This window comes from Phaethon aethereus, assembly GCF_964289735.1.
Source record: "Phaethon aethereus genome assembly, chromosome: 11".
NCBI lineage: Eukaryota > Metazoa > Chordata > Aves > Phaethontiformes > Phaethontidae > Phaethon > Phaethon aethereus.
The window spans coordinates 23,003,699-23,147,877 of NC_138587.1; the positions used below are offsets into that span (position 1 = coordinate 23,003,699).

General features: G+C 39.1%; 2 protein-coding genes across 3 annotated transcripts in view; one reads left to right on the forward strand and one right to left on the reverse strand.

The window, feature by feature from the left end:
* Positions 1-25,244: 25,244 nt before the first annotated feature.
* On the reverse strand, positions 25,245-91,784 carry NUP210 (nucleoporin 210; the record flags this gene model as incomplete). The annotated part of the gene is made up of 40 exons (XM_082004554.1): positions 25,245-25,772; positions 26,848-26,931; positions 27,099-27,194; positions 27,806-28,025; positions 28,615-28,865; positions 30,785-30,931; positions 31,874-31,997; positions 32,802-32,938; positions 33,477-33,694; positions 35,065-35,240; positions 38,741-38,915; positions 40,416-40,507; positions 41,370-41,528; positions 41,728-41,859; positions 42,813-42,893; positions 44,203-44,382; positions 45,007-45,069; positions 45,390-45,525; positions 46,455-46,582; positions 47,270-47,398; positions 50,319-50,420; positions 50,556-50,660; positions 52,973-53,079; positions 53,382-53,574; positions 54,851-55,024; positions 56,290-56,511; positions 59,270-59,415; positions 60,736-60,934; positions 63,990-64,145; positions 67,856-67,993; positions 69,235-69,375; positions 70,434-70,540; positions 70,858-70,926; positions 71,399-71,557; positions 72,426-72,558; positions 74,309-74,459; positions 77,223-77,319; positions 81,243-81,374; positions 82,125-82,261; positions 91,630-91,784. The coding sequence occupies 40 exons, from the start codon at positions 91,782-91,784 to the stop codon at positions 25,672-25,674; spliced, it is 5,652 nt and encodes a 1,883-aa protein (XP_081860680.1). The 3' UTR covers positions 25,245-25,671.
* A 23,365-nt stretch (positions 91,785-115,149) lies between these two features.
* The window catches only part of HDAC11 (histone deacetylase 11), a gene marked incomplete at its 5' end in the record, with an annotated part of 30,057 nt that continues 1,027 nt past the window's right edge, over positions 115,150-144,179 (forward strand). Inside the window, 9 exons of one of the 2 annotated variants that reach the window (XM_082004537.1) lie at positions 115,150-115,231; positions 118,376-118,476; positions 124,719-124,835; positions 131,223-131,265; positions 132,679-132,755; positions 134,462-134,524; positions 136,646-136,742; positions 140,194-140,372; positions 143,702-144,179. The exon at positions 143,702-144,179 is cut by the window's right edge and continues 1,027 nt beyond it. In XM_082004537.1, the coding sequence (XP_081860663.1) occupies positions 115,165-115,231; positions 118,376-118,476; positions 124,719-124,835; positions 131,223-131,265; positions 132,679-132,755; positions 134,462-134,524; positions 136,646-136,742; positions 140,194-140,372; positions 143,702-143,944 (987 nt within the window). In that variant the 3' untranslated portion in view covers positions 143,945-144,179. The remainder of the gene's footprint in view (positions 115,232-118,375; positions 118,477-124,718; positions 124,836-131,222; positions 131,266-132,678; positions 132,756-134,461; positions 134,525-136,645; positions 136,743-140,193; positions 140,373-143,701) is intronic. The other variant, XM_082004536.1, reaches the window with a different exon arrangement.

Below are 144,179 nucleotides of genomic sequence, written 5' to 3' on the forward strand. Positions count from 1 at the left end.
GATAGTCATTGTGTGTTTGAATGGCATGCGGGGAAATGTCCTCATTGCAAATAACTTACCAAAAAGCTGAAATAAATTATCCCCAGAGGGCTTTTGTAAATTTGCCAGCAGAGCAAAAAAGCACAAACTTAAATTGCAGTTCAACAACTCTGCAGGTAATATTATTTACAAACTATTAATTTGTTTGCTATCTTGCTAACCTAACTGAGTGGAGGGATTATCTTCTAGATTGCCACAGGTTGTGCCACCTGAAGAAAAGTTGTCTCTAGCCATTATTCGAATGATGCCTGTGAATAAAGCTGGTTAACACTAGTTCTTCCCTGTTTCCAGTGAGGACCCCAGCTACCTTCTCACCATATGGGGGAACAGGATAGACTCATCAGGTATCTCTGCATTACTGCCTAAGGCAACATGTACGTGGATTCAATTCTTTACTTGCTATGATGTAGTCTTATATCTCACGAATTTGCCAAATCCAATGTACAATAATGCCATGCCTTCTAGAATAGAGGACGTGGCCTATATACCTGCAGTCTAGGATTTAGAAAAACACTTCTAGAAATGGGATATTTAACTATTTCATATCTCAAGGTCACTTATGCATTTATTTTGCAACACTTCATCAACCGCTCCAGAATTTTTATAATTTTTTTTAACATTGTCTTCATATATACAGAGCTTTAAAGGCTTTGTGGGATTCCAACGTGCAAGTTTTATCAGTGACTTACAGTGAGCCAGAATTTTACCCTTCATTTAAGGTTACTTTATCTGTGCACATGCATTCACAATGTCCATGTGGGAAGCAAATAATGTCTGTGAGGGTCTTTTTCAGGAGCTCTCCCCACTGTTGGAATTATTTCCAAGGTTAACACTGATAATGATTCCAGGTTAGAACTGTTCACAGTGTTTGCAGGGAAAGTCCTGCTTTAGAGCTCATAGTTTCGCTCATATGTTTCCACAGTGTCCTCTGCTGCCTGCAAATTGCCTTATATGACACGCAGTTATATGTGAGGAGGATAAGAAGTCTAACGTGTCACACTTGATGCATGTGTGCCGCACAATCAGGCACCCAAATTTCTGTTCAGGATTTGTCAGCAAGAATTACAAGAGTTCCAAGGATAGAATTTGATGTCAGATGGGCTCAGAACCAGGTGAACCACAGACACATACGTACCAGTCATTGGAACATAATGCTGGCATCCAAGTTGATAAATTCACATGGGCCAGAGTAGGACAACACAGATGCACCTTTCCACAACATCACGTCCATGAAAGGGACATGTGGAGGGGACACTGCTCTTTGCAAGAGGGACATCTAAGCAAGCAGCTCTCTACCTATCTTTTGACAGATGGTTCATGTGGAATGTCAATAACCAATCTTGAATAATGCTATACGTGTTTACCTTATTCTGGGAAGAATTTTGCATTTCCATCCAGATTCACCCCCACAAGAATTTTACTGAAGGATAGCCAACATGGGATTGTTATCCAATAGGATACACTGCCTTTCTCAGCAGTAAATTTAGAGCCAACTTTCTGTAACCCTTCCTCCTACTCCTTCTTACTGCCACCTTGATTCTGATGGGAACGCTGTGCACTTCTAGCATCATCCTGTGCACTAAACTTGTGAAGCTGGCTGTGCATACAGTCATCCTGATCGCTAAATTTTAAATACCTGTAAATAGTTTACCTATAGCTCCTGTTTTTAATGAACCAAATTGGGGAAAACACTCCAGTTACATCCTCATTAGATTAATAGCATTAAACCGAACCCACCAGACACTTTGGATTAATTTTAATTCTTTTTCTCTCCTCTAGGCAGACACTTTATTCTGCAGACAATGCTGCTGAAATCTTTATGTTGTTACCATTCCTAGATTTTTCTATGTTTTTTTATTGCTCAAGTGTTGTCCTTTCATCCAAGTGGAAAAAAAAAAATCCACAGACAAAACACAAAAATCCAAACACCTCATCCTTTCTAGATCACTGCAACAATGAAATAATGTTAGGTCAAAGAACTGTTATGTAACTGTAGTGCTTGTTTTGATTTTCTGGGCCATACAGTGGCCTGAAGTAATCTCCATCTGGAAGGCTTCCTCACTCTCCTGATGCATGTTATACACACAGACACACGCACAACCCAAACACATTATGTACAAAAAATAGTAGATTGGGAGGGAATACTCTTGCAGAGTCTGCACTAGAATCTTTACCTTCTAGATGGCATCTTCCAGGACCATTAGAGAAACAGGACCAGCAGCAAACTCTTGCATACACCGTTCAAGTCCAGGAAACTGCTGTAGACCCACTTTGCAGATCATAGCCAATGTTAGGAACTTCCCACCACCTCATAACCAAGCAATGCCACTTCACTGACTGCTTACAGTAAGAATGCAGTAAGAATAAAATGATAAAAAGACTACTGAAATAAATTATTTGACTGCCCAAATCTAACAGGAGAAATACTATGTTTTTGATAATGACATCAGTACTAGCTACACACTAAGCTTTGATTAGCTCTGTTCCTCTCATTACTTAACTATATTCCTTTATTCTTGTCTCATTATAATTGCCTACATTTTGAAATATAATAATAGTAAAATTTTTTCATGCCTTTTCCCTGTTGTCCACCAGATAGCAATTTTCTGCTGGATTAAACATCAAAAATCCTTCAGGAATATGAAAAAAAGCTTAGTTGTTTGGGCTTTGAACATAGCAGGAGGCTTTTGAATTACAGACTGAAATTTTATGCAGTTAAATGATTTCCATACGGATCTCTCTCTCTTCTCGAAACCCTGATCTAGTGTATAACAGCAGTATGGTAAAAAGTTTATGCATTTGAGTAGAACAACTTTAAATGGAACTAATTAACTAGGCATAATTTTAGATACATATTTAAGTTCTTTGATGAATCAGGCACAATATTTTCGGTTTCTTTTTTTTCCCCCCACTGGAAAAATCTAAATAAATGGGGAAGAAGGAAGTGGAAAGTAAACACATATACCAGGAGTTTATCCCAGATAACAAGTTTTGATACTTAAATAGCTCAATATTTAAATATCATTGGGCAAGACTGTCATACATCAGATTAAGAAACATATTTTCACTTGAAATACATAATGCTGCTGATGCAATGTACACAGCGGAATCAGATTCCTATTTACGTGGGTAATGAACTATATTGTATTAACGCTAAAGTGTTTCTAAATGTGATGCAAATAAGAACATCTCTTTTATATAAACACCAACTTCCACATTCCCCTCCAAAAATTCAGCTTCAGAAACACCAGCATTGGACTTAATGGCATTGCCCTACTAAGTGGGCCTGGCTGAGCTGCAGTAAATAATTCCTGATCTGCAAGATTCTTGGTGGTTATATGCTCACATGCTTGTCAGGGCAGATTGTCAAAACCCAGCATGTTTCTTCTCTTTCTGAGCCCTACATCGCTCTTCTCACGCACAACTAGTCATTAGCAAAGGGAATTTTGACTGATTTTTGAAGTGTACTCAAATGTTCAGATGTGCTAGAAAGTAGAAGTAGACTTCTTATTTTATAGTTTAGAACAGATGCTGCTTTCTTCACCATTGACTTGCAACAAGTTCTCGATAGATTTAGTCTTTTAACATTGTAGGCAAATTATTTTCTGTGGAAAGCTAGCAGTGTATCTCCGGGAGTTGGAGAGCGCTGTGTATCACAGACTACATTGCTGTATGACTACTAACGCTATGTTAGTATTTTCTATTTACACTCTTTCTCTTCAGTATGACAGTGTCACAGACTGAGCAATGAACTCAGCTCAAACACGGGCTTTATTTTCAGCTCTGCCAAAGGTCTGAGAGGGTCCTTGGGCAAATAATTTCTCTGTATACTTCAACCTTCCCAATGATGGGATGAGGTTAACAGTTCTGATTTACATCACACATGGATTCTCAACAACAGAGTTCAAAATACTTTACAGTTCTATATCAAGCACTAAAATAGTGCTGTGGACTCCAGAAACAACCATTCTTTCCCTTCTTTCTCTTCTACTTTCTTCTCCACACAAAAATGCAAACAAATAGCCCTCAGTTGAAAATTTCTGTAGGTTTGCATGTTTTATACAATGCAATTTACAGAACATAAAAATGTTAAAATTTACATTATGAGGAGAGCAAATAATAGTAGAAAAGGGTAGCTAACTGATGGTCTGCAAAGGGTAATACAGTGATAAGGGAGGGAGAAAGAACCAGTTCCAGGATGGATCATGAGTTAAATCGAGTTCTTCTCCTTGGGGACACCTTTCTGCAAACTTAATCAAAGGCAGTACTGCATCATATACTGTCTTACAAGCTTGGTCATCCAAGGGAAAGGATGTGAAGAGCCATGTTGTAATGAAGGCAAAGAAAACATGTTTAATGTCCAAGACATGGGTCTTAAGTCACTTTAGACACTATTTAAATGAGTTCTCATGGTTTCATGTTCTAATCATCTTCCATTAAATGGAAAATTAGATGCTATTTATGGAATTTGAATAAATGCTTCTGCATTTTTACAAATGACTGCGATCGAAGGCACATGCAAATTTAGCAGCTGCAGGCAATCAAGGCACCACTACGCCAGAACAAACTTCTCTTTTTGCACACATAAATCCATATAATGAAACTTAGTCACCAAACATATCCACAGATTTGCACAGTCATACTCATCAAGACATGCTGATAAAAAAGACCGAAACTGTTCTTGACAAGCATTTGTATTTGAGCGGTTGTAGGGTCACAAAATTGCAGGATCCGGTCTCTGTGGGAGGGGCATATGCCTTCTGTTGGAGCCACAAGTTTATCAGCTACTCTAGGTATGGCACTTCCCATAATCGCATCACTTATAGAGCAGGCACAGATTTCTTAACATGCTTTGTTAGTTCTGGACTGTAACATTTGAACTCCAAAATGCAAAAGAAACCACCACCCCAAAAAACTGGCAAATTGCTGCTAAAAGTTTTGAATAGCAAGTAGTGACGGAGCAATACATGCTAAGAGCTTATTGGAAAGTACAGATGTTAAAGCGACTGAAAGTTATGCTGAATTAGAAGCCTGAACAACAGGCTAATCAAGACGACAAATGAATTAATATAAATAAGCGATTACCTAGTCACTCATAAGAGGTGCAAGTACACCTCTTATACAGAAGCTGAAGTATTCAAAGAACAGTGACTTAGAAATTACCTGTTCTCAGAGAACAGCAAAATTCCTAAAGCTCATTGGCACTGAAAATATTTTAAGTTTAGTAGTTCTTGTTATTGCTTGAATTCAGCTGCATATACTATGCTGTGTTTCTAAGCAGCTGCAGGTGCTGGAAAAAATATTCACTTTAAATATTTTATTTATCTGGAATGAAGCAACCTAAAAAATTAATAGCAGACTTAGTACAGTCCTATCTGTGCAGAAGGAATGAGAGAAATTTATAATGATAACTTAAGAGAACTCCTGAAGCACGGTTGAAGAGTTCAATACATGAGACTTGGTGTCAAATTTCAGCAGCAGAACAAATGTTCTTGGCTTACATAAAGATATACCATATTAACCTGAAAGGAAGATGACCCAGAATTTAAGACAACTTCCAATTTTTAAGTTAAACTACTTAGAGGAAACCTTCCTCTCCCTCCTCGCTGTCTCTTCCCAGCGTTTTATTCCACACATCCAGACTCCCATAAAAACGGCAGATGAAGACCGCTAACATTAATTCCTTTGCTCACTATGTTATGCAAACCTACTGATGAAGTAAAAGCTGTCTCCTGCTTCTCTACGCTTCATTTTAATGCATTTCCCAACATCTTCTCTACTGTGCTTATAAGGCTAGTTCTGAGAAGCTGTGAATTTACTTTACTTTCAAAGGGTTTTTTTCTGTCTTACATACTACTTTTACCTAAACAACAATTCTTTAAGAACTCTCTTTAAGACAATGTATCTTCCCCCTCTCATCAAAGATTAATTTCAACTATTTCTAAATTTTGGCTTGTTAGTGCTTAACTGGAACTATTCCAATTCTCCAGAAGCCTAAAGGTCTTCATGCAGTAAGCCGAAAAGGCAAAAAGCTTTGCTTTCTCTTGCTGAATTTAATTTGTAAAAATGTGAACTGTACAACTAGACATTCATGTTTTATATAATGGTTTACCAAATCCTACGAAGAAACTGATTTTTCAGAGTGGTCCACCAAACTCAAAACTTCAAAAGTTGAGACTACTGTTTTTAAAGATACCAAGACCAAAACTTATGTGAAAACACAGCAGGTGGTATGTTTATAACACATGAAGTCAAGCTACTTACTGTGAGGTTTCCAAGTAGCCTGAAACAGTGGTTGATGCTGATTGCCACTGGGATCACCACAAAGCTCATCATAGTAAGACACAATTACACAATTTCAAGCTCACAGAATTGCAACGAAGTTTTATTTAGATGAGTAACATTAATAGCTTGCTTTCTGCTGCTGGCTTTCATTTGTAAAACCATGACTGCCTGAAGACTTGGCTTTTACTGCTGGAATTGTTTCATTAGAAGAAAGGCTTCACCTTGAAGATTATTTGGCAAGAAGAGTGGGAAATAAATATTTAAGGTCCTATTCAACAGTGGGTTCTATATATAAACTGGTTTATTTTATTGCTGAAACCAAAGCCATTTTATTCACGATAGCAATCGCTAATCGTAACAGCAGGATGCTGTTCAAAGATAAGCCTACATGCAAAAGCCAGAATGAATTCTGACACATGTGCAGTAGTGTTCTCAGAAGGCATACTGCTCTATAATTCTGTCTGCTTTACTGCAGAGCACATTTATTGAATTTAAAATGACATTTGACAGATTTCATGAAAACGTGTACATCACAGTACACAGCCCAACTGTATCAAAATTACTACACTTACACATACTGGGAGAATCAGCAGAAAGACAGCAGCTGAATCATACAGAAAGCTTCCTTTGGCAAAATGTTAAGCTCGTTTATTGGTGTCTAAACGACAAGATGTAGTTGTTGAACAAGGTTTCAGAGATATTTGAGTAAGTCTGAAGAATGTGAAGTCATCATTCTTGGTCTGTAAGAGTATTATTACCCAAATTAAATGTTATTTGCCAGGAAGCCCTGAACTTAGAGGGTTGGGAATCAGGTTCTCATGTATCATTAGATCAGCTCACAGGCTAAGTCAGAGACAAGCGTGCTGCTGCCAGACATATTAAGAGCAATGCACAAAAGGGTGCATATTTGTACGTATGAGGATGTTGACTTCAGGTAGGAGGCCAAATGTAGATATAACAGATACCAAAAACCTGGACAGTTTTGAAGGAAAATAGATCACTTTAAAGGTTTTCTGAAATAGCACAATTTTAATCTAAGTTATATATCTGAAGTTCACAGATTCTAAATATCTGATGTTCCAAAGTTACATTCAAAACTATGGCTTAGTGTATTTTCCAAATACCCAAAGACACTGCCTCTCCCAGCCCCTCCACCCCCCTATTTAGGAGGAAAACTCTGTCCAGTGCCTTCTACACGTACCCACTTCTGCGACTCACTGCTGGAACTGGGATTCTTCTCCTTCTAACGCCTCTTGGGAAATACTGGTTGCAAAACACCTGATGTATTCTCACCCTACTTTTAATGTGTCTTGAGAAACAACAGTTTCTCTTAAATAAATCCTATTCCTAAGTCTTTGTGTTTCAGGTATATTTATACTTTCTCCCAGCTCAGGTAAAAGGATCGCTCAAAGTACTGCTCTAAGGACAGCTGTTACCAGCACCTACCCAACTGTATATGCAGAGTAAGTCATGGATTCAGGGACACAAATAAGTTAACTAAGACCTGTTCTTAAATAGCAGCTGAAAAGAGTTAGGCTTAAACGGAAGAATATTAGGAACCAGAGGGAATGATTTACACCATCACTACCTAGACTATGAAACAATGACTTGCTAAGTCAGATCATGAAGGAAAAGGAAAAAAAAGGAACGACTACACAATACTTGCACTATGATTCACGGTGACCTTCACACGGAGTGGAAACAGTTGAGAATGGTGATGACAGCAGTACCAGCTGAGTGAAGGTAGAGACTGACCTGGGACTAACCAGCTTCTTGCCAGGGAGGTAAGTCTGACTGGTACAGACACTACGCTATTAACATTACTTGGAGAGGAACTGAGGACAACAAACAGGATTTTATTCTACAAAGCTGGCAGGTATAAGTTGTACGTAGGTTGAAATAGTATTTTAGATAAGAGCAAGGTAATAGACAAGATGTATTTAACAATGTAAATGAGAATACAGACATTTTCACTGATTTCAAAATTAAGGTATAAACTTATTTTAATAACAGTAATCATAGAATCACAGAATCTTTGGAAGTGACCTTTTAAGGTCATCTAGTCCCACCCCTCCACAGTGAGCAGGGATAATCTCATCTGACCTTATTAGGGGTGAATAAATACCTTCTTAGCATATGGTCCTTCCCTTGAATCCAGGACAGAAACATTATCACAGACTTCACTCCATAGTAATAATCACCTCAAAATTATGACAGGCTTAGATAATTTTATGACAAAGTAAAATAAGTTTATGGCAATGTTATCGTAGGGTCTTCTCTTGCCTGATGCATGAAGTAAGATTAGATGACACAGAACATGAAATTAATCTTACTACTATTTTTATACATTTCGTTACTTCTAGGATTGTTATTTTAATGTTGTAAATAAAGTTTAAGAAAGTAAGGAAAATGCGCTTCAAATTATGTGCTATAACCTCACCTCATCTATTAAGTACGTAATTATGGCTCCTATAAGCTATAATTACACATAAGCCATGAGCCTCAGCACTGACGTATATTACTAACAATTGTTCCAAGAAACATTCAGCTTGATACTATCTTAAAAAGTACAGGGAAAAAAAGAATAATAAAAAAAAAGTTTTCTGTTTTACCATACACAACTTTCACACTAAAATTGAAGGCTTGATCTGCAGGAAAAGATTGAACCTCTATTACTAATTACATATAATATCAATTATTTGATATTAAAAACCAAAAACACAGCAGCAAAGCTCATGGCCCATCACTGTTAACATGAGAGAGAACAGTTCTTTCAGAGAGGCTAACTGTGGAATGGCAAGAGGAAAAGTAAATTGTAGAGAAAACTACAGGAAGGGCCAGGAAAAAATCTGACTTGTCTAATGTTATGTTTCAAAACAGACTGGCTGACACAGAATACCATGGGAAATACGACCTTCAGTAAGAACAGGCAGAAGATACCCTGAAGGAGTACTCCACGTGTTTTCACATCTATTTTTCACTCTTTTTTCCTTCACTTTTAATCACAATGATCCAACTATGAAGTACCTTCCTATGCTTTCATCATGCACCTCAACCAGATAAATATTAAACAACATACCCACCTTGGGTGGTAAATCTCTACGCCTTCCATTTCCCCTCCCCATCTCAAAATGGCTCTTACTCTTAACAGGATTTAGTTGTCCTTAATTACTTCAGCGGGCATAAAAAATGCAATGCCTGTCTGTTTATTAGAATTTCTTCCTAGGTGCCAAATACATTGTGTTAAGAAAGACTGAAAGCGTGGTGTGCTTTTCACAGGAATATTACTCGCAAACATATGTCTGACCAAAAAAAATAAAGTGCTCAAAAGGATTCCAGACAGTCAATATTGGAAGCAAAAATCTTAAGATGTTGGTCATTTTCTTAAAATCACACAGAAAAAAATCTGAATTAAAAAAAATGAAACACACATAATTCCAAGCAGATAAAATACATTTAGTAACTATTAAAAAAATAAGTTAATAATTTTCATACTAAACTGGCATTTCTGTTCATTTTAATATAGAGGCTATTGTAATTTAATGCCTATTATTATTACCACCACCACCACTAACTTCTGGAGCCTACATAGATGCAGTAGAGTGAGCGTTATTAGATTCCACTTCCTGCATCATGAACAGAATTTTTAAATATACTTGAACTACACAATACTTCAACATAGAATCATAGAATCTTTGTGCTGGAAGAGACCTTTCAAGGCCATCTAGTCCAACCGCCCTGCAGCGAGCAGGGACATCTTCAACCAGAGCAGGTTGCTCAGAGCCCCATCCAACCTGACCTGGGATGTTCCCAGGGATGGGGCATCGACCATCTCTCTGGGCAACCTGGGCCAGTGCGTCACCACCCTCACGGTGAAACATTTCTTCCTCATATCTAGCCTGAATCCACCCTCTTTTAGTTTATAAACCTATCGCAACAGGCCCTGCTAAAAAGTCTGTCCCCATCTCTCCTATAAGCCCCCTTTCAGTCCTGGCAGGCTGCAACAGGACTCCCTGGAGCCTTCTCTTCTCCAGGCTGAACAACCCCAACTCTCTCAGCTTGTCCTCATAGAAGATGTATTCCATCCCTCTGATCAAGCATCAAGTAACCACAGTTCCTTTACAAACAGAGGAAATGCAATACGCACATTAAAAATACGGTTACTCATTAACATTGGGAGAAAGAACCCAGCAGCTGAACAGAGCATGGTTTGACTTTTAGATTCCAGGTCAAGTCTATGAGATATATTTTCTTACATAAGCTTAACATATTTGCTATAGTGTTGATGGCATATGAGGATTTAAGATTATTCGTAGTGCTACTTTCTCAAAAAGCAAACTCAAATCTTTTAAGTGGGAACATCACTAACCTTTCAGCTTTACTTCCTTTTTTTTTAATGGACATGGAACTTACTAGGTACATGGAACAGAAAACATAAGAAGGAATAGAAGCCTCATTTACACACATTTTGGTACATTTGGCACATTAGTCGTAAGCAAAACAGGAAGGTTGAATTACCCATTTCTGATTTTGTAACATTCTTTAGTCTTTGTCCTTAAACAATATATACACATTGTGTAAGGAACCCAGCTGGGGAACAGTTGAGGGAAGCTGGTTTTGTTTTCTTCTTCTTTTGACAAACATTTGATTTATAGTTCCATCCACACATTCCAAAAAAGCCCCAAGAAGATCAAGCAAGTTGCACAGGCCAGTTTCCCTATTTTTGTGATCTAAGTTGCGTTGCTAAGTGTTACTCCTATGGAAAGTATTCAGAATCCACTGTGCAGAACAACAATTTCTTTTGGTGAGAAATCATGGAATTTGATCAGGGCAACGCCAACACTGTGCTACACACTAATCCAGCTACAACCAAATGAAATAATTTTTTATTGCAGAATATGCAGTGCTTGTGTAATGAATGGCACTTCAGAATGGGAAGCAATCAAAAGTTCTTTGTACACTGTCGGTAAGTTGATGACATTCAATCCATTCAGTACAAATTGCTTAGCCAGGCTGAATGAGGCTTGTTGGTAATAGGGAAGGGCTGATGCTATACCAAAATCTGCTTTAAATACTTGCCTGTTTAACAAAAGCTAGAGGAAAAAATAGCAGTAAACTGTCATTTCTCTGTCCAAGAGGCAACGTAGTACTCTCAACAGAATCAGCGGTAGGAGAACAGAGGCACTTTTATAGACTCTGAGCTTTGAGATTTGTGTAGCATGTTTATTTATCACCATTCTCCTAACCAAAATGCGATGGCGGGGAAGAAATTGATTTTTATATAGTTTTGCTCTTACTGAGATTTGTAGGTACAAGCATTATCCCACAGGCTAAGGTAGTCCCTTTGCCAGTGCTCCCATGAATGGGTACCAGATTGACCCCTCTAGCTATATTACTGGTGTGCTACTGAGAGGATTCTCACCACGTTAAGTTGTCCAGAAATAGACCAACTAATAAGCAAATACATCAACAAATGCACGTTCAGATTTTGCAAAATTACTTTTTGAAAATGGAAATAAATCTTAACACTTTTCAATTGTCAACACTTAAAAAAACCACAAACCACCAATTCTGCACATGGTTGGCAAAACCAAATGCTGCAACATTTGCAGAGGCACAAGCAAACCAGTGCCTTAGGTGATGAGGTTCCTGCACTCAGCAGTGGAACCATTACTAAGCCACAAAAAATATAAGCTTTATGTCCATGGGACTACAGTACATTCTCGGAGGAAAAAAAATATCTGCATTCACATATAGATCCTTGTGGTTTGAGATACAGAGAGAATATACGAACCTACCAGAAAAAATCCTAGGTTTTACATGACTATCTTCCCCTTTGAATAGTATCTGTAACTTCCACATTTCCAATCAAAGAATGTGAGGAAAGAGTTTTGATACCCAAGGCATTGTTTTGCACAGTGGAGGTCACAAAGACTATTTGGTTTAATCTGGAGTGTGCATTATAGTGTTCTGCGACCTTAAAACTCAGCACCACACATGATGCTGCCTTTACCTTGTTCATAATGCTGGCATTTTGTACTATGTTACTGCAATCCTAAATCTAAAAATCAAACAAGACAGTGATCTATACCTGACTGCTTTTAAAAGCATACTCAGTAAAGCTGGAAGAAAAATTAAATTGCTGTATCATGTTTTGTGCCTGAACTACATTCTGCTCCCCGCCAAGGTAGCTCTAAGTTATTAATAATTTAGTTAAATAATTTTAGAGTGGTAGCGACTACTATCTACTTCTTCAGTATCTCAATTCATCAATCTCTTCCTGCTGAAGAAGGAGGTGGAATCTCATATCTGACAGGCAAAGAAAAATTGCACCTATTCACATTTTTGTAGTAGGGGAGGAGTATGGAAACTATAGTAATGGTAATAACCTATGTAACGTACAGATTATGAGAGTCCCAGCACATTATAGTGCATGCTCTAAGAAGGCAGCATGCCCGGAACTAAGCAGTGAGCTGCGAAAAAAACCCAACCCAACACAAAACACCACAAAACACTCTAGCTGACCTTTAAACATCTCCAGTAGGCCAATATTTCTTCAATACTACCAAAATAATCCTTCAATTCAGCTGCTTATTTGGAATCAAATCCTGGCATTCCAAGGAGGATGTTTAGCCTTAAGTGTTTGGGTACTCGCTGAAAATATTTATTTGTTTGGTAATTTTAGTCATTTTCCTCTCATGCAAGAAACAGTTGGCAGTGAGAATGAACCAGCTGGGGTCAGATGCTCAGGATCACAGATTTCTTTTTTAATCCCTAAGAGATACTTACTGTGCTAGAATTGAAGGCTATTTATTGCTATTGTCCAATCTTAAACCAGCATAAAAAAAAAAAATATTAAGCTAGCAAATGAATGAAACCCCAAATTACCACCAGGACCTGGCCATGAGCTTCAAATCTTAAGATGACCAGTGAGTCACAATGAAAGGCAGAAAATTGTGAAGAGAAAATTATGCGGCAAGAATAACGTACATTCAGTCCCTCGCATTACATTTTGAATTCTAGTACTATACATAGACTGCAGGTTTTTTTGCAGTTGAGAAGTAAGGAGGTTTGTATACACACCCATCTACAACTACAATAGTCAGTATTTGTTAGGGGACTTATCTAGTCAGTCACAGCTTAAACTGTTGAGTTTTACCTCGCTGTGGTCAGATTCACACACTAGCTCCTTTCTTTATGGGAGCTGATAGCAGTTTCCAAGTTTTCTGCTGTCCTCCAGAACGCAAAGAATCACACCTTGCCTGTGGTAATTCCCCTGGTTCAGGCAAAATAGCAAGATCTAAAGCTCTTTAGAACACATCTTTAGTTACGGAGCTGGTAAGGTCACTTTAAGGTCAACCTGCTGTCACTGTACAGTGTATAACAAAAGAAAACTCACAGAACTGTCCATTTTTCTTATGTCTCTGACAACCTTTTTTTCTACATACATACAGTACAAAGAGCCACTGAATAAGGAACCAAAATATAATCCAACCTAATTATTTCAAAACATTCTTCAGAAGAGAATACAAAACCAATGTTTACAATCGAATGGATGTTAGATGAGCCTGTGTGCAAATTTTGAAGGACACTGAGAATATCAGCAGCAACCAATGACATTCTAAGGCTACTGGTACTGTAAGAGCATACACAGACCTTGTCAGAGATCAGCCCATTCTTCCTCCTTCCTTCCGCATTGCTAGGTAGTCTACAAGCACAGAAATGGGAAACACATCAGGCAAATGGTGACTAAATAAAGATTAGAAAGCAATGGAGCGGTGGCACATGCTTCAGCCTGGAAATCTGTAATAGAAGTTGATATAATACTCCAATCCCTCGGTTGCTTAACAAGTTCATTGATTACAGCCATGCTGCTTCTACCATGCCAGACCCTTAGGAAAGAGGAGTTTGCAAATGACTGTTCTCCAATTGCAGCACGAGGGAAGTGTACTGGTTTACTCTTTCAGTCATAGAAAACCAAGGAAATTTCATTTAACAAATGTGTATGTCTGAGAGAACATAGGAAAATCTATGGAGCTCAAAGCTCACAAGTTCAGAAATGCAGGATAAGTGCTATCTTGTGTTATTCATTGCTAAGTATCAAGACCAACTCAAAATATTTTTTTTTTGTGCGTAACAAAGAATTGCTTCCACAAAGAATTGCTCCTCTTTCCTCTAGCTCAAACTTGCTTTCAATTTACTTTATTCCTTTTTGTTCTCCTACTTCTTTTTTAAAGTTAATTCTTTTCCACTTGATATTTGTTTTGTATCTGCCATTGTTGCAGATTTTATTGTTAATAACAAGTAAACACTCCAAGTAACAGTGAAATTCATTCAGTGATGCAGAAGAGTTGTAAGATGTAAATTACTGACTTTATTCTTTACTGGTTTAACTTGTACCATTCATGAAGCTTTGTCTCACCAAATCTCCAGTTTTCCACAACTGATTCTATTTATATGTTGCATGGTAGCTATTGCACTGGATAGTGGTACTTTATCCCACTGTCTTTTTCTGTTCACAAACTACATTATAATCGAATCCTATCTTCTCTACTTGGGATAAAGAGAAACTCTATTGGTGCCTGTTCTCCTACAGATTTGATCCTCACAGAGAACTACAAACTCTCACTAAAGATTTTCTGACAAAGAAGGCATTTGTAAAGGCCTGTGTCTTTGTGCGTTATCTAGAAGCTAACACAGGATGAGCCTACGCAACACTAAAAATAGAATTAAAAAGTTTTCTTTACACAGTGATTAACTTTTGCAAAACTTGTGTCAACTTAATTACCCGTTAGATACCCATTCTATTATCTAAATTGATTGGGATAAGGCTCAAAATTTGAACAGTAAACAGAAGCAAACAGACACAGGGACAGTGTGGCTAAAAATGCCTCCTTTCTTTAGAGAACCAGGCTAGAAAAATCACTAGTATTATTCTGAAGTTTCCCCCTCTGATTCAATTTATCCCCACATCGGAGTAAAGATCAAATACGCATAGGAACAATCACGAAGTAATGAGACCGAATTATCATTAATAGCTATGTTTGTGCTCATGGTGACTTGAATCAAACTCTATGTGGCAGAAGAGTTCAAGTGTGAATCTCTGTTGGTAAAAGCTGGATCATAATACTGAAACTCAAGGCTTCTTAGTATTTTTCTAATTATAGGTTTGATCCAACTGCCATCAAAGGCAGGCTAATTGGCTTTTACAGAAAAAAAATAATTGAAAACAGCCCTTACCACTAAATTTTAAAATAGCAGAAGAAGTTCATAAAACCAGCACTTTTAATGAATAAGTTTTTTAATTATTTCAAATAAGCTTTGCCTCACGCTGTCCAATGGATTGTTACCTTATTAGCAACATTTTGTGAGAGATAGTTTGTTACTTTAATACATTTTGAAAAATAACTCTCTTAGTGCTTCTTCTATTTATGACTCACTCATAAAAACACGAGTGACTCATGCTGTCAAATTACAAGTTATTACTTTAGAAAATGAGTTTTTTCCCTTCCTTTTGGGTAAAATATGACAATTTTCACTATTTTGTTACTAAGGGCCGTTTCTTACCACTTAACAGGTTCTCAGAATTCTATTTTTTAAGTAAAGCATATGCCACAAAAGACAAAAGCATCTCCCACCTCTTGTCTCTTTCAAAGATGAATACATTTGATACAGAACAATTATTCAAAACTAGTTCCAGAACTTCAGAGGTTGTTTATCAGTAAATTGTATTTCAGTCATCAATTTTATCTAGATAATTCTGCCCTTTTTTTTTTTTTTTAAAGGTGGTCAGCTGTAAGCTATTAACATGTGTTGGCCTAAAATTAATTACTAGAGATACCATTGTTACAGCCAAAGACTCAAGCCCTCTGTTGCAGGGACTTCTGGTCTGCCTCTCCAGTAAGGTGGTGTGGTGCTTTCACATACAAAACATGAAAGGATGTCCCTAGGTGGGAATTAACTTGAGCAATTGGGAATGGGATATTTCCTGGGTCAGAGAACACTGTGAAGCTTTTTGTTGCCTGATAGCTCAGACAGTCCCTCTGGCCTTCTCGCCCTACCTGCCCCATTTTTTTCCATGGTGAAAGCAGAACATTCCACACACAAAAGGATCTAAATAATTTCTGTACTACTGTACATACTTTGGTGTCTCATTGTTTTGTTATTATTGCAGATATGTCTAGTGATTCTAGAAGTCCTGAAAGACCAGCTGACTTGCTTTCATGTGCGGAAGCTGTTGCATCCTGATGATTTCCTCTGATTACTATCCCAGACAAGGCCAAGTATTGTCTGGCTAGTGCCCACCTAACTTCAGGGTTGAGATCATCACTGGAGCATCCTTTTATTAAATGGTATTTCCCCCTGCTCAAAAATTCTATTCTACTCTATCTCCCTTTTGCCTCCTCCCCTCCCCCTTAGCGGATCACTCAGGAGGACATTCTCACTAATTATCTGCTGTTAAGAGTGGTTAAAGTTGAAAAAAACCCAAACAAACCCAAACACAAACCCTCAACCTCTCTGCAAGCTCGTTCTTACATATCCTTGTCCTTATCTGTAAGGACATCCATGATGACAAGATCCAGAGGATGCCTACGCATGGGCTCCCTAGTACTAGAGAAGAGTGTTTGCAACTGAGGTTAATATTTCTGCTCCTAGAAGATTCTGACTCCGTACATATCTCCCACAAATGAACAGCCATCATTCCCTAGGGAAGGCACATCTCTTCTGAGGGAGGAAAAGACCCAAGTCAGCATCATCTTTTTTTCTCTGATCTTCAGAAATGCGGATCGAATGATCCTGATCTTTCCTGGGTAAAGGGGAAAGATAAATCCTAGTACGACTCTTGGCCACGTATTTTCTAGGCATTGCCAGTTGACCCTACATTGCCATCTAGATATTGATCAGGGGCTTTAGAAAGCAAACGAATCGCTCCTTGGCTCAAACATCTTCCAAATTGGGAAATTCCTTTTGAAATTGCTGCAGTTCAGACCTCATCACTGAACTCTAGGTCTAGGCCACATGCTGTCTTTTCTCACATGGATTCTCTGCCAAAAACAACATTCAGAGAGCTATTATTCTTCTTGACATACCCATCATAATCCTTGCTTTAAAGCTTTTTCTCCTTTAAATCCCTCAAACTTATTGCCTCTGAGCTATTCTTATGTTCACAGAGAATAGAGTCAATTCCTTCGTTTGATTGCTCATTACATTTCCTCTTAATGTCTCTTAACGTTTCTTAGCTCCCCCCTCCTCCCCTTTATAGGTTAAAATCCAGCCTTGATGGAAATAGAAATAACTTAGAATTCAAGCAGCTATGCTTATTTTTCTTTACAGATTTCTTGTCTATATTCTGTATCTGCTACTTTCAACCCATTTGGTATTTCCTTTATTCCTGCTGCCGCTTTCCTCGGAAAGCCCAGAGCACAGTACAAGATCAGTGACGTTAAAAGTGATGGTGCTGTCCATAATCCTATTCCACATTTGGGGATTCCTGGTCAGGTTTCAAAACAGACACAGTCTGCTGGCACCATAGCAGAAGCTGAACACCAGTTGAACTACAAGGGTTAGGTGAGCTCAGTAGTACAAATGGAAAAAAATTAACACAAAAAAATTTTACTCCCTTGCAGTCTTCTCTCTTGTCCTTTGTGAAGGATGGTGCAGAAGAAACACCTCTTAAAATCCCAGACCTTTCTTTGGGGTTATATAAAGATATCTGGTGTATGTGAAGCAGCCACTTATGAGGAGGCTTGCCAGGAAAAGACAACCACCAAAAGTAAATCAGCCTCTCTCTCATTCAGTATCAAAGTTTGCCATTCAGGTGTTCTGAACGCAGAGATATGTACGGGTACCATGCAGCTACTATACCCACTGGGACATCTGGATTGGTGCGGTCTGTATTTAGAAAGAAAGCTATGTAAGATTAAGGTGCCTAAGATTTTTTTTCCACTGTCTGCACTGGAAGATGGTTGTAAGCAATGAGAATAACTCCTGGAAGTAATAGCGTTCTAACACAAAAGGTGAATGTTTGGGACTACAGCTTCATATTGCCTCATCTTTACTCAGTAAGAAACCACTCCCTTATGAAAAATAGAAGAAAAAAAAAATGCATAGAAGGTCACAAAAGTGACCCTGACATATCCATAAGGACAACAGCTTGAAAATAAACTGATTTATGTTAAGTGCAAAAGTAAGAGGCATAAGATAGTCCTTCGGACTAAGCAGAATAGAAAAAGCAGTTTAAAACATAACATGGCAACTCAGAAGAGAGAGCTCAGAAAAAAATGAACGATTAGGTGAATTACAAACATGTACACAATGTCTGCTAAATGGAAAATAGTAACTGCATCTTGCAAGCCGTTTAGTAAGTATGGCAAAACAGACCCCAAAGCATTGAAATGGAGACAGCACACTAAACAGAGAAACAAGATGCTGCACTGAATTGTGAAGATATTATAAATTGCAGGAAATAGTTTATTAATACAAAAAGCTCTGGAGCAGGCTACCTGTTGGTAGTGGTAAACACAGTACTTGTGGTAAAAATAGCTCTCACAATAGAAAGGACAAGTGGTATGAGGGAAAATATGGAAAATGATACTAGGCTTACTCTTGGTAAATTCACAGCTCAAATACAATGATGATAAATATGAATAAGGGAGAAAAATTAAATTGTTTTAATTTTGCAAGCTTCAAGAGAAGAACCTGAGAAATTGTATCACCAAATCTTGCACATAAGTTACACAGAGAAGTTGTCTCAATGAAGTTAACAGCTGAAAAGTGAACCCAGATTCGTTCAAACTAAAAATAAAGCATAAGGTTTCGAATTTTGCCAATAAAACAAATAATATATGGAAGATTTAATGTCATCTGAAAACCTTAAGTTAGATAACCATTGCTTACTAAGCGCCTTTTTTTCCAGCTTAAAAGTTGATGCATTTCTTACGAGAGTGAAGTAGAGGGCCTATGTCATGGGGAAGATCAGATTGGATTTTAAGGCCAGCTATGACCTTAAACTTGTAACTGAGACAATGAAAAAAGAGCTGAGAAGGGATGGTTTTAACCATATCAGACTAACGTAGGTACATAAAGCTAAATACATGAATAAAACTTCTAGTTGCCTTACCAGGAAAAACATTTAAAAGGGGAGGAATTCATTTGAGAGCACCTACCTTGCCTGTCAGCCAAACACTGTCTCCAGGGCTTCTCCCAGTAGAGTTCCTACATCAGGGTGTTTTGTTGCAATTACGGGGAAGCGATGAGGCACAGTGTAACGTAGGTGCAAGCAGCATGTCACAGAAAAACGTCCAGGGAAGATGCTCATGAACAACAAGGTTTCAAAGCCTCTCTTGAACAGGCAGCTATACACAGAAGGTATACTGCTGGCAGAGGATCTTGGGAGACGTCCTGCAAGGAAAGGCCAAGATGTTCAGGAAAAAACAGAGGTACACATGCTCTGCTACACACCCCTCCCTGCTTATGCAGGAGTGAACTGCCCGGTGCCCTCTGGCAGTGCAAGCTGCAGACTGTGTGTACCTACTAGGGCCACGCAGGTCTAAGCCAGACCCAGGGGCAGTGGTTTACAAGCAATACAATTTACCTTAGCAATAACTTACTCAGAGACATGATTCTGTCCCCTACATCAATGCTTATTTGGGCAACCTGCACACTTACTGTTACAGCTACCAGTTAAGCTTCTAGGTGTTGTAAGTACCTATGGGTAGCTACAAATACCTGGCTGCTGCACTGATGTAAGTAGAAAGCACCCAGTGCTCCTGTGCTGTTACTGCTTCCTCAAAACAGCACAAAGCAAGACTTTACTTTCAAGATTTACTTTTTAAAAATATTTTTTCCCTCAAAACTCTTCCCCTGGCATTCATTCAAGAACCTCATTTGTGCTCGGCTTGTTTACAAAGACGATGGTAGGCTAGAGTTTTCTGATAAACTTGCACATACGTTAAAAAAACTGGCTAAAGAAATTGCCAGAACTTATCTGTACACCCTGAATCTGCCTACAGGTGATTTCAATAGCTACTACCTGGCTGCTTTCTCTTAGAAGACCCTCTACCTGAGATGAGAGCTAGAGTGACAGGTCTTGACTGGACCTTGCTCTCCTCCAGCTGTATCTCTAACTGGGGAAACTGGAAGGAAGCAGCCCTATGCTTCTTGGGCAATCTGGTACTAAGAAATCCTCAGAGGATGTTTACGAATGACTGACATGTAGGTACCTTATGGATGCATATATCAGCAACCAAATAGGAAAAAGAATAATGCCTTTATCTTAATTAAATACAGTGATTAGCAAAGAAGCTAGATTGACACTTGTAAAACTTAAGTTCTTCATGTATAGAACAGAAGTCAGCAAACACGCTGCTAGGAAAACCTTCTCCTTAAGCACCACACAACAATTGTGGCTCCTACCCAGGGAGAACTTGTAACTGAAAAGGTTGGTTCAATGTTTTATTCATTATCTGCCTGGCTTTTTAGGCAGGGAAATAACGATTATACAGTGTTGGGGATGTTGCATTAGGGAGGAGATTATCTTGAAGACTAATATTAACTTTGTCTGGCTGATCTAATTAAACAATTCCTTGCAACATGGCTGTAAAACAGCTGTTGACGGGCAGAAATTTTCCCGATGCAGCAAGACAACCTAGAGCAGAAAACAGGCTCTTTGTCCCTTACCCAGCAGAGGTGCCGTCTGTGCCGTGTGTCATTGCAGCGCTCGGCCGCCGTGCGCGGATGCATGCACGCACACCCCGCGGTTCCTGGACACCGTTTCAACAAAACTTCTGTTCGCACTCATGGGAGATACCCCTTTCCCCCCTCGTCCCCCCACCAGTCAACAGGAACCACACGAGGCAACTATGTAGGTTATAAACAACCCCATTCTCAGGAGGGCTTTAATTTAAACCATTTTACCAAAAAGCATGAAGTGGACATAGATTCTCATTCAATAGGCCTGCCTCAGAGGCGCACAGGAGACCCGAGGCTAACTTTAATTAGCAGAGAAAGGTATTTTGGAAACGGTAATAGTACTCTGCAATTCTAACGAGTACTCATTTTTTCTGTTATGTTTCAGCATGATAACATTATTCTTCAGTATGATTCAGTATAATAATAATAATATTATTAAATGTTTCCCTAATGCTTCCCTCCTTCCAAGTACCTGAACATCTGCCAACCGTAACTCAGCCAACGCTGCCTGTTTTGCTAGCGCCACATCTCCTTCCCCTTCAGGGATGAATTCCCTCCATGCAGATGCTACAACTTGACTGGGTTTTCATGATAATTTATTTTAAAGATAAAATTTCCTCTTCTTTCCTAATCCTTGCGGATGCTAATTGCTGAACACAACTGTACCTTTTAGAGGCCTTTTCTCACTCAAGTTTGCAACACTCCAAGTTTTCATAGATTAAAAAAACCAAACAAACCAAAGTACATGGTAAGACCTTCCCCTCCCAACTGGAACTTAAAAAAAAACACCCCAAAAAAGACATTAAAATGAGGTGGGGGAAGGTTCTATACAACTAGTTGTTGCCCTGGCAGAGCTGCTGCCACCCCAGGCTCTGCGGCTGCCTCACCTCAGCGCAGGCCGCGTCCCGGGCGGCTGCGGCTGGTGGCAACAGGCCCGGAGCCACGCTGTGGTGGGAGGGTGCTGCCGGGCACCGCCGGGGACCCGCCAAGGCGCAGACCCGCCAGCGAAGGGGCTCAGCTGGGTACAATCACCGCTCGGGAGCGGGCCGAGGATGCTGGGATGGGCGGCTGGAGGCAGGCGGGCTGGCGGCCTGCGCCGCCACGCTGCGCCCCGGCCCGGCCCTCCTCTTGCCACAGCAGCAGCAGCCACCCAGCACGAGCACCAGGTGAACCAGTGTATTACAGAAAACACATTATACAGAAGTACATGAAATACGAAGTAAAGACTAAACTCCGTTAAAAATTACAGCAGTGATTATTTGATAAATTAAAGCAAGGCAATGCAGATCTGTTTGGGAGCAAAGCTCTCGTCCCCACAGCCCGCCGAGCACCCCTCCCTGCAGTGGGAGCAGCTGCGCCCAGCAACCACCTCATTTTCAGTGTTCGCTTACGTTTTGTGAGGGAAAAAAGCCTTGGAGCTGGGTTTGCAATGCAAGTACTTGCAACCGTGAAAGGGGAGCCAGTTCCCTCACACAGGCGCTTCCAGGAAGACGTGGTTTCCGTCACAGAACCCTCCTGGTCGGGTACTCAGAGACAGAAAAGCCAAGGCCCGAGTCGTTTGCTCAGAGATTTCACGGCTCGCAGACCAGGTGTGCTTTCTTCATAGTTTATGAAGCTCCAGTCAGCCCATTAAAAAGAAAACCTTTCTGTCCAAGCACCGACGTGATGTGATGAACTTGCCGCTGCTGGCATGCCCTAAGTCCTCCCTCTGAGAAGGAACAAAGCCAAAGCTCCTGCTGGGTGTGGAGGGACACAGGCTTGGGGCTGAGCGCAGCACTGATTGTTTGTTACCCGATAAACCCGAAAAGATGATTTGACCCACATATTACACGTTAACTTACAATCTACACATTCCAGCAGCCCTTCTCCCACTCGGGGGCGCACACACTCAGGAGCAAGCAGTCAATGAGTGGAGGAAAAACTCAAGCATTAAATGCAGAAAACCCCAACCTCATTTTAGTAAATTAAAAAAAAAAATTGATGTCTATATTGACAGCAACACGCTTAGAAAATGTGTATCCCCAAATCCCACCCACACAGCAGCCACCCGACGGACCACTTGAGCTCCTACAGGCAAGAGCCTCCCTACTACTTGCAGCAGGCTGCTTCCTGCACCATACCAGCTCCCCGCCTCACACTTTTCTTTTTTCCTTTAGCTCGCCTCTCGCCCTAGCTTGTGGCACATCACAGTTCGTGACGATGCACGCCAGGAGACTGCACCTAAAGAGGGGAAACGAACAGCAGGCATTTGCCAAAGTACTCCCACCACTTGCAGCAGTTCGCTTTTCAGGACATTCAGCGCCAGACTGCTAGGCTGAGTGGGAAAAAGAAGGAATAGGAGAGCAAAACCTTTCCTGTATGCGTCTCAGAAATGTTTATCGCAGTAGCGCTGAGATATTCATAGCAGTAGCACTGAGATATTCATAGCCCTTTCATTTCTCTCTGAAAGGAAGTGGAGAAAGATGATGTCTTTCCTTGAAAATCCAAATGAACAGAGGGGGGATGTTTGAACAAACCTGGAAAATTAAGAGCTGCTTCTTAAGCCACCACTGACTTCATCAGGAATTGAAGATGCTTAGTGAAAACTGGGAAAAGCCCCTGACAACAAATACTAGATGAAAAATTGTCAAAATGTTTTAAAACAGTACATTGTCAACAACAGTGAAAATTCAGAATATAAAGTCATGATTGTAAATACTGAGAGGCTGTAGGAGGTGAAATACAAACAATATATAGTCTAGTGCTAAATGTTGAATAGCCAAAACACAAGAAAGTTCATCAACAGCATGCTAAAGGAATATTACAAAGCTTTATTAAATAAAACAGATACAAATGATTATTATTTACATCCAAATTGTCAATTTTAAGTAGTACTAGCATGTAAGGCACAACTGCTCCAAAACTGGCCGATAAGTTACACAAGACTCAATATAATAATGTGGGTTTTTTGTAATACTGTGTGAAACCAAACCTGTGTGCCATTAACTGTGTCTGCATTCCATTCCTCTATTTGCCTGCATAGGTCTGCACACAATATATTTTGCATGAAATAGTTTGTTCTTTGAAATAGAACAATTGCAATCACTTTCATCGTGGTCCTCGGGAGAGTTCAGACAGTCAGAATATTATTCACAATTAAGACTGCGATACTGTAAACAAAGCCCTTATCCGATAGCTGCAAAATACTGCTTATGGATTAAAAAGTTACTGTGATTATGGTTATAATCCTTGAAATAAAGGATCCCCACTGAGATACTTTTTTTTTTTTCTCCTGTTTTCAGGGAAGTACTTTAGGACTAAGAATTGGAACCAAGTTTTTCTTCTCATCTGTTTAAGATTAATTTGGAAAAAAGGTCAAGTCAGCACACCTCACTGCCATCTTGTTTAGAAAGCAAAATAACTCCGAGCACCCAGTGATCAGCTGCCTGGCTGAGTATGCAGAGTACTTCCTGACATACCTGGAACTGTGCATTTTATATCCGCGTGTCTTAGCCAGTCAAGAAGAAAACCAAAAACAACCAAAAACCCCCACATTATTACTTACGCAATTAAATGCTATAGACTTACAAATGAGCACTTATTAGTAGGATATTATGGTACAAACATGCCCAAGTCTGGTCATACCAGTAACATCTTACTGTACAGTTTAAATGAAGACTCTGGGTGCGGCTGTATCTGTTTGTACATGAATACACCAGAGACAAGCAGACCGAACCAACTCAAAAGGTCACTCATTCCAAGTGTGAAATAAGCCACCTACTTTCCAGTGCACCAGGTGACTAGCGGTAATAAAAGGAGGCTCAGTTTCTATTGAGGTACTTCTATGTGTGAAATGGCCTATAGAAATGTATTATATCTATATCAGAACAGAACACAGTTAAGATAATTGCCTTCAATTAAAATTATTTAATACCAGAAGAAGGGTCCTCTTAGAAGGCACATGCTTTCACATTCCCAGTCCAAAAAAAGTGCTTACAGTAACAAGAAAGGAATGCTGCAGTTGTACCCAAAGGAAGCCCCACTAAGAGAGTTTGTTTTTCTTTTTCTTTGTTGCTGTAAAAAGCCTCCAAATTATTCACAGTTGTTCCAGCATTCCTAATGTTAAACCAGCAAATTATGGTGATGAGTCACATTGTAAGGCTAAACATAAGAACACTTGTCAGTGCAGTACAACCCTGAGTCTTTGGAACTCAAAATAAAAAACTAGTTCTTTGAAATATATAATCCTTCATATTTTTGGCTCGTATTTAACCTGTTTTTCTATTTCCCTTTTTTAAAAAGTTCATTAAAAAGAAAGTTAATTTTTACAGAAAGCAAACAATTTTTTTTTATCACTATTGCTTAAGAAATAACTTATAGTTGCTTGAAGAGTGCAAGAAAACTAGCTTAGCATAAACACTGCTTTTCGTCTAGCCATCCCTGTCAACTGAGCATAAAACAGCAGATAAAATGAGTTTTTGAGAACTGAAGCACCCACATAAAAAAAAAAAATCAAAGATTGCTAAAGATAAAAAAAAATTATGTTAGGTTACATTCAAGAGATGACTTGAATTATATTGAAGCTGTGCAAGTTCTTAAATTTGCTATTGTTAAAGGCACTGGGGTTTTTTTTTTTTATTTTCCAGCCCTAGTGCATGAAGATGAGTCCTGCTGTCTCTAACGTGAACCATAATCAGTGCTCCAGAGCGTGGATGATGGGCTTGTTTTCCTGCTTGAGGACTGAGGACTGAAGGAAAGCACGGGTGATACAGAGAAGCCTAAAATGCAGGGAAAAAGGAGAAAGAAACCCCAATCATACTCAGGAATGGTTAAAGAAGTAAGAAAAATAACTGCTGTTGATCAATCCGCAAGCAAGTCTAATGATTCATTCAAAGTGAAATAACCCCTTTAGCTTATTGACTGTTGAAAAGACATAAGTATCAAAGTTTTCTAAGTAGTCCTATTAAGGACTTTTTAATTAAAGAACTGATTAAGTCTGAGGGCGGCACAACACATTTCACCTCAGCAACTAACTTTCAGTTTGAAGTTGCCGTATTTTATCTGAAATGTCAGGCATGTGTGTTTTTACAAAGAGGACTGCAGCTCACCATCACTTAAATGCATCTGTAATAACGTGAGTTTGGTTTTAACAGCCACCATTGATTACGGCCCTTCCAAGCGAATGAGTATTTTTTGCGTATTTCTGAGTTTGATTCTGCAACACTGCAAATAGGTAGAATAGGGAATAAGCAGGATGTTGAAAAATACACATAAAAGATGACTGCAAGATCAAAAGCAGTGAAGGAACAAACTGTTCCCTGAGCCACACAACTAAGTCTTCTATAGACTTGTGTTCTTTCCCCCTAGCATTCGCCCTTCCCTTACAGCAGCCCCAGCTCAGAGCACCTCACAGCACGCTGGCAGCGCAAGAGGCGCAGCACATGCTGCAGCTCATCAGACATAGCACACGCTGATTAACCAGCCAGCTGCTGCCGAGCTCATTCTATCAGCAGCTGAGCTCTGCTTCACTTTCCCTCAGCAGGAGCAAAATTGTGGCACTCTCTCCTCTACCCATCTGGTGATTTGCGTGAATTTTTACACCTTCAACCCACTCCCTATTTCCAGCGTGGCTGAAGGTGGCCAAGAGTTTTTGGCCAAAAGAATTAGCAATGGGTAAAGGGGAGGTTGGGGAGTGGGGCAGGGGGAACAAGTTTCCCAGGAAGTGGCACAGTGCTTGTTGTAATGTAGTTCAGTATACAGACTCTCTCATACTCATACCTCCCTACACTCAATTCCAATGCAACAGCTCAACTAACCAGTTAATCCACTTGTAACTGGGTAACAGCTGCTTACTGTTATGGCTGTGTTGAGGAGTTGTCCGTGGGGTAAATGCTGGATGACTGTGCTGTTCTTTCGGTGAGAAAACTGCATGATAGGCTGCAAGACATTGTAAAAAAAAAAAAAAAAGAAACAAAAAAAAAACCCAAAAACAAAACCACCACCAACAAAATCATTTCACATGGAAGTTATTCCTTTGTATCTTACAGCTAATGCATTGTAAGAAGTTACGGAAAAAATACTTGCACCATCTTTCATTCTCTTACCTATAATCATAACAGCTGTCCCTGCTAATAGTGCAAAAAGCGTGAAGAACATTACTTGATAAGAATCAAGAAAGTGCTGGAATAGACTGGCTCCATCTGTAGAATCGATTAAAAGGAGACAACACTGAGTTAAAAGAGCATCTTCTCCAATCTGCTTTAAAAGTTAACAATTCTCAACTCAAACTGAAATAGCCAAAAGAAGGTTTTTATTTATAGCAAATAAGTGTAATTCACTTGGATAATACACCTAAGATTCTAGTGACTATTTCCAATGCAGTCTTCAAAACTTGCCAGTAACAGCTTAAAACATTGTATGTGATGTCTCAAGCATGTTCTTTACCCTTTTCAGCCCCAAAATGCTAACCTGGTTTCAAGATAACAAGGCATGCTTGACAGTAAACAAAAGCAGAGCAAAAAAAAAAAAAAAAAAAACCACCCACCCACCAAACTTTCAGACACTTTAGCACTGGGATATTTATGCCAACTTCAACAAGAGTATTTTAGGCTTACCCAAACGGAAAATATGTTCAGCTTCAGTCATAAAAGCAACTGTATTCAAGTCTTCTGGTCACAGTGAGCAGCTTACATGTCAATGATAACATTAGCTGCCAGCTCAGATTTTCACACATCAAATTTTATAACCTCATGAACATTAATGGAAGTTAGACCAGTTTATTCTGGCATATGAAGTCTAGAGATAAACTTACGTCTCACTGGTGCACTGGTTCTGTCAGTTAAGTAAATCACTGTCACTGGGATAGTGATAGACTGGTCAGTCATAGGACTAGAGACAGTTAGAGTGGTTGATAAGGATCCCTGGCTTGAAACTCTTGGATCAGACAGACTAACGGTGTAAACTACATAACTAGGCAGCCCGTAGGATTTCTCTTTCTCAAACGCCTTCACTGTCGGTGACCCACATTTCACCTGCCAAGGAAAAAAAAACAACCTGAAACAGACTGCTTGAGAAAGCAGAGCACACATCCATCTTCCAGGCCGCACGTCAGAAATACGTTATTCCATAGAAACATAGAGCAACTCACGCCTCAACAGGAGTCGGACTTGGCTGTAACTTTGCAGTGACACCTGCAGCACTTCACCCTTGTTTATTGTTCAGGTTGCCCCATTAACTGCTGTTTCTGTGGGTCTGGGCTAACCCTCTATGGGCAAAAGTCAAAGCATACCTTACAGGGCTACGTGAGCCATGGGCAGTCAAATAAATAAGCAGGCGAGAACCTAGCCCTGCCCCTGGGATCAGGCAGGTTTTCTGCTTCCCCACCTGTGAGCTGGTTAAGAAACCCCAGCTAGCGCGCAGATGAGCCTGGCACGTTTCCACTACCCCAAAACAAAAGTGAAAGCTGGGGAGGAATACATTCCAGGACAAGTATTTCCAAATCATCTCAGGAACAATCTTGACATGGCAAAGGTGGCACAGAGTGCCTTTGGCTAGAAAGTTACCTGTAACAGTTCAAAATGCTTTCAACTGTGCTGTGATACGTTCCAGCAATAGACTCACCTCCAGGGTATCAAGAATTTCAGTGGCACCAAATATTTTCACATCAGAGCTTGGGTAATGGTTACTTAAAAGCATTTCTGTTTGGTCAGCATAAAACCCAGGATTGAATGGCACCTCAGCGCTGATCTGCTCCCCAGAGAAGTGGCTGCCTTGGATTGAAGCTGTGACTTGGAGTGCAGTTTTGCTCATGCTGAGGTGCTTCAGCTGCTTGTCAGTAAGCCTGTGCATTGTGATGGAACAGGTGTAATGTCCTACAGAAACAAAAGCAGTTTGACTGTTAATTGCTCATCTATCTATGGTTTTTTTCCTCCATGCAGAGTGAGATTTCTGTGACATCTTTACAGAAGGGCTAAAAAAAAGTGGTGAAATTCAACAAACAGCAAGATCGGGAGTGTGCAGGGAACTGGGACAGTCTGCTGGTCCGAGCATCACAATCCCAGTACTAAAACAACAGAAGATATTTTTTATCCCAAACTAAATATCATGATAAAAACACTAAACTGCAGTTTCCAGTCACATTATATTTTAATATGCCCGTGAGACTCAATTCCACTTTGAACACTTATGCAAATATTGATAGAGAAGCTTTACTGAAATAAAAATTTAACATCCTATTTCAAATTCTCTTCACCTAATGTTAAAATTTTAGTCAGCTACCATCACCATCATCAATTCCGTGGAGACATGCTTTATTATTTATAAAAGCTTCTTTAAAAGGTTAGATATTCACCATGTTTCTAGTCTCTTATGGGACCTTCTTCTCTATTATTAGTGATAAAGATAGTAAAAAATTCCCCCAGTATGGAAGATACAAAGCATAAATAAGAAGCAGAACTTCCTAGGTACATGTTTTCCACTTATTTTCTTTCCCTAACGAAGTAGCAGAGGCAGCCACTACTATGCAAGGTATAATAGTGTTTTACACAATGAGTTGACTAATCTATCAGATAATTAATTAATGTTATTTCCATACAGTCCATAATGTTTCGTCTCCTTCTTAAATCATGTTATAGTTATGAAACACTAATACCTGTTGTGGACTTTCACAATTTTATTTCCATTTTCACAGTATCTGGTAATTTCCCCTCCTTTTAAGTCCCAGTTCATGTTGTTTTGGGGATATGTAAGAATTCTACCTTTCCTAAGAAATTACAGCACTCAGGTTGTGCAGGAAAGTTTGAAAGCGCAATAAATTCCAGAAACATTTAAATTGCAGAATACAAAGAATTAAAAATTTATTACTTTCACCAAATTCTCACATTTATGCTATTTCCCTTATTGTAATCTCTGAGGTTAGTTACATTGCAACAACTACAGTGGCAGGGCTTTTGAAAGGCCAGCATCAAATAGAAAGAATATTTGACTGTAGAGCACACTTTGGTGAAAGCTAAAGACCGTTGGGATACAGACATTAAAACTCGTGATTGCTTCTCTTACCCCTGGTCTTAACTTCCACTTCATTTACGGGTATGGTAAAGGCAAGAAAACACCTAAAAACCACTAGGTGTTTACAGCTGCAGAGATACCCAGTTTGGGAATAGTCACCCGAGTGCTCATTTGTACCAGCTAAAGGAGGAAGTGTTTTGCTTCCACAGTTTAACAAATACAGAGCCTGACAGTCTTTTCTAAATTGTTATACACAAGGCAATCTATTTTTTGTACAGTTCAGCTGGAGTAAAATATGGCAGCTGCTAGGTCTGTAAAGTCTGTGTCCCCAGTGTATTATGTCAACATTCTGCAATACCATCACTTCTCTCTCAAGGTACCATTGGACTGTCTACATACCTACAAACATATGAGCAGTAATGTGCAAAATTAGGATCTAAATTTGTAGTCAAAAAACGTATCAAAGTTTGTTTCCTCCCTGCCCAAGTAAAATAACGCTTCTGATTTTATTCCTGACTTACTATTACAACTCTGAAAAACCTATGAAATGGGCTGCCACTGATTTGTGGCTTTCTCCAAAGACAAATAAATGTTTTTGTCACATGCAGAAAAGCCTAGAGTTAAACAAGGAGAGTACATGTTAACAACTCACTGAAGCCTGAGATCCTACACAGCAAAGCTCAGAGGCCTCAGAAGGAAATCTGCTGGGTGGAAGGGCATTTGGACTAAACCACAGCAGAATTCCACGTGTCTGCCTGGAGTGTGGCATCTTCCCTCATCTTACCTGCAACTGCATCAAATCCAGGCGCTGCTATAAATATATCACGTGCTGGGAAGTCAAACACGTCATTGTTAAAATCGAGATGGCAATTGATAAGGGACTGTGGTTGTAATTCAGTAATAGCTTCAATCTGAGCAGGCAAGCAGTCCCCTAAGGGGAAGAAAAAATAATTAATCTCTAATTAATTAATTAGAAAAGAAAATGATAACAAATTAGTTTTTAATTAATTAAAAGCAAAACCATGGCTTGAAATATCAGGTTCTTCTGCCACCTTCTGAAATAGTTTCACAAGTTTATGATGATCTTAAAATAGCTGGAAATCATAGCTGTCCTATCGCAGGTCTAATCCCAAAGAGTCAGCAAATTAAAGTTTTATATGTTGTGGGTTTTTTTTTTGACAGGAATAATTTATTTACAGGAAAGAATGAACTAGAGAAAATTTTCAGCTCAGATGTCTCTGTTGAATAACTTATATGATCCTGGGAGTCTCAATTTATATTTTAGTATCTGGCAGGATGTTTTTTTGGTAGGCTAATAAATCTACATAAGTGCAATAAAATACTACTTGAAGAAGTGCTAAGTGTTAAGCTAAAAACTAAAAGGAACTATAATCAAAACAAAATACAGCTTACTAAAGAGAGAACACAATATGATGCTTTATCTTTGTATTGATTCTAATCACTGATAATTTCTGTAAAAGATTTAACAATGATAACTACTTTAAACACGCTCAGTACAAAAAAATAGTAACTTCAAGGAGGCAGTTGGAATTAAACATATAAGCAATCCGCTGATTGCCTATTAACTGCTTTTTTGATCAAAAATGGCACTTCTATTATCTGCCAATTTTGTTAGTTGTGAAATCTTAACAGTGCCTCAGAACAGCCTCCAAATTCTGTAACATGGCTCTAAGATTCTTCTAGAGATCTTGGGACTCCAGAAAGACACTAGAGGTTCATAGAGATCTTGCTACACCAACTTCACAGACCCTTAAAAACAAACAAAAAAAACCAAAACACAAACCAAAACCACCTATCATGAATATACAAAGATGCAATAAGCAATTAGCATAAAGCTTTTTTTTAATCATACCTTTCAAATTTTTATTTCTTTCCCCAATTGAAACTATTACTTTTGAGGCTGCAACTCCTTGTAAGCTTGTTTTCACTCCACTTACATGCATTGTTGTAGTCCTCTGTGGAATATTAATCAGTATCTGAAAAAAAGGATGAAGTATATTGTTACCAAAAACTGTTTTAACAAATAAAAGCTAGGGCCAAACCAGACTGAATTGTGAAATGCGCACATCCTTCTACGCATAACAGAAGAGAAGACTCCAAAAGGTCGTGTTTCTCTTGATAAGAAATCCTACATTTCTCTAATTTTAGAAACTGCCTTTCAAGTCAATTTAGGCTAGTAAAAGCATTTTTTCTTTCTACCCAACTCCCATAAGTTAATAGGCATAAATCCTATTGTCTAAATTTAATTTCAAAAGAATGTCTAGTGCTTATGTTAGCTGATACAGTGAATTGTGTCAACAGCATGAGTGCACTGTAGTTAAACAAAATAATTCAATTGAGTAACTCTGATCAGTGATGCATAGTCACATGGTACAACACTCTAGAAAGTTCCTGTCGGCATCTCATCCTGCAGTGAAACTTCATACATAAAAGCAGCCGTACTCAAAAATTGTTTAGCATCCGGAAACAACTTAGCCAAAGGAATCAAAACGTACAATGTAAGAATAGTACAGGCTAAACCCAGAAACTGTTATGCTGAATTTTTCTCCTTAATGTAGATGATTTAAAAAAAAAAAAACCACAAAAACCAAAAATTTGATGTGTTTGGACACATACCAAGTACTTTCCAACCATTTGCATTTCTAATACTTTGTCCTTTAAAAAGAATGTTTCTAAATAATTATAACGAAAAAAAAATAATCATACAATACATTTTTGGTGTGGGTCCACCTGAAGCAAACCAACTTCAGCAGTTCTGGTAGAATTTAACAGTGCCTCACCTCTCTGTATGTTTTAAGTAATCCAGGAATCTCATAATAGACGGTGACGACACCAGAATCCCTTGCCACTGCTACGCCAGTCTTGGAGTCAACCTGAAGAACACTGCTTAATGAGGAGCTCCAGACGCCCGGCAGGCCTGAGAAGACACACCATTTGGACGCTGTTCTACAAATTTACACTACCTGAAGCATTTCATTATCACATTGGTGTCTGCATACATGTACCCACTGCACGGGCAGCGGGCGTACACACACATCCCAGTGCACAGAAACTAGATTCTAGGGTGTTGCGTGGTAGAAGGCTGGCAGCCCGACACAAAACTGACTTGCAGTTACTCTGACAAAAGCCCATTAATACTAAGAATCTAATACAGTGAATGAAGTTAAGACAGTCCTGACTCTGCATGATTCCCATAAAAAACAAGCCTTTCAAGCTAACAGAATGGAAACGTCTGAAGTCTGATACTCATGAATTCAATACAAGCAACATATTGCATGGTACAATTAAAATTAGAGGAGTTGATCAAACCTATTCTTATCATTAACAAGAACAGTGACATTTGATTCTGAACAAACATCATAAATTATGCATTTAGTTTTCCTGAGAACGAGAAAGAGTCACACTGATGTCAAATTACATAGCTGCAAAACCCCAGCAACTGAAGTGCCGCTTACCTTCTTGGTTTATCAGTGAAGTACTCAAACAGAGGACATCACCTACCACCACATCGATGAGTTCAGGAAAAATGGCATGTTGCACAGGGAGTGGGACGTAGTCTGCAATTCCACTGTGTTCTGCATCCCAGACTTTAAGCAAGGTCAAACCTACATTTACAGTCCGGATTACAAATGTGTTGTTTGTGGCTCCTTTCCCAATCTGTACAAAGTCATCTCTACAGATAAAAAGAAACGCTTTGATATTACGGCAAGTTTGCTAATGTCATTATCTCTACAATAAATAGTAGGTATTGAACTCTTTTCAGACGGTTGACTTCTTGTTGTCTGGTTATCTTCTAATGAAGTCTGACAAAATAAGGAAAATATATAAAAACTATTTAGGTGCTACTGAGGCAAATTTCAGTTCTTGCATAATTACGCTGAGGAAATACGTAATTATGTATGAGAACTATTTCCTAATTTTAAGAATTGTATAACTTTAGAATGGGGTAATCTGTCTCTTTTCCTTTTTCTCAGGAAGTTAAGCAGCAAAGAAATTTAAACACTAATATGCAGCTTTCCAGCCATAGTTTTACAAAGCTAAATCACATTTGATTGCGAGTTGTGATATTTACTGAAATTCGGTATTCCCAAATGCACTGAGCACTTGTAAATGCACCCAGCACAGGGACTGCTGCCACCCTGGAGGCACCACGCAGAGACACTGAAGGTCTTGACAGCAGTAGAGCCGGGTCACCACAGTGCTGCACTGGAGGTTAATGAGCAGTGCTTCTCTCTCTCTCTCTCTGGCTAATAATTAGCCCTATGCTGAAGCAGCTCTGTCACATCCATTTTGGAAGCTAAGGCACTGTTATCTCAGGGACCTCTGTATGCTATAGACATTTCTGCAGATCATTTAGGTAAGAGAATGAGAAAAACCTTGCATTCAACCCCCTTCCCGCCCCGCCCCCCCCGCCCCTTTAATCATAATCACTGTGTTCTAACTGCAAGGTGCTCCGCAGAAAACAAGCTACGTTATAGTAATGGAGTTAGCAATTGTTTACTAATGACCAAAGGTGGCTGTTTTATAATACTTATTTTGAGGCAGAGACCAAAAGGCCTTTCGAGGCGCGGCTCTGCTGTGCAAAGGCTGTGCAAGCATATCTGAAGAGACAGCCCCCGACCCAGACCGTTCACCATCTTATGTAAGACTTCAGTGAGTCAGTGTAACAAAGCACTAGGAGAAAAGAGGCGAGATGAGCCAAAAGCTAACAAGATCAACTGTTTATATAGGCCGCTGATGTATGCAATCTGATGATTCAGAGTCACTTAAAGCAGAAATGTACCCCAGCACACCCCGCTGGGGATCATGCTTATCTGGGCAACTTTCCATTTGCTAGAGAATATTGATTGCTAACTGGAACTCTTCTTTCTGCTACAGTGCCTCTGAAGACTGCAGAGACAAAATCCTGTCTTTGTTAATCCCAGTCCAAGCTATATCTTCACTTGATGTCTTGGGAGCAATCTTTGTTCCTTGGTGTTGCTGGGCTCTGTGTATTTGGCTCGTTTTGTTCTCTGTAATTAGCACCTGGTGATAGATACCCACCTGTTTGTTGCAAAGTTGAGCACAGAATTATGCGAATGAAAAGTATCTCCAGAGTTATCGTGGAAATGGACTGTGAACGTCAGTGTCACACCCAGGGGGAGAGCCAATAATGCCTCTTTGTTTTGTGTGTGCAGAATAGGGCTCATGGAGATTCTTAGGTATGAGATGGGGTAGACCTGTAAAAACATCAGCAGTGAAAAGAAAAGTGAAATTCCTTTTTTTGATGCCTCTATAAAAACAAATCTAAAAGGGTTCTTATTATGCAAATATACAAAGCTTCCTTTATGAACCATTTGCTATATGTTTAGCCATATGACAATACTGAGATGTGAGCTTCTATTATCAGTACATGTATTTCACAGAATCACAGAACAGCTGAGATTGAAATCTGGAGATTGTCTAGTCCAGCCCACCCTGCTCAAGCTGGGTTACCTAGACCCAGTTGCCCAGGATCACGTGCCCACAGGTCTTAAGAATCTCCTGGGGTGGAGTCTCCACAATCTCTCTGGGCAATCTGTGCCAGTGCTCAACAGCCACAGCAGTAAAAAAAGTACTGTCCTATGTTCAGACAGAATTTCATGTGTCTCAATTTTTGTGTGTTCCCTCTTGCCCTGACATTGAGCACCGCTGAGAAAGTCTGACTCTGTCTTCTTTCCACCCTCCCATCAGATATTTCTTAGTATTTTTCTCTAATAGCACTGGGAATCAAAGCAAGCAATAATGATGTAGGAACACACATCACAGACTTCAGAGACTACATCATTATCCTATAAAAAACTGTTACGACTCCCTGAACGTGCAAGAGAACAAGTTGCCCCTACTTCTCTCCCAGCAATTCTCAAAATAAAAAGTGTAATTCATTCCCCAGTTACTACAACAGGAATAACTTGCAGTGTGTGTGAGAGGAAGGGGATGCAATGGTCACCATGTCCACAGTTCCCTTTCCCCAGGTGAGAAAGCCAAGAGGATACACACGGTTTCTACCCGCCTCAGCTCTGTTTGAGGCCAGCCTCTGAGGCGTGGGCTGATAGAAGTTAGGTGTGACCGAGAAATGCAGTCAGAACTGGCATCTGACAACCCCTAACTGGTCAGCAGGCTGCATTTTGTTGCCTCAATGCCTCTCCTCACTCAAGGCAGAAGTTAGGAACTGCTCCAAATTCTTTAGAAAAGTCTGCTAGATTATCCATATGTGCACACCCCCATGTTTCCCCAATGAAGGAAGTTTGTCTGAAGACAAAACCTTCGCAACCATTTATTTTTTTCTGTTTTTTTAAATAACATATAGCTATTCTTGATTAACTTATCTAGGTTAACTAACAAAATTACCCAACAAAACCAACTATATCTGTTCTTTCTATTACAGCTGTTGGAAAATAAATAATGGAAGGATAGAGAAAGCAAAAACCCTCAAATATAAAGAGGAAACTATTTTAAAAGAAGCCCTCAGGCTTATCTTGTAGGAAAATCCCCTTTTTCTGACCTAAGAGGTTCAGCTAAAATGTAAAACTCTGCAATCTGAAAATGTACATGTCAAAACTTAAAAAGGAAAGGACAAATCTGGCCTCAAGCAAACAGCTTCTTTGGTGAATCTGAAAAAAAAAAAAGTATATACAACTGTCTACTCCACAGGCTGATATAATCAGTTAAAATATCAGTGCATACAGCCATCTGCCTAAGTAGCTGAGGTTACAAGCTAACAGAAACGCCATTTCCCTGACAGATTTTCAAGCTTGCTTTACTTTAAAAATCTCAGAAACTGCCCCACAAGGGACAAATGCTAAATTTAACGTTGATGAAAACAGCTATTTATTGTTAAAGCATTTCAGTTTTTAAAGCATGTTTTATTAAAAAAAAAATTGAGTTGAGTAAAGCTGGTAGAGCACACTGTCACTCCTTACTTCCACCGTCTTCCTTGGCTTGTATAAGATAGTCTTTTTGAGCAAAGTTGAAGGTCTAAGTGTTAAGTGATGCTGCTGCAGCAGTTTGGTTCTTAATTGTGTACAGTTGTAAATAGACAAAACAAGAACTTATGAAAGGAAGGACAGCGTGAAGGAGAGAACTCTGCCTTGGAATGACACGACAGATTCAAGCTCATTTGCTCTGTCACAAGTTTTTCTGCATGACCTTCAGCAAAACCACTCAAACTCTCTCTCAGTTCTTCATCCATAAACTGAAGGCAGCAGCACTGTATTACCTCACAAGGTTACTGTGAGGTTAAAAATATTATATCCATAAAAGCAGTATAGTCCTAAAAAGTACAGGAAAACAAATCAGTTTTACAAGAGGCTGAACTGAGATGGTTCCTACTATAAAGGGCTCACAAGCTCAGTATCATAGTGCACCGACTCCACAGTTCTGCGATACCCTAACTGTGTATGGAAAGAATGCACAAAGGGGGAATTTAACTTCAGTACCACTATATGCTGACTAAATGCCATTTGAGCCAACCCCAAACTCATTAGATGTCTTTCACTCGCCGGATCCAGCAGTGAAGGGACGAAACAAGGTCATCTGTAACAGAGCTGTAGAAATTCACTGCCACCACCTAGCAGCAGGATTGGCATTAGTGAAACTAAGCTACCATTTCTTTTTTCATTCTCCACCCAGGAGGACAGACCTACACTCTGTCCTACAGACAAAGCTAAACATTATGATAAAAAATAAAATTCAAATTAAAAAAAAAAAGCATCAAGTCACTTCACAGCGATCACAATAATTAAACTTGCAAATAAAGTCATCACTCAATTATATGTCTTTCTCCTTTAGCTGGGACATAGGAAAGATGCTGACAGAGTAAAAAGGGATAAGAGTAAGTGGAGCAGCGGGTATCTCAAAGCTCACGTTACCGGATGTAGAAAGTTCTCAGCACAAGGACTTTTGAACAGAAATGAAGGACATATGTTCCTTTAGTGTCCTAAGTGCCCAACCAGTAAGATACGTTAGACTTCACAGAACAGCATTCAATCAACAGATGAAGTTTTGAGAAAGAAAGATGTTTCATTTAGCCTGGAAACAAACTGCGGAGTTTTGCTACAGATTTGTCCTTCCCTGAAGCATCCACATTTCAGTGTAGCTTAGGCACATAGGGTAGCCTTGGACAAGCCCCTTGCCAGCTCACCAAATACAGGCAACAGCAGTTAAATTACTGCAGCTGGTAAGATAGGCTTTGTCATGCAGAGATTCTCATTATATGTAAAAGCTGAACTGCTGGGAAACAGCAGAGAAAGTAAAATTTCGGGGCACTGTACAGTTACATCTCTAATATCTAAAATCTTGCTATGAGTTAGGTACCTCACAACAGACCCTGCATTTATATTCATTACTCTAGATGATACTCACCTTTTTCACACACTGCAAAATGCATGTTTACATTAACATCTTTTTTTATTTGAACTTCTGTAATTATCAGCCTTCTAAGAGATTTCTAGGACAAACTTTTTTTTTAAATTTAAGGCATAGGCACACAGAGATTTTTTTGTAAAATGTACCAAATTTAAGAATTTGCTGGGATTTAACGTTTATCCATCTAGTTTAGTCAACTAAACTTTTTTCCAAAGCTCAGAACTGACTATTAATTCCTACACTTCACATTTTTCAGAAGTGAAGTTCAAAATGTGCAGTTAACCCCCTGTTGCAGTAGAAAATCATGATGCAGTAGAAAATGAGATGATACTACCTTAACAGCAGCTACAATTGTTTGGTTGATCCCAAATGATTCTTGTGAAATCACTTCAATTGCTGATGATCCTATCAAAGACCCAGAGTTAAGGAAACCTCTCTCATCAATTTTTACAACAGGAACTTTATCTGGTCCATCCAGGACACGGTAACTCATAGAAGCCATTCGATCCCTTAAGAAAACAAACAAACAAAACAGAAAAACAAAAAAAGAGGGGACTCCCTTAAATGAGTAAAACCATATTTGCACCAATATATTATGCAAATCTAAAAGATTGCTGTTTGGTACGTGCTTTTTCCACGTGTCTGCAATAAAAGTTGAAAAGCCCATGTTCTAGTCTGCAAAAGAAAAGTTTAAGTTCTGATTTAAGCTCACTTGGAAGAAGTCTTATCTGGGTTTAGGCACATACTGAAATCTAGTTTCCATCCACTGCCCTGCAGTGTCATCATTCACCGATGTAAACATGATTCCAAATAATAATGGCTAAGGCTACAACAGGCAGCTTCTGCCATCATTTTCTGTAAACAATATTTAGAGGGAGATTGGTCTGCCAGCGCCAATGCTGGTATTAGAGATAAAGTCAGGGACGTGATTAAGTGGATCTCATCAGTTTCCTGGAAATGGTTTTGTAGGCAAGGTTAATTTTTGGAGTAACTCTCACCATGGTATTTGCATATTAATAAAGCGAGCAAGTACATAAACTATAATTAGTGGGTATTCTGTGACATTAGCTACTTTTAAGTATCACTTATCACATCTTCTAAAAGATCTGTAATTGATTTTTTTTTTCCCCTCCCAAGCTCCTCCATTGCGATAGAAATACTCTATCCTAGGAAAAAAGCATTAAAGCTGAATTTTAGTTGCTCTTTTCTTGGCAATAGTGTAATTGGTTTTGGTGGTAGTGTTCAGATGCAGAGGCTCCAACACTGGATAGTGAAGATAACGGGACAGAGAAATGCGCAAACTGATATCTAGCAACTTAGTGCCTAATGAATCAGAAAAACTGTTCAGAAGAGATAGCAAAACAATATTAGTAAATGATGACAAATAGCAGGGCTCCTATATAGCTGTTTCAAAAGCAGATGCTGAATGACCATGGGCACTGGAGCTCCAGTGAAACTAATGGTTCCCTCCCCTTAAAAAGTAAATGCATTTAAAGCCTCACCCTCAGCGTAGGTCCTACTGTATGTATCTGCACATTCTTATGCTAGGAAAACCAAATTTCAAACCTGAAATGAGTCTGAAATGTCAGTCTTTGAAAACAGATTATGTAAAAAGGACTTCTCATCTGGAAAGGACATTTTAATCCCAAAATCTAGTCATAGCCTCTGTGTAAGAAATACAGAAATGTATATTCCATAAAGCCATGATCATCCATAAAAAACTCAGTTAAAGCAGTAGGCTGCTTCCACTAGTCTCAGCATCTTTTAAAATAAGGATCTAAAAGTTCCAAATATTGAATGAATTTTCTAGCTACAATCTAACTAATACAAGATTTGGCAGAGCCCATCAGTACAGATAAGATACTATTAATCACCAGGTAAGTTGTGTATTATATGGATGTACTCTGATACTCTTTTTAAAAGATTGAAACAGCTTACTTCAAACAGAATTGCTTTATGGGTTTAATAAATGGTTGACACAAATCACAGCGTGAAAACTGATCACTGACCTGTTAGTCTGAAGTTTAATAAAGGAATTTGGTGACATTAAGATCTGCTCCGCTTCTACTTCTGGAGCAACTAGATGAAGTTTTTCAAACACCTGGAAAATAAAAGGCATTTTGGCCTACTGCTGTGTGCAGCAAGTAATTTATTTCCCTTTATTTCACCTTCAAAACAAAAAACCCCACACAAATAAATAACACCCCCTGTTTTTACCTTGTTTAATATATATGGGAAAAATAAACATGAATATTTCAGAATGGGATAGGCAGTATCTTCTACAAATTATTCTGAAGAGCTATACTATGAAGCAGTATGAAAAAGAAGCAGATTTGTCAAGTGATATGGTGTTGCAGAGACCCCACACTCACCCAAGTTCCTTTAGACTACCCCCAGTCTGAGCCCAAGAATGGAACGCCCACTTAAGGTGCACTTCTCAAGCACATTTCCTCGCTTTGTTCCATTTAAAGGAATAAAGTTTGTGTACTTTGAAACTGCTCCCCAAAGCATGGTAAGTGGGAACAACCAGGAGATTAATTTCAGAAGCTAACTCCTGATCCAAACTGACATGCTTGCAGAGACATGTATGATAAGCACTATAAGCCAGAAGTATTATTGTGCGGAGGGGAACTAGAGCAGCACAGCTCTTTTACAGCTCTAACACTGCTTATCCACAAGACATAAGTCACTTCAATTGCAGGTGGTCTGCAAAAAACCGAACTCCTGAATTTCATTCAGGCATCACACCAGTGTGTAACTGTTCAGTGTAAACCTTAACAACAGTTGGGGAACTTTGAGGTTTCCAAACAGCAGAACATTATACAAATAAGAGAAAGGGTTCAAAGATAAACCCAAGCTGGAACTACTCCTTTGCATTTCAAATTTCTGACTTCATATACAGACTTTAAAGTTAGAATTATCTATTTCAGAGCTGAATTAACCGGTGAGGAACATCATCATACCTGAATTTGGATTTCATCGGACAGTTCTCTTGCCATGTTGTAAAACTGTTTGGCTGCAGGATCAAGGACCTTCACAATAACTTTCAGGCCCGTTCTTCCCTTTACTCTGCCATAAACATCCATTGCAAAGTTATATTTTGCAGGAAGCTGAAAAGAGGCCTTGGACAGGAGAAAGTGATTACAATTTTACTCATGGAAAGAGTTGACACTGATACAGAGGAAAGACCACACCCAGCACTGACAATGGCTCTTTGATTTTAAGTGAGTGGAAACAACAATATTTTCTCAATTCCCATTATGTGGCAGTTTCCTTTTCCCAAGATACACACACATGCAAGTACACACACACACAATTTACCTCACTGTGTCTTGTCTTGATATCCAGAGTATCTCTCTTTGTGACAGACCAGTGGAACGTTAACCCTGGTACGGCATTGCCAAAGGAAAAAGGAGTCTGACTACTGGTGATGCCCATTACATAAACTGGCATCTACAAAGAGAGAAACCAACTTTCTTAGGTAATTCTAGGATGCTAACCAAACCTACACAGAGCAAATCTGATTAAAATTCATTGATCAAGAGATGATATTTCTTATGAAGAAAATGGTTTGGCTACTGCATATGTTGCAAGGATGTATCACACAGAAGACCCAAATAACCATCAACTTGTAAAAAGTAAGTTTTGATTTATTCTCATTTGCTACATGTTCTACAAAAAACAAGTACCAGTTTTCTACCAGAAAAGATGAATTTAGTAATTCATTTGTCCCACTTGTAGCATCAAATCACTTCATCTTAGTTAAGTCATACACCTTTACGTTTTCATCATCTTTGTCTAGATCATCTCCCCGACTAACTCTGCTCTGGACATCAACCTTCCCCTTCCAACTCTCCAATTAAGGCAACACAACATATGAACACAAACCAGGGATTTTCAACTTTTTAGTTTTAATCTTCAAATTCATTCATCTGGGAAGAATGAGCTAGAATCACTAGTCATTTTGGCATGAGTAACTAATAGAGGAAATACAGACTCTTAAAAAAATAGACTTGTTAAAAGATAATTTGAACAATATCTATTGTTCTGGATACAGCAGACATACTGTAGATTTTTAACATACAAAGGAAGAAAGTCTCCACTGCAAATAGAGTGAAGGTGAGAGAACCCTTCTCCAAATTAAATGATGCTTCCTCAGCAGGGACCGAATTGCTGAAAATCAGGCTGGTGCACAAGGTAAATTTGTCCTGATTTCTGTTTTAGCATGTTCACCTCTGGAGCTTCTCCACTGACAGCACATTCGTTCCTGCAGCAGCAGTGATACCCCTCAGAGCACGTGACCACTCCGAGAGCTGGAGTGGTATTATCAGATGACCTAATCAGAATGGTCATAGCTTGCAGGCCAAAATTTTAAGGCAATAAAAGCTAATCACGAATCAACTAACCTGTGTACCGGTTTTCATTCGTGTAATGGGTGCACGGATTCTAACAGCTGTCAGCTGTACTACTTCAACTTCCACTTTGTCCTAAAAAAGAGGAAGTGAAGACATTGTAAGCACTTGTCAAATCTGAACTAGATTTCACTTTCAGGATCTAGTCGCTATTTTGCTGTTATTTAATCACTATTGCCATGTGATTTGCATGTGACTTATCACAGAAAATACAGATGAACATAATTCAGCAGGACTGTAAAAAACTACTAAATTAAAAAAAAACCCCAAACAGCTCTGCTCAAATTTACTGATGACATGAATGATGGAGCTGAGAGGTGACAGACAGCACAGGACAAGATCATAGGGGTCCCTAGGAGAAGAGGGATAAATAATCCCAGAAGGTAAAGGAAGACATTGAGAGCATTAAAAGGAAATGGTAAGCAGCAAATGAGAAAATCAAGAACACAGGATGATATATGTGATAGTCTGATGCCTGCTCTTCACATATTCTGACATTCCTGATAAGATTTTATTCCTACTGTATAGTGGGGAGGAAAGGTCAGGCCTGGACCTCATTGGGCAGTAGATTTAGCTTTCAAGTTCATTCTGCTTCCCGCCAGAGCATCAGGGCAGACTGCTGAATGCCCCCCATTACAAAGCGCAGATTTATCTGAATTTTATTTTTTTTTTAAAATTCCTTTGTCTCCTCTTGACATCTTTCAAACAGCAGAGCTTTGTGGTGTGCAGCAGCTGTCCTGCCTTGACCTCAAATGAAGTGCCACAAGATTTGGCCCAAGTTCTATTGTTCTTAGTCTCATGCAAGTCCCAGGGACTTGTGCTCTCTTATAAGCCTGATCAGCAGCTCCCTTATGCTCAGCTAGTAGGAAATTACACAGGCAGAGATTCTGATGGACTATTAGGGATTCATTGCTTGAACTTCATAGATGGATTCAGACCACAGCAGAGAATGATGATAATTTGTTTCTCAGGCAACAGTTCCCTTCTGACTTCTACTGACATAAGACACTGCTAAACTATAAGGTGATGCAGGCAATGACAACCTTCTGCTGTTTTAGAAAGGCCTCTTTAGATGGGCTTTTCTAAATTTACTAATAAATTCTAAAGGTTATCAAACAGACCGTTCAAAAAATCTCCCTGGGGTTATCAGTAGAACTTTGTTTTAAGGTACAGCAAGATTTAGCTATCTGCTGAAAGTATCACCTGTGTCAGCACATCCATAATTTCACATGCCAGGGAGTAAGAAACACTGATTTTTCATCTCCTTAAGGAAACCAGGAAAGCGCACAAATAACATTATTAATGCAAAAAGACTATTTGTCCCTTTTGAGCCAAACCCATGAGACAGCCTCTTTCAGCCCCAAACAGTATCCTAAAACATTACCTGAGACACCACGACAACCTTCCCTGTCTCTGCATCAACAGCTTGCACCACTCCTGTTACCGTTCCATTCCCAATTGCCACTCCTCTGACGAGTCCAGTGCTATTCACCGATGCAATCTTCTCATTGCTGATGGAGAAAATTATGTTGGATTGAGGTTGAGGGCCTCCTTCTGAAGTGATCTGTAATTAATAGCACACAGAACAACTAAAATTAACCCATCAGGTATTTGTTCTGGTTAATGTTACAGGGTACACCCCTTCCCTCCTCAGTACCACAATTTCTTCAGTAAGAAAAGTCTGTCTGAACCTTCCCAGAGCATCTCTGGCCTTACTTCTCCTGCACACTGATCCTTGCGTGATGTCAGACTGGGAAATACGTGAACTAAGCACAGAAGTGGACTATGGGCTTCATAGAATGTAATAGGCTGATGATATATCCAGCCCAGAAAGTTTCAGAAAAATTTACCTCACTTTCTCTGCTATAGCTCTGCTCTGTGCTTCAGTTTGTAGAACTAGCCCACTATGCTTAATTTCATGGAAGTGACAGATTTATTAATGCTGTGCTGGTATTTAACACCGAAAAGCTAATATTCCCTCGACACAAATAAATACAAAACCTTTGGTCTGGCAATACAGTAAAATGGAAGGTGGCTCAAGAGCGAAACTATTCTTGTTAGGAGGACTATTCAGTGTGAATGCAGCTAAACTGCTGAGTTGAATATCTACTCCTGAAAAGTAAGTTATATACCTTTATTTAAAAATAGAAATTACAAAAGAAAGAAACCATGTAAGAAGATGCCTTACCTGAATCATGGCCCCAATAATTAGAGTCACTTTCCTTGGCAGTAGTCTAAATGGGGGAAAGACCTAAAAATAGAAATACAAATACCTGTGTTCACGCTATTTCAATCAGATAAATTATGTCACAAAACGGTACATACAAGTGTAAAACTGGGTCTACGCTTCCTTAATTACAGTAAATTGAGCATGCAGAAACTTAACTCATCACTTGGCGGTTAAAAAAACCTGGAATCTGAAACAAACTAGCATTTGGATAACTTCTGAACAGAACGATCTGCTTACTTTTTCTGGCAAATTAATCACTGTACTATAACTACAATACATTGTTTGTGTGCTAGCATAACATAGATTTTGTTTATGCATATATTTTATCTGAAGTGATTTACTTCAATCTGTTGTGGAGCAGAGTTGATTCTTTGTCCTCTTTTGTCAGCAACAGTTGCCATAAGACTAGTCTGACCGATGGCCATCCCATGCACTAGAAAAGCAGCAGTATGGTCATCAAGAGCTTCACTGAGTGGGCTGTAGCAAAGGAACACATTAAAATAGAGAAGTTCATTGAATAAATTACATGAATAACAAACGCAAAAGATTTATTTAGTGCATAGCAGCTTTACCATAAGGATGGCTAAGTGACTATGTCTTAAGCAAAATTAAGGTAACCATCACATTTCTACATGTAACATCATGAAATGGCTCTTTGTAGCCTTTGCGTTTGATCTTGAAATGAAATACCTGAAATGAAAATGAAACAAGAGTCTTAGCTGGTACAGACCAAAACTAACTAGTGGGAAGCCACTAACAACTTGACCAGTATGGACAATAGCGGCACAAGCCTTCAGCACATACCTTGACACTATTTAATGGAGTGGGATAGATACAGCCAAGCAGTACTGCGTGACGAATGCAAACGGGCACAAAAACTTCCCCATATAAAGCAGAATGATATTTACTGATTACCTCAACAGTAAAAATCAACAGTCCAAAAATAACTTTTTTTCCCTGTAATTTTAATCATTGTGTTTAGAGCTTGGAAAATAAGGAGCTTTTGAGGCAATAGGATGATTAGCCTACCTGTTTCTAAAAGGTTAAGTAACAGACAGAATGAGTTTGATAACATCAGATATGTCTTCACAGAGTTCTTCACTTGACATTATTTGCCAAGTGACAGCTTCCAAGATGCATAAGGCTCCATGAAATATTATAGCCTACTAATACAATTTCATTCATCAGTCAGCAAGATTTAGACTGTTAGCTTAGGTAATTTTCCTGACAATTAACCATTTTTTTTTTACCATTTAACAGGTAATTAAAACTTTACAAAAATAAAATAAATAAAAACTCAGTCATTGTATACTACTATGCCTCCAAGCCAATACCTTTACTCATTTTTTGCTTGTTCTGCCTATAAACATATTTGCAGATTAATTAAAAAAAATCCATTAACTTACACAAGTGAAACAATCTGTGATGCTGCCCTTAGTTTTAGATCCATGACAGCAAAGTATTTTGCCAGAAAAGGTTTCTTAGAGTCATCCAGAACTCTGACATGAGCTTTAACTGTTTTTCCAATCTCCACCTGAAACATAGTCACATTCCATCAGCTTTCATTTAAACTATTCTCATTTATTAGCATAAACATTTTAATTTTACTTTGTATTACAATTTTAGTAGGGTATTAGAGATAAAGCCCCAAGGTTAGATTAGCACTGATTTTGAAGAATAATCCCTGCCAGCTATGGTTAGCATCAAATTAAATAAATGAATTCAGGTCTTTCAGCTGGCAAGGGCATAATTAAAACATCCAGAAATATCAACACTTATTTTGTGTAAGACGCACCCAAGCTGGCAAGTAAAATCAGTTGGGCTTTTTTTGGTTCATTTTTAAAACATGACATATGGAAAATGACCTTGGGGCAAAACCTATTCCTAAAAGAACTGCTCTCATGCACTTTAACCAATAGGAAATGTAAATTAGTGTGTTCACATAAATTATGAATTAACATAGCTAGGTAAACACAGAAGTTGAGATTTTTGCCACACAGAACATGAAGTAAGAGACACTTGACACTCTGAAAGATTTAGATCCTAAAAGGATAAATTTGGGACGGAGATCAAACTATTTCACTAAGGAGAAGCTGCAGCAGAAGGCCCTGACCACTACATCGTATCATCTTGTACAAGTCTCATCTTTTATGTTCATGATCAGCACAAGGAATCAGGGCAATCTTGATCAGCTAATAATGCTGGTTTCAAAGCCACTAACCTTGTCAACAACTCGGACATACAGTTCCTGTATATCAGATACATAAATTTCAGCTTTAGCTGGGGCAGGGAAAGCCAAACACAAGTCATGAATCATTACAGTCACTGATCCTGGAAGCAGAGGATGTACCTGCAACGCCGAAAGAAAATTGTATTATAGCACTTATTTTCATTTGTCTATCATTCATAGGATAAAATTTATATCACTTTTCAGTGCAAACAGTTGGATGCCAAAATCTCCAAGCCTTAGACACAGATAACACTTCCACCAAAGTAAAAGTACAGCTGTAAAATGTATGCAAAAAGCATACTATTGAGCTAGTGCAAACGGCCTCCGGGCAGCAATTGAATTACATATCTTAATCTAGAAGCAGTGTGGCATCCTGTTATCCTCCTTCTGCCATCAGAAGGACAAAAAACCCCACAACAAATCATTCAGAGTGATGAAACTTTTTTTAGTGGAGTGAAAACCAAAATGGTAAGGGGGGAAAAAAAAATAAAAATCAAGGAATGAGACTGTGCTTATAAAGCATCGGTATTGCTTCCTACTTTACTGTTACTGCTTTTAATCCAAATGAATAGCCACAATCTGGTGGCAGATCTTCCCAAATAAGAGGAAGATTGACAAATCAGGTGTTTCTTTGATACAACTATTATGATTATTTTATTGATTTTTTTAATACAAAGAACATACACGTTGCACTTCTCAGAATACAGAGAGAATCAAACAACTAAGAAAGAGACCTCTGCTCACAAATACAAGCCCTCAGGACTAGGCACCAGTCACAAAGTTGTCTCCACACACTTTCTCAAGGCCACGCATCCAAACCTTGCTCACATAATCTCTGCAGTTCTCTTGCAGTCTGCCTGACCTTGCCACACACCTCAGGGATGGCCCCAACTATTCTCTTTGCCTTCACAGGTACCTTCACTTTGGCCAGAGACAGGGCAGGTGTTTGGTGTCCTATTCTATGCACTCGTCTGGCCTATGAAGGTGAACTCTGAAACAAGGGGTGGTGGACAGCCAGGCCCCCCAGTTCAAAGGAATTTAATACAGTTCATAGCATTACTTGGCAGCACTACAGGAGTCAGCAGCGAGAGCAGTGGGAAGAGCTGACATTTTGTTCTTTGAGGGCACCGCTCTTACTTTTGCCTCAAAATAGAAAGGAATAAAAAGTTTTAACACTGTCAGCTTTCAGAAGAGCAGCAGTTCCCAAAGTGGGTGGCTAATAAAGGTGCTGGGGGCATATATTAACAGAGCTGTGGAAAGAATAGCAGGGGATGTGGCCAGGAGGAGGCAGCCAGCACCATCACCAGGAAGAAGATGTCATGGAGCTCAGTTTGGGCTGGGAGACCAGAGAAAATAAGCTACCAGAGCAGTGGGCTGAAAGGGACAGCAGGTATAAAAACTGCTCCTGTCCCAGCCACCTCTTCTGTTGTCATCTCCTGTTAGGTGTCCAGTGGCTCCCTAGTATACAGCGTATTTCACCTTCTACCACTATTCATTGTTCCCCCATGCTGCCACCCACGTCCAGAAAAGCTGCTGTGTCAAAAAGAGTAAGAGGTATAGAATTTATCCTTGGCAGTTCCAGTACAAAGTCTGAGAATTACTGCTCTAGATAACTCAAATTTAATTTCTCAGAATAGTTTACTATCAAGCCATCCTGCATTAACTTGGCTTCATTGATACCTGTCACGGCATCACCCTGGCACATCAGACTAGAACTTGCTGATTTTCTACACAGACCGTTCTGCTGGCTTCCATAGAAAGAAAAATCCATAGGTGACACTGAGATTTAACTGAAACATAGCACACAGGACTAACAAACTTTTAAAATGTGGGGGTGTTCACTGTTTGGGGTTTTTTGGTGGGCGTTTTTTTTTTTTTTTCCAAAAAGGCTTTTTAAACGTGTTAAAAAGTGGAGTTTTCTCTCCTTTAATGTGACAGGTAGTTAAAACAAACCTCTCTCTGTATTTCACAAAGCCTATCTTGCTGGCAGTGTTCCACCACTTAAGTTCACTGCTCTATTCTGAAATTATCTTGTGTACATCAGTTAAAGCACTGCTAAACCCATGAGGGAGATCTGACTAAAAAACTATTAAGAGTTGAAACAGTGTAAAATGTACAAAAATAAGCTCATCTCTTGCATTTTTTCGCCCACCTCTGTGCCTAGCTGACTTGGTTGGAAAAATATTCCCATCTTAAACTTTTGACATTTAGAGACAATCAAAACGTTTCAACAATACTTTCCATATTCTCAACAATGAAAACAAAAATCCACCTTTATCATCATTATTTCACAACTTTATCAGCTACAAGATAAATCTGTAAATTATAAATTTGTAAAGACTACTCTTTAAAACAATTTGTGTCACTTCCAATTCTTGTCTAATGAAAGCTACAATGCAAATATATAGTTTTATTGTTGTTCACTGTAGAATGCATCTCATATCCTGGGCCTAGATGAAGTCAAGCATAACTATAGTTTAGTCACATCTTCTAGTGGAAAAGTGCATTAAAAACTGCATATGTAGATCAGAAATAAAATCTCTAGTAGATATTTATTCACAAAATCAGGATGAAATACTGTGGTAGCAAAATATCCTGAAATAGCACTGGAAGAAGAATTTGAAGGTTTCAGAAGTACTGGCCTACACAAATATTCCAATATTACTCTAGAAATCAATTAATCTTTTGTATAACACTTCTGAATAATTCTGTCATATTATTTTTCATTTTGTGTTTATGAAATCAGGAACACTTTACTGCAAAATTGTAATGGGTAAAGAACAACTTGATACTTGCCTTTATCTTGTACAGAGCATACGTATGCATCACAACTGTAGTGAAACAGTTTCCTATACCTGAAACTACACATGAAACTGCTAGTGCAAAGATCCCCTGCCTGAAGCTGACTGTGACACGCAAACACATCCAGGATTCAGTTATTGCCTCTCTATCCATGTGTACTCAAAAATGACCAGTAGTGACTAAACTGCAGAATGATAATCAGGTCACCAAAAAGACGTAAAATAACAACTTCACTCACCAAAGCAACACCCTGAGTTTCCTCATGAGCCACTCTTACAACATTTGCAACACTGGTATTAATGAAAAAATATCCAGAACCTTCTCTGATGAAAAGTTCTGCCTGCAAAACCAGAAAAGCATCCAAAATCAGCTTGCAACTTTCCAGTACATTGCTAAAACTAGTATCCTTACACATATTATATAAGTTTTGATGTTCTCCTCCCTGCAGTTAGAAAGTACCAGAATAATTCCTTACCTGTATGTCAGGGTGATTGTAAATGGAGACGTAAGTAGGATTCACTTTTACATCCTCCACTAGGATCAGTTCAATAGTGGCAGACACTGGTAGAAGAGGTTCATACTGAAAGAAACAATTCTAGCTGTTATAGCAAACACTAAGTCAGAAAAGAGTGCAAGTCTCTTGTATATGCAGGGAAGGATGCTTAAAGCAGAGAAACAAAAAAGAGTCAGAGATGGAGAAGTTTAGGTTAATAGCATGTTCACAAGATCTAGTAATTGGCTCAGCTGCTAGCTCTCTTCTACAGGTAAGGTCAGATACAGGACATGCTGTTGCATTCTGCATCTCTGACCAAGACAAAGAACCAAGGCCTACGCGTTGAAGATGTGGTGGGATCAGTTAACCAAGTCTGACATACACAGATAGGTTATTAACTCAGAGACACGTTGTAAGGTCATACAAAAGAAAGCATAGAGACAGAATGTTTTCTTCTACTTCAAGCTCATCTTTTTAGGCTTCTTCCTAGCAGGCCACCAAAAGAAATTCTTCCTTAAATGTAAGTACATAAACACTGGACCAGATGCAGGTTTAATCATTCACTCATAATAACATTAGCTTAGAAAGGGGAAATGTTTTTTAGAGGAAGTTAGTATTATGTACCCATTTCACCTAATTAGCAGAATTATTTCCTTGATGCAGAAAGGATGTCATCTTTCCCTAATGACATAACAGGATGCTCCACTTAAACATGGAACACTGATCAAAATTTCTTAATACACCATCTATTAGTTTTTTATTTGTGCTTCGGTCTGTAAGAAAGAAGTATAAGTACGGACAAGTTAGAAAGCAGAATATAGCTTTCCATTTCTAATGTATTTGAAAAAAGCTGACGAATTACCTAATTTAAAGAAACAACACATGAGCCTATGTAACTGTAGCAGAAGTGGTATCTACAACTACTCTTCAACTATCAAAAAGATTCCTCCCAAACCTAAACACAGACTATAACTCCAGTGCCATTTTACATGCATGTATCCCCCACTGAAATACAATAAACATCTCTGAACTTGAGGCAAAGTTTGGAGAAATCACTTTTCTAATTATCTCTAAATGTAAGAAAGAATATTGAATATTGGTTTAATAAAGCAGAGCACAGTGAATTACAAAATGATTGCAGAACACCAAGTGTTCTTGTTACAACTCAATTTTCTTAAGAGAAAAAAAAAGATACAGACCCAAATGTCTTAGGTGGCAAAGTAACTGTGTCTCTAATTGAGTAATTTTGCCTAAGTTATAGAGAAATTCTTCAGTAGAAATGCATCTACACCATGCTTTCCAGCAAGACAGACTCGAAACCTCACTGAAAAGACAAGAACCAGCTGGCAATACAGATAACCTTCCAAAGCATTTTACCATCCAGATGCCAAACCTTGGACGTACTGACAGAAATCTGGGCCACAGGATATTTCACATTATTAGTGCCCATCTGTTACCTGCTTTGAATTAAAATACTGTAACCTCTAGCTCCATATTTTACTCTTTGGTCTCAACTCTTATTTTCATAGTACGAGTCAGAACCACACATAGTCAAAACCCACCTAAATCTTGCTTAACAAAATTAAACAGAGTTGCAATTTAGTGAATCAGGATAGTTTAAGAGTTATTTACTGTGCATGTCAGGTTGTTCCATAAACTGAAACCTGCCTTTACATTCAGTTAAAAAAAAAAGTGACACAAACAGAAAATTGCAATCTCTTTACATCTGTCGTCTTTGTTCATCATCACCACTTTTTGCTGTTGTTCTTTCCTATGTTGAGTACCTACAAACTAAAGTATTTTAGGGAGTGGCTAATGACTTGAAAAATTAGAGCCCACGCTTATAGCTGGCACTGCACAAATGAGTAGATCTTACAGAAGTGACAGACAATGTGAGGGGGAAGGGGAAGGGGAATTAGTCAGAGCCCAGATTTCACATATGGTCTATATAAGGAGATCAGCTAGCTTTTGCTTTGCTCACGCAGAAACTTTCTACCAATTTTTGCAGTGGAAATAATACATTTGCTTTCCCCAGTGACAGCTGTACTAAGCACATGGTTGCTTTAATGAAGGACAAGCAGCAGAGATTGACCAATTCATTAAAAAACCTAAACTGAAACAAAACCAACTGAACCAATTCTTTGTAATCCCCTTGCCCATGTGGTTAACAAAAAGAAATTGGATGTATTTGATATGTATAGTAGCACGTAGTGCAGAGGAAAGCAGGAAGAGCCATGAACATTATAAAAACATTGTGGTATGAATCTGTCTTCAGAATCAGCTATGGAACGGCCTTATTTTTAAATTACTATGCATCAAGGACATAAATATATGTGAACACGATACATTAAACTTCATAGGAAAATAGCAACAAAAAAATCCAACAGAGTTCTGAGTACCGGTATTTTTACTTTAGCTGCCCTCAGATGGGATTGCTGGTATCCTGCTGCAGTTGCAGAGATGGCAGTTGTTCCAGACTCATGATGAACTAGAACAGTTTGTAAGCCTAGAATCAAACAAAAGGTCAAATAAATCTGATTACTGGGAAGAAAAAGATTAAATATACAGTGCTAATCTCTTCCATTATCATTCTAAACAGACAAGGATTTTGCCTCTCAAGGCAGGTTCTAGGCATCAGGTTTGGTTCTTTTTTTTTTTTAATAGCACAAACTTAAAATGCATGTTGAGGAGAAGCTGAAATATGATGGCAGATTACAGTACTTTCTTTAATCAAGCTCAGACATTACCAAATAGATTTAAACCTGACCTTCTTCAAATAATGAAATGCTCATTTAAACTAATTCATACCATGCATTTTCTTTTGACCACTTCCATCTTCTTTCAGAGTCAGCTCCATTGGCATATCAGGCTCAATATTAGCTAAGGACATTTTTGTTGATTCCCACGTAACACTAAGAGAACTGAAGTTATCAAATTTACTGCCTTGTTGGTCATATGCAGCCAAATTCAATATTGGATTGCGATAATTTGAAACAGGAACCTGAAAAAGAATGAGTACTTTGAACTGAAGAGATGCAAGAGGATATTTGAATCATTAAAAGAAAAAAATGTATACCGAGTTCCATGAAATTTATTATAACATGCATTACATGAGTAATGCTCATTAAAATGAGCCATTAATGCAAAGTCATTAAACTGTACTTCAACTGTAAGGGGTTTTTTTGGGGGGGAGCAAGAGGGTAGGGTTTTTTTAGCCAGTGAATTACCTTAAAACAAAAATCAAACCACACAGCTCAACTATGTTGTCTTTGGAATTCAAACAGAGAAATGAAAAATACTGCTATTTGTCAGAAGGTGTTACTCAAAATTCCAGTGCTGATCTTGTGAAATGCATTAGCAAAAGCACTGTACTGATGTAGTCTAACTGACACATAACTGAGCTAGAAAAGCCGGAAGTGACTTATAACACACAAAAATCTCTTTCTTATCTTGTTATTAAATAGGAGTTCCTTAAAATGATTCATCAACTCAATACACATTGCAGTTTTATGAAAGTAGGATGACTTTTATATATTTGCCTGGTAACATCAACATGACAAAACACACAGTTTACTCAGCAGACAACATGTGACCAGCACTCGTTAGGATATAGAAGAAAGAGTTCTTTACGCTTGATAATCTACATGTATATGTTGTCCAATTTATTGTGACTCAGATTTGCAAAGCTGAATACATCTGATGTCACTGAACAACACTCACTGTATATACTTACATTGGTATCTTCACATCAGCAGTGTTTGTGCCTTTACTAATAAGACACACAAATGTACACTCATGTAATAATGCCTGTATGGTAAAATATGTCTCTATATACTTAATGGAATAGCTAGATTAGAGTGAAGTGGCATAGGGAAAAAGTACTTTCATTAGAAACAGCTGCTGGAAACATTCCCCCACCCCCTTTTTTTTTGTGTGTGTGTATTTTTTTGGCTTTTGTTTTAAATAAAAAAGAAGCTTATCTCAAGACAGCAATGCTTCCTCAGTTACACGTTTGTGAGAGACCACAATCCAAATGCTTTTACATAGACTCCTATTTTCTGGTAGGTCCCTTTATAAATGTGTTGGAAAACAGGCGAAGGAAACTCACGTTCAGACTGCTCTCTGCAGAAGTAGACAACGACACCAGTGTGGCCCACAACACTATAGTTACTGCTACTCTTGCAGCAAGGCAGATGCTTTACTTTCTATGTGGAGGTCCAAACACTGATTTTTAAGTTATAAGAACACAGGCTTTTCCAGTCACTCCTCAGGCTTACCACTTGCTTGTTTTGTTGCAGCAAAGGGCAGGAGATATCAAGCTGAGGACTTCCATAAACAGGAGTCAAAGCGAATCGTGAAGGGACAGCACAGATGAACTTGACAACAGCAGGCTCAACCGCTGGAAAAGGGTTGGTGACTGTGGGGTTGTTTCCAACTGTTAAGGCAATAACCTGTACAATTATGAAAACAAGCAGGTGAGGAGAGAGAAGGGGACTACAGAGTTCAAGCATTTGCTATTTCACACATCTCAGTTACGTTCTGATGTCAGAATGAACAAGCAAAAATATGAACCTTGGGGATTTACAGCACCATTAAGACACAGCGAGATGTAAAAGGAGGTGCATATTTCAAGAACAGTTCTATACCATTATCAAAGTACTATTCCTGGGAACTTTTCCTAGGTATTCACGCTTACTACTATTAAACTTGAGTCAAGCAACAAATCTTTTGTAACTTAAAATGCTAACAGGCAGGTATTTTTCTTGCAGAGTGAGAACAGAACAATATTTGTAGCCACTTCCGTGTGTTTAAAAACATCTAATGTTTTATTTTGCATTCCTTTTTTAGCCCTCAACAAAACAAAGTCGATGTAAACACAGAGAAGGCTATCCCAGCATGCTGAGATAGCTCTGGTTACCTGCCTTATCCGCCCATGCAGATGCAACCTGCTCTGGACAACACTGAGGACAGACAGCCAATGTATGCACAGTCATAGACAACAAAAAAATGTTTGTTCCTTTCTGAATTTGCACTTACAGAAATAGCTACACTTTGCACAGCATCCACTGAGGAAACAAGCTAAATGATTTGGCAGCCACACAAAAATGCTTAGGCCTTGCAGAATTACAAGAGAAAAACATTAAATCAAAGCTAAACGCTTTATAAACTGTCCAGTGTGAATAAAGCAGGATAAATCACTTCTGTGTTTTGGAGAAAACAAGACCAGGTGGAAAATGACTACAGCCACTAACACAAAGACTGTACAAATATCAGAGCGGTAAATACATATGGTTGTCATTTGTTTGACTAAATAGAATCACAGTGGAAAGTAAGCTGGTTAAGAGGAGCAGCTCAGACAGAAGAATTGGTTTACTGCAGTAACCTTCTGCTATGATCCTATTTATGCAAACTGAAGCTGCACTTACTAGAATCTGTTTAACACATTCCACAACATAAGGTTTCTGTGGCTTGGCTTTATATTGCAATAAACTCATCATAAACCACTTTATAATGTACTGTTATGAAATGCTCACTCTAAAACCCATACCAGCATCACAATGCATAAACTATGTACTTATCCAAGTTCTTTACTGGCTTATTATAAAAAGTACTCGTTATGTAAAAGTATACGGTATCATAAATCTGTCTGAAGCCTTCTCAATTGCCTTAGCTCAGTGTTTAATGGAGGACAATACAAATACCTTCTGGCACTTACTTGCTCTCCCAGGCTTTTGCAAGATACTCTAACCCAATGCTGTATGTTATTTCGTGATGTAGGAGGTCCAAATAAGGAGACACCAATACTTTCTGCATCCTCCGCGGTGATATTCCTAAAGAACTTTGAAGGTTCTTGTACCCATGGTCTAGGTCCTCCTTCAAATAACATGTCTTTAGAGGAACCCAAAGTCACTAAAGCAACAGATGGAGGATCAATAGTCTGTAATGAATGACAGTTATAAATTAACTATTCTATTTACACATAGTTTGGTTGTATTTTGCAACAGAAACTTCCTTCTTAATGGAAGAGCTCTATTTATTTTTTTGAGTAGGCTATGATTTTTCTCATACAGTGGTTTGTAAGCATGGTTATTTGAGAACAGAATTGTACCAAAATAATTAGCATCACCTACAAGAATTCTGTCCAGTTGGATTACATACACTGCAGCCCACAGACTCAAAGAAAAGTTTTAATGATATTCTAATTACATCTCTTTCATGAAGAGTTACAGCAAGAGAAAGACCCTGAATATACTCTTCCAAGCACATTCAGAGAGAAAGTATTCTACTACATTTTTTTAATAGATCGTACTTCAAATAAATGAAATTTTAGTCTTTAAAAATCCTTTCACTTGACAGTGCTCTCTCCAGCACAGTCCTCTGCATGTAATTATTCTCCTCCACAAGTTTTATTTCAAATCTCTGCAATAAATTCTACACTGATGTGCATCACCGGGACAGCCTGTGCTGTTTATCATCACAGAAGCGAACCTAACATTTGAATACACAATAACCATTTATAGCTTGTGTTCCACAACATCATATTACTCAGGAGCTTAGTAAGAAAGAAAGAGCAGCTAACATAAAGGATAGTTCAATTCTTTCCACAGGTGCATTTTGATAGGAAGAGAGAGAAGGCATAGGAAGCGTTGGCATAAGTGTTCCTCTCTCCTCCCATTCACTCCCTGGTTATATTTGTAATATAAAGGTAAAAACCCAGTGTGAAACTATGGGATTTAGTCTCGAGTGTCTGCCTGCCTTTGGATTATTGTTTCGTTTTCTTCCACTTTTTAAGTTATAATTTTTAATAGAGATCTGACAGAAAAATGCCTGTGTCTTCCATTTCTGGGCTTTATAAACATTTCACTCTACAGAAAGGAGGGAAAAGAATGTGGAAATCACTGTTCTACACTTATATACACATGAAAAATTCCTAATTAAAGTGACTATGCCTCTCTCTCTCATATGGGCTGCCAAAAATAGAACAAGTTTACACACTCTGCTCAGGATGTCTCAGCATCTTCAAAGAATTATACTCAACTATTTAAGATCATTGACAGGAAAAGCACACTTAAAAAGTAAAATTATTACAGTCACAGATTTGTATGATTTACACAAACTTGGTTCCAGATCTGGGGGAAAAAATGCTATGGTCAAATGTATTAGACTTCAGCTTTGCGGATTCAGTGCTAGATCTCTGAAGATGAAGGGAACATAAGCATACTGTTTCGTATCTCCACATATTGACCCTGTACGCAGGTTCTTTGTTCCTGTTTTCTTTAGTGAACTGTCCAACAGGAAAATATGTTTCTCCCATTTGTAGGGAAAAAGCATGCGTTTTCACTGCCATATAAGCAAGTCAGCATTGCATTCTTGCAAAAATCAGTTTATATATTGTGAAAGCAGAAATCATAAGCTAGGTCTACTTTCATTTGCCATTATGGACACAGAATTGTGACCACCCCCTTTGTTGTGGTTTAGCCCCAGCCGGCAACTAAGCACCCCACAGCTGCTCGCTCACTCTCCCTCCCACAGTGGGACAGGGGAGAGAATTAGGAAAAACCTCGTGGGTTGAGATAAACACGGTTTAATAGGACAGAAAGAAAGAAGGGAACAATAATGATAATACCAACAAAGGAATGTACAAGAACAAGTGATGCCCAATACAGAAATTGCTCACCACCCCGTGATCGACAGCCCGTCCCCGAGCAGCGATTTTCGCCCCCCCCGGCCAACTCCAGTTTATGTACTGGGCATGACGTCGGATGGTAGGGAATATCCCTTTGGCCAGTCTGGGTCAGCTGTCCCGGCTGTGTCCCCTCCCAGCTTCCCGTGCACCCCCAGCCTGCTTGCTGGCAGGCCAGCACAAGAAGCTGGACTGTCCTTGACGGCTCAGCAACAACCCAAAACATCAGCACATTATCAACAGTTCCTCATCCCAAATCCAAAACACAGTCTGACACTAGCTTCTGTGAAGAAAACCAGCTCTATCCTGGCTGAAACCAGGACACCCTTATTACCTTATTAAGCCAATTTTAAACAGGTGAAACAGACAGTCAAAAAATGAACTATTTGAGTCTCACGTAATTTTCAACCCATCTAGAGTCTGCTGGAAAGTAACTTGTTAATTCAGGTGTGCTGTGCAAAACAAGATACACATCCTCATTCGCATGAGGGTTGACACCTATTACTGTCCTGCATATTTCTTCAGATTACAGCAATTGTAACTTTTTTGCCAAAAGTCTGAAAAATCGGCAAGGATATCAAATTCACTTTCCACTTCAGAAGATGCAACAATCTCTTAGTTCGCTATCGCACTACTCACTCCTCTATAGTTGGCTTGCATCATCATGAAATCATAGAATGGTTTGGGTTGGAAGGGACCTTTAAAGGTCACCTAGTCCAACCCCCTGCACTGAGCAGGGACATCTTCAACTACAGCAGGTTGCTCAGAGCCCCGTCCAGCCTGACCTGGGATGTTTCCAGGGATGGGGCATCAAACTCTACTATATATATATATGCTCTACAGAGAATGGGTTAAAACACGATTCCCCAAAACAGTTCATAAAAGTTTTTCCTGTGAATCAACCACCCACCTCATTTTTCTTAAACATACATTACATAATATCAACTTGCTTTTTGTCATTTAAAGGTATTTTAAATCATGGGTTGCTTTAGAACAATGAAAACAGACTTACTTTTAAAGGTAGATAAGCAGCAATGGTGATACTAGCACTGAGGTGGACATGACCATGGGTGTAACTAACAACAAGTGTTGTGTATCCTTGAGTTTCAGCTTTCGCTCTGACTCCACTACAAAAATCAGTAGTTGGCTTAAGCCTTCCTGTCAGATAAATTAAAGATATATAAATACATATTTGGAGAGAAATGCCCAGGCATTTTAATGCAAGTTCAACATGGTTTTCCTCAACAAAAGCTTCTCCATCAGAAGTAAGTAGAGCTGTGTTGTCCAACCAAATGGGTAAAAATGTTCACTACTGTATTTCATCTCAAACCCAGTACTTACTGAAGGATCCACATCTCACAATCTTCTTTATTTTCACACTGTCCTAAGCAGGACATGAGCCTTTACTGTGGTACAAACTAGTATAACTTCTATCCCTCACTGAATATTTTCATCTTTCTGTTCAAAAATGAAACTGGCTTGTAATTTAGCACAAATAAGTCATACTACTTAGACAAGCTTTCCTTCACAGAACAACTTGAACTGTACATCAACGGATGAAATGAACACATCATCTCTCTAGCTGAAGGTAAGGTATTTTCATGAAATTTCTCTGCTTACTTCGAGGACATTTGGGGGTTTGGGAGGGGTCTATTTTTTCTTTTTTTTTGAAACAAACAGTACAGCAGCATACTACATAGTGACATTTAAAATAGCTGCCTCTCAGGCAAACAGATGGTACAATGCAGACTGGTTTTACTGCCTCAATAGCACAGGAAAGAGCTTCCATACAAGAGACACTTGGAAAAAATTAATGGTACATCTGAATAACATACTGAATTCAGCAGACATAGGAACAAGCACGTTACTCAATCTCCACTTAGCCCAACAACATTAATGGCAATCTTTGAAAATAACATGCATACTCCATACTCAAAATAAACCTGACAAGAGGAATTTCTTAAAGCAATGAACTTAAGAATGACACAGCTTTGGCAAAATTTAAGCAGCTGATTGTCTTAGTTCCTTCTGAGAAAACAATGAATGGTGTCCTTACAGAAATGAAAGTACTACCGGACAATTCAAGAAAAGCAGTTTTTTGTCTTTGCGTTTTTGTAAGTCTTCCAATGCTACCGCAAAACACAATATATGCAGACCCCTCTTATGAGAAAACCCATCAGCTTTGTTACAGAAGCATGTTAAAAATACTAAATCAGTAAAAAGACATACAGGAGACTACATATTATCTAATAAAATAATTGCCAAAATGCTTTAAGAGTCCCTCAAAACATCAAAAATATCAAAGAGAAGTTCTGCATAAAAAAGTAAACCCATCCTCAAAATGAAACTACTGTGATCCCCACCTCTGAAAGTAAGCACCTCTCAGAATATTGTACACAGCAACTGAAACAGTGAGAGGAGACGTGTAACTTACTAACATCTTAATTTAGTTTCAAAACAGGGAGGGGGTCAAATCACCTTGAAGTGGCTTGAACACACCACGGTTTTCTACTTCCACAACTAGATCAAAGTGTGAGCAGTCGCTCAGTGGGACCATCTCGCCCATTTCAACATTTGTTAGGCCGTTAATGCTCAGAGGCAGCTCCAATATTTGGCCAACGCGTGCTTCAACTTGACATGGTGTGAACTCCATCCCACTAGGCTCAGTTACGTACACCTGAAGGAGGAATGAAACACAGGTTAGAGACGTATGAACAGAACTCCACAATACAGTACCAGAAAAAAGAAGAATAGACTTCAATATGCTCTCCTTATTTTCATTAGCCCTCTCCTATACTTCTCCTAGCTGCTGACTTCTCTGATGGCTGGAAACAATTCTTCTCAGATTAAATAGTGCTTTTGTATTTACGGGCTGCAGAAAGGTATCAGAAAGGGCCAGAAAAAGGTTGCTACTATTTTAGTGCTCTTCTCCCTTAAGAGTCCAAGTTCACATTAGTTTGGTGATCGTTTTACTGCTCCTTCTATAATTCTCTCTTCCGCTTTGTGGATTTTAAGGTGTGGATTAAGTTGCACGGTCTCTCCAGGAGGTGCAACAGGGACAAATTTAGTATCCCACCTTGACTTTCAGAGCGTAAATATTTGAGCTGGACCTGACATAGCAAGGCTCCCCAGCCTCCATTGCTCATAGCAGCAGGTATGTAGAAGTTAAGAGAACTAACGGCCCAAACATTTCCCCAAAGGCTTTTTCCATGCCCCCCTTTCCGGCATTTCTGTTGACAAAACATTTTTAAAGGTGTCCAGGGCTCAACATTTCCCCACAGTAATATGTCAGAAATCTAAAGTAAGTGAACAAATATCTAGTAATCTAACAATCTTCTGCTTCAACAAGTAATCTTCATGTGAGAGAGACTTTTGAAATCAAAAGGATTACTTTCAAAAATAAGACCAGCAGAAATTTATCTTCCATGCTATTATAGCTGGTATGTTGATGAACAAGCCTTAACTGTATTATTTGCTACTTTTTCCATTAATGTTAAAGAATTCACCACATAAACTGCATAGTTTATAACAATCCCTACCATCAAAGCTTTTCATTTGCAATATCTTAACTGGCTAACCATCTGCAAATGGCTTCAGGATAGAATATTGAACCATATGGTACAGAGTTAAAACTGTAATCCTTGTGGAACAGAGTTAACTATTCCTAAAACTTGCTCACTGAGGTTAATAAATAGAACTCTTCAGAGTTATTCTACAAAGAATGCAATTCCTAACACAAGAACAAAGGCATTAAAAAATAACCTATTCAGATTGTGCAATACACTGCTCTGAAAGCTCACATGAAGAGAAGTATTTTTTCTGTCTTCAGGCTTTGACTTATGTTTGAGAATAAGAAGTTTTAACTGAAAATCTTTGTTTCTGATCTCCTGCTGGTAACTGTCGCACTGCTAAAAAACAGCATCCTGGGTTGTCCAGAGACTAATTTCAGAGCAAGTCTATAAACTAAATTCTGCACAAATTTTGATTTGTGTCATTATTTTAAACGTTTAAGTCACTATTTTAAGCATGAAATTTAGTATCTCCCTCAAATTCACTTTGTAGAATTGACATAAATAATCTGAGCACAAAACTCAAGCTAATTTGCCCCTCGAAAAACCCATCATTAGTAGATGCAGCTGTTCAAAGTAAAACTTGCCTAGAAAGATCTTTCCCAAAACACACATACTAAAAAAAATTAAAAAAAAAAAAAAAAGAGAGAGAGGGGGGAAAGATGTCTGCTTGTATAACGCTCTCTTCATCCTGGGACAGTCTTAGCAGTCTTGACCACATGCATTTTTTAACATTTTTGTCAAAAGGGACTTTGGTGCAACAGAAGTGCAGTATGACAATTACAGCAGTGCTGCACATAGGAATACTTAAAAATTATGAGGTATTTTGTATATCTAACATCTATATCTATGTATATTTGGTGCAATCAGCTTGTTCCTCACCAGTTGCTAAATTACAGGCATGTATCCTGGAAGGAAGGTGCACTGCCCCAGAGCTTGCAAGATGTTCTTCCTAATTCAACTTCTATGCTCCCTCAGAAACAAAGACCATCACCTTTACAAAGCCTTAGCCAGATGGAGGTTGTTCGCCCGCCTCAATAGTATCTGCTTGGCATAAATAAACCTATTTCACTTAGACAAACACAGCCTCTGGACCCCAGCTTATCCACACATGCTCAGAACACTCTCTCTTCGTTTTTCTGACGTCAGGAGCAAATTTCCTCTTCTCTGTCAGGTTTCCATTCCAATGTTTAGCTCTTTGCAAAAGCCACGGAGTTAAAGCGTGTATTAAAATGCCTGAATTTGTGAAGGTAGCAGAGTAGTACTACTTCACAGTAGTGAATACACACCACAGTAGTACTTACTTTGAGTTCTTATTCTATCATGTTACAGGTCTCGCGGTTCCTAACAGCTTAACAGAGAGAGTAAGCGCTGACAGTTTCATTAAGGAAAATTATTTGTGTCCAAAGGACACAAGGAGTTATTTCCAAATCTGTAACATTCTAGAGAAAAACTTAAGATTGTAAATTTAGTGTTAACCAGAGCAGCTTCTTCACTTATCTTTGCACGCTCTTTCCTGCGGGGCCATTACATATACTGTTCCTGTTATTTTCTTCACTCCATATCACACACTTATCGCTCCAACCAAATCCTAAGAACAAGGTATGATTTGCACAGAGACCACAAAATCCCTCTTGGGAGCTGTATTTTTCATTCTCATTTTCTCCTAATTTTCCTAAAAGATTTTTTTTTTCTTGGCCAGCTTGGTTATCTAGATTCATTATGCATCACTGTATAGCATTTCAGCTAATTCTCCAGGCAGGAATTTCCTTGCACATCTTGATGATATCTGTCGTCATTTTATATTGAGGGAAAACACCCACCTCTCACCATGCAGAATACATTTTTAGTTTGGTTTGTCTGCTTAGATGGCTAGGCCAGTAGTAAATTACTATTTCCTTCTTGCACTCAAAACTTTCAACAAGGAAAAAGACTTGCCAAGAAAATCAGGAAGGGGCAAAAATGGGACTAAAGTTAATGCAGTGGAGAGAGCTTGAATCCCCAGAAGCACCAACTCTGAAACAGATCACTTAACCTGCCACAGGGCAGCAAGGAAATCTCTTGGGAATATTTTGGAAAGGGAAATGCTTATGGCATTCTCAGCTTCTTCACTGTTTCCAGAAGCCATATTCAAGAGTGATCATGGAAAAATAAGCATTTTACCTTCATTTCTCCATAATGCAACGGATTCTGAACATCAATTGCCTGAATAACACTGACACCGATATCACTTCCAGTTGTCATTACTCCTTTGACTGTCACTGTAGCAACTGCCTGGTTAGAAGAGGACCAGCTGAAATTTCCACTTCCACCGTGAGCCTAGAATAGAGAGAGAAAATCTTTCATATATTTTATGAAGTATATGGCTCTCACATTTCTTAGCTGTCAAGCCTTTGAATATCTTGCATGAAAACCAGGGACACACCGAGCAACGACAATACTATAATTGAGGAAACACAAATAAAGTAACACCTCAGAACTTTCAAATAAAGCAAGGTCAGGTAAGAGAGGAGAAGATTATCACCCTTCATTCATTTTAATTTCAGCTTTCTTCATGCACCTATCTTATGTGCTGACCAGTGCTACTAACCCAAATATCTCTCTCCCAACTGCAGAAGTCTGATGCTCGCAACTCCCAGTAACTGATAGCGCTTAGACTCAGCAGAGCATTTCACAAATCAAGGCACCAGAGGCCTGGCACATGGGATTATCGTACTTCTGAAAAACTCCCACTGTTTCTCTGTTGCTGACAGCCGAAGTGCCGATTTTGGGTCTCCGAGCTGCTAACCTGACACTCTGTACCTGCTAGCTTCTTTCAATGGGAATTGTTAAGGAATCTAAAGGAAGAAAAAAGAAGGTACGTGGGAGGTAGGGAGGGAATGAGGCAAGAAGGGGAAAAAAAAAAAGAAAGAAAAAGTCCCTCTCTTCTCGGCATTACTTCTTTCATTTTATGCTGATAATCAGGACGTCTACCCGCAGCCATTCAACAAACGTGCTGCTGCAGCAAGCCAGCAGTCATGGAATGCGCTATAGGCACATACGGAAACTGCCCACGCTTGCCACAAGCACCACGAGGGCCTGCAAAATCTACAGGCTACACTCCCACAATGGCTTTTCAAGGAAGGGGTCAGTAATTGCCAAACTTACAAACTCAGTTTTATCATGCAGATTCCCATTAAAAAAAGAAAAAGCCAACAAAAAAGAAAACCCCACCCTCTTCCTAGAGCTCCCAGCTCTTGAAGGGTTTTTTCACAATTAGAAGACCCTAAGTGAATGGAATTATGCTGCAGAAGGGTAAGAACTAGTTACTTGATATTATGGTCCACATCAACAGAAACAAATTATTACACCCACTGTATGAACACTTGGCAGCCAGGACAGGGTCATATCTGCTACAGTTCATGTTTTATAAAGTGGAGGGCCAAGAAACATTTTGCCAGCACAAATACAGTATTGTCCTCCCAGATGTGTAACAGTAGTTACTGAAAAAACATAATCATTACAATGCTCTGAAATGTATAGGTTTTAAACACACTATTGTGAGCTATAGGAAGTGTCTGTTGTGACAAATACGGTGCAGAAAGTTATACTGAGAATGATGCATTTTTAAAGGAAGTTAAAAAAAAAAAAAACAAAACAAAAAAACCCCCAACTTTCACACTCCAAAATAGATTTCAAAGTTCCATCAGAATAAAACAAGGGTGAAAAGCAGAGCAATTTTTTGTTTACTTGTATTGTTTTCATTTCTTTAACTTCCTCAGCATTTGCTCTAAACCACTTCATAATTAAATTAAAAATGGAAAAGATGATAAGTCTTGTCTAGAAGGTTAGTGTGCAAAATAAATCTAAATCACGCAGCAGCTTAGCTAATAACTTTTACCGGGGAGGGGGGGGGGGGGGCGGAAATCAAAAGGACAGTCATTTCCCTTTTTCCTTCCCATGAGCATGTGCACAACCTGATTACAGAAAGGGCAGCGGACAAAGACAAATGGCTAAGTAGGTAACAGTGTGTGACAGAAGGAGATACATGGGATGTGGCAAAAAACATTTCAAGAATGTGAAAGTTCAGAATGTTTTCTAAAGAAATTTTCAGTTAAAACAGGGAAATAAGCAGAAAACATAAAATAGAAATACCCAATTCTTAGTAATTCTATAGAATCACATGTCCTTGCCACACAAACCAGATGCATTACTACATTTTTCTCTCTGGCAGTCAATTTGCACTGAGGAGAGAAACTATAAACCAGTCTCTGTTTCAGTCTAATCATTATCCACAGCCTGTTAGCTGAACTCCACTCCACAAACTGCTACCAGTGACAGTGATGCCCTCACCACTGATCTTCACAAAGATGGCACTTTGCTCCTCGGAAGGAAGGAAGGAAGGAAGGAAATATTGGTGGGTTTGGAGTTTTTTTGGTTTTTGGGTTCCCCCCCCCTCCCTTTTTTACTTGCAACAGAAGCCATCTTATTAGCACAAATATGAACACAGCAACCAACAGAAAACCAGACAGCTGATAAAGTAAAACCTGAAAGTCATTCTAACACCATTTAGAAGGAGTTACTTTAGCTATGAACAGAATTTGGCTAGATCCAAAAATCTCTTTCAACTTATTTTCAGAAAAAGTCTATTCACCACTCTAAAATAGCCTGACTCAAAAACTACTGAGTAGGAGGCAAACACTAATCTACAGGCAGGAACAACAATCAAGCTGTGTGCTACTGTAAACAACCACTAGTATTGTTGAATGGGCAGATTCAGAAAATGTTCTGTTTCACCAAATGCAAACTAATTTAAATGTTGGGAGAAAAATAAGTTTTTATGTTTTTAATAAAAAAAAAAGATCACAGTAAGATAAGAATACTGATGCAATTATTGGAGTAACACAAAGGAATGTTCTCTAGTGAAATATTAGATGATATATGCAAGATAAGGCAAGACAAGAGTAGAACTGTAAGTGTGTTGGGAAACAGAAAAACACATTTACTTTCCGTTACTGGGAAAATTCTAGCAGAAGTTACAATGAAGTACTGAAAATGCATATTTGTACTAAGAATTTTTACCACACTCTACTGGTGTGGTTGGGTATAGCATGAACTAAACCAAACTTTAATCCCACAGAAAATAAAAATTACAGATGACGGTGCTAACCTCAGTGGCGTTAACTTCGGATTTGCACTTATAGAATGCAATTTTATCCCCATGAAACCAATTTATTTACTTCGGACACCATGTGTCCCACTGCCTCGTTTTGTATAGTTTACTTGAAGACAGATCCAAAACTCAGCACTACTTCATGCTAAAAGGGAGAGGTAGGAACTGTGCATGAAACACTTGAGTGCAGCACATGGGCATCATTGTACTGGGATAGGAAGGGGAAACACAATGTTCTTTTCTCCAGTTAGACTATACTCCAGATACTGGAAGACAAGCCATTTGCTTCATGAAGTGTGTAGAAGGATGGGCAGCATGGAAGCAAAGGTTACATAAGAAATGTAAGAAAAAAGTCCCCTTAGAAGGGCATACTATAAATGAAACTGTGGTCATTGCCTCCCTGTAACTTTTTATTAGAAGCATGAGATGTGTGGCAAGTAAAGGATACTGACGTCAAAGGTAGATAGGGTGCTGCTCATTAATCTTGTCATGCCCTTTTTTTTTAGTCATTTCACACTCTGATTCATACTCCCATCCCTTTACAGTAAATGGTAGCCTCTAATGATTACTATAAATTTTTCTACCTAGGATGCTTTCTGCAATTCCAAACCACTCTATGCCTGTGTGTGGTGCATGCGTGATGGAAAGAGGAAGACATGAGGTAAAAGTTGGTGGGGTTTTTATGTTTGTTGGTTTCTTCTGTGCTTTTTTTAAACTACACATTAATTCCCGCAACTAACATCCAACGTAATTCCTCCAAATAAAGCTGTGGATATCACTATGCCTGAAAAATCCACAGTCAACTCTATGAGTGGTTACAGGCCTCACTGTGCCTGCTTGAGCAATACTTGAGCGTTGAGATACTTCTTTGGCATACCTGGATGGTGTACTGGTAGACTCCTGCTTTTGGCTGCCAAGGAAATGTCAAAATGCTGGGTGAAAGAACTATGGGAACATATATTTCAACATCTTGCTGGTTTCGCACTGGAACTGGTAATGTGTGAACACCTCCATCCTACAAAAAGCAACAGCACAGTATTAGAGATGGCATCGTAGTGCTTCCTAGAATGAACATTTAGTCCTTATACATAGACAAGTTGTTGAAAATGTCTCAGGGAGAAAGGAAAGCAACTGCTTAGGGTCACTTAGGAACAGTGTTACTTGTGAGCAAATAGTCAGCTTATAGCTGCAAAGTGTGCTATTGCATTAAATGAGTGGTATTGCTATGGAGATACAGGTGGCCACATTAATTTGTAAGGCAAACAGCAACAAGAAACACACTCGCGCTACTACTAGTTTTTGAAACCTTGTCTGGAGAACTAATTCAGTAACTCTACACCTGCCTCTCCTCTTTGCTCATTCCATTCTGCAGCAAATGAAGACAAAACTCAGCCTAAAAGACCCATTCCTCAACACATCCCAAAATTTACAACTTTGCTGTAATTGTAATGCCATAAACCTCTGGCACAACATCGTGTTTCTTACTGGAGTTCTGAAGGAAAACTTTAACCACTCCCAGTAGACCTCATTCCATTCAAGAGTACCTCTCTGACACAGAGAATGAGCATGGCTTATCATATACAAGGATCTACTAAATCCTACTCAAGGAATCACTGAAACAATTTCACAGCAAATGGGTTGAAGTTTTGAATTTTTCCAAGTTTCAAGCAAAAGCAAATCACTTTCACACCACGTGCCCTAGTTAGCCATACATTCAGCAGCCTGCCCAACTAGCAGAAAGTTAATGAACATTAATTTGAAGAAATTTGCAGGCTGATACATTTGGCAGATTTTCATTCCAGCATTTAACAACACTTACCAAATGACAGAAAACTTTCCAAATGTAACTGAATGCAGAACAAGGCCAGGGCATGACACTGATGATCCTACCACAATAAATCATAAAATTCACTCAGAGAATGTGAGAGGACCTTTGCACCAGCACAAGGAACACTACATGCCCACAAAAGTATCTGCCCTGAAAAAAAAAGATCAGTGCCGTGCACCACTGGTTTAACAGGTGTTTGCCACACAGTAGGAAGCAAAACCCTACAGTCTTTATCTAAGCAAATCCTCTGTTGACTTAATTGACAGTTTTCCTGAAGTAAAGATTTTAGAATTTGGTTCTTAATCTGTTTAAACAAAGATGGCTTAGACCCATGTAATTCTTCCGTTTCCTTTTACTATGTCACTACTGCACGAGTGATTTATTTTTAGGCCTACCAGTAAAGCCGAAGAGTTTTCATAAAAACATACCTGATCTACAACTGATGTCAGTGTAGCATCAATAATGGTCTGACCCTTCTTTATTGCTTTCACATAATGATATGATCCATTCAGAGATGACTTCAGCACCTCAAAATATTCTTTGGACAGCTTTGTATTAATTCTGATATTCTAAAACCAGAATATTAAATAGATATTGTCACAAGTAACTGACATTCATACTGTACAGACAGCCATAAACATATTAGCAACAAATCAATGACAAAAGGAGTAAGAATTTTTCTCCATTAAAGTTTCAGTCTTTCAAAAAGATTGTATCTTTTAGACACAGCATTAACTCCATGGAAAAATATTTACTTTTTAAAATTATCAGTTACATGTAATTTATTATGAAAAGTATCAGTATTTATACCACTAAATAATTCATATTTTACAATAATGTCTCAATTTCATCATTCTTAAACACAAAAGGGGAAGAACATGCAAATATACTGCCCCCATAGCACATTTCTGAGATCTAGCTGAAACTCAGATCTATATCTCAGGAAGCAAATAAGGGCAAGTAAAATAACATTCACATAAATTTGATATTCTGAAAAGCAATAATTTAATAATTTTTTTCTGCTTACAAATGAACTATTTAATTTTTTTTTTTAAGGTATTGTATATTTGGTACCAAGTACCTAGAATTCATCCTATTTAAGTACCATACAGTGAAGTATTTTAATGCTAGATAATCATCTAATCTTTTCCCATAATCAACTGAAAGGAAACAGGTAGCTCCTCAAGAGTGTTACAAGCCTACCTTACACCTCATACTTCAATAGGAAAGATTGCCTCTAGATGTGACAATATTATATTTGGGAGGACTGATGAGATGAAGTACCGTATTAGTACTGCTCTCCAGCAGTTACACCGGTTCTCAATTCCCAGTGCAGTGCCTATGCTACATGTTTGAGGGTCATCGTCAACTTTTTGCAGTTTTTTCTACAGCACTTAAGACTCCAATGGGCACTTTCACATGAATCACCCAGAGCACTTTATTTAAAAAAAAACCCAACAAAACCCACAAAACAACAACAAAACAAAGGGGAAAAAAAGAAAAGGCAAGAAACAACATGCTTTGAAATGTCCTAACTCAATGTAAGTAAGAAGCTGCTCAAGGAATTTTGAAGAAAGCCAGGACTTACGAGACAGACATTCAGAAGTATATCAACATTTCAACTTACATCAGATAAATACACCTTATTGCTTGATTTATCATACACTTCAATTGTAATTTCATAAAGTCTGCCTGTTTCTAGGACCCATCTGTCACCTGGACGAACTGTAAATCCTACAAAACAAGAAATATTGAACAGTACAAACCAACAGCCTCTTTACATAATGGATATAAGCATTTTGTTTCTGGTGCCCACACTCTGAAGAGGCACATTCATGGTTTTAAGCTGCTGAATACAGAGATGAAAGAAAATAAATAAATATTTACAATTGAACCTATTTCACACTGAGCTACTTTTATTAGTAAAATTACTTTTCTATGAAAAGTAATACGAGAAATGGAAGCATATATATACACACAGAAAGACAGCAACACAAGCACAAGGCAAGAAATTATATTAAGCAATCAGGAAAATTGCAGCCAGTACCAACCTAAATACCCTGGATTTACAACATAGATAGTGCTGTTTGGTAGTCTGGAAACCCCTTGCATGCGAATACCTGAAGTCTCAGTAAAGGAATAGAAAAGTTTTGTCAAAAGTCAAGTAAAGAACAGCTTGTTCCTGGGGCTCCTTGTGCCTCTTTGTATATTTAAAGCTAACTGTACACTGAAAGTAAACGTTAGCCCCAGTACCCTGAGCATTTTAGAGAGTTTCCACTAGAGAATAGAATGTTCTAGATACAAAAATTAAATAAAGCCCCATCACATTTCCACATTGACTGAGGGGAACAGACATGATTTAATCGATCTTTTGCCAAACTAATTTCTTAGAACATTCCAAGGCATCAGGCAGCACTGTTGAGACTAAATTCACAACAGTGCTGCTTTCTATGGCTCCACCACCAGGTGCTCTGGATTTTCAAGACTACCGGTACAAATGTGGATAATTTTAACTTTTTGTGCTGCAAAGGGTGGCAAGTTTGTTTCCTGCCACGAAGATCTGGATGGAAAAGCATCACCTAGGAAGGATACTCTTGTGGCCAAGTATGAGGTTCGTTTGTCCCTGCTGCAACGCAGTCACAACTGATGTTGCCTGGTCCAACCTGGCAACCGGCCAAGACGGATCTCCCTCAGGACCAAGTATGTTGTTCTGTAGCTGCAGTTCATACTGATCAGATGGCATCATTAGTTCTGCACGTAAAACAAGACAACATATGAAACAATAAAAGCAAGTGTATCAGTTTTTAGATGCTGCTAATTATTGCTGATTAATTTTTATTGATGCCTAGCACACACTTTAAAGCACTATTTTTAATGTCTTATAGAAATAGCATTTTTGTGATTATATCAACACACCCAGAGAAAACGAGTTTCCCTCCTAACTTTAATTTCTTTGAAGCTGCAATTTCCAACTAATATCATTCCACCGTTCAGACCTAACATCCAAGTCACTCCCAGCTTCAGAAGTAGTCAAATTACTTTCTATGGGTTACTGACAATTTCTGCCGCTCCATTCTGCAGTACTAGCTGATGTAGTGAGCCTAGTTTACTCGCCTAGTAAAACATTTCTTATCTAGTTTCTAATAGAAGAAAAAAAAAAAAAAAGTCAAGTCATTACCAGCCCAGGATTCTTGTAATTAACAGAAGCAATTACAAACTTTCACACTTCTAAATGGACATGAAGCCAGCTAACTCATACTTGTATAAGTGGAGCAAATCCATTTTTCTAACAGAAAATGTTTTCTTGACAAGTTATTAATCTACATTTGACTTAATTAAAAAAGTCAGACACAGTTTCTCATGAAATAAACAAGTACATCTAAAATGATGGCCTTAGCTCCTATTCTAAGTTACCTTCATGTCCTTGACAAACCTGCAAGAGACACAGTTTTTTTGACAGAAAAACACTAAACAGCTGTATCATCATGTGGTTTAGGAAAACAGTATTAAATATTAACAAAGCAGTTTAAACACAATTAAAAATTTCTCAGCAGTTAAAAATCTACACAAAAATTTAAAAAATTAAAAAAAAAAAAAGAGAAAAAAGAACAGGACAAACCTGTAATCTTCCCTTGCCTTATTTTCTGAACTCTGTACTGAACTGATGTTCCTACCAGAAGATAAATATCATATGCTGGATTTAAAAGGATGTTTTCCAAAATTAGCAATCTGACTTCTGCAGGATGTACATGCTATTGATTGAGGGAAGAAAACAAGAAAAAGCAACCACATTTAAAACAGCTCATTTGTCTGAAATAGGCCATGCAGCAATAACTTATAACCTGCAAGCGAAAAATATTACTTGCTGTAATTGGCTCTTCATTATAATCTCAAATTTTGTTACAACAGGAAAATGCAAGGGACAATGAATGGCATAGAGATCTGCTCTGTGCATAATGTGCAAGGCTGAAATAAAAAAAAAAAAATCAACTCTGTATGAACATCATTTTCGTTCAGTTTCCTGGAGAATACAGAAAAACTTGAGACAGATGCACAGTGACTATTCAGACATCTAGAAATTTATTTTCCCTAATGTAAAACACGGTACCTGAATATGACATATCCATTATAACTTCACTGAGGAATCTGTACCAAACTCATTCGTCTATTAAATTAAGAATACAACAGATAATTGTATAAATTCTATTACAGTTGTTTGAGGGATGTTCACTGAAAATGTGCAATCTGGCAACAGTGAAAGATTTAAAGGAACCATTAACCAGAAAGCCATAAAAAAAACTGCAAATGGAACAATATTATTTCAATTTCACTTACAGTATCAGCTCAAAACTAATTCAGAAAAATAAATACTAAACCAGAAAACTAACCAAGCTACAAGAATTCAAGGAAAAAAAAGACTGATATCATGTAAGGTAACTATATTCAGCACAATTAGGTAGAATTGTAACAAAGCCACAATTCTCAACATGCACTATTGTTTGTGCCACATTACTAGTATTGCATACATTTAGATAATATTTTCATAGAACACAGGTATGGGTTAGATAGTCCAAGGCAATTCTGCTTTAAGCAGAAACATTAAGTACAGCATGTAGTGAACACAAATCTGCAAAAACAGACTGCAGGTATGAGATGAGCTTCCAAATAAAACCACCGTTTTATAGAAGGACTTTTTTAAGGTGCAGTATTAAGTTAATACTAGCACAATGCCAAGTATTCCTGTAAGTGATAACCCATAAAAACTCTCAGGTGTTTGTAAATTTTATTTAGAGAAAAAACAACTCTGTTACCAGAGTTGAATGAAAAGCTTAGTCACCACAAGCTACAAAGAATGAAACAGCACGGATCTACAGAACAGCTGGGAAAACCGCCAATACTGCGGTTTAACACCCTTGTGGCACTGACATTGCGATCCCAAAGCCCTTCCTTGGAGACCAGAATCTAGTAAGGTAGAATTAGATGCTAACGAAGCATTCATATGACATTCATTTCCAGCACAATGGGAAATAAAGGTATATCCAATACAGCAATCCTTCTTCTAGCTATTTATTTATTGAAAAAAAGACCTGAACTGTTCTAGTCGGTTATTTTTAAAAAGAGCTAAAGGGCCAATGCCCCATCCAGTGTGGTTCTAGTTATGTATGTAATATGAATGACTCTCAGGAATAATAAAACTGTACAGAAGTATCCAAAGTGTATTCCTCTGCCGCAGGGCCTTTTGTCAGAGAGTTTGGTTTAGAAATGATCTCTGGCACATGCACCGTCCTGGGTGAGGTAACTGCATCAAACTCCAACCCTTTCAGGGTGATCAAGAGCAGCACTGTCACCTTTTGTGGTATGGGCTACAGAGTAAGACAGAGATGCAGCACTGATATCCACAATGGGAACAATACAGCGCGGCAAACAAAATACTCCTGTAACATTGGACTGTAAGACTAAAGAATTTATTAAAAAAAAAAAAAATGAATGCAAGTTTCTTACCTTATAGACGCTTTCCTGTATTCTTGCTTTTAATTTAGAACTCCCTGTTTTCATTCCAGAGACCAAAATGGTATCTCCTTGCTTGGCAACTTTTTCCATCTCTAATATATAGGAAGGTGGAATATAAGTGGATTCTAAGAACTTGAGTATACTGAAAGGTGAACCAAAAAGTGAACAGAAAAATTGTTAAACAATCTTTGTAAACCCACAGAGAAATACCACCGGCATCTATTCACAGCTATTTCCATTTTTAAGCAAATTTAAGATGTCTGCCTGGGACCAGATATCCAAATTTTTCTCATTCTTCAAGATATCTGCAGCTAATTTCTGTGACTGATAAAAGTTTGTTTGAAGCTTGTTTGTTGGCTTTCAAGAGATATCAGAAGACTGCACATGTTGTCTACAATGATCCCTCCAGTTTTTACAGTAGGTGTAGACTGCAAAAACTCTCTAGATTATTGTGGAACAACTGATGTGAAAGACCCAAAGCTTACGTTTATAAAAGCAACAGCTTAACAGACCAGAACATGACTTTGACCTATATTGAAGAAGCTCGGATGCATTTAATAAATGACTATGAAAAAAATCTACAAGCAGAATACTTGTAGTAAATGTTAGGACTGTCAATGAAAAGTGACAACAGAGAGGAAAAGAATTTGCCGTGAATGGGTAAACGACAGGACAGAAATTGCAAAAGGACCATGTTTTAAAGGTTGCCAGCTTCTGTATGCACATGATCCGTTTGGCTTTGTGTGCCTTTTCACAGTAAAATCAGTAAAGTCATATTGAGAACAGTTATGAGTATTAACATATTTATGACAATTTATTGTTTATTTTGCAAAGCTGTAACACCATGAGAGTATTTTTATCTTATCATAGCTGTGCTAACAGTAGAGCATATATCAATATTAGTTTGGTTAAAATCACATCTCTAGCAGATACTCATACTGAAACAAAAAGCTCCGTATGGAGGTCTTTTCCAGCCTTAATGATTCTACGACTAGGACTTGGATCGTAAGTACCACTGAACAATTAGCACACTGTCTGGCTCTCACTGCACATAGGAGCCATATGCTCATACCTGCAGCTTCAAGTCTACTATGGGCTTAACAGGCTTTCCTCAGGCAATGCTGCGCATTCTTCTCTAAGGCTGCAAAATTGGAGTTTGTGTTTTTACCCAGTAGCAAAGAGTCTTGTTTGCTACCCCTACCCCATTTCAACTGTATCTGGAATATAGGTTTGAGGATGGAAGTTAACTGTTAACCATTCTGCTCTCTAAGAGAACTGGTTTCCCCATATGCTAGTCATAGAATCATCATATGAATAAAGCCAGGTTCTTTAAAGGAAAAGATAGTTTCCTACATTATTTTATGTCCCGCAATCTAGCTACACTTTGCTGGAGCCTGTTTTCTGAAGTAACAGAAGCCTCTGCTGCATGAGTTTGAATCTATTTCATCTTACAAGTTTACTACAGGTTAGGGAAGTTTTGACTAAAGCTGTACTCAAGAAGTATTTGTAAACTGTTTTGTTAGAAAAAACCCACATTTCATGTGTTTGCAGTCTGCTCAAATTCATGTGTATCAGGGAGGTGTTTTTTCCACCAACATTCACGCTGAGCAAAGTCAAGATTCACCATGGCATACAATACGATGAATATACTAGCACAATACTGCTAGATAACAGGATCCTGGTGTGTTGACACCAGTTGGTGTCAGTGTAAAGACAAAACTCTTGGGAGTCCAACCTGAAAAATATGCCATACAGGATACTGCTAAGTAGCCTTCAATTCTGGTTAGTTTAATAAGGATGGAGACTCAAATTTCTGTTTGAAACCACTGAAGAAATAACAATGAAGTCATCACTTTAAAACTACATAGTGCACATGCTTATTAAAATAATTTAAAAAACCCCACAACACTAAAACAGAAGCCAAAGATGGTCTTGTGACAAATACAGGAGGGATAAAAAAAAAACACTAAAAAAAAAAAACCCAAAAAAAACACCACCCCTAAAGAAAAAAGTAAATCTTCCAGTCTGGATTCTATTCCTATTCCTGCCACAGGTGAGCTTTCTGACTTTTGGGCAAGAACTCCACCTCCATTAAATGGAGGGAGTATTTCCTTATTACACAGACACACTGAAAAAAACTTATCTCATTAGTAAATTGCAAAATTCTTTCAAGATCTTTGGATAGAAGTTTCCACAAAATACAGCACTTCTAAATTCCAGTTGACTTATTCTTTGAGTCAATACAGACGATGAACCAAGCACCATAGCTTATTTGTCAAGCAAGTGCTTTCCATTCATTGCTTTGTTTGAAAGACAATGTATTGAATACATGTCATTGAATTATTTCACCTGGCCTTATGAGCTGTATCTAGCTTGGTCCAGCCACTAGGTCCATTCCAATTCAAAAGTTAACTACTTTGAAAGCTGTTTCAACACCAGATCTAAGTGTTGACTGAAATCTGAAATTCTTCAAGTTCAGAGAGCTCCTTTCTGAAACAGAAGAGGACTTATTTAAAAAAAAACACAAACAAAAAAAACCCCCAAAAAACCCCCCAAAAAACCAACACCACACCCAAAAACACCTCTCTGTTGACAGCTTGAGATAAAGTCTTACTGATAAATCTTTCCTTTGAAAAGATGTTTCAGGAAGATCAACAATTGCATCTATTTACTTCTATTTGTTGCTTTATAGATACCTGGGCTGCTCATTAACACTATCAGTTGTTAAATTAAACAGGGATAAGAGTGCCCAGGCTGTTGAGTAGGCACTTAAACCTCTGAAACAATTGAGCCATAAGCATTATTTTAGGCATGAGTTCAGTAAACTGCCTAGATGTGGGGAAATATTTATACACATCAAACTTAATGGACAAGAGACTTTCGAGAACAAGTTAAATTAACTTACCGTAATGCATTGTGGGAATCTGAGAAGCCATCAGCCTCTGTGTCTTTTACTATTGTCCAGTCAAAGACTAACCCTGCCAATGTGCTGAAAGTGTTTCCTATAAATCAATCAGATTAAAACAAAAATAAACGACAAGCACAGAGTCTTCCTGGAACAAACTATGACTTTTTCCCCTAGGAAATTTCTCTATCTTATCCCTAAAAGAAGCTCTATCAGTATTTAGTTAAAAAAATCACAATCTCCCTTGCTTTACTGACTTTGGCAAATTTAACATGCTTCTGTTAACTGGCTTTTCTGTTCACATTTTGCAACATCATGTGCCACTTTATGTTTTTCACAAAGCCACTAGATAAGTGTAGGTGTCACCACCTATCCTCCACTTGTTGGCCCCCAAGATATCTTTGGCACCCACCACCTCCTTTCCCCTTTGACCACAAAAACCTTACTATTTCTTGGATATTAGGACATCAATATTTCTTGATATTAGGACATCAAAACAACCTACTAAACAATCTTTCATTTTGAAACATGTGGATCTGAAATACCGTGAGGGTAACCTGAGTTCACAGAACTGGGGAACTGCACTTTCCATATATGTCGTTTGCGTTTTAAGCACAACCGTGATTTACCCGTAACAGGAGTAAGTCTTCACTCAAAGAACTCAAACTGAGCACCTTCCTTCTAGAAACTGTGAGCCACTAGATCATAAGACATTGTAAATGTTAAAAGAGAACAAAAAGGAACAGAAAGGAATAAACAAACTGAAAGCAAAGATTTACCATGATTACATTTAAGTGTGTAATGAGCTGCTAATCTGAAAGATCTTACAGTCTTCACAATGAGTCTTGCTCTGAACTGCAGTGTTCACTGGCACTAATAAATACGGAACTGAAATCCCAGTATTTACTATATTTTAAAATGTATTTTAATTTGTGTTACTCCTTGACATTTCTATCTATACTAATAAAGTAAGAATCAAAGCAAATTTATTATTGAATTCTTATGCTTAGAGGTTTACAACATTTTTAAGCCACAAAAATATTTTAAGACAAATTAACACAACAAACAGCCTATGTTGTTTCTCTCATTTCTATACAACTTACTACAGGTAGCTCCAAATCCCAAATAAATAGGATTTTAAACACAAAACTCTAAATGCATAAGGCAATATAATTAAAATTGATTGAGACTGGATTATTTAACATTCATTCAAGTCTAACTTTTTCTAATGATGCATGCTTGAAAAGCTGTATTTCACTCTTTTGTTTTACTCCAATTGAAAATAACAAGGACAGTGGAGAAACGCGCATCGTGGCACTATGGAGAGGCGATGCCTGGACACAGCCAGTGCTGCAGCAAACTGGCAGCAAAAGCACGAAACCGTCCTTACAGCCTCTGAACTACCATTGGGCCTGGATGTCCTGGCTCCTGTTGGGGTGCCTCACTATGAAGGCAAAGTCAGGTTATCAGAGACAAACTATCATGGGCGTTCCCCAGACGATGCAGGGTCTCACTAGTTCAAGACAGGATCAGTTATATCTGCAGCATGGGGGGTAGCAGCTGTCTCCAGATTAAGCCTCTCAGAGGCAGCACCCAGGTAATACAGTGCTTGTCACGAACTGTATTATGTCTTTGTCCCTCCCTGCAGGATCACACAGCTGTCCCGGGAGCTGCAGACCAGCTGTAACATTACCCTCCCAGGCTCCTCAGATGGCAATATAGGCAGTGACTTGTGCTCCTGCTCCACAGCTGTAACCCGGCCCAGAGCTGCTCCTCTGTGACGCTTCAGCAGAAAAGCGGCTCTTGCTGGCGAGGCTGGAGTGTGCTCTGCTCCCCTCGCTGGGGCAGGAAGCCCGTGTTCCTTGCACAGTTCGTAGCCAAACAAACGCAAACTCGCATCTTTAAGTCTTTCTCGTATTTAGCTCATCTCTAGTTAAGTCATAATAAAATAACTTGAGCAACAGATAAAAGAAAACAATATATAGCATGACTTTTGTTCCCTCTATATTCTTACTTAATTTGGCCAAAGGTCTCCACGGTCATCTTCCTCTCTTGCATTACTAATCTTTGAAGAGTAGTATTTGGGGATCAAGTTTATATTTGGAGTGGTTTATTAAAAGCATGTACAAAAAGGAATCTGCATTAATGTAACTGATTAAAAAATATAGCTTATGAAAAAAAAATAACTGGACAATACGTGGAAGAGAATAAGGAAAGAAAGTATTCCTGAAGATATACTGATACTCACAGGAGTAGAATTATCAATGTTAATGAATGGCCTGACCCGTACCAGATGCAATAATTTGGCAGTGTAAGATGCATTAACCACCATCAGCCCAGAACAAATCGCACTTGGTACACCCCTAGGACTGAACAACTTTACATACCAGGGAAAAAGCTCTGTCACTGCCACATTGTATACATAGAAAAGCTGATACAAAGCATCTACTCTCTCTCTCACACAGGATGCAGTAACAGGCTTGACACCTGTTCTTCCTGCAAGTTTTCAGCAAACCTAAACAGATTTTCCCCAATATTCACTGAACTGGAAAATTATATTGACTTTTTTCACCTTCTAAGTATTAAGAAAAAAAGTGTTCAGAAGTCACTTATTCAGTTATGTGACTTTTCCTGAACAATTATGGCCTTCAATGAACTTGCGACTGCTCTTGAATGATTTTTTTTTTTTAAAAGTGTGCCAAGAAAGAACACTGGGGGTCGATTATGTTCAAAGGTCTCCCAAGGATGGATCCCAAGGTTATCTGGGTCAAAAGGAACTGATTTTCAAAGCTTTTGAGCGTATCCTGATCCCCTAAACTTAGATTGGGAAGTTTAGTCCTATGGCTTCTAACCATACTTTGTTTCAGTCACACGGATTAAATGTTCTTTGTGCGTTTTGAACCACTGCTGCTGTTCAGACTCTACCTTGGGTGGCTTCCAAGGCAAATTTGTCCTTTGAGCATGCTTGAGGGTTTGCAGAAACACCAAACCAAGAATCCAGTATTAGCCATAGTACAAGAAAATGAAATTACTTTTCATTATTAACATATCACCATATATAACCTGGCATTCATGGTTTACAAACGAACATAGGATGGGCTCATCAACTACCCAAAACAAACAATTCAACCTTTTATAGCTGCTTTACATATAATTTGCTTTCAGCCCAGTAGTTGTCCTAAAAATCACTTGGTTTGTGTGAGTGTCGATGTGTGCATAAAAATCAGTGTTGAAACCAAAGCATGAAATTCTCACCAGCATCATATTTCGTTTTCTGATGCTACAGGCAGTATGAAAAGCAGTGGATTTCTGCTCCTATTGAGTAATCATGCATTCAGTCCAAAAGCACTGACTTTTATGAGCCTAAATGGTACCTCCCAGAAGTGACTGTTTCTATAATAATTAAGGGATATTAATCCAAGCAACAGGTGGTTGCTCTTCAACGTCACTTCTGAACAACCTGTTGGATGCTTGATTGGACTCGGATAAAATGTCCTTTTGCAAAATTCTTCAGACTACCTCAGCTCAAACGAAAAAAAAGAAAAAACCCAAACATACCAAAAACCAGACTACTTCACATTCCTGCGCAGCGCTTCTCAGCCTAGTTAAATCCTAATCGGACATTTCAACAGGACAAGTGTTGGGACTTTTTCCATTACATTCTTACTAGTGACTGGAGGTAGAATTGCTAACAGCTGACAGCTTTATTTTAATTATTTTAAATTCTTATTTATAAATAATACCCTTAGCACTAGAATTAAGTTTCCTGAGAAAATAAGGAAGAAAGGCAAGCAAAAGTTGTTGGAAATCAAGGAGTGTTTGATTTTCCTAATCAGGTGGTACATAGATTTTACACTTAAATAAAAACAATAGGTTACTGAGTGTGTTATCCAGAGAACTCCCTTTAAATTAATCAGCTTCGCTTCTACCATTCAATTCTGTCACAAATAAAACCAGTGCACATATCAGCCAATTAAGAGCTTCAATGTGTATTTTATCTGCTACTAGTAAATATCTTACCTTCGGAATCCAAAGCCTGAATTTTTAGCTCCAGTGGTGAATCTTCAAGATAGAGTTCTCTTGTCGTAGACACAATTTGGATGCCATGAATTATATCAACAATAGCATCACAACGAAGCACTTGTCCAGTCACTGGAGGAGACATCAGAAAAGGTACATGAAATCAGCAACACTGGATGTGCTCATCAAGAGCACCAACCAGACAAAATCCACCTCAAATTTAGCCAATGACAGAAGACACTGACAGTGAAGGAACTAAAACTAGGTCATGACCTGGACTAAGAAACTCTTGGTCAAATGGTGATTGTGGCTAAGCAAGCAAAAAACGCAGTTCCCTTTCTCACTGAACTTTAGAATAAATCTTAACAATTTAATTCTTACACTGACAGTTACAGACGTTTTTTCTGAGGATGTATTAAGAGTTTCTACAGTGCAACTGTCAGACATGGCTCATGTCCTAGAGAAATCAGTGACTTTTACCCACAAATGATAAACCCCTATATACATCCATTTAGTGACTGCAAGACATTTAATTGATCATCTTTTTTGCCCATCTGTCATTATAAAAACTAACCAGGTATACTGTATGACAGACAAAGGCAATTTCCAGCTTTCTAAATGCAAAACATCTGAATTTGGATTATATAAAAAGTATGTACTGAAAATTATTTTCAGCCACCCCTCCCCTCTTTTTTTTTAAGAATTATCTGTTTTCCTAACTTAAAAACCTTAACTTAGCTTAAAAACCATGCCCGTGGGAAGTCTAAAATGACTATGCATATGAATGGAAATGTCTTGTTTTGTGTACTTTTAAATCTCTACTTTGTTTCCGGAGGATGCCCATAAACAAGTAGTCGTGTGCTTACAAAGGTTAAAACTTACTTATGTCTTCAGCAAAGATGATACTTGTCAGACGTGTGGGCTGCGAGGACCGTGCCTGGACAACAGCTTTCTGCGAACATTGGCGCTCATCCTGATCTGCCAGCTCTATGCTTGCAACCTCTGGCCTGGTGGAGGACCTACACGATTATTTGGTTGTGTTAGAAGGATTTAAGTTACTGCCAGACAGAAATCAAAGCTCTGGTTTAAAAGCCTCCAAAATAATTTCCATGAAACATGCTACATGGTCAGGACCTGACTTTCGTAAGAGCTGGAACTGCAACAGCTCCTCCAGGACTTCAGCAAAAGCAAGTGTGGGCTGAGGAAGGGGAAAGCACAGACCAGAAGCCCACCAGAGCCCAGGCAAATACAGCAATCTCTCTCCCGTGGCATGTTCACTGCTGATTGCAATTCAGTCAGTTCAGAGCTATATCCAGCTACTTACCGAAGTTACAAAGCCTTTCACCTGACTATTTATTAGCTTAGAGGTGTGGAACAAGCAAAAACACATACAGAATACTGAAGTAGAAGGCAAAATAATTTTAGCTAAAGTTCCATTCACCACTTGTAATTGCATTTCAAAACAAGCTTGAAACAAAGTTCTGAAAAAATTAGAAGTTTTCCCTGATGTCAGAACATCACAATTACATACGTTTACTACAGCAGAGGTTCTGAATAAGTAAGAAACAAGATTCTTCAATCAAAACATTTTTAAAAAAATTGGATTGAGTCTGTTTAGCTGAAGTATGTATCACTGTCTAAAACATGCTAAGTTGTATAATCATGTCTGGTGAAATATAAGCCTACATGGAATTTTGACCTAAAACTGATGCATCTTTTAGTTCCTGCTCTGACTTGTATGGCTTCTCTAAAGACAACTGCTCCAGGAATGAGCTTGTGGGAAGCTCAGCATGGACGTGGAGCCCAGTTCTCACTCCCTGTGTGCCAAAAATGTCAAGATGAGAAAAAAAAAAAAAAAAAAAAAAAAAAAAGAGTTTAAGAGTTTTTAAAAACCAAGCCTCTCAAAATTAAATTTGAAAGAGTAGCAATATACAGCTGAGGCTGGAATGTGGAGTGCTCAAAGCAATTAAAATACTCAAGCAGGCGACAGCTCTTGCAAACAGTTAAAGAACGTCACCCCTCCAACCCAGGACGAGCTGCTGACGGACTGTTGTGGAGAGCTGGGTGGCGGCATGAGGTCCTGGCTCCACGTGAGCCCCTGGCTCATGCTGCACCTGCAGGAGTTACCCCAGGGGAAGCAGAAAGGCTGCAAGCTTGGACTCCAGCTCAGAGACCAGCACCCTGCTTAAACCCTAATGAATTAAGTGCCTGAAACAGCCATTGCTGTTTGCTCAGGGATCCTGAGTCAAAGCTCTTTCACAAGGGTCCTTTGCAGGATTAAAACAATGAAAGAAAGCATTGATGACAAAGCTGTTCAGGAATTGCTTCTCCCAGATGAAGACAGCAGCACTGATTAAACCACGGCATTATCTGGTAAATGCAATCTAAGCCTGGCACTACATCCCCACCTGGTAAAGATGGTGAAGTCGCATTGGTTTAGACTTTCCTTCTGGAGGATGTTAAAAAAATGCCTACCTGTGACCTGGGAAAAATCTTCTAACTCAGCAAGGAGCTGGAGGGGAGTTTCAAACAAACAGCCACATCACACCTGCCCTTCTCCCCAGACGTGGGTTCTACCTACTTTTATTACTTGGCAGAACCAACCAATCCAAAAGAGCGAACAACAAAATTTCTTGATGGCTAAAATTGTATCCATTTCAAAAAATAGCACACGACAGTATGTCCAGTTAGCTTAGAGTTAACTGTTGCAGTCCAGGTGAACATGGACCAATCTGGTTGTAGTCACTGGAATAAAATGCAAATCCTGTTTTCAACCTTAAGCAAGACCCAAAGACCCCTTTGGTTCGAAGCAGTTGGTAAGATAGCAAACACTGCATTTCCCACAGAAACTTCACATGAAATAAAACCACGTTTGTGTCAGCTTGCTGGTTCTCCACATACGGGTCTGGATTTTATCATACTACACTGTCCAAACAATGAGGCCCCAAAAGCTTGCAATCCAAGAGCACAAACCCCCAGTCAGAACACTTTCAATTGTGCAAGCTAACCACGGTGCACAGGTTCATTAGACGCTGCATAGCGGTATGGTATTTTTGTCTTGGGTGAAATTCATCAATTCAATGAATTATTAACTGATAATATTGGTGTGCTCCCAACAATGTTTTGCTTATATGGAGACTAGTTTTAAAGGATTTGGAAGCAACCGTAGCAACTGCTAACCCAGAAATTTCGAAGTGTTTTATCTGATCAAGGAAAAAGCAACCCACAGCAGTATGCAATGGACAATTGAAAAACCAATTAGAAGCTTAAACCTGAAAATTGTTTGTTATATTCTGGATACCTAAGCAACATACACAAATACGAGCATATTTTTTTATACTAGGGTTGTAAATTAACTTTGCTATCCAGTGATTAATTTAAGAGTGAACAATTAGTTCTTTTCCTGTTATTCTGTAGCTTCTTAGGCAACCATGAAACAGTTTTCCAACATTTAGCAAGTTTCTTTAAAAAACGTTAGTATTCACAACCAGTAAGGCTTTTTCTGTATTTGGCTGGTAAGCTTTTTAAGGTGAGCATGCGGATCTGACTTAACGTGCATGCAGGCATTTTAAAATAGCATTGTATGTATGGAACTGACTTTTATTATTTAGTTCTTTACATTGCTTAATATCCTCTGGCATTAGATTTTTTTCTTTATTAATTTGAGGGTTTTGCATTCTTACAGTCTGAAATTGATTGTGTTTACAACACAACAGGGGTTTCGTTGTGGTTTGTATTTGTTCTTTTAATATATGGCTATGTATTGTAATATGTAACCACTACAGTTTGCACTAATAGCAGTGTTGTAAAACTAAATCTAATTACAGGATATTTTTAAGACTAGAAAAAGGAAGGAACAAAGATAAACTAAAAGTTTGCATTAAATTTTAGCTGTCAACTTACATACATGCCACAATTATAAAGGAGCTTTTACAGCTGAATGCCGGTTAACTCTTAGCTGTCACTGGAGTAAGGAACCTAGAATTAGAAACTATTTGGCCTCTAACCGTAATATAAATAGGAGGTAGAGTATCAGCTGAATTTTTTTTAAATACAAATACATTTTTAGTTTTGTTACCAATAGGATGTCTGCTATTTTAGACAATTACTTGAACTGGGCAGGTGAAGTAGGGCCTTTCTGAGGCTTGGTTTACTATTGATTTATATTAAAAAACAATCTGCATGACTCTTTTTTTTTTTTTTTTTACACCATAACGTAGGAAATATTTGATGACCTCTCAAGATCATTTGGCAGTATCAAAAGCACGTTCTGTTTACAATTACAGCAAATTCAGGGTCAAGTACAGAAAGGAAAAGGCACCAATCAAATAGGCTCTATATTACCCTGCTGTAATACACACAGGGATCACTACTGCATCTTAGAGACAAGAAACTTTTGCTTTAAAATGACATCAAAGACTGCAATTTAGATCATCTTCCAGTTATGGCAGATCTTCCCCGGCACGTCAGCATGTGATATTAAGAGCTAGGCTTGTCAGAGGTCAAAATTAGATCCTGGGAAATAAGCAATGGGAAGCATTTCTGGCAGTAGCTCTCAATCTCATATCAGCGTCTGTAAGAGCGAGCAAGGCATGGGATGAAGCACTAGAAAGAAGAGTGAGGAGGCAAGGCAAAAAAGCTAATAAAAGTCCAAATATTTATTTCCCTCAGAATAAAATCCTATTTCCTGAGGAATTAATGACGCTTGCAATAAAGACCGCCAGTCCTCTTGCTGATTTCCATTTAATTCATTATTTTCAGCCCCCCCGACACAGAACCACATGCCAAGATTGTATCTACAGATCTACTCAAACCTGTGCCTGCATTTTTTTAATCAATTGTTCTGTAATATCACATGTGAATAGTTCAAGGATTATACTTTATTTATCAGCTGGTTTAAAGATCAGGCAAATATTATTCTTTCCCTCACTCTAGCAATACTCTGTTGATTCTTATCGTTTCAGCATTTCATATTTTTTGTCAGCTCTTCAGACTAAACTCAATTCAATCAGCAAAAAATCCACCTTTGTGGATGCGCCATGGCTGTCAGTTGACCTAATATTTTAGAATTTTTACCAGGCACGTGGGCAGGTTTGTAGCCAGAGGGAAACTGGATAGTAAAGTTTTTCAAGAGTTTGGCAAGATTGGACTGACCAATACATTAGGTACCTTATTTCTGGTCACTCTTGGGACTAACACTGTTGACATACAAAAATGAAAAGAGACACAAGAGCCACAACAACATCCAGGCAACTGTAGTTGTATCATAAAAAACAGATTCTGAGACAACAAAAGCTACGGGAACTGAACCCCTTCCAAAGAAAACGCAAAGGGAGCCTGGCAGAGGTCTCTCAACTCTTAAGGATTTTTAACAACACAGTGGCAGATTATTTCGCTATTGTTCACTCAACCCTCTCCTAGGACATTTCTTGTTGTACTGGGAAAATAAGCAGCAGCAAAAAAACCCTCCATCCAGTTCTGCTTTAACAGCAAATGGAAACATCCTACAACACAGAATGAGCCAAGGATGAAACTTTTCCTCATGGGATTTTATAATGGTGACCAGCTGGCACACCCATTATCTTCAAAGGAAGCAGAGTTAAGCCAGTGATGATTGTTCTCAAAACCCAATCCAGATGCCCAACTGTAACTTGGATATTTTGTCACATCAACTGGTGGCCAAAAGCATTTTACCGTAAGTCCTTATCTTCATACCTTTTCTAGCTGCATGAAGGAAAACGGCACGCCACACTAGTGATAGTCATCTTCCAATGAAGAGAATGAAATAAATAAAGGTTGGCCTAGAGAAGTTGTTCTGAAATTAGCTAAGCCTGATTTAAAATTAGAAAATAAAACTAAAAAAATGGAAGTTTACTTCCAAAACACAAATGTCACATTTTGCATTATTTCAAGTTATCCACTCTGTTAAACCTTCTCACATGCAAACACCCTTAAAGCTTCAACTACTAAGGTGAGACCCACACCCAGAGCAAGCAAAAGTCTTTAAACATTTCATGAGTGTTCGGCAATGAAAGCTACCCAAAAATCAACAACAGTCCCTACTCTTTCTGTCCTCCTTCCCAGGCAGGTTATGCTCAGATTCAGAAAAAGTTTTTTCAACAGTAAACCTTCACTGCAGGTTGGCACGTTGGCCAAGAGAAAAAACAAATTATTTCTTCCGCCTCTTCAACTCTGGCAGAACATCTATGCTGCAGAGTCACACTACCCGCTCTGGTTTTGAGCCAACATACCCGGGTAGCACAGACCTGAGCCACAGCAGCACAGCCCATCTCACTTTACCAACAAGTGTATCTCAACCCAGTTCTGAGCTTGTTCTGGTCTCTACCAGAGCTTGAAGCCAGACTGGGAGAGCACACGCTGCAGCGCTGCCAGCCTACCCGGCAGTCAGCAGCATAGGCACCTCCCAGAGTGAGGGAGAAGGTTTTGCTGCCTTTGGCTATTCAAGGCCTTCTAAGCAGGAAATGCAGAGCAGGTGAGAAGCGAAGAAGGGGGTAAGGATAGCAGGGGATGACAATCATTATTTAAGATGTCATTTCATGATATGGAAACTATTAGTCAGTATCTCACACAAAACATTTTTCAGACAGAGTCAAAGACAGTGTTTTTTAGACCCGTGGTAAAACAGGTAATCCACGAAAGAACAACAACAAACCCCCCAGATTATCAGAGATGAGATTGTCAGGCTTACAGCAAAGTAAGAGATCTCGATCAGCAACACTACTTCATATACATTTTTTAAAACACATAAGCCACCACATACATCCCATAGAGCGATAAGACCAATTTACAACCCAGTATCAGAAACATGACAAGATAAGGAGCTAGAAAATGAGCTTTGCCAGCCAACCACTGCAACGGCAGCGCTGTACATAGGTTTTGGGTTCTCTGGAAGTACCTGTGCATTACGTAGCTCAAACACCACTCAGCCACCGGATCTCTCACTCCAGCACTCTGCCACCTGCTCCTCTCGCAATGGCAATTAGCTTTATGTAACCTCGTCGGCGAGAGCGCACACACAAACCCTTTTATTTGAGGTGGCAATAAACTCTCCTTCATTATATTTGCAACAAACAACCTTGTACAGGGCCATTATCACCTTTGAACAGTTTCCTGTAGCTGTAACCTTTCCACAGCAAAGCCTCCAACTTCAACAGTCAATGGTTCAAATTCAATCAGTTGTATTCCTCAAAGCTGACTCCGGAAGTTTAAATTTACCATCTGTTCTCACCGTGTATCTCAATTCTACAAGATATGAAATAACGTTACAGACATGTAAACATACTTACGCTCTACAGATAATTTCTGCTATAAATACCCTGCACCATGCTGTATAAAATGTTTTTGTTTTGTGTGTTCCCCCTCGCCCCAAAAAAGTTATTATGGTAAGGCAGATTTCAAGGAGAAAACTCTGCTTCCGAATGCTTTCATTCTTCCACGTGTAATTTCTGAATTAAGGTAATTAAAAGATAAATACAGATGTAATTTAAACGCTAAATATGTCCACACAGACTCTGTTTTATCCCTGAAGATAGCACCATGTACAATATTTACAGATGGGAACATCATATGCTTTGAAAACAAAGCTTTCACTAAAAAATAATTTTAACATTAAGGCAACCCAAGCTCCAGAAGGCATGAGTATCTTGAAACCCAGAAAATACTTTAAAGCCATGCTTGTAACTTTGTCATTGCTCCCAATCTGCTGGGATGATGATAAAGTTTGACCTTTTCCCTTTGAATCACTGGAATTCTCAGACACCACTACAATCACTTTGAAAACCTCCTGCTTTCAGAGGTAAACTTGAAGCCCCAACGGGAAATTGGAAAGAAGTAAGGTCACAACATGCCATAGACTGATTTCTCACAAAATTGAACACTCTGGTATGAATTCTGAACGTTTGAGTAAATGCAGTCCTTCAAATACTCAAAGGATGGTTTTTCTGAGGACAGATGCTGCTGTAAGAGAACAGCCTTCACACGCTACCTCTAACCTCATAGTCACCCGTATTACACAACCTCAGTCCCTTCTCTCCAGACACAAAGGGCCTGAATCTTGTAATTTCCATTCCAAATCCCTGCTTTTGTGCATGCAAAGCCACTCATCACTGTACAAATCCTGGGTGAAGGACAGTCACTAATTTCTGAAGTCACTACATTTGGTACTTCCAAACTTCTTCAGTTTAACGGCCTCTTTCCAGTAATAGCTGTTACCCACAGCTTTAACAGGAAAGTACAGGAAACTTGTCGGCAAGTAGCTGCGGAGTTGCCTGTCCCTCCAAAGCACACTTCTTTCTAATCCCCTACAGTTCAAGGCCTGAGGCGCCCAGGATGTAGAGGGAAAGAGAGCTGCAGATGCAATCTCGCAAACGTGCTCTGGGCATGGCAACGAGCATTACTGCTTCTGCTCAGTCACACACACACAGCTACTGCTTCCTTCTGACGGTTTTGTAAGCACACGTTGAGTTTTACCACCCACATCCTGCCAGTCCCTGCAAAGCAGAAGTGAATAAATACACATTTACAACCCCAGCACAGAAAATGACAACACACTCTGTATGAAGTTGGTATAGTTTCCTTAATTCTCAACCAAAATTAATCTCTGAAGGGCAGACAAAGGGAGAAGATGGAAAAGCATGTTGAAGCCTATCTGCATGAGAGATACAACCCAGTGCTGGCACCAATATAAAATGCTCCGAAGTGCCTACAAATCACCCTCATTAGAGATACCTATGTGGACCAAATCTTTTAATCTGTAGATCTCGGTGAGATTTGCAAAGGTCTACATACTTCTGACAGTTGGATGGTGCCTGGCACAAGCAGGAATGGCTGTAGCCAGCCCAGCATCACCTAGCAGTTCGCTAGCAAAATAGGAAAGACAGTCTACACCACCTACATTTTACTACGGCTTTGATGAGTTTGTTTTTTAGCTTCATACAATATACTTTACCACATAAACCAAATCCTTTCAAAGACTCTGTTGCCTTTAAAGATTAGAGTAAGGAAAAAGAAAAAACCCATACTTGTGAGATTTTCACTAAAATGGTCCGTAAAAAAATTAAATTACAGGACCACAAGCAGCTCATCTACTAACTTCCTTTCAGTCAACTTTTGGAGAAACTTTTATTACTGCTCTTGGGTGCAAACACCCAGAAATGTGTAACTGTCACAGGTCAAAGGCTTGTAACCAGCCCAGGGACAAGAAGTGTAGGACCACCAGGCAAATAAACTGATATAGAGTGAAAACATAGTCCTACAAGACGCATTTCAGTAACTGTCAGCCACAAAATAATAACTGCTACACACGTCCATCTAGCACATATGGAAGTATCATCCTAAACATATCCTGACCGCCACTTTTTTTTCAGGTAGGTACCTGCAGCTCATTACTGGTCCAAATTACAAGTCTGGTATGCTAAAGGAAGGGCAAGGAGTTGGTAACACTGGTTTAACACGAAGACTGTGACATAGCTTCTAAATCTGCACACACCGTGGTATTTGCCTTTAGCCCCTGGTGCTCAACACGACCCAGAGCTGCCTCCCATGGGCCTGGCTCGCAGGCCTCACCTTGTGCGAGGCGGGACGGGGGCTCCCAGCCAGAAGTCCCTTGAGCATATCCCATGTGCTCAGCACCAAAAGAAAACTGGGAAAGCTTTAATCTTTTAAAACTTGACGTCATTGTCCACAGGTGATGCGCTCAGGGCATTGCCTATACTTATGGCAGCACCGAGAGGCTCTCAACTTAGCATCGTGCTACGACCCCTTTATGTCCATACCCCCCACTCCGAGCTGTCAGGCCTCCATTACCAACCACAGCGAGGGAAGGGGCATTTCTACACCAGCAGCATAGGCGCGGGCGCTGTCCCCACACACGTGGGGCTGCGGGGCAAGCATGTGTGGGGTGGCATTGTGGGTATGTGGGGCAGCAGGGTGAGCACATAGGGCACGTGTGGAGGCAGGCATGGGGTATGTGGGGTGTGAGGCGCACACAGAGCGCCCAGCCATGGCGGGAAGCTCCCCCACGGCAGGGACTCTCCTCTCAGGGCTTGGCCTCCATACAGAGCCCCTCTCCAGCGGGATTAACCCACCCACCCACAGCCATGGTGGGTAAAGCCCAGCCTTTTCTCTCACGGATTACCTCCATTTCTGCCCCCACACTGCTGGGCCACCTCAAAAAACGCCCGAAATAACGTGAGGCCTGACGCCGCTGGTTCCCTCAGGGGAGGGCAGCCAGGCCCCGCTGGGTCGCCTTTTCCCGCCGCGGGCTGAGGAGACGCCGCAGGTGCATCCGGGCGGCGGGAGCGCGGCGGCGGCGGCGGGGGTGGGCGCGAAGAAGCGGCGAACAAAGGGCGGCGGCACCTGCACTCACCATCGGTAGCAACCCTCGCTGGCCTCCAACGTGAAGTTGACGCGGGTGCCGCGGGTGAAGGGTAGCAGCACCTTGGGGATGTTGAGCTTGGAGGAGGCGGTGAGGTGGAGAAGAAGGAGGAGGAGAGACAGCGCCTGAGGCGCGGGGGGAGCCATGCTCCGCCACGGGCAACCGGCGCCGGGGGGGCGGGCGGGAAAGGGCGGTTGTGCGCTGCGGGCGGAGGGACGTCAGCGGCGGGGCAGGGCGGCCCCGGGGGGCGGAGGGGGCGAGGACAGGGGCCGGGCCTGCCGGCCGGACGGGGCAGGCCCGGCCCCTGTCCTCGCCCCCTCCGCCCCCCGGGGCCCGGCCGCCTTCCCTGAGGTAATTTCTAGTGGCGCCAAGAGCGGGGAAGCGGCTGCAGCGGTCGAGGCGAGGGCTGTCCGCCAAGTCAAACCACCGCGGACTTGGGCGGCTAAAAAGGTCTACAGGGGTACGTCAGGTTGGAACAGCGTAAGCGGCTGAGGGAGGAAGGTGGGTTTTCTTCAGGCGGCGTGGCCGGCTGAAGTCTGATGGTTGACGGCCTAAGATGGTGCCTGTCACCGACCAGAGCCGCTTCATCCTCCTTTACAAGCGGAGCATGGGCTGTTTTCACCCCACTGGGGACGTGGGGTGAAGACCGTGGTGTGTAAGGCTGCCTTCACTTTGCCCTGGACAGCACCTTCCACGAGCCCTGCTGAAGGCCGAGTGGGGTGAGGTGGTGTTTTTTAAAAAATAGGACCTACGGGTTGAAAAAAACAACCCAACAACTCTAAATGGATTAAATGCTATGGATCAGAAAACCCTAAAAAAATCCAACAAAGACACGGCTATTACTGTACTCTTTCAGTGTGTATGTTATACTACTTACAGTGATGCTAACAACTAAGCAACACTTTTTTGTTACAAAAATACCAGTTTCCTGTATTCTTATATCCTTCAAGTAAGACAACTTATTTTCCTGTACTCTTTGTATCCTAGAGAAAAAACAAAAATGGTAGGCAGACTGAAGTGCAGAAAAAGGTGAAGTCGTCAAGACAAGGAACTTGGTGGTACATGAACTCTGCGAGCCAGGTGAATACCACAAGCGGTCTTGGACTGAGCCTCTTGGAGCTCCTCCAAGGAGCACAGTAAGTAGCTAGATTTCATCAGCCAGCCTAACGGGAGCTTGACCTTTTGCTGTGTATTGCTCAAAAAGTGTGGTGGGACAGCATGGGAAGTAGGACAATGGAGGAAGAAGAAGAAGAAAAAGGAGGGACATTTTAACCGTCACTGACAGATCAGTAATCATTTAAGTCTGTTCAGAGCCTGGAATTGAATTCAGGAATAACAAGTCTCAATTTGACTTTTTTTACCCTATATTTTGTAAACATATTGCAACATGCATATTTTGCCTCCTGGTGGTGATTGGACTTTGTAATGGATGGCATCCTACTACTCAGTTCACTTTATTACAGATGTTTTTGATGAAGACTTAAATGAACTGGTGATTTATGTAGGGATAAACATGATTCCATAGGAAGGAATTTCTGTGTATTTGATAATTTGCCTTTTTTTAGAAACTTTGAACACAGTCTTGAACAACCATTGTATTTTTTAAGTCAAAAGCCAGGCAAGTATTGCAACTTAATTTGTCCTTGTTGTCAGTATACATTCACATGGATCATCGTTTCAACATATGTTTAATGGTAGGATCTCTTCACCATTCATGGAAAGATCATACTCCTGGAATTAATCAAAGCTAGTCACTGAATGAAGTTGTCATGTGGAGGATCTGCCTGTCCTGACCTACAACAGAGGGATGGTATATATATGCAGCAAGAGGAGGGATTTTAAGGGGACAATCATCCTGGAATTAAGGTAGTTAGATTCTGCCCAGGAAGATCAGATGCTGTCCAGATCTCTGACACCACCTGAGAATTTACCCAGTTCTAATTTAGGTAGTATAGAAAATAAGCAATTCTCATCTATGCTAAGCAAATAAACTAATACAGGGCTTTTTATTTACCTAGGAGTTGGGTTTGTTGGTTTTTGGGGATTTTTTTTCTTTTTTTTAATATTTCTTCAGCTAGTGTTTTATTGATCAGTACCTCAGCAAGGCTATTCCATATTCTATCCCAGAGGACTGTGTGCTGCTGGACAGTTCACTGCTCACTGTAGCTTCTCTTTGTGTATTACTCATTTTCGGAATGCACGTCTTGAAATTGTGTGGTCTGATTTAGAGAAGAGCTGAACTTTACAGCTGCAATTTAAGTCACTGGGAGCTGGATCCAGAAAGATGTATGGTATTGAAAGCTCTGGCAAATCAAGCCACTACACCTTAAATTGCTGCTCAAAATACAGAGGTTTTTTTTTTTTCTTTACTCTGCTTTCAATCAAACTTCCTTCATAGGCATGTTATGAAGATAAGTTCAGTAAAGACTCAGATATTAGGGAGGGATGTGATAAAATCACCCATGACTAAATCAGTACAATATGTTTACAGTTAGTATAATTACAACTGAGCAGGTAAGGAGTAGATAATGAGAACCTCGCATCCCGTGCTGTGAATGAGGTGAGCAAATGTCTGTATCTCAGTACTTCCTAGCTTTTAAAAGTAGGTTTTGCAATTTCAGTATGTCTTTGCTTGCTTTCATCAGCAGTGTATGGTGATGAGTATCCAATGTGTTACTGGAAAATTATTGTTCTCAAATACTTCTTAGACTTGAGTGATTTTCATAAGGAACAGCAAAGTGCACTTAGGACCTTAAAACTTATTGATGAAACATGACAGTTAAGTACAGCAATTAAATGTCTGACATGTTTCAGCGCATACTCAAAAGCATACTAAGCGATTGTAAGAGGAGAATAAGGAGACATTGGTTAGCAACTCTGCAGTTTCCGTTACACAGTGAAATTGTGAGGCAAATTTTCTGCTTACTTAAACTGGAAGCCATGCATTGCAGCACTGCGTTAGCGTTAGAGATTATTTTGGGTAGAGAAGAGCAGGCTAGGAGGCAGAGAGTGTAGCACCATGCTCTGTGAGAAGTTACTAAAATCATGGGATGACTTAGCATAGCTGCTGCAGTGCTCTACTTTCTTTTTCCATTCTGCAGTGATGAGGCCAGTATGGAGTCAGCACATCCCTTCTCGCGGTAAAATGCCAGTGCACAGAACATAAAAATACCTCCGATCAGTGCGGCGGTTATCTGGCATGGTAGAGAATTGGAACAGGATAGACATATTAGGAATACAAGATAATTTTACATGCATATCAATGTACACCTGAGTAAGTCTGATAAAGAACAAAAATAGAAATTTCTTAGTAGCAACGATTGAGGGAGTACTTTAATGAGCTGCTTAATTGTGAAAGGGATAAAGGCAAACAATAAATGGTTATTCTCCAAGCAGCTGAGCCAGTTGGGGAAGAATTACATTTTAAGGAGATTAGAGAGGCAATCAATACACACACAGTAAATAACAAAGTACCAGGTGCTGATAATGTTTCTACCGAAATATGAAAACAAAAGGGGGAGAATTACTGCAAGATTTTATGAACTCACTTGGTTAGTCTGAAGATCTGAAAACATTCCCAAAGAAGTAAGGAGACATATACTTGAATCTTTTAAATTCATCAATTTCTCGTAGGAAGATATTTTTTATAAAGCTAGAAAAAACCTGTATCAGTATATCATGAGGTGATCTTCTGTTTGCATTGAAATAATTTTAAGTCCTTGTTCAAAAAAAAGTAAGTATTTGAATGGCACAGTGATGATGGTGCCTGTTTGCCTGCCTTGCCTTTGAATTTCCTCAGTGCTTCCAGAGCCCTCAGATCTCAAGGGTATACAATATGTGTGTCTCATGTCTTTTGTTAGTACAAGGACTTGCAGGGCTCATCATGTTCAGGAAGGCTAAACCAACTTGATATGAGTACTGAGCATGTATTAATATTAAGGTTATACACATGTGCTTTCCTGGATTGAGGCCTGAGTCTCTGACAAATTTTGAATGAAGAAAACCTCAGGTTCTAGAGTTCTTTCAGGAAGAAAAACATTACTGAAAATCCATCTGGCTGAGGAACACCGGACTTTATTTTCAGGCATTTAATATTTTTAAATGTCCTAATAATTTAAAACCTTTAAAAATGCTCCTCTACAAATAAAACCAAAACCAACCCCCCCCCCCAACAAAACACAAACCAAATCATGCCCCCCGCAAAAACCCCAGCTCTGAATAATTGCAACTCAGAAGTTAAATTCCATAAAAATGATAAGGCAGTGAGGTGTGGAAGATTATTTTAAAGCATATTGGGTCAAGCTAACTCAAAACAGTTACAACCATAACCCTTGCAGGTATGTCTATACTCATGTGTTAACAGTATTGGGCCAGCCCTGTGTAGTATCAGCAGCTAAATGCATTGTGTACAATTTAGTTGTAAGAACAGTTTCATTAAACTGGAAGGATCAGGGCTCACAGTACAACAATGGAAAATACTCTGTGCTGTCACGCTCATGAATCTCTCAAATAAAATCATATTTGATTTAAAGTCCAAGGAGTGACTGACAAATAATAGTAACACATTTAATGGAAAGGCTGTTCCTCTAGGGATGAAGCTGTGGTTGAGATGAGATGGGGAGTTGGCTACACCAGGCTGAGCAGGAGAGGAAAAGGGCAGGTTAATAGACTCTGAGAAAGAAAGTGGTCTGGGAATAGTAACTTAAGGTGAGAATAACGGTGATGGGCCTTTTTTTTGTCTGATGCTGGCTATGTTTAAGCTGAAGAGGAAAATAGTATCCTGCAAAAACTGCTGACAAAGATGGTCACCTTCCTTCCCTCTTACCAGGCTGCATCTTACAACACCTAAGACAGACACCCTTTATGTCTGTCCTACCCACCACTGATCTCAAAGTACAGTTCTTTACATGTATTTCCTGGCTGACCAGCTCCATGGCTTTCATTGTTGTGCTGTTTTCCTGCTTAGTTGGCTGTCTGGTTCCATCCTCATAACTGCAGAACCTTGGAAAATATCTCCATGAAAGAAACATTGGTCAAAGAAGTATTTAAATTAGTCCGATATATGAAAAAGTACTTCAGTTTGACAGAGGAGTAAGATTACAACTGGTGTTCCTTAGTACTAGAGAAAGGCTCAGGGGCATTAGCAGTTCACAGATCACTGTATTTGAGCATGTGGCCATAACCATCCATTATTTAAAAATGAATTGGAAGATCTTACATCCATACAAATGTACACAGCTGGTAAGCTTGACTGGCCAAACTCATTAATTAGGCACTGACCCTGCCACCAGAAGTGCATGGGGTAGGCTCCTGCCTCTGCATTATGCCTCTTTTCAGCAGCTCCTGCCTACCTACAGAGATCGAACTGTACAAGGGGGCATTACACTCCATTATTTTAAAATAGGTATCATAGACTTACAGAGTACATCAAACAACATTCCTTTTTCCATTATTTCTTTATCACTTTCTCTACTAGTAGTTACCATGTTACTGTATTAGACTTTCTGTATCTTCATATGCCTATTGAAGATTTGATGAGAACTTACTCTCAGCCTTAACAACCACCCTCTACAGAGATAATGATGGATTGATAGCAACTATAAAACTGCCCACTTTGGTTTTGCCTGCATTTTCCTTCCAAGAGAAGATGTTTGGCCAAAGGCAGGCATAAATTCAGTAAACTTCCAAAATTAAGGCAGCCAGTTAATGGTAATAAGGAAAATTTAAAATTCCATGAAGGTTGATTTCCTTCAGATTATTCAGAAAGGAGCATTTCTGTTTAGAAAATGAGTAAAATAAGGGCCAAACCTGCCATTCTTTGCAGTCTAGTCTGCCAGGGATGTCACCAGGAGTTTTTGAATCTGTACCAGGTAAGTAAGATTGAGTCCCAAGAGAGAAATGTAGGTCTTTTTAAATCTCTGTTCCTACCATATAAATCCATTTGATATGCAAGACTTTTGCAGATAGTATAAAACCCCAAGACCTTACTAAATTATTCAGGATGAGTCTGATAACACTGAGATTATGAAACAGTAACATCAGATAAAAATAAACGTTTTTCACTTCAGAGTTTATCTACCTTTCTAATATAAATTTATGGTTATTAAAGTAGGTTATTTATAGCTGTCTTTTCAAATTGTTACATAACAGTGCTTTTGCCATGAGCCTTTATACACAGATAGAAATCATATTAATGAGCTATTCACTGAGCAACTGAATGAATGCATGAGTGATGAGAATTCACAAGACGAGACAAGTAACAAACAAAAATCCCTACCTTTGTTTCTGCTTTAAATACCTCTGGGAAATTTAGGAAAACGCAGTAGTCTTAAATCTTGAAAATAATTAATATAAATAGGCATGTGAGTGTGTTTAATGAGTTAGTTAATAGTACTAAGGCAAGTGAATTGTGATCTTTTCAAGGTTACTTGGTTGCAAATTATGCTATGTACACCTCAAATTTTAAGTGGGAAGTCAGGTACAATAATTCTGAGTCTTTTTAAATGTTAACACTATTCTGACTTGGTTTGTTATTTTCTATGCTTTAAACACCAACATGGGAAAATTTAAATTCCACCATCTTTTCTGTTTTCCCCATTCTCTTCCTGCAGTAGTGTCCTGACCTCACTTATCTCAGCACTGGCAATGATCTCAAGGGCTTCTGTGCCTACACAGCAAGACTGTCAGGCTTCCTCTGTTTTTCTCCATGTATATTGGTGGTATATGGTCTGCATTTCAACTGTAAAATTACAATTTTTTATTCAAAATTCTGGTTTTTCCATTCTAATATATACTTAAGTACAACAAATTCAGCACTTCTTGCTGACCTTGAAACCTAACACAAATTCTGTTATGTGTACGATGAGTCCTTCCAAAGGAGATTTCACTTACTGCAGTAGAAAGTTAGTAGAAAAGCAGGAGGTGCCGCAATATACAACAGAATATAACATATCATGTACACATTGCTCTGAAGTGAACTGATTTCTATTTAATCTCATTAATTCTTTTCAGGGTCACTTTTCCAGGTAGGCCACCTCCCAATCAAGTTACCTTGGGGAATGGAATATTCAACATTGAAAAATGATACCATTCTTGAAGCAAAAAAGTTATCTTCAATATGAATTTGCAACTGCAGATTTGTAACAAAAAAAAAGCTAAATGCAGTGTCACTGAGACAAATTCACTGCAGGATGGTGAGACACTGGACAGATATTTTAAAGGTCTCCTGTTTTTTAAAAATACTTTCAGAATCTTGTCAATTCAAGGTCTAGTCCCGGAAACACAGACACAGCTTGCATGAGTAAAATTGTGCCCAGGCTAGCGAGGTATGGCACAGCAAGCTAAACTCCATGGCCTTCAAAACTGAGGTCTGAGTTTTGCTGCTTGTGTCCATCTCTACATGCATACGTCTTTGGCCTTTTCTGATTTTTGTTTCTGTGTTGACTCTGACTCATCCTAGTTACGTGCAAGCCTCATTTTCAATTTTGCCCTTTCTGTCCTGCATCTTCCACTGCCACATTAGCACTGGTACAGTGGTACAGCATGCTTCGCCGGTATTTAATTAACATGCTTTCACAGCTTTCACAGCTGCCCCCATTATTCGCATTTTGAAGACATGCAACTAAAACCCATGAAAGAAACATGAGATTATACTAGAAATTCCATTCTTGATATTCAGTATACTCATCTAACATACCAGCCACCTTCCCAGTCTGCTATATGTTTGGGTTTCACAGGTGGCCTATATCATGTCTGGAAATATGATTTGGGTGAGATTTGGAGGCTGACTGGGGCTTTCTTCAGCCAGGACAGTAGCATTAGCTCTTGCTGGGCACCTGAAAATCTTGCACACAGCTGCTGACCATGCCAAAAGCTCCTGTACAGATCTGAGTACAGTAAATGTGACTGTACCATCTGGCCTGATGTTGCAGTGAACAACAAACATCTAAATTGCCATAGTGGATATAGGGAATTAGGACACACTGAATACTGCCCTACGGGCATGACCACTGAAAGTATAGTCTAGTCCAGTTACGATGACTTTCACTTAGGTTTAGGCCCCTAGTTTATCTTTGAGATTGGGTCTTAGTTTCTAAAGTTGGCAGTCCAGAGGATTAAATGTGAGTATGTACCTAATGATGCAGGTAGCATCCGATAGGACTTAAAAGGCAGAATGCTTTTTTTTTTTTTTTTTTTGCATAATTTTCTCAGCATCACATATTAGGAACCTATATCTGCCTTCAGGCATTCTGTAAGATCTTCTAACCTAAGTAAAGGAATCTGCTTTTAACTAGAACCTATATTGAAAGCTTTAGTAAGACAAGGCACATTTCCCAAAGATCTTTATGGCTTCCTGTGAAAAGACCTATTAGATCAGTAATACAGTTTATTAAAATATTGATAATTTAAATGCATTATTAATTACACCTGTATACCTTGTGCTAGTAAAATTTAATCTCTCAAAAAAGTCCATAAATAAAGGAGGATCATTTCAAGAGCATGTGAATATTCATTAGTGGTTGTAGTAGTATTCTTCTAGCTCTTCTTTGGTACAAAGTTCAAACAACAGGATTTGTACTTGGAAGACACTAATTAGAGTATTTTAAAGCTGCTGTATAAATTACACACTTTTTTACATGCTGAAGTATAATAGTTTCAGAAATAACCCTGAAACATTCTGCTCCTGTTTATAACACATCTAAGTTTTGATAACAGTAGTTTTTATAACAGTGGCAGAACACTAAGAAACTGCTCTTTTTTGTGTGGCTTAGTAGTGTTTGTTCCAAATACATTTCTTGCTTACAGAAATGTCTGCTACAGATACTGTATCAAAGTGTCAGAGAAATGTGAGAAATTTTCTGATATCTAGGAAAAAAACAAATGACTTTGACAAGGAGACATGTCCTGCCAACATGATTATAGCTGTAGTAGTCATCAGTTTAGTTCATCTTTGGTTGTCTTTTACTTTAGGCTTGATTAGCTATAAATTCTATACCTTGTCCTCTCTGGATCAAATACCTAAACAAGTTTTGACGTTCCAAGGATATTCTAGCCAAGGCACTTCTAACAACTTCATAGGGGAAAAAAATACTTAAGCCATCGTTTGATAGCTCAACAATTCTGTAAACAGCAAGTGAAACAAGTATACAGAGGTCATATTTCCTCTTTTTTTAATTGGTTTTGTTTTTTCCTCAAGTAGACTGTTTTTCTCATAAGTCCCATAAAGGTCAGTGGAAACTGCAAGTGCTTGTACTTGCAGAGTTTTGGGTGGTTGATTTTTTTGTTTGTAGGTGGTTTGATTTTTTCCCTTTCAGATTAGGGACAAATCACAGGTCATCCTGATTTTCACTGTCAACACTGTTGTTCTTACATAGAGAATTTAATTCATTAGGCTGTCCATTTTCAATTCAGTAGGAGGTTAATATTAGTATGTCCCAAGGATCTGTACTGTAGTCAGTATTTAATACATTCATTAATTATCCAGAAAGGCAGAAATGAGGGGCAGAACCGAAAAAATGAGGTCAGCAGGATTTGCAGATGCCAAAGTTATTTAGTGTAAGTCTTTGTAAGAGAAGGCTGTGATGAACTTCATGGAAACAGAACGAGACAAATTGGCAGCATAATGGTTGATGAAATTCAGACATTGACAAATGCAGGGTAGAGCACATCAGAATGAAAAATCTGAACTGCTCGTACACATGGCCCCATTCTAACTTATCGCTAGCTGCTAAGGGAAAAAGAACACCCAGCACAATTAAAAACTCTTCTCAATGCCCAGCAGCGGTCAAAATCTACATAAGGTGTTGTAAAAAAAAAAAAATTAGCATAGAAAAGACCCATAATACAATGGAAAAATATTAGTTCAGTTTTACTTTAAGCTTTACAATAAGCTAGGGTCATTCCATCTCACATGATATGGGAGGAGAGGGCTGTGTCTCTAATAATTCCTAAATCCATCTTCAAGTCTATTTTGTTTCAGATGCAAGAAGCTGGAAGCCCATTGTTATAAGCCGTGCTGGGTTGTGTAGGAATCTGTGAAGATAGTTTGCCTCCCTTTGCTTTTCATTATCAAGCTCAGTGTCATTTGGTGATACTCTCTTGAATGTACTTCTGCCGATCTACCAAGAGAAGATCTGCTCTCTACAAGATGTCATCAGTCTACTTTTATTCATTTATAATCACCCTGAGCACATCAACATCAATCCTCCATTTTATTTCTCCTAACTAGCTGTCATCTCGATGACACTGGTTTTTATGTTTTTTATAAAAGATTTCCTCTTGGGATTCTGAAGACACATTTGTATTCTCCTTTTTTCCCCATTTGCTTTTCTTATTGGTTTTAGTTCCTTTTGAGTTCTCACTATCTCAGATCAGTTCTCTGCATAACAAGCATACTAATCGGGGGATAAAAGACAGGAAGATCAACTTAGAAGTTCATTAGCATTACACATGCTGAGGTTAGAGCCAAGGTTAGTTACACTGTAAGCAACAGTAATCCTACAAGACTAGATATTTTTGTTAGGTGAACTCTGCTCCAGCATGAAATTGCAATTTTTAACTTTCTCCAGTGGAATGGCCAAACAGTCCTTTGTGGTTTTGCTGGTAACCCAGAAGCAAAACCACAGAAGGGTGGCTGTCAACAGGCTTTCATGCCATTTTTAAATTTTAGCTCATTTTAGTAACAGCGGACCAACAATTTTCCTTACTTTTCTCATGTAAGAGGACCGCAACAAGTTGCATGAAACACATGAATACAATTACAAGAATCTCCATATAGCGCAGTATTGGCTTATTTTACAGTCATGGAGTTCTACTTAAAATTTGTAAAATTCTTTAAGCGTTTCAGGTTATAAAAGCCCACAAAAGTGCCATGCTGTTTTATATAACAAGGTATCTGACTTAATTCATAGAAAGAGGAAAAGATTTTAAGCAACTCTGCAGCATGTAGTTTCTCTTTGTGAATTATTCTCCCCATATTTTTATGCAATAGCATAAATTACAAAGATGACAATTTTAGCTCTGTGATTATCAAATTAAATTACACAGAGATATCCAATAGTACATTGTATGAAGACCTAGGTTTTTGGAAATATTGAAGTCGATGAAAAATTAATTTTTCACTTGCTAGTTCTCATTTCACAAACAGAATCTTCTTTGTTCATAACTGACTGCTGTAACAGCTTTGAATCTTTGATTATTAACAAATCTTTATTCAAATAATTGGTATTATTTGAAAGTTTGAGCCTTTTGGCTCTAACTAATTAATAGGGCAGGATGAAAGAAAAAGGCAGTGAATTATTCACTAACACTTGGCTTAATTACAATCAAATGTCCCTTTCAAATTGAAAAGCACTTGGCAAAAAGCAGAAGACAAATGAGATTTTTCTGTATAAATAACGAATAGCCCTAATTCTTAAATTTAAAACCCAAATTAAAAAAAAAAAAACAAACCAAAAAAACCCCAAAAATACCGTACACTATCTATTCCATAACTTTGTAATAAGGTGTACTTTGTTTTCCTGAGTTCAGAACACATTCTGTTTGACCTTCATGGAGTTTTCTTTCAGATCTGATGTTGCATCTGCTTAGCTTTAGGGACTGTAATTCTATTCCACTAAAAAAATTACACTGAAAGCACCATAAAGATTTTTTCTTTCCAACTTATGCCTGATTTTCATCTTGCAATGAACTAAACAGACAAGTTATATTGCAGGACTATGTGCATGTGCAAGTATTATATATATGCAAAAAACAACATTTGCTTCAGAATTCAAATATTAAGCAATAGCTCAGTCACTTAACTATGCTCTTTTCTTAATCCTCGATCTTCTTGTAAAGTACATAATTTAATTAAAAACAATTCAGTAGAGCACAAGATACTCCTTCAGTGCAAAAAACTGTCTGTAAAGGATCTAAATATTTTATTGACTTTACAAGTTCTTTTAAAAAAATGCATCATTATAATTACAGGTGCTCTGCCCCTTAGCAGATTTATGCATGTTCTTATCCTTGTACACTGCATGCCCTCTGAATTGTTATATTTAAATTACATCTTTTGCTATAAATTGATCCAGATTTGTGATACAAGTGTACCTGAAGTTGATAATGGCCTGGAGTTCATGTTTGCTTGCATTTTGCAATAACAAAATGTCATAATTTTGGAAATATTGTCCTGAATCCTGCTCTAGACTCCACATCCCCTTCCACTGGCGCTGAGTTGGTATGGGTAGAGACCAAAGTTAAAGACAGACTTTGATGCCTTAGAAGGCCAAGCAAGGCATCTTTTGAGCCAGATAAATCTACTTTTCTTTCAGAGGGGACTGTAATGAACTGACAAGCAGAAAATAGATGGTGTTTAATTTCTCTCCTTAAATGAAAACTTTTAAAAAGTTTGTCTTTTAACATATCATTCCCAAACCAGAGCTTATCTGCCCTGCAGGCCAGGACTTCCAGTTCAGGCTGGTGACCTGAATTTATACCTGGCTATTGATGATATCTGATTATATACTTACATACATCACGTGTTTGCATTTTGCTGCAGTTCATCATTTACTCTTCATCTGTGTTGCCTTTTTGCCTGATAACAGCAAATGCCTGGCACACTAGCCTACATTGATAATGAATAACATTAATTACATTTTAGCAATGGCATTACATGTTTGGCTTAGTAATGCAGTTGAAATAAACAGATATACTTTACAAACTGCTGCAATTTAGCTTTTTGTAAAGTGTAAGGATTTGCTTTTTGATTAATGAGCTGACAGCTTATATATCTGATACTGAATACCAGAAGGTGGCCAAAGTTTATATGGAACTGTCTTTCAGCCCTTTTCCTCCTTCCCTTTCTCCCAGCTATCCCTTGCGTCCTGGTTTATAGACAGAGCAGGCAAATGTAGTTGTCTAATAATTAACAAAGTGGGTAAACTGCTCAGTGTTCAAAAGGCACACACCAGGAAGGAGGAACATTCTTAGAGAGGTCAAATTAGTGGGTATGTTGCCAAAAGTAGAAAGGAATAAACAGGAGCAATCCTTGGCTACATCACCACTAGGCAATCGGCTCTGTACAAGTACTCCAGGAAGAGAGGAAGATGAAGCACAGTGAAACCCAAAGCATATTGCACTGCCAGGAGGCAGCACCAATCTCTGTAAATATTATGTGTAGCTCAAAGCCAGCCAGAGTAACTTGGAGTCTTCTGTTTTTGGAGCTAGGTATTTACTAAGGAGGTTGTTTCTAATTATCTGTAACTTCACCTATCTGCCAGCTCACCTCGTGTCCATAATATGCTGTGAGGTTTTGTGGTCTTCTCAGCAGGACACCGGCATCATACCAAATGAATGGGGCATGCACGGTGAAATAAAAATAATCCGTGATGACTGATCTCATGCCTGGCCTTCAGCTTAAACACGCTTGAAAGAATGAAGAAGGTGCCTCCCCAAAGGCTTAGTTGTCTTGACAATTTAAATGAATGGAACATAGTGCAACTGTTCAGCTGGGCTCACATGGAAGGTGCCTTTCCATTTGGGTTAGTTTTGCACTGTGGAGAGGGGAATATTGGGTTTTATAAGGAGGGTAACCCATTCAGGGAAAACCCCACTACTTAGTTTTGTTTTCTTTTTCACCAAATGCCACTGTTTAGTCATGCAAATATTCAAAAAACCCAATAATAACTTGCCAGAAGACAGGCTGTTACAAAACATACAGACAAGTTCAGATAAAAATATTCTAAAAACTATAAAAAAAAAACACCAAAAAGTTAGGAAATACCAGAATAGGATTACTTGGGCAAACATAATATGCCTTTTTTTTTCCCACATGTACAATTTTATAATCTTTAATTACCTGTTCAAACAGTGCTGGTATATGGACAGGAACCTTTCAGAAGAACCGCTGCTCTACTCAAGGGCACAGAAAGGATGCTGCTAAGCTATTTTGTTTTCTCCTCATTATTCAAGTTTGTGCCCTAAAACCTTATCTACTGCACATGATTCAAACCATGCTCTGGAGAAGAATAATTAATTTCCTTTTCTGTCACATCCACCCATCCAAGAGCCACCACTAGCGAACAGATCTCATCAACATTTCTACGAGACAGCAAAGTGATATTAGTCATAATTATAGGAGTAGTGGTATTAATGATAATACTAAATACACTGGTGGACAACTGAACCACAGATGCACAACTCACAAGTAACTACTCATTCAAAATGCCCCGGTTTAGGGGCATACTCAAGTATTTCTGACATCAATATGTTTAGTTTTGTTAATTTTAGGTATAAACAATCTTGTAATGGCAACCACAGAGTGCCAGCCTCAGGCACCCCCAAAACAGCACAGTATCAATGAGCATCTGTGAAAAGCTTTGATCCTAATTATTAAAGAACTCAGTTTCAGAGGCAAGGTCGATACCACTCTCAAATCAGGAGAGTCCAGAAAAAATAAACTTAATTGCATATTTTGGTTCACCATACTCAGACATAACAGTTTTTCACATAGAGGTGAAGTTGCAAGCTCCTGGGGGCTCCACAAAGTCCCCAACAGGGGATTTTTTTCTCCCTCATAGTAGCCATGTAACCCAAGGATGTATAGACTTTACAGAGATAAATAATTGTAACCAAAGCATTAGAAAAGACTAGGCTGACCCAGCAGAACATCCTCACCTTGAAGTTAATCCCTTACTTCATCAGAAAAAATTAATAGTTAAACTTGAGAGACCAGAAAATACTCTCCTGAGCCTCACTGATTAGAGGGAGGGACCGAGGGGGAAGAAGAAATGGAAGCCTGCGACACACAGCAGGAGAGCAGGCAGATGGATTGCCTTGCCCATTGTTTGGTGATTTTTTCTAGCAGCCAGGGAAGTAAGAAAAGTCTCTAACCCCTGCTGCTGCTTTAAATCACCACCCACCCCAAATCAAGATGATACAAGCTGCAATTAATGTAGCACTAATACAAGAATTGGTGCAATCACAGTAGCTAAATGAGAAGGGTGCTAATTGCTGGTCATTGACATACTTCAACTGATGAGCAGCCCATTAGCCTTCGAAGTGAGGGAGGTTTGTTACTATCACGTTGTGTGATCTTTGTCAAAAAGAACTTCAAGGGGAGCAAAAATAAGAAATGAATTGCTCCTTGCACATTAAAAGAAGTTTTGCTGAGGTAATCGAAAAACATGTTTCTGTTTTTCTCTCAAGGTAAGTGTTAGTCAGTTGGAAGATGGTGAGGAAAACACAACCGGGCTCATCTTTTTCTGAAACTCTGTTCCTCTGTGGGCACGTTATGAAGGATCCCTGGTTTTGATACTTTCTAAAGAGCAAGTATTTCTTAAACTGGGATTGCATCAGGGTGCACTAAGTCTATCTTTGTTCCCACGTTATTTCTATTATCTTTTTATATATAAACATATGCATATATCTCTCTTACAGTTCTTTACCATTAGGAATTTTTATTGCACTGCAACTAAGGAACACTGTTTTGTTCTACGGAAAATAAACACGGATCACGTCCCAGATGTGGAAGTGTGATGCGGCAGTATTTGCCACAACTCGATTTGGGGTAAATTCTGGCTGACAGCTGCTCAGTCCACCCACCAGAGCACCCCGGAGTCGTGCCGTAGCTACACAGAGCCAACGCAAGCTCTCCTTTGCCACTTTATTCTCTTGATGGTAGCGTTTATCTTTGCTTCATACATTGCTGGCTTCCTTAAGAGTTTCCGGGGTACAAAGCAGAGCAAGGACTGTCCATTTACTCTAGTTTCTGTTAGCAGTATATGCAATTCTGGATCAATAGTAATTAAGAGCATTTTTAAAAAATGTTGCTTCAAGTGACTGAAAAAGGGATTTAAAAATACCACTGGGAAGTCCCTTGGGGAATTTGATCATCATGACTTGAAGGAGTGTTCTTCACCCTTGAAAAATAAACACTGAATATGCCTAGCACCCCCCCATGTATGCCACTTTTCTCTTGAAATGCTTCGTGTAATAGTTTAATTTTTTCCTTCAATAACCACAGTTTGGCTGAATGCAGTGGTGTAGGGCAATTATCGCGGAAGCTGCGTGGCCTTATTCAACTATGTTGTACCACGTCTGTGTTCTTGTTATCGTTACATCATCGTCATTCAGCAGCTGAAGCATCAGTCTAGGAATGCCAGACGTAAGGAGCTGGGTTGGACTAGCTGCTGCTTCGTTGAAACAAGCGATTCAGAATCTTCATATTAATTCATGATGCCTAATATCGTTTGAGTGCCAGTTATCTGAGAATTCACCTCTAAGCTGTGCCATGATATTTGAGAACAAATAAAATGTCCAATGTAGTTACCGCAAGACATTCCTATCTAAACGTGTAACCGTCTCATGGTGCCGGCGAGGAATTTCATCTGAAGGCCTTTGACTCTGAAGGAGAGTTCCTGTAGTAGTTCTCAGCTTATCAAACCTACAAAGCCTGGAATAAAACAAGGTTATTTAGTAGTGGTTCATACTGTTGTGGTTCCTTTGCTTTTCTTGCCTGTGCTCAGGTGAATATTGATATTGAAATTCCTTCAGGATATCTCTTGAGGCATTGTTATGTTGCAGTCTATGAATCTAAAACTAGCACAGAATATAAAAATACTGAAAAGGGGTAATGGATTTGGAAATGTTTCAAATATGTTTTGTGGCATAATGATTTTTCCTACAAGCCATACTTTGCTTCCTTTGCTGAACCACTGACCTCTCTTGGGACACTAGAAGCATTCCTAGTGGTTGCAAATGCTAATTGTGCTGCTGGTAGCAGAAAATTAATGTTCCTGGTTATGCTTTATGTGCTTGGCTTTAACCTGTAAGAAAGTAATAGTCAAATATAATTGTCCTATATATTTAATGCAGATTTCTATATTAACTTACACTGTTGGAGAAGATTCTTTCAAGGGAACTTGAACTTTCACCTCTATTTGTTTTTCAGCATAAGCTTGAATGTCTGTATTGTACTGTACCTTTTCTAAAGAATGTTGTAATGCCAAGAAATGTGTAATGTCTATGTAAAGGACATATCAATCATTCTGATTAATCTTTTCTCATGAGACTATTGGAGTGGAGATTTTAGTCCCTTCCTATACTTTCTTCCAGTGGGAAATCTCCTTTCTGCTTACTGGTATCTTCAGAAACATTCTGTAAAACTGCATTCATTCCCCCCCCCCCCCGCCATTTGATTAAGTACCAATACTAATTGCTAGGAAATTGTTACAATTGTTCCATTGAAAACTGTGGCAATTGTTCCATTGTTAATGGGAAAGGTGCATGAGGGCATCAGAAGTGAAAAGATGTCCTGAAATCTGAGATTTACTCTTTTCCTGGTAGTATAAGGAATAGTATACTTCCAAACATTTTGCCAATGTTTATTACACTTTCACCACCAGCTGAGTACCAGATGTCTGAATGTATTTCTACTGAATGCACTTGGAAAATGCAGGACAGAAATTTGTGTTTTACTTCGCCACTTTCTTGCATATTAGAAACAGACTAAATAGCACTTACATTCACAAAGCACTTAAAAATCAGAAGAGAGCAAATATCAACTAAACGTCCTCAGTTGAACATGCTAATTATTATATGAAAGCAGTTTTTGTGTATCTGGTTGTTCTTAGGACTGAATATTATGAAAACTCTACATGTTACACACAACCCTGTTTACTTAGATAACTGAGTACTAGTCTTCAGGTTGTATCAGTAATTGGCAATGAAATTACAAAATTATATACCATACATACATTCATGAATATGCTCTAGGAGAATGGATACAAGTTAATCGGGATACAAATCTGAGGTAGTAGAGAATGTGTTATTAATTAACTTAATTGTGTTTCTCTCCTGTGCTCCTGTTCACCCAGTTAAGTAGTTAGGTCCACCTCTGAAGGGGCCTGCAAGTGAATCACTTCTCTGAAAACTTTTCTTGCTTCAGAAAGCACCTCATTGTACTAGTACAGTTTTCTCTATTTTGATGTTGACTTGAAGATGTTTACAGTGTATGAGAGTAAATTGAGTCTTACAGCTTCCTTCACTGGTCGTCGGCTCAAGGCATTAAGCCGAGTCCCTCTAGTGAATTTGAAAAGGCTATTTAAAGTCTATTTTGGATAAACCCTTGCTGGGATTTGTATAATCTGAATTCTGTTGTGATAGCCTGCATCTCTCATTTTGAAAATCTCATGACACTGAAGGCACGAAGTGGAGGTTAGTGGTATCATGCTCTATTGTTTTAAAAACTGAGTATTTCAGCTAGGTGTAACTCAGGGAGAAGGACTTAGGCTAATAAGAGTGAAGATAAGACTGTGAGGAGAATAATATCTTTAAGGAATATTCAGGCCTTGCATTTGCAGCTGTTCTGAGCAACAACGAGGGAAGAAAACTGTATCCGTTTCTGAGCTATAAAAAGCACAGACCTTTTTCTGTTCTGTTGGATTACAGGAATCAATAATTTCACATTTTCTACACACCACGGAAGTAAATGCCTGATCTCAGTCATGTCACCGCATGGCAGATCAAAGCCCTCAGGATCAAAGAGATTAAAGTAGCACAGGCTCTCACAATATTATTTCCTGATTGAAAAAACACTAATTAAAATTTCTGTAGAAATTCAGGTAATGAGTTACTATTAAAAATTTTTAAAGGAAAAGTCAGTCCCAAGGTAAATAAAAAATCCTTTTTCTATATGTTCCTTTAAAACTGTTTTATCCCTGATCTTCTCTTTAGCACTTTTTTTCACGTTACCTGTTTCAAAAGCCTCAACTCAAAGTAGTTTGAAAGCAAACTCTTTGTGACGTGGCTCTTATTTCCATCCTGAGCGAGCCTCGCCCTTTAAAGAAGGATGTTTTGCACCTCACAACTGAAACAAAATGAGCTGTGTTGCACGCTGCTTTGCTCTTCTACAGGGGACAGGCTGTCATGACAAGAGACAGGGTGAGACTTTGGAGGTATCTGAGCTGCCTCCCTGTAGAGGAGGAGAGCTGCCTGTGTCAGGCCTAATCAAACCTTCTGGAATTTTTCTAATTTTTGCATTATTCCAGCTCCAGGCAGTAACTGGAAAGTTTCTAGGAGGTTAAAATTATACTGTAAATTGCAACAACTCTCTTAATTCAGCATCACACTGCTTCACCTGTGAGACAAGTGACCTAAAGGTTACACCAGTGATACAGATTATGGATGACTGGGTCCATAATCCCATTTTTCATAGTATCATGAATTTGCTATCTCTGACTTTTGTCTTGGAACATGAACAGAATGTTGGAACACGAAACGTCAGAACTTAGACGTTACTTTCTATTCTATGGGACGCTGAGGAGCTGATGAAGGGCTTTTGCGGAATTCCCTCATTCTATAAAGAATGAACGTGCAAGAGATTACCTGAACAGATTTAATAAAATGGCACAATTACTAGCAGGCCCGACCATCCAGTCTCTTTCCCATGGGACATTAGTCAGACTCGTTTTTCTCTTTGCTAAAGTTGATTTTGCTAGCACTTCAGACTCTGCGACCCATCTTCAAATGGATCTGTACAAGCGGGTCCCTGAACTTTACAGAGCCCAATGGCACGTCTGAAAAACGCTCCCCAGAAGGACAGGGGCATTATTGGAATCCGTTTCAAACTGGAGCCCCACTGTAAAAAAGTATTTCTCTTTGGAAGGAAGTCTGTCCTCCCAGAGGTGCTTTTTACGATTTTCAACATGAGATGAATGGTCTCCTGGATGACAAAGAGCACATTAAACAGGCCAAACCTTGAGAGTTAATAGGTTGCTGGTTATTTATTGTAATGATGATATGCCTGTGCTTTCAAGTATGCAGCAATTAATAAACTCCTTTACCACAGAACCCCAGTGTTATCCATAATATTGTCAAAACCATTCAAGCTGCACTTTGTATCAACAGAAGCAAAATGGTATAAGGAGAAAACATTTCCTTTGTCGTGGGAAAATAGAGCTATCAACTGAGAAATAACATCAGTACACTGCACGAGCCGGGTTGTAATTCATCTGTTTTCTCACTTTTACAGTGTATTTGGGGCCTTATTTTGAAGGATTCTAGGAAATTTAAAGAAGCCTGAGTTCTGTACAGCCTGTAACAATTTTCTGCTTGTTATGAGTGTGTGCTTTCATTCTGAGAGACGTAGGTCATTTTCTCGTATTTGCTGCTGACTTATGCTTGTTGCCCTGCTTTTCTTATTTGTAAAGAGAAGATTAGAACTCAGCAGATCTTTTAAAGGAAATATCTGTCAGCCAGAATTACGGATTCAGCTGTTCCAGTATATTTTGTGAATGTATATTGGTTTAAAAATTTCTTATTTTTTGAGTTTGATTTTTTGTTTGTTTTAAAAAAAAAGTAATCGGCCTGCAGGTACGAATCCAACTTGCTGTGGCACAAGAGTAGGAAAGTGAAAGCAACAAACGTCATGGCTATCCAGAACAGAGGAGTAGATATTTTCATTTGATTTTTGGTGGTGAGAAAACGAATGACTAAGTAAACTTTCCATGTGGAGAAGCATGGGTGTCATAGTTTAGATGTAAATGATTAATGGGAAAAAATAGTTACAACGTCCAACAAATATGGAAACTACTCTGCAAGTTTATTTTTAATTTAAGATTGAAAGTTGATTTAAATCAAAATGAAATAAGAACACATTATATTTGCGTTGTGGTTTAGCCCCACAATTTGTATCTAGTTAACCAAACAATGCTCAAACTCTAATTAAGCATCAAGCATTAAGTAGTCGCTAACAAGGAATAAAAGGTAGATATGCCGAACTAATACTGAGGCAAGTGCACAAAGGGCCAGAACAAAAAGAAATGTTAATTAAAAGATAATGTCAAAGGGATAGAATGTTTCCCTGGGATAACAGTCTCCTGCTGCTAAATAAATATCAAGGTGAAGTCCAGGCATCCATCAAAACTGAATGCCAAGCCAAAGCCAGCATATTTTAAGAGGAAAGACATTTATCTGGAACTCTCATAAAGAGACATTATTCCTCATGAGAAAAGAGTGCTGCTGTACATTTACCCTTGGCTTGATAGATACTGCTGCTGCGGACGGATCATTTTTCATGATGGTATTATTGATTTAGCTGTACAACTGCATAAGAAAGGCTTTTTGTGTATATTTAAGCAGAATTAGTAAAGTACACTTAAGAAATTGCCTTTTGGCTTGAAACTTGCATTTCTTGTGTGCCTGAATGTAGGGATGGTGTTCTTGAGGGGAATCTTGGCCTGACAAAATCAGTGGGAGTTCTGCTGCTCGGTTAAGGCGGAGTGTCCCTATTTCACCTCTGTTTTCCCCCTGCTGCTGCTGACCTGCCGCGTCTCCTCCCCTGCCGGCGTCTTGGCAGGTTTGTTGTGTAAAGGGAATCACGTTTTCCCACCCAAAGGCGCTTTGCGTGGAACGTCCCTGCGGCCCTCGATACAAACCCCGGGGCACGGGGGCGGGGCGCTTCCCACTCTCGCAGGGTGAGGCCCACGGCGCTTCCCGCTCGGCTCCCCTTCCATCCGGCGCACCCTGTCCCTCGCGTTCCAGCCGTTGGCCCTGCAGCCGTCGCAGCGCTACCCCCGACTCTCCCACGCGTGACCGCTCCCTGCAGGCGGCCTCCCCGCGCCTCCCGCTCGCGGCACGGGGCACCGGGCCGCGCTCTGGCGGCGCGGGGGCCCCGCCCGGCCGCCCCGTCTCTCCGCCCCGCGGCGGGGCGGGGCCGGCGGGGCTGTCGCTGCCGGGCCGCCCGGTGCCCCGTGCCCTGCGCGGCCGCGGAAGGCGGGGTGGGGGGATGTGAGTACTGCGCTGCAGGGTCGGCCGCGGGCGGGGGCTCCGTCGGCGGGAGGCGGCTCTCGGGGCGGCGGGAGGGCTCGGCTGGCGCCAGGGCTCGGCCGGCGCCCGGGCCCGGCGCAGGCCTGCCCGGATTCGGGGCCCGCCCCTGCCCAGGCCTGCCCGGCTTCGGGGCCCGCCCCTGCCCGGGGGCAGGCCCGCAAGGGGCGCCCGGCGGGCCGCGGGGACGGCGGCGGCCTGGGGCTGCGGCGGTGCCGCTTCGCCCCCCGCCCCGGCCGCCCCTGCCCGCCCTGCCGCCGCGCCCTCTCCCGCGTCGGAGCCGGCCCCGGGCGGGCGCTGGGGGCACCGGCTGCGCTCCCCGCGGCGAGAGCGGGGCCCGGCCGGGGGGAAGCGTCCCCATCCCGCAGCCGGCGCTGGCGGGCGGGGGGGAGCCGGGCTCGGGCTGGCAGGTCGCCTCTCTCAAGCGCCGCCTTTCATTGCGGGCTGAGGGAGGGGAGGCTGCAGGGAGCACTGTCAGTGGGTGGCGGGGGGGGTCGGGACTGCAGGCTCTGGTGAAAACCCGTTATTGTCGTTGTGTTTGGGGCTTTTGGGTTTTTTTAACTGGCTTTTAAAAGGGTGGGTTTGAGCATATTTCGGCCGGAAATAAGGGTTTTTCTGTTTGTATTGTTCACCTGACAAAGGACCCTTCTGTAAGTTGTGAAGCCTTTTGCGAACTTCAGCTGAATTTCGGGGAGGGAAGATGTCTCAGCATAACTTGGAAACGCAGGGTTTGGGGCAGAGGCGGGTGGCAAAGGCGGCAAAGGCTGAGTGCGAACAGGGCATCCATCGCCTCTCGGGCTCGACCTGCCTCTTGACCCGTGTGTGCACGCAGGTGTTCACCGGGTACCCGGCGTGCGCGTTTGTCGGTGCGGAGCACAGCAGTGCTGAGTCGTCTGTGCTGTTGAGTCGTGGAGAATCCAAGAATTTGGAGGCCGGGTAGAGGAGAGTATCGGTTAAGGGTTACGGGCATGGGATCTAGCGTTGGGAGTACGACCTGTGGTTGTGTGCTACACAGATACAAAACCAAATCTCTACTTTTGCTGAGCTGGTCACAAAATAATCTGTTGCTCCTAGGAAAGTGTCCTAGAAGTCTTGTCAACCCTGTGATGTTAGAAGCATCAGGTGTAGGAGCACTGTGGTTTGTTTTTTTTTCAATTGTGTTTCAATACAGACTTTAAAATGTGGTTCTAGTAAGGTGCCTGTTGAAGGTTATGTTGTCTGTAAAACCAGGTGCACCTTCTAAAATAGAGGTTTGGCTCAATGGACTTGGAAAGACGAGGGGAGAGAAGTCAATGTTTCCATTAGTTAAATGCCTGCAATGAACTTCATATGCGTAATTCATTAATGTACATTCTGCAGTCTTCAGTTATTCTTTCTTTCCCCGCTACTGGTTAGTTCAAGAGTTTAACTGTACTGGTTGGAAGTGAGAGATGTTACTCTCCCTGACCCTACCATTGAAGAGCAGTTAAATGACCAAGTGTTTCCCATGGGAAGTGGCATCGTCAGGAACCATCCCTAATGTAAAGTTGGTATTAATAATGGATTTTAATTTGTAACTTGGAAATTTAGTGAAAAACATTTGACTTTGTAAACAGTAGCTGAAAACGGTGACTAGTTTATTGTTCTTGCTTTTCAAGGCCTCACAGAACGGAACTATATGAGGATGCTGCATCAGCATGCTGGCCTATCGTATATTCTCCAGACTACAACATCACGTTCATGGGACTCGAGAAACTGCATCCATTTGATGCAGGGAAATGGGGAAAAGTAATCAATTTCTTGAAAGGTAAAATAACAGATGGTACCTCTTAGACCAACGTTTGCGCAAAAGCTAAGAGAAATTATGTAGTTAGTGCAGACTTATGTTAACTGCCAATGGAATAGTGACTGTACATCGTCATTGCTCATCATGTAGATTTAAGCTATGCTCTTTAATCATACTTGGAGTACTTTAGTATTTTTATATATTTGCAGACTTAAATCTTAGCAAGTTAAATTGATTGGAGGATTTCTGAGGTGAGGTCGTTGTCATGTGTTACACATTGTTGAAGATTTTGCCTATTAAATATTTAAAAGATGAACTTGTAATATATGAGAGCAAACATCCTACAATAGGGCTTTTCAATACAAAGGTTTGTTTCACAGTCCTTTGAAAATGTATGTTCTAGCCCACTCCACTAAATAACCCCAGTTTTGGTTTTGTCTCAGTCATGGTGTCTTGTGCAGACTAAAACTCGTGAAATGTGATTGGAAATTCAAGCTCATTAAATGATTTGCTTTTCCCCAGAGGTGTGAATAATACTAGTCAGAGTAACTGGTTTTGTTCATTCCAGTCTGTCCCAGAGCATTACAAGGCTGAGTAAAAGGGAGTAAGGAGAAACATGAGCATAGCAGTGTCTTACACCATCTTAAAATGTTTTTTATCTTTGCAATTTGAATGAAAGGATGAAGTGAGCAAGATTTCATTGCTTGGCCTTTACAACAAATGTTCATGTGGCATATTTGAGAGCTGTTTCCACCTCTGAAGTGAGCACCAGAATCTTGGCTTTCAGCCTAGCCCGAGTTAGGTGCAGAATGATGAAGCCTTGTGGCCATAGCTCAGCGTGCCGTGTTTTGATACTCAACAGATTGTTAATGATTCAAACACTTATCTTTCAGTTCTAGATTAATGTATGAGAACAAGATTTCCATTAAGTTTCCTCTTGAGGACAGGTGCTGTTTGCAGTTTCAGTGTCATCTTTCTTTTGAAGACCAAGCCTGGATCTAAAACAGAACACAGACTTCACTTCTGTAGCAATGCACGGAAAATCCTTCCTATGTTAGGTGCAAGCTTACAAATGGTTTGGCTTGCAAGACCTGAATTGCAGTTTGGGAGCACTGCGTGTAGCTTCCTATAGCCCTGCGCTTCTATTGCTTTACACCTGGTGTGACAAGAACTGGGGCATTCCTTGTGGCTTATGAAACTACAGGTGCTAAATACCGGCTTGCTGCGGGGTGTAACTTAGTTATTCAGCTCGGACTGCGGACGGTCTACTGGCAAATGTGCTTTTTGGGCTGAAGTGCAGCTTCTATAAATCCTTTCTTTATGAACCTCATGGTTTTATCCTGATAATGTTTGGGAAGAACGTTGAGACGCCTCTGGTGACAGGCAGGGCTTTTTGTGATGGTGCTCGTTATTGCTGTGTAAACAAATTGGAAGATATAGGCAGAAATATATTAAGGAAATACAAATGTAAAAACCAAGGTTAGGGTCAGGGCCTATAAAATCTTGGCATCTCTTCATCTAAAGTTTTTTTTTAAAAAAAAAAAAAAAGCTTTTTCTCTTGCCAAGGCAGTGGTTGTCCGCGAGACAGGTCTCTTCCATTTATGTGGTCCTAATGACTCCTTCAGCTGACGATCTTTTGCAGTTAAGCATTGCCCTTCTGACTTTAGGCTGTCTTGTATTCATTTAAATGAGATTAAATGAATTCTAACACTAATTCCATTTAGTAGCTGAGTTTTGGATCTTCCCTCTAACAACCTTAAATAATTAAGTCTTGGGTTTCATGACCATTTTCTTAATTAATCAAAACCTTTGCCTTTCTGCTCCTTCTCTGTGTAAAGTCTTGTCCTCTATCTCTCTTCCCTGTGAAGTGGCCACTCTTCACTCTCAATCTTTCACAGAGAATTAGTTTTCCCAGTCGTTTTACTCTCCTTGCTTTGTAAAGCAGAAAGAAGCCACAGGATACCCCAGGGCATTCCTGGTTTTCTCTGGCTCTAGCAACTCCTGGCAACAGCTGACCTACGCTGTTCCCTATCATCCTCTAGAAAATCACCAGTGAAAATCTTTGTACGCTTACCTTCTCCTTTCTCAAGAATGAAAGTCTTAGGAGTTTGGCTTTCTGTCTTGACACCAGTGCGTGAATGAAGTGTTTCTTAAGCCTCAGTCAGGAGAAACATAAGCTTGCCAAAACAAATATTGTTGCAGGTGCTGTTCTTGTGTAACACTTCAGAACAAAAACTCTCATATTTGTGAATTGTTTTCTTCCTCCTCTAAGTATAAAATTGGAGAAGAGGTACAGTCTTGGAAGGCTGCAGCCATGCAGCAATTAAATACCAAAATTTGTCTGGGAGGATCAGCATGGTGCCTTGTATTTGTTGTTTATAGTGATCACATGCAAAGCAACATTGTTTTTTCTGCACTGCTCAGCTTTTTTACTTGTCTCCTGCTTGAACTTTCTGGCAAGTATATCCAGATTTGTGCCTTCGAACGTATTATCTTTGATCACATTCTTAAATCTTGGAGTGATATTTTATAACTTGTTCTTACAAAACTAGGTTTTTAAATAAACTGTCTTTTGGCCTCTAAGGTGAAGAATTAATAGATGATCATTGGTATCTTGAAATTAAGTGGAGGTAGGGGTGTGACAGAAATATCCGAATTAAGTGTAAGCATTTGCTTCCATGAACATCCAAGGAACTATTTTGTTTAGAGTTTTGATTTTTGTTCTCCTTTGATTTAGGGAATTAAATACTAGTATCAAACGTGGAATTTCTTAAAGCATGTCAAAGAGTGGTGAATATCTGATGGTACGAGCACCAAGACTTCCCCAGTGTATCAAGCCCTAGACTGTACAAATTCTTTTGTCTTTGTCTATCCTCTGTCACTACCTGTCTTTTCTTTTAGTTTAAACAAGAAGTTACCATGATGACATGCTGAAAACTTTCTGTAAACAATGTCTGTCCAATACACACTAACTTAATAGCTTACACGTGTCGAAGGTATGTATTTGGAAAATCTGTAAATGCCAAGTAAACAAAAGTTGTTTCAGTGATTTACATTACAGATTAAATTATTACATCAAGGTCGAAGTAGCTTCTTTGGCAGGGTGGAATATGGGAAGTTAAGGAATGGTATACGATGCCAATTGTTATTTCTCTCCTGTTTCAGAAGAAAAACTAATTGCAGATGACTTGATCGTACAGGCACGGGAAGCTACTGATGAAGATCTCTTGGTTGTTCACACAAGGCGCTACCTTAATAGATTAAAGGTGCTGTACTTGTTAACGTGTTTTTCAAGCCAACTCTCTATAATTAGTGTCAAGGGCAACAGATACTCTACTAGATTTATTATGGAATTGACTTTTACAGATTATAGAATGGTATATGGTATATTTTTAATTCAACATTGTCATTGAGAATACCGAAAGAAAAAGATAGAAATAGAAGGCAAGTCACACTGTAGAGGGGTGGAGTGGAAAGAGAGTCTACCATGTTATATAGGTGACCCGAAATGATATTTCAGCAAAGTTAAATGAACATTAGGAAAATGTTAATGTTTGATGTGCAAATGATATTCTCTGTAGTACCAGGGTTTTAGTCTTCAAAAGTGTAAGTTTTTATTTACTCTAGTAAAATATGGTTCTGAAATTGAAAATATATTGGAGAGCACTAAAATGGAGTACTTAATTGGATTTTTTTAACACAAGGATTGCTTTGTGAGCGCACATGACATTGCTTTTATTTTGCAGCTCTTTACTTAGAGGCCATAAAAAGGATTTGTGTTAGAAATAATTTTCTGTTTCATAATTCAAAAGACGTTGAGTCATCTGTTGCCCTTCTACAGTGAACAAGTCCTTGTATTGCTATTTCTGGAATGTTTCATTTTTCGATGTAATTATTTCTATAATTTTTCCATTATTTGTGTGAACTTTTTTCACTCTTACTCCTTTTCTGAGTTCTCTTATGCTTCTTCATTCAGTGCTATAGAGTTACATGCAATTTCATACATTGTTAGATTTGATTTTATTGCAGCTATTCTTGATATTGAGCTTTTAATTCCATAGAACTACCCACCTCTTTTTACTGAATCACTTCTTTGAAGCAGGGTGTAATGTGCATATTTGGAATACCATAATAGTATTTTTAGTACCTACAGGATGGCTTCACAGGGAATTGTCTGTATAACATGTGCCTTGGTGTTCAAAACCTGTACTGTCGTGTGCATTCAGATATGATTAACTGTGTATCTCTTACTCCCCTTTTCTTGAGAGAGTATTTTCTGCAACTGTAGAAACTGGAAGATGTTGTATTGGTCATGCCAGCAAATGCCTGCCAAACAGTGAAGATAAAAGTGCTCAGTTGCAAATGAAAAATAACGTGGCTAGAAAGAAAAAGGCCCTGGGTATCCTCTGTATTGCTTTATCCAAAGTCTGCTGTGCTATTTTTTTTTTTTAATCCAGACAAACACAGATCTACCAATAAATGGCATAGTTTGTTGTTAGACCAGCTCTGAAGACTGCAGAGGTGCTTGCGTTTCTGGGAATGCCTAGGTGTCTTAAAATAATGGATCGCTTGAGTATTCTTCTTTTAAAATTCGGGCATGAATCTGGTAGGAAATTCCATACACTTGCAAGAAGAGGCGGTGGCTGGTATCTTAGCAGCAGCTGAAGAAGTTGGCTGGAGGCTGGTCGAAGAGAAACAAAATGGTATGCACAAAGTAGATCAAGCAGTGCTGTGTTGGAAGGAGGGATCTCCCTGTTGCCCTGCTGTAGGTAACATGACTAGTCCTTAGAACAAAATTTGGCCTTTTGAATTAAAGTGATTTCCCCTCAGTTATTCCTTTGAAGAATTTAGGTCTCTAAGGTAATGACTGGACTTTGGTTAATCCTTGCTTGCAGTACTTTTCCACTTACTGCCTTTTTCTAGTGTTATGTAAAATAATGAATTTCCTGCATATTGGCATTCTGAAATTTTGTGAGGAGGGGTTAAAGCTAGTTTCAGACCATATAAGTCTATCACTTGAACCATTTCTGTGGAGCATCTATGAGATGCTCTATGGTAGCAGGTGAGTGAATACTGAAACGCGAATGATGAGGATAATGCTTGTGCATCAGTGAAATGCAAAACGTGCTCTTCTGAAAGTGATCTGAAACAGATGATCGATCAATTGAACTTACAAATTTTAATCCGCTTTATATGTGTGCAAATTACATAGTGTATATGTGTGCAAATTACATAGGTTTAAAAATAAAAAGTTAATAATTGTATTAGAAATGTAAATTTTTATGCCTAGTGGAAAGTGGATTGAGTTGATTATAGGGGCTGTTTTCTGATGCCCAAGCGCTTGTGTGCTTTGACTCTTGCCCGGTCACGCAAGTGCATCTGCCAAGAGACCAGAGGTACCAGCCTCTCTCTCGCGTGGTAGTGTCGGCAGCGTGCGCGGGGAAGGAGGCAGGGCTCCTGGGGATGAAGGCAGTAGAAGCAGGCCCATAAAAGAATCAATTCAGCCTGTGAGACTTCTGGCTCTTTGAGGTGTTCAGATAAAACAGCACAGAGTGCATCGTGGGCTGTGTGCATTGTGTTAGTGCCCACAGGTGACTCGGCAGCTGAAAATGTGTGGGTTTGGTTTGGATAAAATGGGCACCTTCAGAAGTGCTTAAAATTCCCTTGTTCAGTTCCTCAGTTCATGCAGTTCTTGTTCTGTCATCCGTTGTCTCTCTTGGCTTCCTACATTGTGCTTTTTCCTTGCTCAATTTTTTCAAACTTCATTGGAGAAAAATTTATGAAGGCTAGTGGTTTGCTGTAAAATATTTGTTTAAAAAGTCCTGAGAGTTTCGGGATCACAACGAATTTGATCCTCTTCACCTAAATTTTCATGTAAATGTTAATGTATTGGGTAGAGGTCTGTTGGAATATATAAAAATGTTATTTTAAAGGTAATGATATTTGGATTTGCTTGGAGAGAACACTGAATGACAATACTCAGTCTTGAGGAACAAGGTCTGACAGGTTTCAGTATTTACACCATGATGTGAATGCTCCAGGGCATTCTTGGCAGGTAAAATAACTATGAGACCTCTTAAAGAAAAGGAGAAGGTAGCATTTGGTTAACAGTCATTTATTTATTTCCTTTTAATGTTTCCAACTCATTGGTTGGTAGGCTGATGCACAGCCAAAATTTATTTTTTGGCTGGTTGGTTTTCTTGGGAGTAGCACCTGGTTATCATCAGTTTCTACCAGTGCAGGATCTTATTCCTGATGATAATAGTGTGTTTATACCTTGATCTAGAAACTTTTGTGAAAATTACAAGCTTCCTACTCTCCTTTATGATTTTATCTTATGTTAATTCAAGCTAAAACCATACTTTCTTTATCTGTTTAAGATGGACCCAAATAGCTTTGTCCCAGGCAAGCTTCTAAATATAAAAGCATGTTAGTCGCTGGGTGTTGGATTTGTAAGTCCGTGAATTTTCCCTTGAAGCTGGGACTAGCTCCAGGAACTTATCAAAGATTTAGACACAGTTTTAAATTTAGATATTAAAGAACAAAATTGCATACTTTTTAAAACATTTGACGTGGTGTTGGCTATTTTAAAATGCTGGAATGCAATGAATGCATAACATAAAAGGCAGTACTTCAGAGGTTGGTTTTGATCACCAATGTGCTGTTTGTATTAATCCAGGATGTATCAGCATAAAAGCAACTGCTTTAGCTTTATCTTCCTAATATTAATTTTTCAGTTTAACTTTTAGTCCTTGAACACTAAGAATTTGAAATAACTTGTAAAGTCATTTAACTTTACTAAGAAGAGTTTTTCTTAACGTTAATAGTAATGATACTTCATAAGTAAAGTCCTGCAAGAATCTCCTCATTAAATGTATATGTTACAGAGTTTGGGCTTAAGCGAGGAAAATCAAGAACTCTTGAAATTTTGTTTGTTTGTTTCAGTTTTGGTTTGGGGTTGTTTTTTTTTTTTGATCTAACATCTTGGTATAGTGTTACACTTAGCCATGTTTAATGATGCTACCTAGCAGTTAATTTGTTAGGAGGCATGTATTGAAGGAAAATATACCTGGTTAAGGGTTAACCTGACTTCTTTACTTGTCTTAAGAAAAGGAGTGAAATTTTAAAAAATTTAAACTTAAATTCATACATTTAATTATTTATCCAAAACACAGGAAGGTAAATAATTTTTAAAATCTTATGATATTAGCAATATAAATAAAGAAAGAGTTAAATGGAGTTCATAACTAAAAAAAGATAAGTGAAGGCATGTTATTGAATAGTGTTTATATATGATTATTACTCTTCCCTGACTCTACACCAAGTTTTAACTTCTATTAAGTTACATAAAACAAAACTTTACCAGCGAATCAGTAACTTGAATGGCTGAGTGAGAGCAAGTATCTACCAAAAGAAATAGTAACTGATATTATTCTGATATATGCAATTTGAATGCAAAAAATAGTGATAAAAAAACAACAAAACAAAACAAACACAAACCAAAACAAACACAAAATTTGAAGGGTTCGTTCTCTAGCAAAGGAAGCTAATACGTGTGAAGACTTGTGTTGTGGAAGCCAGCTGACAGCCTGGAAAATGTAATTAATGTAGTCCTCATCTATTTGAAATAATATTTTATTTTTACAATATGACACAGTATACAATCACATAAACCAATTCCTTTTGATTTCTTTTCAGAATATATACATAGCTGTCCTGCAGGAAATGTTGGAAAACAAAATTAGCTCATGGCAGGAAAAAAAGTGCAAAACTGTCCACAGTTTGAGGCAGTATATTTCTCAATTACTATAGTGGTGTCTTTTGAGAAGCATTTTCATTAGACTATAGCTGCATCCTTGAACCTCAAGACTTTCCTCACAGTCAAATAACTTTTCTCCCGTATGTTAGGAATTACGTAGACACAGTAAAGGACTAAGTCTGTGTCAGTGAATGTCTTTGGGCTTGGCCCTGTTCTGTAAATGTCCTGAGCTGTGAATAGAAAGTTTTGCTTTCTCTTTGCTCGTACCATGTATGGATTTCTTGCATTCACTTAAAAACCTGCAGAAGCGTGTGTGTTGATTTGAGTCTTTATTGCTCCCACTTCTTCCTGTCGAGATTAAAAATGTTTTTAAACTGTGTTAAAATTTTCAGAAATGTTGTGATCATTGTTCACATTTGAGATCAAAATTTATTTTATCCAAATGTGACCTTTTTCAGTTCCATTTCAGAACAACAGGATGGAATGTAGTTTTTTACATTATGCTTCTTTAAAAGCTAAAATATCTTTCAAAAGGACATTATCAAGACTGACTGTATTACAAAATAATTAAAGCACTTTGTTAACGATGGAGAGCTGATAGTATGGTAACAGAATAATACCTTACAAATGTAAAAGTAGTAAGAGCTTAAAATGAACTGTTGACAAAATACAGTTAGTACTTAAGAACTTTGTGAACCCAATATTACTTTGTAGTTGAAACATTGATTACTGGGAAGCCAAAGTAGCTTAAGTTTTTTTGAATATCAGAGTACCCTGAAATGTGATTGTCTCTGATTAAAATTGACCCCTTGTACATCCTATCATTTGTAAACCGACAGCTAACAGTGATCAGGCAACAAATGAACTGAATCTAGTTAAATTTCCTAGTGTTAAAGAAAATAGGATCGATTCAGAATCTTCGTTCAGGGTGTCAAATTCATAATTCTCGGTACCTGAATGTTTCAATATTGGATGAAGACGTATATTCTTGCTTGTGACTTAGGCTTTGAACTATATTTAGAAGCGTTATCGCTGGTAGCAACGTCAATAGAAGTTCTTTGAAGTACTCTATTTGTGTTTGCAAAAAAAAGCATTTACATATTGCAAATATTTTGTGTTCCAACCTTCAAATCATATTCTTGATGACATGACTTTTTAACAAAATGTTTCCTTGAAACATTTTCCAGAAGTGTTTAGTATGCTAAATAAATTTTAATCAGTTTTCCACGCTAAGATTTGCACTGTGTGTTCACTTAAGTATTTGAACTTTTTAATTGAGTTGTTTCTTTGTTTTTCCTTTCTCCTTGGTATATCCTTTTGACTTGACACAGGAGAAGATATTTTAGGTTTGAACAATATATGAAGCGTTGCTTGCTATTAATATTACTGAAGGACATTTTACAATTCTCCCTCCCAATCCCAGGGATATTATATTTTCTGAAATACTAGCTTGCTGAAAAATTGCTGATCTAGTACCATTTGATACTAAAATCTGCAAAACCTAGTGATGGTGATTGAAAGTGATTATTATCATAGTTAACAAATTGAGGACGAATCTATTTGGAGGTTACTAATAAGGACTGTTGTGGTCACCTCCATCTAAAAATATTAAAAATCTTGCAAAGGACCTATGACCTTCTTTTCAGTAAATAGCAACTGATGAGAGATCTAAATGTTGTCATTAAGACAGGCTACCTTAATTGGAACTCTTTTTTTTTTTTTTTTTTTTCTCCCCCCTTCCGCTTGTAGTGGTCATTTGTTGTGGCTACAATAACAGAAATTCCACCAGTTGCATTTCTTCCCAATTTTGTTGTTCAGAGAAAAGTTTTGAAACCTCTACGAACCCAGACGGGAGGAACAATAATGGTAAGCTGCTCTTGATTCACTGTTATCGTATTTAAACTCCTTGATCAAAACACTATAAACTTGTGAGTTGTAAGGTTTTGTATAACTGGAAGACTTGAGCCCTGGAGACCTGTAGAGGGAAGAAAGTGAGTGTACAGTCCTAAACGTGGGCAAAGTTTGCTGCTTATTACCAGCTACCAAGGTGAAGGACATGCCTGATTTTATGGTCCGTAATTTGCAGAAGTGGAAGAGACAGTAAGGGGCAGCCTGGGCGAGCGATGATGGATCTGGCAGGATTTAGAGCATGTACAGAAACTGAATTAGTTTTGAACAGCGTTCGAATAACAGGCTGATTCTAGGAATAGGAGGTTTCAAAATTGGTAATATAGAAGCTATTTTTAAAGCACAAATTTACCAAACAGCCTTGGTACTGTATGGGAGGAGGTGCATGGTTTTGTTGCTCTTGAGACTAGGTGTTTACATTTAAAAATCGTATCACCTTGCTCATTTTAATGATTAGTTTATCTGCTTCTGTTGTAAATACTACATAAGCAGCTCAGCAAAACTCGAGTGGGACATAGCCTGTTTCACCTTAACAGAATTGTTTTCTAATCAGTTAAATGAGTGCTCTGGTGAGAAGAGTGGTAAGTGTCGCCAGACATTTAATTTTGCCTGAGAATTGCCATAAGAGGTATTGAGGAACTCGGAGGAGAGAAAACAGTTAATAGCTGGAGCCAGGAATGAGTTACTTAAACCATGTATTGAGGAAAAGATGCCTTAATAATCATAAACCAGGAAACTAATGGAACCTTTTCTGCCCTTTTTACCATTCCTTGTCATATGAGAGCTAGAGTTGAGAAAGTGTACAGCATGGTGCTGGGAGAAGAAGGTAGCAGTCCTAATGTCTCTTTGCGGGCACTGAGCTGTAACAGTTACATAAATGGAAGACAAATTATCCTATCTGAAATCATTAATATTATGGTACAAATAGATCTTTGCGGCATTTTAGCTACCCTTCCTGACGGTAGCTGGTACAGTGGGTGCTTGTGAACAGGACAGAAACCCATATTGCTGTTTCTGTATCTGTTTGAAGCCAGTTATGAGGGACACTATTCTGTGGGTTGGCAAACCTTTCAGAGTATGTCTATGCCAGATAGGAGAATACGATTTATTGCAACCACTAGATATTAAAGGTGAGCGAGACTGGGAAGCCATAAATGAGTGATAAGGTAATGGCATTATTTTCAGAAATGGGCTACTAGGTAGCTTCCCATTTCTGTCAACAGAAATGTAGGTACTTAGTAATCTGTGCACAGGAATCAAGGTTTCTTATTTTTAAAAGCTTAGCTTCATGAATGTCTCAAAAATTCATTAAAGACATAAATAATACAAAGAGCTCTTCTATGACTAGTGCATAAAAGGCAATGCAGTATGGTTTTCAGAAACAATGAAAAAGGTTGAATCTGTTTGTTAGTCTGACCTATGAGAATGATGTGAGCGAGCCTGAAAGTCTGGTGATGCTGTTCTCCTCTAAGTTTTCTTTTATTTCGTGAGGCTGATGTGAGATTAATTGTTGCTGCTATCATTTGTGTGTGTAAGTGGATCTGAGCACTGTTAAGTTTCAACCCTCTTGGGTTTTACTATGCAAAATGAAAGCAGAGGGCCAGTTGTTATCACATTTTAAGGCAAGATGAATTATCCTGCTTTTCTGTTGTGTTTACTTTTGTAATTATAGAACTGCTCAATTCCTGATTCTTTATCGAAAAATATGGCAGTTTCTTTTGGTATTTTAGTACTCTGTTGTTAAATCTGTGTCCTGTCTAGCTGCTGGATTTGCAAGCGCATGTGTAAAAGTAACTCTCTGCCAGTTGTTGGTTTTGTTACCAAAAGCTAGTAAAGAAAGGAGTAGAATGGACTGGACAACTTGTGTCTGGGCTTAAATATCTAATCTTAAGATTCAGAAACACCTCCTAGCAGTGTGATTTAATTGTTTGAAGCATGTCGTCTTAACTCCCTTTGTAACATCCAAAACACTGGACATAGGTATTTAAAAATCTGGAGCTCTTCAAAGGGTTTGAATATATCATAATATTTGAGCTGTGTTGCAAACTGGTGCATTTTATTATTTATAACGGGGAATGTAGTCTTTACGTAGTGGATCTTTTCATGATACTGTGAAGTACTCGGAATAGTTGAAAAATGTATTGGCATACACATGCATGTGTTCAGAAAAATCTTGTTTATGATTGGAGGAGAAGGTGAGAGTCATGGCCATAGAACAGAATTAGCAAAGGAAGGTTTCCAGTAAGTGTTTGAACATGGTGATAGTAGAGGGAAAGATCAAAAGGTCACTTCCTTGATACTGAAATTGTCTGTGTGAAGTCAGTTAACTGCTGCTTATTGCTCTGAGCTGTTAAATAAAAATGGCCAGTAAAAATAGTGAGTCCTGTGACATTTACCATGTTTAAGTATCCTTGCAAGTTGCTGAGTCTGGTTTTAATTCAGGCTTGTGAGTAGGAAATGGTTTTCTTTTGTAAAACAAAAATTGTATGCATCATAGAATCTTTGGGTTGGGAGGGACCTTTCAAGGCCATCTTGTCCGACCCCCCTGCACTGAGCAGGGACATCTTCAACTAGAGCAGGTTGCTCAGAGCCCCGTCCAACCTGACCTGGGATGTTCCCAGGGATGAGGCATCGACCACCTCTCTGGGCAACCTGGGCCAGGGTTTCACCTCCCTCATTGTGAAACATTTCTTCCTTAGATCTAGTCTGAATCTACCCTCTTTTAGTTTAAAACTGTTACCCTTGTCCTATTGCAACAGGCCCTGCTAAAAAGTCTGTCCCCATCTTTCTTAGAAGCTCCCTATAAGCACTGGCAGCTGCAATAAGGTCTCCCTAGAGCCTTCTCTTCTGCAGGCTTCTGGGCTTCTCCAACCCCAGCTCTCCCAGCCTGTCCTCCTAGCAGAGCTGTTCCAGCCCTCTGACCATTTTTGTGGCCTCCCCTGGCCCTGCTCCAACAGGTCCATGTCTCTCCTGTGCCGAGGGCTCCAGAGCTGGACGCAGCACTGCAGGGGGGTCTCCCCAGAGCGGGGCAGAGAGACAGAATCCCCTCCCTCGCCCTGCTGGCCACGCGGCTTTGGGGGCAGCCCAGGACACGGTTGGCCTTCTGGGCTGTGCACGCACATTGCCAGCTCATGTCCAGCTTTTCATCCACCAGTACCTCCAGGTCCTTCTCCATGGGGCTGCTCTCTATCCCTTCATCCTCCAGCCTGTGCTGATACCGGGGGTATCCCCGATCCGGGTGCAGGATCCTGCACTTAGCCTTGTTGAACCTCATGAGGTTCACAGGGGCCCATTCCTGGAGCTTGTCCAGGTTCGTCTGGATGGCATCCTGTCCCTCAGATGTGTCAACTGCACCGCTTGGCTTGGTGTCATCTGCAGACTTGCTGAGGGTGCACTCGATCCCACTCTCTATGTCACCGATGAAGATAATAATCAGTAGTGCTCCCTCTACGGACCCCTGAGGGACACCACGAATCACCAAGCTCCCTCTGGACATTGAGCTGTTGACCACTACCCTCTGGGAGCGATTATCCAGCCAATTCCTCATCCACCAAACAGTCCATCCATCAGATCTGTATCTTTCCAGTTTAGAGAGAAGGATGTTGCAGGGGACCGTGTCAAAGGCCTTACGGAAGCCCTGGGACATAACATCCGTAGCTCTTCCCTTGTTCACTGACACCAGTCACTCCAGAGAAGGCCACGAGGTTGGTCTGGCAGGACTTGCCCTTGGTGAAGCCATGCTGGCTGTCTCGAATCACCTCCCTGTCCTCATGTGCCTTAGCATAGCTTCTAGGAGGACCTGCTCCATGATCTTCCCAGGCACAGAGGTGAGGCTGATGGGTCCATAGTTCCCAGGGTCCTCATTGCCCACTTTGGATTCTGTTTCTCCAAGTATTATTGTTTTCACCTCTTAAATCCCGTTTCCTGATTCTACTTATTACTTCTCCTAATTCTCTTGTGTTGCTCTGTTTTTTTGGATGTATGTGTTATTTAAAGTCAAAGAATAGTGAGGCAAGGCAATATGTGAAAGTGTTTCTACAGTGTAGCAATGTCTGATCCTTTCATTGAAGCCTAAAAGTCTGTATGAGAAAACCAGATAAAGTACTGAAAATGTTAAACCAACCCTTAAGGACAATTTAAGTGTGAGTTTGGAAAGAACATGCTAGGTTCTGGATAAAACTTTAGACTTACTGGGTTACGGTAATAGGCTAGGTAACAAAAAGTGCTGCCTCTGTAGGTGTTAACTGGCAAAAGTGGAGATGACAGAAGTGGAGTACGGTGCATGTCCCTCATGCAAGCCTGCATAAACCACCTGGGACATTTTCTCCTGGCCATTTACCAGCGGGCGCTGGAGATACCAGCAAAACCAGTCTGGTGCTATCTGTGTAGTCATCTTGCTTTCAATGGACTGCTGGGAAATATGAGGGGAGTTTGACTTTTTTTAAACCTTATATTATAGGCTAGGTAGTAGAGAAAGAATTCTGGATTCATGTGGTTCATACAGTTCAAGGTGCTTAGAAAGTTTTGGTTGTCACTCACAGACAAAGAGGCAGCTCCATTCTGTCTCCATTTAGCTCTTCAGCATCCCTTCAGACTCTTGGTCAGTTCTTTCTTGTCTCATGTTTCTGGCTGCAGTCAGCAGTGGTTGCTGAGGTGAGGGTTTTCGGTCCGAATAGGAACATGCAGAATCTTCTCTTGTTACAGCCACGCTGCCTTTCTGCACAGTAGTAATGAGGAACGAAGGAAATAGTAGAAGAGAAAAATAATTGGGAAGAGTCTAGAATTTCTTAATATTCTACCTTTGGTATTTCTTGAGGGTCTTGACAGTACGCGTGTGTGAAATCTGTTTTAACTTGGTTCTAACTAGGCAATACTTTTATATGGTTTTGTAATGTTTTTCATTGTGCTTGTGTTATCTTTATTTCATACGTGTATGTTTGCTAGTTATAAATGTGGTCACATAGAAGAGAGAGCCACTAGTTGTCTAGTATGTCTTTGTATCATGCCTCCTGAAACGCAGATGACATCACTGTTCACTTTTGGATTGATCTTGATGCCATGTGCTGTTATTTTTACCTTTTTTATTTTTCATTATGGGGAAATAGGTACATACTTTAAAAGAGGTTTTGATTCATCACACAATAAAATTTGTACAGTAGAAGTCAGAAGTGCAGACAATCTGCTGCTATTCCTGATGGTCCTGTTTATCATGAAAATTCCTGTTGATTTTCTGTACTTTTTAATGATTTTTTTTAGCAATATGAGAAGATTGGTTTTTGGTGAGGAATCCCTAGGAAGTATGCTAAATCACAGATAATGTGCTTTCCCTGACTTAATGGGTTTTATAGTTCAGAAACTACAGTCTTTTCTTGAGATCTAATTTGTGTAAGTTAGTGTGTTCATAACAGAATGATGTTTACCTTCCCAGTAGTTTTCTTAATACTAAATTAGAACTGTTCAAATATAAATATTGTTGATGAAACTGTCCAAACTTCCTTTCGTATATGATGTGTAATATGTTCTTTCTGTGATTGTGGAAAGAAATAATCTGGCTTTACTTCTTTTTTCCTATTTTTATTTTCTTTTTTTAAAATACAGCTAGTAATATCTTTTTTTTTTCCAACATGACACTTAAGGAATACTGCAGTTTAACACTTGCTTGATTCTTCCTGGCCAAAATAAGTCAGGTTTTCTAATTAAAATTTCTTCATTTAAGCCTCGTGTATCCCTTCTTTATTAGTATTTTCCCTTCCCTTCATTTGAGTTCAAAGGGAGAGATACAGGCACAGTTTTCCTATATTGGAGGGAAAAAGATGGTAATATTCTATACTATGCATGGTATTTCATTTAAAAAATAAAAGAAGTCACAGGACACTTTATACTGTGGCTTTTTCTGTCCCCACTCCCAGCTGAAACTATGTTAACCTGTAGTTTCACAATTCTGAGCTTTCATTCCTCCTATTTTTACATGAACGGGAAGGATATTTGGAGAGGATTTACTCATTTTTTTTGCTCTCACCAACACTTCCACGTTCCCTTTTTCATTTGTCTGCTAGGGGTCGGTGTTCATCTCTGCAAAGCACAAGTTAGTTTTAGATCTGTGCGACTGCCAGAGAATAAAATACGGTTGAGATCAATTTTTTTTTTTTTCCCCAACTAATTACACTGAGGATAGTTTTGTATGGTTGGTATTCAGAGATCCGATTCAGAACCACCCGCAGTGGTAAAACATCAGAAAACTCCCTGGGCAGGTCAGAATGTCAAGAGTTGCGTTTGGGGTGGAAGCAGGCAGCGTTAGATGGTTTCCTCACACATTCACGAAGTTCTCGCTGTCATTTTCTTAAGGCAGGAAAACTTGCTGTTGATAGAGGCTGGGCGATCAATGTGGGTAAGTATGAACATAGTGCGTTAAACGATACTTGAAACTGTTTTAAAAATGGTATTATTTTCATTTAACGTGATGTGTATTCTGTTTATAATAAGTGGCTGGATTGTGTTTAACTAAAATAAAGGCTAAAGGAAAAAAAAAAATTGAAGTACTGGATTTGTTTTTTCATCCACTATCATTCTTATTACAGTTTAATTAAATAAAATATTTTTTGAAAGAAAAAGAGAGAACTGGATAAAAGATATAATGTCATATAGAAGGAAAAGTGTTTGAAGTAGTGTGGAAAATACTAAGGAAAGAATGTTTGGAGTAAATGTAAATATTGCAATAAAATATTTGTTTTCGTTAAATTATAAAATAATTTTCATAGATCTTATCATCAGCTAATTTATACCAAATGAAGGGGTTGGTTGATGTGCTGGAGAGCAGGGCTGTACCAGCTAGTGTCAATTTTTGGCTGTGCAGTTTTTCCTGCAAAAGGCTTGAATGAATGAATTATGAAGAATATAGCGAATGTAAATCTACTCTCTTGCTCATAGCAAATAGCAATGCAAAACCAGTAAACTATTGAAGCAGTATTTTGTGTCGTGTAAAACCCTGTGTGTCATTTTCATAGAGCTCATCAGTTTTGGGGTTTTTCCATTATTTTTTACACGCATCTTCTACAAAGTGAATATCCAGTATTAAATAGACATTAAAAACAAACTGAAAAGCCTGTCATATTTACTGATATGTAAAGGGAGCTTGTAAAGTTTTTTGCTTAGGTATTTGTAGTGGATTTCTCAGTACAAAGTTATGGTTTATTATATAAAAAAATATATTTTGGGAGGGGGAGGACTACGTACTGTTTTCATGCAAAGGCTGCATATGTTTGTGTTTTAAAGAGGAGTTTTTAAAGTTTCTTCTGGTCCGAGCATTTGCAAAGGACAATGGTACGTGCAGGTAATGATAACACCATAGTTCTCAGTTTGGTATTTTTTCTGACCTGGTGTTCAGCATAGAAGAGAACTTTCCACGTGTCCTTTCCACCTGCCCCATAATGGTAGCTACGCGGCTCCAGCATGCCTGGGGAGCTGAGTGTTCAAAGCCGCACGCTCTGTCGTGGAGGCACCATGTGTTACGTGGGTACGATTCCCAGATCTTTGGGAGGTTGCTGGATGAAAGGGACAATTCCCTTTAATCTGGACGCCTGCAGATCCTTTGCCTGACCCTTTGCAGGTAGGCCACACGTAAGACATGGACAGAAACCCCGTGAGATGTTTTGTCTTGCTAGGTAAGGGTTTAACAGCTCTAGGCGCAGTATTTGCTAAAGAAAAAAAGTACCTGACATGTAAGTGATCTCTGTCTCTTTGCAAAGACTGTCTATGTTCCTTATCATCTAGCTTTTCACCTCTTCAACGTTTTTATGTTTAGGGGGTGGTTTTCATCACTGTTCAAGTGACAAAGGTGGAGGATTTTGTGCATATGCTGATATCACGCTGGCCGTAAAGGTAAGATATACTCTTAAACCAGTATTTTCTATTTGTGCAGATGGAAAAAAGATCCACATAAATTCATAAGAACTAATTTACATCTTAATAGAAGAAAATAAAGCCATCTGTAGATGGGTAGGAGTAGGAAAATGGTGTGGTTCTTGATGCTGCGGAACATAATGCGCATTCAGTACCATTAAATGGAAGGGAAGAGTTGCAGGGGTCAGAATTACGAATGTAAATATGAAGCACTACAATCGCATTAGTAATGTCATCTTGCAAAAAACCACTTAAAATCAAACCAGATTGACTTTTAATATCCTCAGTGATAATTATCCTAGCCTTGCAGTCAAACCTGAAAACTCCACATTAGTTTCAGTGGCCATAATCAAGATGAATGCAGAGACAAAAATCCTTTCTCTGAATCAAGCTGCACTATACAGTGCTCAGAATGGTTCAAATTCATGAACAAAAATGTGAATGTCTCTAAAATCATCACTGAATGTGACTGAACACATTTGGTATTTAGCTGTTGAAAGGCTGAAGCAAAAACCTTCTGCAATTAGTGCTTATTTTTATCAAATGTACTATGGTATATTTGTATACGAGAATATTTATAAAGTATCAGTAATAATGAAACATAAAAAAGCTTTAATGATTGCAGCACACTATATGACATAACATCCTAATTTCTGTGGTAATTTGCAGAAAAGCAATCCACAGTGTTCTGTTTTCCCTATCATTAAAATACAGATTGAGAAATTAGAGGGTGACAGTTTGTACAAAGTCTTTGTGTTTTACTGTGTCTATTTTAAAGATACTAACTTGTCAAAGTTCAGACTGAATTAAAAAATATTTTTTTCTTCACAGACATGGAATAAAAAATGAATTCTGTTAGTAAAAGTGGCTTTAACACATGCAGTCCCTACAGCAGCTTTGCCTAAATGGTGGATTTTATGCTTATATAATTGGATGCCATCACAGCGGACTGTTTCTCCCTTCCTGCTGATGAGCCTCACTTGTGCGAGCTCACTTGTATCCCGTGAAGTTAGCTCCTCGACGTTTTGGGGCTGTCGCTGGTTCCACTCCAGCCTCTGACAGCACCAGTGCCAAGACCAGCTTTATAACCCCTAGGTCCTAGGTGGACCTGTCCTCTTCTGCCTGGCTGGTGTGGGATGCAGGGACGTACCAGCTACGCCGGTGTAGAGCCAGTGTTAACGACAACAGGGTTTGTAACCCTGGGCTCCGCTGCGTTACTCAGTTGAGCTTACACCTCATTTGGAGAGTCCGCTTTACGAGTTGGTATGGTATGCTGGAGAAAGACACAGCCCTGATCCTGTGTTGTGTCTGGCTCTCTGTGGGAGAAAGAGGAGAGAAGTAGAAATCTCTCTCTTCTCTTTCTCCACCAATTTTCTCTACAGGTAGGCAGACACCTGCACAGATGACTCTGAAATGCATGTTTCATGCATTTCATCTGGTGGAAATGTTGAGGTTGGGTTTTTTTCATTGTATAACCACAAAAAATTATCATCTTATGTGAAACAACTAGAGCTTTTGTAATGAAATGTATTAGAATCATTTAGCTGTTTATTTCATGAATTAATTTAATAGGTAGGTGCTACATTCAAATCAGAACCGTAATATATGGTCAAGCTTCGAGCCTCCAGTTTAATGTCACCTAACTTCATAACTTTCTCCATCTTTTTCTTTGCTTATATATCCAGTTCTTATTTGAAAGAGTACAAGGGATATCTAAAGCCACAATTATTGATCTGGATGCTCATCAGGTAAGTAGCTTCCCTGTATGAATACAGTGCTGCAGACGGTTTGCTGGAAATACAAGTGTATGATAAATACCATTTTTTCTAATGGTAGTATAAACTGTCAACTCACAGGATACAGAATTAATCATAGATGATGAAAACTGTGAATAGTTTAGTTGTTTAATTATTTTATGGTCCCTAAGGCTGCTAAGCCAGTTTAACAAAATTAAACTGAGTTGTAGCTCCATCATGTGGCTAGATGTAAAAATATTTTTGAGTTGCATGCTGAGCTGAGGCATAATGGTCTCCAGAGTAGATCAGTATCCCAGAAGAAATAAGGCTGTCGTAAACCAGAATTACAGGTAGTTCAGCATGCATGGTCGTTGCAGCAACCTTTGTAGGGGAAGGATTTGACCTTCAGTGTTTTAATGGAAAGCCTGGCTTCAGGCTAATGAAGTAAAGAATACATCACTCTTCACCTGTTAAAGTGATCTGCTGTTGGTACTGAGAAAAAAAATCTCGTCTTTGGTAGGATTTCCAAAATAAATCCTGAAAGGAAGGAGATAGTATTTTTAGAAAAGCAGTTAATGCACCCAAATTATGTCCAGTCTGAAGCATTGAAGGTAAATTATTATGTGTAAATAAAGAATTTTTGAGTAGCTCCATGGCAGTGAGGAAGCATAATGGCTGCAAGTTTTCCATCTTCTATAATTTCTCTTATCTACAAGTTAAGGCATCCTAAAATTACCATGAACTAAAAGGACATAGATTATGCAAGAAGATGTTTTGTGTTCATGATTCTCTTCAGCTATCTCTTTCAGGATGTGGGTTCTTTTGTGCTTTTTTGGGGGTGTTCTTTGTTTTGTTTTTTAAAAAATTCTTGGAATGTATTTTGATTTTCAGGTATTATACTGGTAATCTCAGTCTGCACACTAAATCACCCCTGTGCTTCCTGTCTTTGGGGAATGAGAGGTGTGTGAAGTAGTAGCTCTGCAGATCTGTTTTAAGTATGCAGATATTCTCATCTTGTGAGTGTGGCAGTTCTTGGTGCACTGGCGAGCTTCTGCTTTCCTGAGAAAATGGTTCACCCAGAGGGTCTCATGTGCCCAGATTTCTGTTCATTAACTGTCTATTTGTGGAACAAAGGTGCTGAAGACATAGGTAGGAGTTGCCATTTTTTAGCGTAAAGAAACGCTCTTCTGGTGCTTCCCATTCCCTTTTTCACACACAGTGACTAGCTTTAGGCCAGTGATTCTTTGATGCTTTCTTTTGTTTGTTTGTTTCCAGGATGGGATGTTGTAGCAGAAATACAGCTTAACTGTTAAGGGACATAAATTAATTTCACTGAATTACAGAAGATATATCTGTGGAAGTGTCTGTTTCTACAGTGTAAATGAAATTCTGTTTGGGATAGGGGCTGGGGTCCTGTATGACACACTGATTTCAACAAAATTATCTTAGTGATCACTGTAAAAATGTAATTTTTATACTAGTGGAAAAATGTCTAAATGAGAGCCAAAAGAACGGTATTTAAATTGAGAAATGGGGGAAGGGGAAATATTCAGAATCTGAGTTTTCCCTTTCACTGTCTTTACACCTGTTAGAATCTTTTTGTAGGGAATTCCTGGTGTTAACAACATGTTAAACTGTTGGGTCTTTAGTATTTGCAGTTTTTCCAGGGATTACTTTATCTCACGAAGGCTTGAATTATCAGAAGAACTGTAGTCTGCTTTATTTAACTGTTAATCCTCATCAGAATATGAGTATCCCTGGAGCAGCTGAAAGTGACTTTTTTGCACAGCTGGAAGGTGACAGGTCTATTTGGTGATCACAGTTACTTTTGTGATGCTGCTGAAGACAATTGGATTCTAATTTTTGTTTATTTTTATGTGCAATGAGATCTATGATAATTACTTTCAGAGAGATGTAAGTATGTTGATCTTCATAATACCTACAGTCTTCAGACTGATACTGTCAAAGCCCCCAAAACTCTATGCCTCAAAATAACCTTCAAGAATATAAATAAGAGAATGACACAGGAATTTTAAATATTAGAGTTTTGTAGTCTTTAATTACTCTAGAATTTGTAGCTTATTTAATTCTGTGTTAGTTTGCTAGGAGTAGCTAACTGTAAACTTCTTTCAGGGAAATGGCCATGAGAGGGACTTTATGGATGACCATCGGGTATATATTATGGATGCATACAACAGATATATTTATCCAGGGGATGGATTTGCTAAACGTAAGTACGATTGAAATTCATATTCCAAAATGTAAAAGACCTACTGTGTTCTTAAATAACTTCTTCATTTACTAATAAGCTTCCTTGCAACAATGTTAATCAGATTTTTTTTTTAATTTCACATTGAACATACGATTTTAATGATCACTGTGATATATCACAATAGTGTTAACGCTGTAGTGTTTTCTCTCACTCCTGGAATGAATTTCTGGAATGCAAGGTGTGGGTATTCCATGGCCTTTGTTAGCACTCCATTCAAAAGCTTGTGCCACACTTAGAACATTGAGTTAAATAACCCTTTTAATTTGAAGATAACTGTTAGAACTTAATCTTTTCCTTACACTAAATTTAAGAGAGAATTCACTAAGGATTAGCTAATACTGTGTAAAAAGGTTTCGCGTTCTTTTAAAAGTCATAAATTATATTTAGGTGTTGTCTTTCCAGTACAACTTGTTTTATAAGCATCTGGAAAACAAGATGTGTCTGAATGTGAAGCAAGTTGGGAAGCAAAAGGAAATGACAAATGTTAAGAGCTGGTGCTTGATTTTTGTTGTTGTTTGTTTATCCCTACTGTGATGTGCCTGTCGTGTCTGGTGACCTGTCACAATTAACTAGTGGGGTTTTGATAATGGTTAAATTGGAATGCAAAAGCCCAAAGTTTATTTGACCTTTGATTCTGTTATACTGTCATTTATTACAGGTTTAATTTGTTAACTGAGTCATAGTTTACTGGGGGAGATGTTCTTCTGGTGAATTTCTTCAATGATGCTGTCATTCTGAAAAGCCTACTTAATCTGGATTCTTGGCAAGAATTAGGTGCAGTGCATTGTACTTCTATGTTTTAACTAGTAAAGATTTTGAAAATAGTAGTATATGCATTTCAAGGTTTTAAATTAAAAAATGACCATTTAAAGCACATCATGTCTTGCAGACAAATTGCAAGTAAATGAAGATTTTGGGGTTTTTTTCTAAAAAAAGCAGCCCTTTATTTGTATATCAAACGACAACATTTTGAACAGATGGATTAAGACCAAAACAGAGTAAGCCCTTGTTAGCAAATCTGAAATACTGAACTTGCCCCTCTGCTGTGAGGCTGGGAATACTAGTATTCCCGCTCTACAGATGAAACATGAGGTGCAGAAGGCTGTGGCCAGAGGCATGTGAATATGTAGTTTCTTATAGTTTGCATAAGGGTGTCTAAATAGGAGTTCAGTGGCTAAATCCTTTAAACTTGTCTCCTGCTAGTTGATCAGACGAAGACGAGATCAGACGGCATCTTTTTGAAGGGAAGTAGAGGCTTGAACCTGAGAGTTTGAATCCTTAGGGTAAACTCTAACTGATCACTGTCTCCCTCGAATTCCTACTCATTTTCTCAATGTTTTTTATTACAGGAGTCTCTTCTGTGCATTTTTTTGCCCCATGCACTTCGTTAGGAAAAAAAAAAAGAGACTAGCTAACATTGCTTAGCCATAAGCATGTTGAGTCCCTAAGGGGAATCAGTTTGGAATTACACAGAAGTTTAGGAAGAGATTGGAGAAGATGGACGGGGAAAAGGACTAGTTCACTGACTCATAGAATCCTTAAGGTTGGAAAAGACCATTAAGATCATCAAGTCCAACTGCCAGCCCAATACCACCGTGCTCACTAAACCATGTCCTGAAGTGCCATGTCTATACATTCTTTGAACACCTCCCATGATGGTGACTCCACCACCTCCCTGGGCAGCCTGTTCCAATGTTTGACCACTCTTTCAGTGATGAAATTTTTCCTAATACCCAACCTAAATCTTCCCTGGTGCAACTTGAGGCCATTTCCTCTCATCCTAAAGGCTAAGCAGAAAAAGTTGATAGATGAAACTCAAAGTTCAGGCCTTAAAAAAAGTGTTGCTGTCAGTCTGAGTGTCATTTTACAGTTTTCAAAGCTGTAGGAGTACAGTCACTAATTAGCAAGAGAAGTACAAAAAGCTGTCAAATGCAAAAGCTGTGTTCATTCTAGCCTACAGATCTATCACTGTGTCCATAAGTAGTCCCTCATCTGCTTAATAGCTAATCATAATAGCTAATCACTGTGATTGTTTTGTGGTGGAGAGGAAGACGAGAGACCTGCAAAGGCATGGAATCTTATTCATGATCATCTCAACTTTGTAATGGTTTCATCAGAACAATACTTACTTGTTCCCCATGCTAATGTGTTTACCCCCTCCTCTAAAGCTCTATCCAGCTAGCGGATTCTTTACCCTGAAGAGGCTGTAAGTGCTGTTCAGAAGAGCACAGCTGTGCAGACATATATGAACATCTGTATAACAATAAGAAAAGAATTCAGGAAAAATATCGTGAAGAAACAACAATCTTTGAAACTAATGTTGATGCAATAAAATAAAGAAAAGAAGAAGAATGCTTCACTAATGTTGAACAAGGATGGAAAGCAGAAAAACAATCTACCCAGTGATCATGAGAATAAATAAGTATCATTCTGTGTTGAATGCATTCATGCACACTTGGTGGTTGCTGAGTCCACACTTAAGATTTAAGACTCCAAGTTATTTAATTCAAGGCATAGGGTGTGGTGAGGTGGAAGTCATACCTGGAAACACCTCTGACATAGATTTGATTACTCCAGATCTAGTTACACATAACTCCATAAAAGTACCCAAAGCTAGCCTGCATAACCTTGGATTTCTTTCCTCTACCATCTCAACACTCCTCTTCTAATGCTTTATTAGAAGCATTAGAAATAATTTGATTTAAATTAAAAATAGTTATTTGCTCTCCTGATAGGATTAAAGAGTAAAAACATTAAATTGAAAATGCTTGGGGCAAAGCTGAATCTTGTTATACATTCATAAAGCACTTCACATAAATTCATGATCCCTTGCTGTTAAGTTTTGAGTGTTGTGATAAAAATAAAACATCTCAATAATTTCTCAGTAATATTTATCTTGTGTTTTCCTCTGTTTCCTCTGCAGTAGCAATTCAATGTTTTCTTTTCCTTATGCTTTATTTAGTTTACTTTTAAGTTAATTATTTTCTTTATGATTTCGTTGTGGATTGGTATGGACATGTAGATCAGCTGCTTTTCAATAACTTTTTCCACTTGTGTCTCAGAGTTGTGGTTTTTTGTTTTTTTAATTCTGCATCTCATTTTCTCTCTTCAATGGAATTTTTTCAAGGTCATTGTGCTTACATTTGCTGGGAAAACAAGTAGTTGAATAATTTTCTTTAATTCAAGGTTCTGTAAAAATGCAATGTATTTACAAAATTTCCAGAAATGTTATCTTTTGCAGAGAATCATAGAATAGTTTGGGTTGGAAGGAATCTTGAAAGGTCATCTAGTCCAACGCCCCTGCAATGAGCAGGGACATTTTCTCTTGCTTACCTAAATCCTGTATTTTCTTTCAAAGTAATGCTTTGTTTGTCTGAGTAACATCAAAACTTGTTTTGGTTTTTTTTAGGTGCCATAAAACGCAAGGTGGAATTAGAGTGGGGTACAGAGGACACAGAATATCTTCAGAAAGTACATACTCACGTGGAAGGAGCATTAAATGAATTAAAACCTGACATCATTGTTTATAATGCTGGGACTGATATTCTGGATGGCGATCCATTGGGAGGACTTGCTATTTCACCTCAGGTTTGTATAGTACTAAAATACCTACAGATTTTCACTCCTCACTAGGTAGAGTCCTGAGAGTGACCTGTGGCCGTTCGTTAGAGGAAGGTAAGGTGCATACTTTACACTAAACCAGAGCATTTGCCTATTATAGATGCATATAGACACATGTCTGTTGCTCTTTCACCGTGTTTTTTGTTGTCTCTTCCTGACCAAATACTTTTGTTCTTCCTGTGCCTGTTCCAGTATCATTTGTCTTCTTTCTAAAATATACTGGTTTTGAACATCCAGACAGTAACCAAAGAGGCATATATTTTCACACTTCACCTGACTCCTATTTTTCCTTTTTAGTTCGTTCTTTCTTTGTTTCTTTTACCCTCACATAACCCATTTTGCGATATATTTCTCTTGTCACTTGCCCCCAGTATGCATCTTACACTCCATTTCCGCTCCCAGCTGTTTTAAACTGCTCTTCTGGTATCTTCTAGTTTTAGTACTTTTGTGCAGCCTGTCTGTGTATTCTTGGCAAATGAACAGATTTATTCCCTTTCCTTGTTCTTTCCTATACAAATATCATTACCCTTTTTCAGTTCAGTTTGCCTTCTCTCCCCAGTTTGGTACCAGATTTAATGTATTCTGTATAGCTTCATAGAAGTCTTCACCTTCCAGATACAAGTCTGCTTTTCTCAAAATGGAACAAAAATCTACAGATCTTGTATTTCTTCCGATTTTTTAATGATTCCTTCTCTGACAGCTCCTTGGTTCTGTCTCTGTCCTGTTTTCACATTTGGTTCTCTTTTAGTGTCCACCTGTTCAATTGCTTTTCTAAGTGCTTTCTTGATTTGTGAGCTCCTGGATTCCCTTCTAATCGAGCTATCACTCGATCCATTCAGTTTTCATTCTGTTTTGCAGTACTTCAGTTCTCAAATGCTGCCTTTTGCACAGAGCTCTAGCTCCTTGCTGGGTTTTATTGGCTTCCTTATGTATTTCCTCATTCCTACCATCTCTGTCACTGAGCAGCCGCTTCGTTGCTATCTGCCTGCCTGCCAAGTCTTTGATGGACCCAAGATGGAATGTCTTGGGAGCTTCTCTGAATCTCCAGGTTTTGTTTCCGTGGCTGTGTGAAAGTCTCTAAGGAGAAAGGAAGAGCTGAGGAACTTGGACTTGTTTGGTTTTGACCTTGGAGGGGATATGACCTGAGGTGTAAGATCTCATTTGGAAAGCAGTGGCCACCAAGAGAAATGGAAGCTAGTGATAGACGGAGAATACTTTAAGATGTGCCTTTTCAAAATTTTTTCTTCCATTTGAGAAGGAGTGGTTTTAATAGCCAAGAAAAATCAGTTGCTGTAGCTTGTAGCATGCTGTGTAGGGAAAGAGACAAAATGTAGGGATGGGGAAAGAAAGGTGAAATGATTCTTCTGGTCATAAGTACAGGTGATAGAGTGCCAGTTTTTTTGAGCAACCAATGGCTCAGGTGCCTGATGGAGAAAACGTTTCCGTAGCTCAAGCCTTTGTTTCCTGAACTGAGGAAGGGGTTTCTTGTCTCTCTGATCTTGTTGGCCCAGGTGTGAATGCCATGTTTCACCAAGCTTGAAATGCCAAAACTGAAGGCATTGAACCTGCATAATTCATCTCTTCAAGGTTCATTAGTCCAGTCTTCAGTCCTACAGTTGTAGATGTCATTCATATTTTAAAATCTTGCTACGGTGTTAATTCTACTCAAAATTATGCCTTCTCAGAGTGCTGTGAGTGATAGTTCCTTGTGCTTGAGGCTACAGCTGGAAAACTTGAGCTGTAGCAGCTGAGTCCCTCTTATCTTTGTAAGTGAGAATTGTATCAGGCTGTCGTTTTCATTTGATGTATTTTCTTTCTTGGTAACACGCAAATGCTGGAATAAGCGCCAGTGTTTTCCCTTTGGTTCTTCCAGGCTCAGCCACTAGAGATGCTGGAGCAGGGATGAGGCGGTTGGGCTCCTACGAATAATGACTACTTCTAGTTTTTGTGTGGTATAAACATTTGCTGCATCCAGCAATGGTTCCCAAGGGATGTACAGCTCATTCTGTAATTCTGTTACTTCCTTTAAGGATCTGTTCCTAATAGAATTCTTTGGTTTCCTTTGTCTTATTTTTCAGTTGTTATTCCTTACTCCCATTGTTCTTCTACAGGGCTGTGTCAAACTATACAAAAACCATGACTGTTGTATGGTTTTACAAAATATTTTTTCAGCTACATTTGAATTTGATTCTTTACCTTTTGTTTGTGGTCTGATTTTTTTTTTTTTTTAAATGTCAGGGTAATATTTCTTGACGTGTTTACAGTCTTTAACTAGTCTGAGTAGTGCATATTCATTTTGTTGTAACAGTTTTGGTGCTGCTTCCTTAATTTTGGGGTTTGATTGCATTTAAATTTTGAGCTGTCCATTGTAAGCTGTTGTCTATTATGTTGCTAGTCTTTTTTTGAGGACTTGTAATACATTATTTGTGCCTCCTGTGTATCTCTGGAACTCTCTCTGCTTTTACTTTTCTGCAAAAGTAGATTTTAATTCTGTTCTCACTTATTTCTGAATTTTCTCTTCCCCTTGCCATGTACTGACTTGAAACCCAGCAGACTCGAAGTCTTCTGTTGTATGGGTTCAATGACAGCACAGTAGCTCTTGGTCAGCAATCTTCATTACTTTTTAGTTCCACACCCTTCTCTCTTAGTAAGAGGTTATTTAGAATTTATATTCTTTTCTATGGATTTACCATTACTTATGTTCTGCAACTTCCCCTTCAGCTCTAGATTCTTTTTAGTATTACCTTTTATTAAAGGAACTGGAAGCTTGTAATTCAGCTAAGTGATTGTGAACGTGTAAAATCTGATTTGAATTTTTGGTTCTTCTGTAGGTTTGTGGAATCTTGATCAAGTTGCTAAATTTTTTTCAGAGGGTGCTTTGCAAGTTGGGCACAAACTAAAGCACTTTGAATTCAGACAATCTTTCTTAGTCTTGGTTCCTCACCTGTAAAATAGGGTAAACGTTTGTAAACTTTGTAGTCAGTTTAGACTTTATGACCTTTGAGCAGGAGTTCTTCTAGGAATTTATACTAAAGATTTTATCTGTGTCCTCTGAAACAAAGTTTAGGATTTTTGATTTGCCATTTTTCCTTTTTTCTTTAAAATGATTACGCTAACAGGACTTTTAAATGATTTTTTTATTCATATTGTAAAATATAGGGCTTAATCACTTATCAAGCATCCAATACTATAAATCCATAAACCATAGGCTAGAACTAAAATACATTGGTATTACTTCTCTTTTTCTTTTTTCTTTTTTCTTTCTTCTTTCTTTTGTAACTGTTGTAAACTTGCAGGGAATTGTGAAGAGAGATGAAGTTGTGTTCAAGGCTGCCAGAAGCCGCAGAATCCCAATCCTGATGGTGACGTCTGGAGGCTACCAGAAGAGGACAGCGCGGATTATTGCCGATTCCATCCTCAATTTGCACAGCCTGGGGCTTATTGACAAGGAGCTAGTAACCACTGGAGCTGAAAATCCCAAGGTAGAACAGATGATTAGAGACTCTGCTAAAGACTTAACCAACTTGTCACTGCAATGACAAGTTACTAAATCATAGGAAACAACTTCCTGGTTTAGGAGTGGGAAGTCTCCACATCATTATCAGGGTTAATATAACGTTTAAAAAAGACTCAACTTGCCTGTAAAATAACACGGTAGCGATAATATGCAGTCACAGAATAACTGGGCCCAACTTCTGAAGCAACAAATCCTTTTAAGCTAATTGAGACATATACACAAGGGTACTGTCTTTCAGTTTATAATATTACTGTAGA